General features: G+C 37.8%; 1 protein-coding gene across 1 annotated transcript; it reads left to right on the forward strand.

Moving 5' to 3' along the window:
- Nucleotides 1–10,687: 10,687 nt before the first annotated feature.
- On the forward strand, nt 10,688–105,564 carry TFEC (transcription factor EC). Its single transcript, XM_054178355.1, has 8 exons — nt 10,688–10,888; nt 69,059–69,310; nt 71,793–71,888; nt 91,985–92,099; nt 93,003–93,059; nt 96,045–96,120; nt 103,853–104,000; nt 104,908–105,564. Exons 1-8 carry the CDS (start codon nt 10,688–10,690, stop codon nt 105,286–105,288), a joined length of 1,326 nt encoding a protein of 441 aa, XP_054034330.1. The 3' UTR covers nt 105,289–105,564.
- Nucleotides 105,565–144,179: the final 38,615 nt, after the last annotated feature.

Raw genomic sequence — 144,179 nt, forward strand, 5'->3', positions numbered from 1 at the left:
CATGCTATAACTTGTTAATGGGATGTCTTTATTGTTTCACCTTATGTCTTCCTTGCATGCAATATATTTATTTTGGGCTATGCTGCTGCTCCATGACATATAATGACATGGCAGGAGGACAAAGAAAGATCTTGTTGAGCTCATGAATTTCTGGTGGGGATGGACCCCATCATCCTCAAAATAAAAACTACCATTACTGAATCTCCCAAAACAAAATATTTTTGGAGCTGTTTGTTGCTAACCATTTATGCCACAAGTCAAGAAACACAATTATTTTTAACCTCTCTGTGCTTCAGTGACACATTGTGCGATACTTTTTCTGGCCTTTGAAAGCTATGTTAAAGCCAATTCTCTTCTTATGACCCAGAGAACATGTTACAAAACCACCATTCTGGAAGAGAAGCCAAATTATTTTCTTGTCCAACTGATCACATTAAAGCTTAATGAAATTTGTGGCAACCGAGTGGCTGAAGGTTTTAATTTTTTCAGTTGCTTTTAGGATACATGAGTTCCTTTTGTAAGGCTGTTCTGGTACAATGACCCCTGTTGTAGCTGGCTGATTGGTAAAGGTATTGATGATGTACACTGCACAGGAAACAATTGTATCTCTGCAGAGATGCTTTTTTTATGTTTCCTCATAAAAATCTAATAATTGACTATAATGGACCACACAAGGAATTTTTCTGGCTCAGTACCCAGTCCCTCCCACTGTAAGTGAAAACAAGGTGTGTGATCATCTGCGTAACCTGAAGAAAGGTATCCAAGAATCCTGAGGGAATTAGCTGATGTAGCTGCCAAGCCACTCTTTGTGATATTTGATAAGTCCTGGCAGTCAGGTGAGGTCCCTGGAGACTGGAAGAAAGGAAACATCACAGTAATTTTTAACAAGGGTAGAAAGGAGGACCCTGGGAACTACCAACCTGTCAGCCTCACCTCCCCACCTGGGAAGATCATGGAACAGATCCTCCTAGACACCATGCTGAGGCACATGGAGGACAGGTAGATGATTCAAGACAGCAAGCATGGCTTTAATAGGGGCAAATCCTGCCTGACTAACTTTGTGGTTTTCTATGATAAAGTGACTATGTCAGTAGATAAGGGACGACCTATGGATGTGATCTATCTAGACTTCCTTAAGGCCTTTGACACAGTCCCCCACAACATTCTGCTTGCCAGGTTGGAGAGATATGGATTGATGGCTGGACTGTTCAGTGGATAAGGAATTGGCTGGATGGTGCTTAATGGCTTGAGGTCCGTATGGAGAGCAGTGACAAGTGGCGTCCCTCAGGGGTCCTTACTGCGACCTGTACTGTGTAATATTTTTATCAGTGACATAGACAGTGAGATTGAATGCACCATCAGCAAATTTGCAGATGACACCAAGCTGAGTGGTGGTGTTGATACACCTGAAGGACAGGATGTCATCCAGAGGGAACTGGAAAAGCTGGAGATGTGGGCCCAGGTGAACCTCATGAAGTTCAACAAGAGCAAGGGCAGGGTTCTGCACCTGGGCCAGAACAATCCTCAGTTATCAATACAGACTAGGGGATGACGTGTTAGAAAGCAGACCTGAGGAAAAGGACTTGGGAGTGCTGATGGATGAGAAACTGTGAGCACGCAGTGTGAGCTTGCAGCCCAGAAAGCAAATCACATCCTGGGCTGCATCAAAAGATGCGTTGCCATCAGGTCCAAAGAGATGATTCTGCCACTTTGCTCTGGTGTGTCCAGGTCTGGACCCCTCAATATAGGAAGGACATGGACCTGATGGAACAGGCCCAGAGGAGGGCCATGAAAATGATCAGGGGGTTGGAATACCTCTGCTACAAAAACAGGCTGAGGGAGCTAGGGTGGTTCAGCCTGGAGAAGAGATGGCTCCAGGGAGACCTAATAGCAGCCTTCCAGTACCTGAAGGGGGCCTAGAGGTAGGATGGAGAGAGGCTTTATGAAGGCCTGTAGTGATAGGATGAGGGGCAGTGGCTTCAAACTAGAGAAGACTAGATTTAAATTGCATGTTAGGAACAAGTTCTTTACCATGAGGGTAGTGGAACACTGAAACAAGTTGCCTGGGAGATCAATGGGGCCCCACCCCTGGAGATGATCAAAGTGAGGCTCGACAGGGCTCTGGCAACCTCCTCTAATGGAGAATGCCCCTGCTTACTGCAGAGAGGGTTGGACTAGCTGACCTTCATAGGTCCTTTCCAGCCTGGATTCTTCTATGATTCTATGGTTTAGCAGTCAGTAGTAGTAGATGCCTAGATGAGAGTCAAAGAACATCTCAAGAAAGCTGTCATAGTTATCCAGGAAACAATGTTAAATCTCAAGCACTGTGTGACTCAGATACTTTCTAAGCCAGGGCTGTGGCATGTTTATAACCCTTGATGTGTTTCCATTAGTTAACTTAGTGACTTTGCAAACCTGTGTGACGTTTTTTGTCTTTATATAATCCTCTAACAAAAACTACCACAGAATAGACACAAGTTAAAATGTTTTCCTTTTGTTTGTTCTGAACCTGTCCTGTGGTCACTTCACCATGGACATGACAGTCCTAATTTTTAACTAGTGAAGAGTATGAAGTGTTTTCTCTTCACCTTCTTCACACCAAGCATAGCTATATCCTATCTTGCCTAAGGTCTCTTTTCTCCAGAATGGAGAATTTTCTGTTTACTTAATTCTCACAAAGCCAGGGCATAACTTCATCCACCTATGCTGTTATTTTTTTTTCTATTTTTGCAATATTATTTTTACACAGATAGACAAGAAGGACACACTCTTTGAGCTATGAATATACTAAATTTAATCTATGGCATTACCTAGTTTTCTGTGTAGTTTGCCATCTCAGGGAACTTTTTAGGTTCAAAACCCTTTCCTAAGTGGTAACAACGAGTTCTGTAAAAGCCTATAAACTCAGAAATGTGTTCTCCCAAGTACCTCACATAATTTTTGCTGACAGTGAATTTCATCTGCCATTCTTAAACTATTCAGTCAATGTCGTGAGACCATTTTCCTCTCTATGGTTTTTAGAGATTATTTCTGAACATTTGGAGCATCCAGTGATGCCTCTGGGATTTTGCCAACAGTGAAGGTGATCTAAATAGGTTGGAACATTGTGCAGTGATTAATGGGATGAAATATATCAAGCTGAAATGCTGGATTTTGCCCCTGTGAGGGAGTAATGCTGGGCACAAATAAACTTGGAGAGAAGTGGCTGGACATAGACCTGGAGATACTGGTTGACAGCAGGCTCAATATGAGTCAGCAGTGCCCTGGTAGCCATGAGGGCAAAGAGCATCCTGGGGGTGTCAAACACAGCATCACCAGCCAGCGAAGACAGGTGATTATCCCACCACATTCATCATTGGCACATCCTCACCTTGACCCCACAGTTTAAGCAGGATGTGAAGGTCCTTCATTGCATCCACAGTAGGATAACAAAGCTGATGAAAGGGCTGGAAGGCATGCCCTATGAGCAGCAGCTAAGGACTTCGGGCTTGTCTGGTTTGGAGAAAAAGGAGGCTGAAGGGTCACATTGCTGTCTACAGCTTGCTGAGGAGGTAAAGGGGAGAGGGATATGCCAATCTCTTCTCCCTGATATCAGTGATAGGATGCATGGGAATGGTTCAAAGCTGCACCACAGGAGGTTTAGGCTGTACCTTCTTAGAGGTGGTTGATGGGCCAAGCCTGTCAGTGTTTAAAAGGCATTTGGACAATGCTCATAATAACATGCTTCAACTTTTGATCAGCTCTGAAGCAGTCAGGCAGTTGGACAAGATGATTATTGCATGCTCCTCTCCTCTCCTCTCCTCTCCAAACCTCTCCTCTCCTCTCCTCTCCTCTCCTCTCCTCTCCTCTCCTCTCCTCTCCTCTCCTCTCCTCTCCTCTCCTCTCCTCTCCTCTCCTCTCCTCTCCTCTCCGAACCTCTCCTCTCCTCTCCTCTCCGAACCTCTCCTCTCCGAACCTCTCCTCTCCGAACCTCTCCTCTCCGAACCTCTCCTCTCCTCTCCGAACCTCTCCTCTCCTCTCCTCTCTGAACCTCTCCTCTCCTCTCCTCTCTGAACCTCTCCTCTCCTCTCCTCTCCTCTCCTCTCCTCTCCTCTCCTCTCCTCTCCTCTCCTCTCCTCTCCTCTCCTCTCCTCTCCTCTCCTCTCCTCTCCTCTCCTCTCCTCTCCTCTCCTCTCCTCTCCTCTCTGAACCTCTCCTCTCTGAACCTCTCCTCTCCTCTCTGAACCTCTCCTCTCCGAACCTCTCCTCTCCTCTCCGAACCTCTCCTCTCCTCTCCTCTCCGAACCTCTCCTCTCCGAACCTCTCCTCTCCTCTCCGAACCTCTCCTCTCCTCTCCTCTCCGAACCTCTCCGAACCTCTCTGAACCTCTCCTCTCCGAACCTCTCCTCTCCGAACCTCTCCTCTCCACTCCTCTCCGAACCTCTCCTCTCCGAACCTCTCCTCTCCTCTCCTCTCTGAACCTCTCCTCTCCTCTCCGAACTTCTCCTCTCCGAACCTCTCCTCTCCTCTTCTCTCCGAACCTCTCCTCTCCGAACAAAGGTTGGAAAAGACCTCAAAAATCATCGAGTCCAACCTGTCACCACAGACCTCATGACTAGACCATGGCACCAAGTGCCACGTCCAATTCTCTCTTGAACACCTTCAGGGATGGTGACTCCACCACCTCCCTGGGCAGCCCATTCCAATGACGAATGACTCTCTTGCTGAAGAGCTTTCTCCTCACCTCGAGCCTAAACTTCCCCTGGCGCAGCTTGAGACTGTGTCCCCTGTCACAACCAGTAGTTGTGATCTGGTCTCACCACCTCCTGCCTTCAATAATAAGAAACTCTAGTTGTAATCAAGGTATTAAATTTTCCTGAACATCTTAAAATTAAATATCTTTCTTTGGTTCTAGGTTATTGCTCAAACATTGCTTTCTATTGCTGTCAATTGTTAAAGAGACTGAAAACAGCATAAATGGCCAGGAATGAAGCCTTTACTAGGAGATTTTCTTCAAAAAACTTGTTTCTATGTGAATGATAATCAAGAAATAAAAAGTTTGTGCATGAAATCCTGCTACTGCCTTACTTTTGAGACCTGCATTTTCAAAAAGTTGATGGCAGGGGACTGTACATTTTCTTTTGCTGCTACTCCAGCCTGATCCCTCTGCAGTAGTGACCTCTACACTTATTTTGCCTTTCAATGTCTCAAAATTTAGTTTTCTGTGCAGTCATTCACACTGAACCCTGAAAAGAAGATACATGTATATTTATAATGATAAAAGAGAAAGAATTTCTTGACTGTTATGGGCTTCTGATATTTTATTAGCCAAGTCTACATTCACCCTCACCCTTATGGGTCTCCCTGTGGTAGCTCTGAGCTCTGCTGATCTTGTAGACAAATGATGGAAGCATCTGACTTAGAGCCTTTTTTCGAATCAAAGAAGATTGAGAGGGAATAGACCTGCTAGGTCATTTTGTCTGTCCCCTGCCAATACAGGATCATGACCTACTGTACAATAACTTCACTAATGTTTTGCCAAGTCTCAATTTAAACGAATCAAATGATGGGGATTATATATACCACTTTCATTGGGACAATGTTCTCTATGAAATATTGTTATGATATTCTACTTAATATCATAAGGATAACCTTTCTTTTTTTTTTTTTTTCTTTCTGCAATAATTATGTTGTGGGTGGGTTTTGTTTTGTTTTTCTTGGTGTTCATATTTTTCATCTATATAGTGTTAAAAGCACTGTATTTGTCATGTAATTTTTCCCAGCTTTTTTTTTCACAACTCATCTCCTAAGTTCCTTATCAATGTTTACTCTTTACCTTAATTTAATTTCTTTCCACTGTATTAATCTTTCAGCTATAGGATTTTGGTAAAGATAGTTATTGCTCATTTGAGTGTTTTAGATGCGAATCTCAGGTGTTAATGTTCTACAGCTAGGCTTTTGCCTGAGTCATAATGTGATGTGTCTGGATATGCAATTCCAGATCTCCTGGGTGTCCCCCTTTATAGCTTAATGCAGCTCTCTGACCAGTTCTCATTCTTGTCTTTTATTACACCAATATACTTTTTACATGCTGCTGAAATTGTGTTTTAGTGAATCTTCCTTCCAGTTCTCAAGTAAGCCCACTTGTTCATTATCTTCATCATTTAATATTCTAATTCATCTTACTTATTTCCCTATGCCCTTTTGTAAAATACAATTTTTTTTTTAGACTGTCTGTATCTTACATTTTACTCAAACTGGAACTAAATAAAAAAATTATGCCAGACATGGAATTACAGAAACTGTACCAAATTTTTAAAAAGCAATGTAATCTTTTCTGGATTGGCAAAGAGCTAAATACTATGAATATAAATATGCACTTATTGCTTGCCATTGCTTCAGATCAGAGTTAGGGTTCTTTGGATAAATTCCTTGGATATTTCCAGTATATATACCTTTAATTTAAACATAAACTCCATGCTAAATTCTTATGACATTTTTTAACTCCTAAATATCTCATATACACTTTCAATTTTACCACTGCTTTCAGTTTTGTTTTGGGTTTGTGTTGGGGTTTTGTTTTGGTTTGTGATGGGGGTTTTGTTGTTGTTTTTGTTGGGTTTTTTTTGTCATTTGAGTACAAAATTGTTAAAGCCTCAAGCTATTATAAAGAAAAAGATATAATGTGATTAAATCTTTTTTTGGTGCTACTTTGCAATGAGTTCTAGAGAAAGAAGCAGGGGAAAGAGGAAAATTGTATTTTAAATTACTGCAGAAATAAAGTAGGATTAACTTTGTTTAGCTATTTGCAAGCTGTTGTGCAAATCAGGTAAGCTAAGTTGGATTTCAGTTTCAAACTTTTAATTTAGCTTACTTTTCAACTTTTTTTTTTTTAATTGCAAAATTGGTGAGATAAATGAAATCTGTATAAATGGATCTACTTAAATTTTCCATATGTCTTTTATGCATAAAATTTTACACGTGACTGTCCTCCTCCCCCACTAGTATGACTAAGGGATCATCAGTATGCACACAGATTCCTTCGCCATGAAAAAGTGTTTCAGGCAAAAAGTTGCGAAGCAAAGAGTTAACAAAAAGGTCAATGAAATATGAATTAATCTGGTACTCAATGAGTAGAAAGATAGTATTTGTGGGTTTAGGTGTCTTTTATGTCCTATTGCTCAAAAATAAAAGAATAGATTTATTTACTTTTGGCTTGAAGATTTGCAGTCTTCATTGACTGCAATATATGACTTCCTTAGGGCACTTTTGAAGGGGAAAACTTAAAGAAAAATTACTAAATCCATTTGTTCAGAACTGCTGCTCTGCCTAGCCAGTAAATATTTTCACACAAAGATGTACCAGTCAGTGGAGTTTTACTTGCAAAAGGACCGCAAGATGAGGTTCCTAGTATACAAATGTGATCACCAAATGGGCATGATAAGAGTGCAGTGACCAAGAATGAGCACTTAGAACCAGCTTCTTCATTTTTGTATTTCAGAATTTTCCAGGTATTCACATTGGAGTAGTTTGGCCAAAACAGGCCAGAGGACCAGTGAGAGAAGGAAGAGAAACTGCTCACAGTGCAGAGCAGCTAGGAAACAAGACTGGTTAGTCCCACGGTTATGGCAGCCTGGTGCTCAGACACAAGAACAAGGTGACCTTCTGAGAACTTTGTTTTTTTCCTGGGCTTTAGTATGGATCTGAATATGCACATACTTGCAATGTATGTAAGTAATACAGGCACAATGATTCAAAGGCTGTGTAAAAAACAACTAACCATTTACCATTTTCCCTTTGTGGCTAAGAAGCAATATAAGTTAGGACACCGAGAAGATTTCTGGGTTTTATTTTTGAATCAGCGCAGAGGAGTTAAACTGTTCCTCAGCTTTTCCTCTTACTTGTATCTTTTATAAGAGGCTGCTGTGATAAGCAGTGCTGTAGTTTTTGTGATGTATTTACATCAGAGCCTCTGTTGAAGATGCTCTGAAAGAACAAGGCCACATTCTTGTTCTGACATTTATTCTGGACACTCAGACAGTGCTCTATGCAGAATTGCAGAGGTTAGTGATACTGGAATAAGTTTTACTGGTGATGTTTATTTTATGAGCAAAAAAAGAAAAGGAGATGCTGGAGTGTTAAAACTTACATTTTTAATTTAATTACAGCTATCCCCTTTTATTGTGTATCAGCCAGTAGGAGATACATTTTAAAAACCTTTGTCAGAAGGAAAAATATACAAGGCTTTCTTCTTTGCCTTTGCTGCTGCTGCCACTACCAAAAAAGTTCTATGTAATGTTTTAAAATGTTTGTTAATGTTCTTGGATATATATTAGCATATTAGCTCTTAATAACTCCTTAATGGTTCTCATAGTTTAACACTTTCATAAAATGTATTTTTAAAGTCCTTAAGCATGCATTTGCATAACAGAGGAAGGAATTCTAAGCATCAGAGACATAATGCACATTTTAAAAGGTCCTGTTAATATATATTGAAACATTGGCTAAATAAAAAAATGCCATTTAATTAGAATAGAATAGAATAGAATAGAATAGAATAGAATAGAATAATTTTAGTTGGAAGGGACCTGCAGTGATCATCTAGTCCAACTGCCTGACTACTTCAGGGCTCAAGGCACTTGTTGGTTTTCTGCAGTGTTGAATCTGGAGATGGACATGAATGGCACCATGAAGATTTTCTACAAGTAGATCAACAGCAAAATACAGACTAAGAAAAAGCAAAATCATGCCTGACCAACCTTGTAGGCTTCTACAGTGAGATGACAAGCTTGGTAGACAAGAGGAGAGCAGTGGGTGCTGTTTAACTTTAGTAATGCCTTTGAAGTTGTCTTCTATAGCACCACCATAAACCAACTGACAAATTAGTGACTAGACAGTATAAATTAAGGATATGATCCTTTCCCTCTCAGCATTGGAGAAGCTACTGCTTGAGAGCTGGGTCCAGGCCTGGGATGTCTGGCAGGAGAGGGACATGAATGTACTGGAGTGAGTCCAGAAAAAGGCCACAAAGATGCTGAAGCACTTGGAGCACGTGAGTTACATGGTGGAGTTAAGCTTTTCTGAGTGCTGCTCAATGACTGGACAAAAGACAATAGGCACAAACTGAAATAGTGGACATTTCAATTCCATCATAAGAATGCTTTTTTTTTTTTTTTTTTTTTTCACTGTGAAGGTGGTCAAATACTGGAATAGGTTGCTTGGGGAAGTTGTGGCATCTTCATCCTTGGAGGTAATTTAAACCCTTCACTGCAGCGTGTTGCGGCCAGCCCTGCTTTAAGCAGGATGGATGGACAAGATGATGCCCACATGTCCTAACATTACCCATGATAAGAATTTGTGCTTTAGACTGTTCAGCCTCTGAGTATATTCTGTTGTGGTGAATAGTGATTTTGGAAAACTTCTTTGCTCTTTTTTTTTTTTTTTTCTGAAGCAAATGGCATCATCAGTTAAAAAAAAAGTGCATCGCACCATGGTGTACCACTTGCCTCATTTTCTGCTTATCTGATAGTAGTTTCTGCCAGGGCCTGGCCAAGGGACAAGAGATCTAATGTCTCTTGCTGTTCATGTTACAAAAAATGGTCACACTGCAATGAATCAGTGATGATGCTCAAGCCTCACTGTGTTTCTTGGGGGCAAAGGCACTATACACCAGAATAAATGTGTTTTTATTTTAAAGGGTTGGAGGCTGATCCTGCAAACTCTTTCTAGCATGAGTACTTCTGATATAAAGTTTTCTTCCCCATTTTTGAAAAGGTTACTCTTTGCAGGAACTGATCCTTGTGTTGCATGTGGCAGTTTAGAAACTGGACTGTGAAAATATGTCTTCTTCTGAACGTGGAATGATAATGTGGATGGTTGTTAACAACGCAATTCCTCCAGCAAACAGGAATGGTTACTGCATACGGAATCAGTTTTACCTTCATTACTTTTCAAGAGGTTCCTTAAATATATAACCTATCTGCTGTAAAGCAAGTAGGAATCAGAATGTGAAAAAACGAAGGTTTCTCATATCAATTGTCTTTTTTTTTTCCTTTTTTTTTTTTTTTTTTTGCTTCCCCCCTGGCAGTTGTTCCTGTTTTCAAGTGTTTGTTTCTACTTTAATGAGGATATCAACTTTCATCCAGTGAGATGTGTGGGTCACTTTGTTAGTGCACTTGCACACACCAAGGCAATACACCAGCTGGAAATTTTGACTTTTAGCTGAATTATTTTTTCCCCAGCAAATGGCTTTCCTTTTGACATATTTTAATGTACTTGCACACTGAGAAGAAGAGTGGGTGAACAGAAAACAGACTCTTTTATTAACCCAGCAGTCACCTTTGAGATTCATACATGTCCACTTTTTTCTTGCCTTTGTATCTAATCCCAAGAGACTGGTACCTGGCTTCCCTTGGAATAACAAAGTCAGTCACAAACCTCCAAACATGATTGTTAACTGAATGCCAACTGTTTCTTCTCATCTTTTTTTTCCCCCTTTACAGTAATATGTCAGGGATTGTGTCCTTTTGGGTGCCCTATAACCATAACACTAATCTGATTTTATATTTAAGGGTTTTTTTCTATATTTTTTTTTTTCAGTAGTAGAGGTACACTGTGCAAGAAATTAAATTGCTGCTTCTATTTTGTGTGTGTGTTTTATAGTGCTTTTTTCAGCTCTGCTAATAGTGGAGAGGGAAGAAATAAAGCAATGCTGCAGGCACTGACTGGACTACAATTTCAGCTCAGAGGAAAGCTACAGGGTCAACAGTGGACAGACAAGCACCCTCAAGAAGAAGCCCATGAGCATTATTCACAGTGTCATATGCCTGTTTCACAGTATCCTGGGTTCAATGGATTTTTTTCGGTGGGAACACACTTTTCATCAGACAAAGCTCCAGCAATCACAGAGGTACCTACATTACTAACAGATATTTACAGAGCAAATTGCTGAATGCTATGTTATCTGTAGAAAGCTATTCTTAATTGTGATGTAATCACTCATTTTGAAGTGTGCTAAATGAAATCCAGGAGGGAGGTGAAGGGTGGATCTGTTGGAATTAACGTGTTCTAAAAAGCATGTAGGGCTCAAGGAAGCAAATGATAGGTTATTAACAAACTAGGTCTTGTCCCTCTGCTGGCTCAAAACATGCTCCTTGAAGCTGTAACCTTAGGATCAACTCTTTAATGATCTAGGGCTGATAACTTATACCCCATCTTCTCTTTGGATAATGAAATACCTCTGGAGTTTTCTTTCCACATCACACCATATTTTCCAGCAGCAGACAGGCTGAGGTCCAGCTGAGAGGGAACAGGAATAGGTCCTAGCTGTTCCGTGTTTGCTCCCTCACACCATAGCAGAGCTGGCAACTTCTCATGACCTGGGGACCAAGAATGCTGTCTCCTGGTAAATCTGTATCTGGAAGATATGTTTTGGCATCAGTCCTTTGGCAATTTTTCATACATTACGGTTGACATCCCTGGACTTTGATCTGGTCTCCCAGCTCTGAGCATGAGCAATGAGGAATAAGTTTGGTACAGTGGTGACATCAGGGGTAATATTGCACAGGCTGCCCACTCCTTTATCTCATCAGGGGCTGTGCAGGGGTGCAAAGCTACCGCACCTCAGACACATCATCTCTTGCAAGCTGTGTGTATCAAACAGATGCTTAAAAAATATCCCAGGATTGATCAGGTGATGCCACCATATTTCTCTCTGTTCACATGGGAGTTAACTGTGCTATTTCAGATACCACATGGTGGCAGCTGTTGATAAAGGCTGATATAAGTTTGTTTTTAATTTTTAAAGCTGAGGAATGGTTAATTGCAGTGAGTAGAAGAGCCAGGTAGCCATTTCAGAGATGTTATATCAGGAATGTTCTGATAGCTTGATATCTGATGCACCAATTCTTTCTTTCTTATTTAGCAATGGGAAGGAAAATAAAAAGATAAGTAGAGATTCAGCTACTATCCAAACTCTGAATCCAGCAATGAATATTTTAAACCTTTCCTTAAATGCTAATAAACTTTCCATCCAGTTCTTGCCACTCTCTTTCTCTTCTGGGCTTCCTCCACTCTCCTACTCCTCCAGTATTCCTCACTGTAGCCTGGGGAAAAGTTTAAGAAAAATAATAAAGTTTTTATTTATTCCTTACAGCTTTTCTGCCCCTGTGGGCATATTTCTGCCTGTCTGGCTAATGTGCTGTAATGAATCTGCTCTCTGCCATACACATATCTATCATCCTATCAATCAGTGAGAGGAAATGCTGAGTATGGTGATGCTAACAAGCACTCAGAGGGGTCAGTATACCAATGCACTACAGTGGCATACTACTTTCCCTACAGGCTGCTTTAATTGGGGGGACATATATGAGGCGGCGTGTGTCTGGCACCATGTCTTTTTGCCTGTCTCTTCACTTTGGCAAACTGACCTTATGTGCTTCGACTTTCAGGGCAATGATAGCCCTCTTCTGGCTGGAGGGCAAATCCCTCTCAAATGCTTTGGAATCTCTGGGTTAACTGGGGCAGGTGAAGCTTCTAGAGTAGCCTAGCAGAAGTTATCAGGTGAACAAAGCTGGCTGAAGAGCCTGTAGCACTTTTTTGCAGGTTGGAAATCACAATGGAAAGAGAAGTAGGGAGAAAAAGTAAGAAGAGAAACTGAGGAAAAGCAAATCAGGGAGGCGGGGACGGGGGCAGGAGGGGATAGGAGAGGAAAGTGGGGAGGGAAACAGGAGATAAGGACACTGGAAGGTCTGAGGAAAAATGTCAAGAAATCAACAAAGAAAAAAAATGATAAAAAGATGTGGAATGTAATATATTACTGGAGAGAAATTCTAGAAGTACAAAAATATCAGAAGTAGAATAAAAATCAGAGAAACCCAAAAATATTCCTGTACAGAAGTCAGAGTTGACAGGAAACAACATCTCCAAAAGTTCTTAAAGAAGATCGGGTCACCAGAGGAATTTTTCAAAGGTAGGCTTCAGGTTTTAGACAAGAAATCATGCCCAATCCATAATTAAATAGAAGTGTTTTAAGTTATATTCCTATAGACAGATTGACTTCTAGACATGATTTCTTTTCACCCATTTGTGAGCTGCCAGCATACCATTAAGGACTGCCTGTCATTGCTCTGTAGCAAGACTTATGATTGAGTAAATTTTCTACTGGAGGCTTCACAGCAAAGCCAATCTGTCCTTTTTTTTTTGGCTGTCTGGAAGGTGAAAAGGGATTTGTTGGGAAGAACAGAGGAATTATAAATCTCTAAGGGGTTATAAAGTCTAAGGTTGGAAGCTGAGGTTAATAGCGTGTAAGGACAGAACATTATACCTTTCTGAAAGTCTCACATTTCCTTTGCATGCACAGAAGTTCTGGTGGTGATAGGTGTATGTTTGCATGGCAGTCAAATGATAAAAAATCTTAACAAGGTTTTTCATTGCCCAAAGCAAGCATTAATGAGGAATCCATCTTGAGTGAAGATTTGCTGCAAACCACCAGTGAGAACAGTCAAGGATTTGGAAAGGTAGCAAGAAAGGGTTAGTTTTTAGAAAAACAGTAGCAAAAGCCTAAGAAAGAGAATTTCAAGTCTGAGGTCTGATGCTGAGGCCTCTTTTTGTGACACAAAACCTGAATCAAGATTAATTTCTGTATTCATCAAGAATAGCCACCTATACTCTCCAGGAAGACAAGTTAACCTGTGGAAGTACCAGAAGCAGTAAAAGAGCTGCCAGAATTCTCTTGTAGCACTTGTAAGCTCTATAAACTAATAAACTTTGACTCCAGCTGACATCAAGATTGCAGATTTGGAAAGAAAATGCAGAGGAAAGTAGGATGCTATTTGTGACTCACATAGGTGAAGGACAATGTATCATGAGAAATGTCCTTCAGTCAGTGGGCAAAGGCCAGGTTACTATGTTTTTACATCTTGCTGCTTTTTTCTCAGGAGTGTTGAAGTATCTTAAAGCTCAGCTTGAATAATGACTAGAAATACAAATATTAGTTTTGATGGAAGCTTTAGTGTCTTCAACTCTTCAAGCCATCAAAGCAAGCAAATTATTTAACGTTTTAATTGTCTTATCTTGTTACTTTAGTGCATACATTTGAATGGACCTTTAATTAATATGTCTATTCCTCCTCAAGCCTCTCCCTTCTTCATGGCCTGCACCTTTATGGTGAGTGACCAACTGTGTTTACAAGTTCAGGATTATGCATGTCCTTTGTAAAGACCATAGATGACTTTCAGGTAAAAAATTCCAATATTGCATTTATAATAATTATAATTGTTAAAACTAGAAATAATCATTAACATACCAACATCCAAAACAAGAGATATTCCTGGTGAGAAGGTGTTATGACTGGAAGAACTCTGGTATTATGGCAGTATTTTTAAAGGGTTAATAAATTCATCATAATTAGCAGAAGAATGGCTGATACAGGATTTGCTGAATCATAGAATGGGTTAGATTGGAAGGAAGATTAAAGATCACCTACTCCAACCTGGCAGGGACACCTGCCCAACCATGGCAGGGACACCTCTCAACTAGACTTGGCTGCTCAAGGCTTCATCCAGCCTGGCCTTGAACACCCCCAGGCATGAAGAATTAAAGAAAGGTAATGTAGCTTACAGAAAATTGATTTTGTCAAACTAACTTTGTATCTGTTTTGATACAATTTCAAGTTTGGATGATAGAGATAAGATTGTTAGTATAGTCAGTCTTCATCAAGGTGTTTGATTAGTACTCATGGAATATTAGATTTTCATGCAATAATTGGATTAGTAAATTAGATTACTGACAGATGTGAAAATCTGTAGCCCTTTGGAGTAGCATAGAAATAATCTATTGGCTCACTGGTACGTAAAAATATGTGTGATTTCTTTGCTGAAGGAGTGGAATGGTGTGGAAAAAATGTTACTGGTATAGAATAGCATGAGCTTTTTGAACTGTCAAACTGTGTTCACAGCTAATGAGAAGTACAAAAACTGCATCTCCAGAAAATTAAAAGCTCTACCAGTCCCTGGATAAGAATCTTTTTACCTGATCTCAGGTACCTACAAGGTAGATATTTGATAAATACTTTCCTATAACTCCCAGTGAGGTCAGTGTGATGCTTGTCTGCATATACTGGAAAAAGCTCTGCATAAGGATTTGCTTGTTAACCAGTTTTAAATAACCTGCACCATGATCTTCTGTATGAGTGGCTAGGGAGAATAATACTATTGCAGTGACCTCAGACACTGAGGAAGCTTGGAGGTGAGCTTCTCACAAAGACATCTGTAAGTGGCTAAATTTCTTTTTTTAAATAGTTGCTAAGGCTTAATTTTGATACTTACTCTTCTGGAACATTTCTGCAGGAAAATTTCATGTTTAAAAGCAGAACAGGTCAAGTCCAGGCCTTGCTAGGAGGAAAGTCCTGGCTGTTTAATAGATTTCTGACATTCACAAATAAGAGTCCTCTGCTGCTTGCCTTATATTTCCCGTGTAGGGAGTCTCATTTACTCAGTGTCTGCTACACTAACATCTTTCTAGTCCCTTTTCTGATGTCATCTGATGTTTGCAACAACTCCCACATTTCAAACAACAGTGCTTCCTAAAGCAAATTTAGGTTTTGGAGACAGTATGAAAAGGAGGACAGAATGGTAGTGTCTTGCTACTCCCACAAAAATAAATCATTTGAAAGCATAAAGATGCAGTATATATCCAAGTAAATCCTTTTCACATCCAGGTATATATCTCATCTGCCTCTGCAGTCTCTGTAACATCATCTTAGGGCTTTGTTCCAAGCCACAAGTCTTGAGTAAATGACATATTAGCAGAACACAGGAACACAATACTTAAGCTAGAATGGATCAGCTGCCCATATAGCTCAATCTGTTTCAGAATGCCTTCTTTGGGATCTCCTCTACCTCTAAAACAAGTGTCTAAGACTGAACTAGATGCCTTTGTGATGTTTTGTAGGCAGAAGGGCAAGCAGACTCTTCTAAGATTCAATTTGTTTGGCTTATCTTAGGTGATTACTTTGAGGTAAGATGGATCACATCCTCTAAGTGCTTTTTTTCTCCCTGTTGGATGTAAAAAAAAAGTCTAAATAATAACTTTGGATGTACGCATCTTTGTTTTCTCTCACACACAGTCAAATGGATTCCACCTCTATGTCTTTTGCTTCAGAGAAAGCATGGAAGTTCCAAAACTTCTTGATTCCACTTTAAAGTTAGCTGATGAGCTAATGCTTGGTGGTTAATTTTAATTTTATCTCAAACTACCACAAGTACAGTAATGGAGGTTATTATACTTTTTAAGTCTTCCTGAACTGTTTCCTGAAGCAGTTTCTTGCAGCAAAGATGTCTTTGTGTTTGCTGACTTCACACAGATTTTTTCATGGCAGTCAGTTGAAATACATTACTTTTCAGTTCTATAGACTATAATATTATTTTTAATGTGTTGTTTACATTTGTTGACATTGATAAATTCCTTATAATTTGTATTGTTATTTATATCATGAGAAAGAGTGAAAAGAGAAGAGGAAATGTGGAAATGAGGTGAAGGGATTCAAAAGTAAGAGGGAAAAGGGAAATGGGAAGGTGAGCAAAATGCATCTTGGAAGATCTGGAAAGAGGAGGAGCAGAATGGAGACCAAAAGATATGGGTGAGAAATAAATAGAGAGATCTGTGTAGGATCCTCAGGCTCACTCATTATTTTGTAGACTTTTATAATATATCTTCTTTTCCTATCCTTTTTAAACTTCACAGACTTCATCTTTTTAACCTTACAGTGTGTAAAGTCTGCAGTCTCCATTCTTCCTCCCATATACCTCATCATTTTTTGTCATTTTTTTAGACCTTTTTATTTTTGCTATGTCTATTCTTGCACATAGCCCTTCACATCTGAGCACAGCTGTTGACCTACTTCTGTGTGATAATTCCTGTAGCATGGAAATCACTGATGTCACTGCTACTGAAAGAGTAAGTTCAGCAGGTCCATCACCTTCATAAGTTGAAGAAAGCATTAATGCTGGATCAAAATTTGAGGTTTTGACTCAAAATTGGAATCACAGGTAACAATTCTCTAGATGACTTGAAGCTGTCTACTGTTAGGATGGCTCAGTGTAAAGTGTTTTGTGATTCTTTGCATGAAGACAGCTCTAAAAAGAAAAATAGTCGTACTTTAATCGCAGGATCTCTGGATTTCTTCTCGTGCATTCTCAGCTCAGAACCCAGAGAAACAGTGAACCATCTGTCCACACTTGTACATTTAAGTATGCCCAGAATGTGACCAAGCAGTCACCTTTGACAACTCTTAGAAGATTTCCTGGCATGGATTTGGCCTATGACAACTAGTGCTCTCCCTCAGCGAGGCTTAGAAATTACAAGTCCTGGGACAGTTCATAACCAACATTTCATAAATAGTTGTGTTCTTCTAGTTACAAAGAATTGACTGTCAAAAATATGGGCTCTTCCCTGTCTTCTGGGCTCAGTGCCCAATGCCATTCCCAGGCATATCAATTTTATGAATAAAATTGTCACTTGAAAAGGCCCTGTAAAAAAATGCCTTTTGACAGCCATGTACTGTTAAGCGTATGGGTGGTATAAAGAGGAAGAAAACCCATTTACAAGAAGGGATAAGCAATTGTAATTAATTTATTTTCCTGTGGGGAATATTAAGAGGTCTCAGCTGAAATTTACAATGCTTTTGCAACTGTAAAGTAGAGAGCAATAGTGCAAACACTTCTGGTCTTACATTGAGGTTGTGCAGACTTTTCCAGTATTAATGAAATGAGGCTCGGTTTCTTGTCTCGTGCAAGAGAGAAAATGGATCAGCTCCACAGACTTGCAAAGTAGATCAGCATTTTGTGAAATACTGGCCCAGCATTAAAAGCCTAACAGGACTCCCAGCTTCCTGTTGCCTTTATTGGAAAGGTAGGAACCACGATGGAAGTTAGTAGTCCGATATAAGCCTGTTCTTGACTTGACAGTCATGCTATTCCTGAACTGACAAATGGCAGCCAAGCAAGAAGTAGTCAAGCTGAAGGGTCACTAGGGAAAAAAGTGCTTTGAAATAGCAGTGCTAGACAAGGGCTATAGTAATTGAATTTTGAAGAGATCTGACTGTTGAGGTATTAAGTATTATACATTGCACTAGTAATTACATAACAGAAGATATTAGTGATTCTTATGCAAGTGTTTGTTAAACCTGTAATTCAGATTTAATGAATAACCAATGGCTTTTGTTATAAGAAGAAAACTCACACTTCATTTCTGAGATTAATCTTATTTAAAGCAAAAATTCTCTCTCTGACTAGCTGGTGGCATTCAGCCTAAATTAGCATCTGCTGAAGTGAGCAGTTGAGCTTCATCTGACATTTATTAGGACAAATACATAAAGGCTGTGCTGTGGCAATACCATTTAATTGTCAGGGCAATTAGTTGCCACTTTGGGCATCAGAATTGTCACTGAGTTTAAAAAAAAAAAAAGGCAAACAGTTAAAAGAAGAATCTGTTGGGCTTTAAGAACCCAGCGGAAATGTTTGCCTTTTTAACTGGAAATCGTGTCTGAATTTTATATTGCTCATAAAACTAAGAATCTGATTGCACAGTCTGCACCCAGGCATAACAGGGAAAAAGTAATCATTTTAACAGTGGTTGGTCTACTTCTTGTGACTTCAAACCAATCTGACTTTTTACAAAAAAAATATGTAAATCACTGGATGCTAGGGGCAAAGTCCCTGTAGTGTTTATGGTACCTCAATCTCCCTAGAAAAAACAGGATTATTTGTTTTCTTTTCAAATATATTAATATATTAAAAACAACCCCCCCTCGTGTCCTCATACATTATTCTGTGAGCCTTAGTTCATTTGCTCTGCAGTTTGTATAGACCTCCTTAAGCAAGTCGGATGTGCAAGTTGTCCAATAGCTTGACTTTTATTCTTATTATAAGAGCTTTTTTATTCTGAAAAATATTCATATATTATTCCAGTATACAAGTAAACTTGCCATTGCATGACAGACTCCTCTTTGACTTCCCCCATTTATTGCTTTCTATGTTCTCAAGTGTCTTCTAAAAAAGCTTTGCAACCAATGCTGCCTATCTGCCATGTAAAATTAACATAGCAGAGCCAGAAAAAATCTGGCATAGAAATGGGAGGCCATTTAGCTCCAGGCTCTGATCACAAGTGTAGTCTTTGGAAGCCTATATTCTGGCAGCTCGTACAATGGCTGGCCTTTGGATTAATATAGGAATGCAAAGCTACAAGTCCCTTAATCTTCATAAAGAATGACAACCATCTCTAAACGGCTGGAGTCTCTTTGTTGGATATTCATCCCCTCCTTCTCTTCTCCTCACCAAAGTGGGATTTGTCCATTCCACATCTGTCCAGATCAATTTCTGCAGCCTGTCTTTTTCATATATTGGTTGCTACTGTAGCTTGGCAGATCAGAGAAGGTAATTAGGTGATTCTTTGATTTGTGAAAGGGTAGTTTTAAAACAAACTCTAGAAAAAAGATAGTGAGATTTTTATGTTAGATATACCAGAGACCTCTGGGCTATGCTGTGTGACCCAGTTGTGTAGAAATAGAATTTTGCTGTCTCAGGTGATATTTATAAGCCCTGAAATTGTCATAATGCATCCCATACATTCATTCAAAACTATTATCAACTATCACCAGAAGTTCATTATGATTTTACCATGAGGCAGATGACCCTGTTTAACGATCCTGCCTAATTAAATGGCCTTTCTACTTTATGAGCAGCACCAGACATGGTTAGGTTATAATCATGTGAGCTTCTGTATGTTATTTTCTGAGAAAATATATGTGGTATCTATGGAGGCCAGCACTTCAAAACTTGGGAAAATAGTACTTTTTCAGATGCAGTACATTAAAAATATCTGCTACAAAAAATGAGACAGAATACTTGTCATTTGTAGATCAATTGATTTCAGGTTAACTTCTTTTCTTGGAGTAAGAGGAAAAGAGATTGAAATGAATAAAAAGTCTAGATAACCTCTACAGGTAGTTGAAATCAAACTGAAATATGATTGAAATAGCATCATGGTGTCATAATTAATTTATGATTGCCTGCAGTCCAGCAAATCAACAGAGGCTGAAGACAATTTGATTCAAGAGGTCACACACTTTTTCTTATTTTGAAGATCTGGAGTGGAACAGATTATTTTCTTGGTTCTCTGGAGTGATGCAATTGGTAGCTCATATGAGTTGATGCATCTCTCTGTATCTCCATCATGGTGTTTCTGCTCAGTTCTTTGCCAACCCTGTTTCTTCTAAACCCTTGTTGATCTCTGGCATGTGATCTTGACTACATCGTCTTTCCTCATACTGACTACTGTTATACCCACTCCAATAAAATATTGTTATTAGTGAATTTAAACACAAAGCAGACTGTAACAATTTTCCTTGGTAATCAGCTTTATCCAAGACAGCAATATTCTTTTATTTTGTGGTGTTGTTATTTGTCACAGCATTAGTGATTGCTTATTTCTAAAATCTATCTCTGATGTTTATTTCCAAATCTCTTTAGCATCTCCTTGAACTATTTTGAAAAAGTGAATTTGGTAATTCCCTGGCATTTCCCTGAAGTTCATTTTTCCAGATATGAAGCATGTGGTTATCATCAGCATAAACCTCTGCCAAATCTTGGGCTTCATTTCTACTCTATTTGGAAGGAAATAAAAATAAAAGCTAAGTGTGTCACCTCCATCTGTCTGGACTTGCAGCTGCTTCTGGATCTCCTTAGCTGTGCTTCAAATGTCCTGCTCTTTGAGGTTTTGGTGAGTAATACATGATGTAAATCTTTGATACTTGCCTCTGAGAAAGGGATACAAACAGCTCATTATAACTGAGGTCAAGCAATTTTTGATTTGATGGGGAACTTTAGGACATTCCAATTTATCTCAGAAGTCAAATGTACTCTCTAAAACAGAAAGTATCTTCAGTTTGGGGTGTTGTATCATACACTGTAAAGGAAGATACTCAAAATGCAGTAAAAATGAAGTGATTCATTGACCATCAGATGCATATGTAAAATAAATCAAAACCAACTCAGCATGAAGAAAGTAACAGAAGAATTCTCGTCCACAAATTCAGTTGCCTGCTGTTCACATCTGTGGCAAAGAAACAGCTTTGGTCTTCATGACACTTTTCACCTATAAACAGACATGCTTTCTCAGTAGACAACTGTTTAAATGCAATAATTTGCATCTGTGGGTTTGCTGAAATTTCACAAAGCTGGTAATGTAGAAAGGTATAAAAGACATAAATGGATTTAGTGCTCTTCAAAGGAGAATACCTGTTGTGAATAGTAGCAACTTACTGTTTAGTGTCCATAAACCTAAAGGAAGCAGAAGTATCACTATTCAACAGCCATGACAGCTTTCATAGCCACTTTACCTGCAGAGGTTGTCAAGAAAGAAAAAACCCACACAAAATAACCCCCACACCTCTAGCATTCCACATTCCACTTATTCACCCAGGGCCGCATATTTATTTTGAGATTAATTTGTACACGTAGTGTACATTTGCCAAGTGTTTTGGTTTTGTGTGGATTTTTTTTTCCCCCCCTAGTTAAATCTTCAGTTCCAAAGCTATGTTTTAATCCTATTACTGCTAATTGAGTGAAGTCTGAAGTCTTTTTGAGTTAGGTGAAGTTCAAATTGTAATTGGTATAAAAGAAAGGCACAATGCAAGAACTGAATATTAATATTTAACTCTTGCCATTTTATTATTTCCACTTGAAAATCACAGCAGTGTTAAGAGACCTTTTTATGAGTTCATGGGGGTAGTGAATTGGAGGCTATGGGATAGGACTTTTCATTCATGCAGCAAGATTATAAAACATTGCTTTGTAAGAAGTGTAAACGAAATATTATAGTGGTGCCCAGTATTACTGGTTATAGCTACTGGTCTCTCAGTATTCCTGCTATGAAATTTTGCCTGTAGGTTAAGTAGCTTCACTGTGAAATTTTGCTGAAGGCTAATACAGCATACGACATGCTAACCGAGGAGCTATTTTGTTGCAAATCTTCCATTTAGCCTTTTGCAGATAGCTGGAAATTGTGGCAGTTTTGGATGATGTTTTGGATTTGAGGACTTTTTAAATGACTGTGATTTTAAAGCAGAAATTCTCGGAAGATATGAATGCAATGGTGGATTAATTGCTTATGACTGACAATAAAGACAAAGACCACACAGGACAAAGACCACCCCTTTGATTTCAGATCCCCAGACAAGTACATTTGCTTTCCTAAAATAAGGTGGTCAAAGACACAAATGGTTAACTTATTCAAAGATCAAAGAAATGAAAATTGGCCATTGACTTGGTGGCTTTTTTTATTAGGAATTACAAGCTTTGGCTTTAATCAAACCCATGGTGTATGTTCACCATTATACTCTTGGGACTGCTATAATCAATGATTTGAGATCAAACTGGATAGAGACCACAACAGAGGAATGATTCCAGTAGCATAGTCAGAGCAATTATATGTCTCATAACTGTACTTTGATGAAATATCATGGATACCAGAAAAAAGATCACAAGATGACTGAGAAGAATCAAAATTCTGGAAGTAATGTTGGAAGTCAGAGTAAACAAGTAAAGTGATTAAAACATAGAAAGGAAGCAGAGAAATGAAAAATTAGATCATAGAGAAAAACATGGAAATTGGCTGAATAAAAATGATGCAGTGAGGAATATTGTGTATCCACCATTCACTTTACAGATGTGATAATAATTGCTTATTTTTTCTACTGAAATTGTTGTCCACCACATGAAAATTGCAGATAGTCTAAACAAGTCATTTTATAAATAGCAATGGTAGCAAAGCTGGGTTCAGATTGAGATATTTGACTCTAAATACTTGCTCTGTGCACTGTGATCTCAGGTCAACGTACAGATAATGAAAGCTTTGCTACTTACATTCCAATTTTCCCACTCATATTTTATATTAATTTGCTACAGTGCTTTTTTGCATTTTTTTTTTTGCATTGAAAGGCTTTGAAAGGTTGGACCAAAACTGTGGACCATGCAGGTCTAATAGCTTTGTGAAATGCATTATTATGACTATAGTGATAAATAATTCCTTAGGCAGAATAGATCTCAATTGTTAACTAAAGCAAATGAGAAGGTTAGGGGTTGGTTTGTTTATTTTATTTTTATTTTTTTTTGGACAAGAGATTATGAAACTAACACTGGATTGGGACCAAGTGATAAATATAAGCTTGTAGCTTTCATTACTGCTGTTATGAATCATGGACATATTTCTAAAGAACAGACTACATTTTCTTTATATCTAAACCATAAATAATTGACCTGTGTCTTGGCTTTTTAATATCACAGGAGACAGATTACAGTTACAGGCCAAAGGATGTGAATAATTAAAAATAAGTTGCATTAAGTCTTGAGATAAGCTATTGTATGTAACACACAGAGAATGAAAAAAAAATTAATGTTGCTACAACCACCTTCAACTGACTTAGTGAGAATTTTTCCTTGGAAAATTCAGTGGAACTCAACACAAATAAGCAATGTGCTACTTTGTGCTACTGAAAATGTGGATTTTGTAGCTTAAATGACAATATTAATAGTAGAAAAGATATTTCATACAGAATTTTTCAAGTATCATCCAATTCATTCAAAGTCCAAACTTAGTCCTATCTATAGATTTTTCCTTTACAATAGAATAGAATAGAATAGAATAGAATAGAATAGAATAGAATAGAATAGAATAGAATAGAATTAACCAGGTTGGAAAAGACCTTTGAGATCATCAAGTCCAACCTATCACCCAACACTGTCGTATCAACTAAACCATGGCACCAAGTGCCTCATCCAGTCTCCTCCTAAAAATCTCCAGTGCTGGTGACTCCACCACCTCCCTGGGCAGCCCGTTCCAGTGGCCAATAACTCTTTCTTTCCAGCCTAAATCTGCCTTTTCCTCATCTTTTGTTACAATATTCCCCTCTGTGTCCACCAAGGAGTGGATTTTTTGTTGTCCTTCACCGAAGTGGCCAGTCTAAGATCTAAATGACTGTTGCCTCTCTAATTTTTTTCCTACATGACCTAGCAACATCCTTAAATATTTCATGGGTAACCTCACCTTTCTTCCAAAGAGAATGCACCCTCTTTTTTCCCTTAATTTGCTCAGAAGTTCATTGCCCAACCAGGCTGCCCAACTGCCCCGGCGGCTCATCTTCCAGCACATTGGCACAGCCTGTTCCTGCACCTTCAAGAATTCTTTCTTGAAGTAGGTCCAGCCCTTCTGGATCCCTTTGTTTTTAAGGGCTGTTTCCCAAGGTCTTTCTGAGTTAGTTCCTTGAGTAACCTGAAGTCTGCTCTCTGGAAGTCCAGAGTGGAGGTTTTCTTGATGCCCCTCTTAGCTTGACTGCATGTTGAAAACTCAATTATTTCATGATTGCTGGACTCCAGACAGCCTCCAACCACCACATCTCCCACCAGCCCTTCTCTATTGGTAAAACGAAGGTCGAGCAAGGCTCATGCAGCAGCTGGAATAAGAAGCTATCTTCCATACACTCTAAGAACCTTCTTGACTGCCTTCTCTCTGCTGTGTTAAGTTCCCAGCAGATATCAGGCAGGTTAAAGTCACCCATAAGAACAAGGTCTGGCAATCTTGAGACAGCCTCTAGCTGCCTATAAAATAATTCATCAACCTCATGATGATCTCAAAGGTCTCTTCCAACCTGGTCTGGTCTATCCTATCCTATCCTATCCTGGGTGGTCTATAACAGACTCCAAACAGGATGTCAGCCCCATTGGCCTTCCCTCTAATTCTCACCCACAGGCACTCAACTTCATACCTTCATATCTTTGAGGGTTGGGGCTTTTTGTCTCCAGCATCCTTTTCTATCTATTTATGTTAAGCTGTTTTCTGACCCCCACTGACACTTTGACAACGTCATAAAAATGTCAAGGTTCCACCCTTCACAGTCTCACTGTAAGGAAGGAAGGTGTCACATTTTACAGGTGAAGATTTAAGATGTAGAGACAAAATTTCAGCTCCTTATAGTACAGGACTTCGGTTGCACAAATACCTAAATCGATCCAGCATTTAGTCATGCAAATAATGTGTGTCTATTTAAAGTTAGTTGCCCAGATCACTCTCTGTGCTGAATGGTAAGAGATAGACATGAGAGAATGGTAAGGTACTTCCAGAGGAATAAAATCAAAGGAAAAAAATAAAAATCCTGCCTTTATATAAAGTTCCTCAGAGGTATCTGAAAATGATTCATGTTCTGGATGTCCTTTCTCTTCCTATTGTCCAAAGGACAGTTTTTCTTAGCTTAGAGTAGAAAACTATTCCTTAGAGATGAACGCCACTTGTGTTTAATGCTCAAAATTATCCAGGGACCCATGTTCAGGGAGAAAATTGCACCAGACTTTTTAAAGTCTTTGTGTAGCAAGTAACCACTGAGCCATTTTCACAATCCAGAAGATCTTTCTCAGGAGACAGTCCACTTCTCTTACCTCCAAGTGAAGGATGAAGTCTTTTCTACCCTTTAAGTCAGTAATATGTACTTCATTCCTTCACAGCAGGATCATCATCTATTACCATAAATACTGTTCCACAAGTGACTGTGGGAAAGTAAAGCACATATTTTAGTCTAGTGATACAGACAACTTTACAACCTGCCTGACAATGCTCATCTTCTGTCCTTCTGCTCCTCTGGTGCTAACTATGGGCAGAAGTAGAACAAGATTAACTGCTATATGTGATGTCTTCCAATATCTAACACAAACTATTTAGTGTTAAATGCCGTACATTAATTATCTGGAGTACTCATGATGTAAAGAAAGTTTACCAAAGTAGTTCTGCAACTTCCCTGCAGGCTGGATAAGGAGTACCAGAAGCATTTGGGACTAATTCCAAAGCCACTGAAAACAATTTGACTTTGTTTAGTTTTACTTCCAGACTACAAAAGCAGCATATTTACGGTTAGAAGAAGAACAGTTTTGCATTTGTAAAGGAAAATATCTCTGAAAACATTTTGAAAGTATTTCAGACAGTGATATTTCCAAGAGACTTGGTCTGATCAGGCACTTTGCTGATTTGTATTTAAATCTTTATTAAAAACCCATGCTTTAGAAGGTATTACTTTGGATCATCAGTAATAAAACTTAAGGGTGATCTAGGTGTTTAAAGCCCTGTATCTCTGTAAATAAAAGGGGGGAAAAACCCAAACAAATCCACCGAACTTTCTACACTCCTATTTGACATCTTTAGACCAAATCCATGTGTACAGGCCTATTTAAGCACACTTTCTACCAAAAGAAGTGCTTGTGGCATTTCAGAACCATGTCCCTCAGCTCTGTGCTGCAGTTAATGGGCCGCTCTTCTGATTACAGCAGTGTTGCTTGTAACAATGTGATGATCCTCTGCAGATAGAAACCTTTTTCTCTGCTTTATGTCCATTGATTCAAAAAACAATACTAAAGCACTTCTCCATGGAGCATGGATTTGGAAGAAATGAAGCCTAAATGGGCTTTATTCTCAAAAATTACAAAAGAATATAAAGAGAATGTACTAGAACGGGTAGGGTCTTGCCAGTAACTTTTTATCATTATTTGGTATACCCTAATATATAGATATACATCACCCCCTCCATGCATACATATATATCTGCTTAAAATATCTTCTATATTTTTATGTGGATGTGTGAATATGAATATAAAAAATCAAAAGCTGCAAGGAGTGGTCCATTATCATTCCATTGTATGAGACACTGTGTTCCTAAGAGCAGTCAATTAAGGCCCCCAAATGTCTGCTACCTAGGAATCTAATCTCTGGCTATTCCTAATGGATCAACAAGAGTTTCATTACAGAAAGGATTCCTTCACACATAGCAACTGGTAGACAAACAAACCAGTGACATATAACTGCTGTTAAGGTTGTTGTGATACAGTATTTACTACATTCTCATTTTTATTTGGAAAACACAAAAGCTAGTGGCTAAAATTGACTGACTGCTTGTCATTGCAGAAGGCAGGCTATCATAATGAAACTTCTAGATTGGATGCTTAGGTACCTTAAACTGAGTTTCTCAAATATGCCTACATGGCTTAGAAATGCAGTCTCCCTGATTTCAATTGAGTGCCAAATTATGCACCAAACAGGTGAATACACAATTTTCTTAATTCAACAGCACTACCTAAATCTCTCTTATATATCAGCAACATTCATGTATTTAACCTGAACTACACTACCAATTATTTTTTTTCTACACTGAATTCTTTCACAGTTGGAAGATTAAAGTGGATTTTCTTTATAGTTCTATGATGTTCCTCTAAATATAAGCATATTATTAGTCTCTAATGCAGTTTCCTTGCTGCCATTGTTGGCTGTATGCAGCCATTCGGTTCACTGGCTTTCTTTGCAGCCCTTAAGTTCATTGTGCATGTTAGTTCTTTCAGAAAGTATTTCTGAAATACCCACTGAAAAGGGAATTTGCTTAAGTATTAGATGTTAAAAGTGTTAAAATGTCTTGAAGACTTCAGCAAAAATAGCATATGTCTTTAACACATTGTGTTTCAGTAAACATGACCGTAATTTCAGTTATTAGATATTAGTCAGCAACTAGATTATACAAGACACTGATGGTATATTTGAACAAAAACGAATGCTTCAGAAACTTAATAGAAAGATTTAAAGTTCCGTTCACCATCTTGAAATTCCAGTTCAGTGTAGCTTGATTAGTATCTGATTTTCAACTTTGGGTATTTGTTTATTTTTTTAAATTTTATTTCTCTAGTATATTTAATATCAATGTTTTACTGCATCAAATTTTTTCGCCCATATCTGCCCTTGAAAAACTTTCTCTATCTTTCCTGACTGCTATTTTCTACTTGTTAAAAATGTTGATGCTATCTTCTCAGTCATGTCTGTTTTAACCTTTCAATTGATGTGAACATTAGAGAGTTGTTCCACAATAATTTCCACATCAGAAGACAGTGGAATGGTTTTTCCAAATAATAATAGTTTCATAAACAGTATTATTACTTCTCTACTGCCTGACCTTCATATCATTGTGGATATTGTGGTCTTGTATCTTTTCTAGAATTCAAAGATGTCATGGGAACTTTCTAACTCTCTGAAATCAGCTGAGAGTCAGTCCCCTAAAATTTCTAAAAAATCAGATTCTATAAATATATTTAGTTTTTGGTTTTATAAGGAAACTCCAGGAAACTACAATGAAACTCCAATTTTTCTTCTGTTGTCTCTCACAGAGATAAAGTCTGTGTTGCTTCTTCAAGTTGTGTTGTGTTAATTAAATGAGAAAATTTTGAATATGCTTTAGAGGGAAGTAGTGTTCCAGGAGGCTAATTTTCAAAGTGGCATCCATCACTTTCCCAAGGCAGCGATATTTGATAATTTCAAACATGACCTCCTAAAGAAATGTGGCGCTTTTTAAAGTAGTTGCCATCTGTTTGCTCATGATTGACCTTTCTTTTTTTCTGTCTCAGTAGTTCTTGAACCTAAAGGCCAGTTTCAACAGGTGTCATAGAAATTCACAAGTTGATAAGGAAAAAAACATAAATTATACCACAGGGACTCCTCAGAGTCATGAGCAAAGGCAGATGGTGTATGTGGGCTCTTTGGCTTATGTGAGGCACCGGCTCAGGAGCCCATGTGTTGCAGGCCCCCTTTCCAGGCAGCAGATAACATCAACCCTTGGAAGGTGTGGTGTAGTGACCATGAAAAATAATCCAAAATAGAGTAACTGGGAGCCCTGGGCAAGAAAGCTTTAAGGGAAATATGACAGAAACCCAAAGGAAACAGCTCTGTATCCGTTTCACTATTCATGCACCAGCTTGTTAATAGGCAACATTTAAATTGTATTGTATATATGCAACATTGTAATGACAGGTGGAACAACTGCTAGATTTCATTGTCATATTTCTTCAGTTTGCAAGCATTTTGAGGCTGATTGCCCATGTCTATATATTCTTTTTTTTTTATTGCAGGTTGTTAAGGTAGTGTAACAAATCAATGCTTCTGACCGTCATTTTCAATTTTGATCTGGGTTGTCTATTTAGTTGCTGTGCTTACAATGTTCTACATGTGAAAATAAAAAAGTAATTTTAAAAAAAGGAGGCAAATTTCCTAAACAACAGCAATAATTTAAAAGCAAAATGGTAGGAGTTTGCCACTGTTTAAATAAAATATACTTGTTATTAGCTAAGAGAGATCATCTAAAACTTAGATGCATGTGCCAGGGAAAAAAGCTCAGTTTCTGAATCACGTCACTGAAAGAAGAAAAAGACAGATGCATTAATGTGACTAGTTCCTGAGCCATCCAGTAATTTTTTTGCATTTAGCAAACAGGTAACTTTGGACTGAAGCATTTTAAATTAATTGAAGAAGAAGGTTGATATAATCCTTGATGTATCTTATTTGTTGTGTTACTGAGAGAGATTTAATTTGCTACCACTTCGGAATATTGTGTGGTTTTAGCCTAATGATGCACAGTTCATACAAGGTTCAGATACTCAGTCTTATGTAAATCAGCATAATATAATTAACAGGCAGTTAATAGTATGCTTAAGAATAACTTGGACTTTTTATCTGAGCAATTTTGTTGCTGTTTGTGCTTTTTTTCCCCCCCCAAGTTCACATCAATTGCTCTTGTAGGCAATTGACTCCTTCTTCTATTCTCTGCTGTATCCCTTACCTACAGCAAGTTTAGCTTATGGCATGGTTCTTGGAGGCCCTTGATTAAAGTGTTCTAATTTAAGAGTTAACTATTAATTTGTGAGACATAACAAGACTGTCCATATATGAGTTTCTGTTCTTACTGATTATGCAAGAAACAAATAATTTCTGTTACATACTCTGTGTGTGTGTATTGTAGAGAAAGGAGTCTAGGATATTTTCAACTTAGCTACCACACATGAGATGGAACTTCTGAAAGACCTCTGCACTGGGCTGCTCCTGTGGAAGTTGTAAGGAATTGTTATTGACCTCAGCAACAGAGCACTTTGAGAAGCCTCAGCCGTGACTGAAAGAGCTTGCAGTCAGAAGTTATTGGATAATTCTGATTTCTTCAACCAGATCAGTGCCCCAGTGTGCAAATCATTATACAGACATAGTGAATCACTTCCTTAAGGGCCTTGCAGCTAAAAAGGACTTTATTGACAGAAAGCACATCTTAGACTTCCAAAGTCTCAATGTCAAATTCAGCAGTACAGAAAAAAAGTGGAGGGGATAGCAGTAATCATTCAATACAGACGCCTAAGTTGCATGTTTCTTTAAGTGCTATTGTCAATCTCTTACTTTACAACATTAAAAAGAGCTGGAGCTACATACAAAATAAAGAACTGTTCTTTAAAATAAGAGCTGTCCTCAGCTTTGGGTCTCACTTCAATGAGTGAGGCTAGGGATTCTGGGAAGTCCTGAAATACTTGTGTAACCATGAAATCTTCCTTAAAAACTAGGACTCTGAGCAAAATATTTTCTGTTGGATCCTGCAGTGTAAAAAAAGGTAATATTTAGAAATTTACAAAATGGATGTATAGAAGTGATGCACAGAGTCTGAAAATTCTCTTCAGTCTTGTCTCAGAGTGGGTTATTTCGTTCCTGTTTTAAATGCTGTGAAGTGGTGTAGGATAGTGGGGCATCAGCCTGTGTGGTCAGATAGCCTTGCAACTGAGGGTTGTGCTTTAATTCAGTAGCAATTGCTTTAATTTAATAGCAATATGAGTAGTCGTGCCAGCTGTGTTTTTCAGGTGAGAGACAAGATACTAGTGGGAGAAAGCAGTCACATGCTAAATGATAGTCTTCTGTGTGCAGTTCTTTGAAGGACCAAAGCTCCTCTTAGCCTCTTCTACCTGGTGAAGGTGTTCTCAGCACAGCTACTGTGTAATATATTCTGCATTACTGCGGGATTCAAAAGCTGGAGGCTAGATTTTCCAAGACCAATTTTGGTAGTTTTTTGTCATTAATCTCTGTCTCTTTTAAGGAATAATTTTTGGGGAATATTTTAATCCGCACTCAAGGTGCTCTTCTGCTTCTCCTATTTTCATAAACTATCTTCATTTTCAAATGTCCAAAAATTTACTGTTCTTTGAAGTGAAATGACTTGATATCTGGTTTACCTGAATTGCATATTAATGTGACAGAAATCTTATATTTGGTCTACTTAATGAAGACAGAGTCAAGTCATGGAGTGTGAACAATATATATTTTATGCATGTACAAATAAATTACTTCACAGCACACCTGCTCTTTAGTTTTGATGCTATCATAGCTTATGAAACCAAGTTTGAAATTGAACACTTAATAAGTATGAATTCATGGCTGATGAGGTTTGCCAGATTAGGCCAGTCAACAGGTCAGACTGAGAAGTGAGCTCAGAGACAGTATTTTGGTTAGACTAACAGAAATATTTTGTACACCATTCACCTGAAGATGGAGCTTGAGTGGTTCTGAATCTATAGGCAAAGTATATCTCCTTTCACAGAACTGTAATTAATAACTCTCTATCTGGACTTTGTATACAGAAAGCAGCACCATTGCAAGCTTATTTAGATTCTTGTGGCAGAAGAATGAAATCTATAAACAAACTTTCTTTCTTTAATCTTCCTCAACTACTATATGCTCCTGGGTGTTTTACAGATTCTTATATAAGACTCCTGTAATTATTGAGCTATTCTTTTGACCTAGTTGCTTGAAGGATATTGGATTTCTGTTATCTGCAAATGGAGATTAGCATTCACCTGGAGTGCTAAAACACTGCTAAATTTTAAGAACAGATTTATTACAAAATCTTCCCCCCCCCCCCCCAATCTTGGCTGTCAGTATTCATATTTAACTCATTGGAATAGCTGTTCAGTGTAATTTGAGGATGATATTCCTTGGGTAAAATTTACTAAACACTCTAATGTCTGCAGTCTAATGTCATAAACTAATTGGTATCACTGAAAAAAGACAATAATTACATAGTTGGATAATTAATTAGGTACTTACATTATGACTGTATTATGACAAAATAATTAGAATGTTATCTGTGCCTTTTTTTTTTTTTCTGCTTATTTCATCAACTGCTTTCTTAAAGGACCTCTTTCCTATCCATACTGAATCTCAGAGTACTCTCTGAGGACCCAGTTTTACCTCTTTTCTTTAGCTTCCATCTTTTCAGGTAGAGTCATTGATTTCACAGTTCCCAGCCACACAGCAGTGACTGTGAGGACCTAAAAATGCTGACATTGCCTGCAGTGGAACTACTTAAAAGTAAGCCATATCTAATTGTGATAGGTTTGGTACTAACTGTAACCTTTCTGATTTGTGCCCCTAAAATACTGTCTCAAATCCCCAGTTATCTAGGGTTGTAAGAGCTGGAGTGTGTTTATCTGTGGCAGCAGGGTAAACTCCATGGGACTAGTGGTGATGCCCATTAAACAGATGTCTTTTTTTCTCATTTTGGGTGAAAATGAAGAGGGTGCTAAATGCGTTTTCTGGATTTGGAAGCCCATGAACAGTAACTCACAGAACAAAAAATTGTTTTGTGGTTTGTTTTTTTGGTGTTTTTTTTTCTCTTGTATTCTTCTTATTACCATTTATTCCTTCTTTTGCCATGAAATTTTGGACATGGAAAAATCCCAGCACTACTATCAAAAAAGAAATGTGATATTTTCCTTTTGTTAACTACAAAATTATTGCTAGAAATTGTCTCTTAAGATATAAAGCAATATCTACCTCTCAATACAACAAAGATCCTTTCTGAAGGAAATGAAGAGTGGGGAGGGGCAGAGAGAGAAAAAATGAAATATGGTAAAATAACTCTAATTTCTATATATAGAATAAAAGTACTAGACACTATGCTTGTAAATAGAGAGATAAGCATGTGGGGAGAAAATTGGTGTTGCTAAGGCCAGTGACCTCCACAAAGAACGAAGAAGACAATTGTAAAACATTATCTATCCAGTTCACAAATCTTCTTCAGCCTCTGTTGTACAAGCCTGAGTGAAAACATTGTAGGCAAAGCTTTAAAAGAACCTGGAGGACTGTACAAAAATGCCAAGAATTGGATTAATTGGCATAATACAAGGTGGCTGGGCACAGTTGGGGAAAGTGTCAGTGTAGGGAGAATCCCCACCAAGTAAGACTGTCTGTGCAATTAGCTATCTGAACTCTAACCCTTCTAGAATAATTAATGAATAACAGAGGGGATCAAGACAAAGACACAAAGTGATTTGGTGGGTGCTAGCAAGTAATACATCAAAGAATGCTGGTAATTGGCCCTGTGGCTTTCATTCTTTGCCCTATTTCTTTCAATTCATTGACTCAAAATAATGGGTTCAGGTTCATTATCAACAGGTTTTAGCTGCAAGAGCACAACACTTCAACAAAGCTATGATTGTAGCAGCGCTGGTGGCTAAGTAAAAAGTTGTAGACTGTAGCACACTTCCTTGAAAGGGAAAGTAGCAGCCTAGTCATAGGCTTTGTCTTACATGAAACAGTTTGTATTCACGAATTTGCTCAGAGTTTTCTAAGACTTGGTGTTCACTGAGGTTACAATGCTGGAATACAGTTGGTATGGGCAGGTATGTATAACTCCAAACCCTATTATAGCAGCATCTTCTATATTCTGTTCCTTCAGCTGTAAGAAATTAAATAGAATTCTTGACATCATGTGTCACATGTACATGCCTTTATTTGCATACTAATGGAGACAGTTTAGAGGCATTTATCCCCCTATTTTGGTGGCATTGCAGTAAAATTACTTATTTTTAAGCTGGAAAAATATCTTCCTTATCTGCAAAATTTTACTTGGGGGTTTGAGGGTTTTTTTTGGACCAGAACTGAAATCTCCACTGTTTTCTGCTTCTAGAGTAAATGCTGTCATAAGAAGCTGATTTGATTAGACTAGCTTTTCATGAAGAATAGAAGAAACAGCAGAATATTAGAGCAGTCATCTTCAATGAATGAATGATGTGTGTTTTTTTTTCTCTGCTGTTTCATATTGCCATTCTTGTTTCTCTACATTTATAGGCTATATCATATGTCATTTATTATTTTATTAGCACCACATTAAATACAATTGTGTTTGTTGTTAAAAACTGTGGCACTATGATTAAAAACTGTCCTTTTTGTTTAGTATTTGAAAAACTTGAGAAGTAGGCTAAATTTTAGAAACATGCTTATGAACACAAATGAATGAGAAATTATTTGTCTTTTAATTTAAGAGAATGTTTTTAGTTTGGATTTATAGCAAATACACAAAATGCCATAAATGATTTAAACAACAAATTGTGCTCCTTAGTCTTATGGACAACAATCTGAACATTTTCTATTCCTTCTGACAATTTTGTTAGGAACTAGTTGCCAGTGCACCTATTGGCTGCCTAGGTGTTAAAGGTCATATTCTAATCTCTGTTATGTCACTGTCTTTTAAAAATAGCTTAAATGAAATTCATGCAGCATTTCATTTTGTGACAAATGCATTTTGTAATTGTGAAATCATAAAGTAAGATCTCAAATAATAACAAAGTTAGGTAAAAAGTTCCTGATATAACTTGCAGTATTTAATTTTCTTCTTAGTCGAGTTCCTGAGAATAACAATTATGTATGAAATATTAAAATAAAGATGTGATTTACCGGTGTATAAGTACAAGCAGAAATGTGAGGCATGATTGGCAGCCTCCCCCTCCTTTAAATGCTTTTACATCATTTGAAATAATGTTGTCAGTTATCTGTGAATAGTAGTTCTTTGTTGTTGTCTTCTATTATGCAGATTTATCCACTAGAATACATGCCTTATCCATAACTCTGTCCACGCCAAGAACAGAAGTGTTTCAGTTTCTGACACTAGCACATATTCTAGCAAGTATTTATAAATCGAAAGTGATACTTACTAAGTTGTGTTTTTTTGGCATGGATTTTGGTTTTGGGTTTTTTTGTGTGTTTTGTTTTGTTTTAATTTTAAATATTTGAAGTAGGACATCGCTTAACACTGGAAATAATGCTACAAGCCTAGTGTGACAAAACTGTTGGAATGTTTGCATTCCCCTCCCCTCAATCCAAGCTAGTTTTGGTAGAGGTTTCTTCTTTGAATCTCAGTATGGCTTAGAAGATATGTGAAACACTTCAAGATAATTTCAGGATTATTGTTTCCTTTAAGTTCAAATTCTAATTTTTATGGAGGCTTCTCATAGCAGTTAGGAAGTCTTTTCCATCTGTTTACATTGGGACATGGGTGCCCAAAGTGTATCATCTTCACAACAATTAATATTAAAGGTGGCAAAGAAACAATAAACTGTGATTTATTTCAGGTTTGCCACTGTTATATGTTGTTAAAATAAATATTTAAAAACTATTTGTGTTGTGAAAAGCCATGCTCACAGTGCCTTTTGTCACTGTAATTCAAGATCCTTAGCTGACAAAGTACTGGTTGATCTTGTCCCAGAGGTTCTTTCAGTTTTTCAGAAAGTTGCTCCTCTTTTTGTATAATTTTACCTTCAAGTGAATAACAAGACTTTGGGGGAGAAGGAAAATCGTTATTAAAAATACACACAGGCTTGATCAAAATAACTTTGATGGCTAGAATGATGAGAACAGCCATTCTTTTTCTTTGACAGGTATTTTTTGGTCTGAGATTTGAGGGCACCAATATTGATTTAGAAAGCTCTGTGGCTTAGTTTCAAATGAAATGTAAAACTTTTCCATTTTCTCACCTATCAACCTCCATAAAAGTGCAGCTGCTCTTGCAGGGAAAAGAACTAGTCTCACTTTGGGTATCACAATCCATTTATGATGTGGGGCTTTTCTAAGCAGCTTCCATTTATGTGACTAGGAAAGGAAGCCTACCTTTGTTTAGGGTACAAGTTCTGACTATAGCAGCTGGTTACAAGTCTGGATCCCAGGGTGGGATGTGGCATCTTGACCCACTTGAGAGCATTCTTTCCAGCTTGTGCCTCCTAATTTTCTCCTCTATCCTGGAAATGACAATAGTAGAAGACCTGGCCCTACCTCTTTTAGCAGCTGCACCCCTGGCACTGACATCCACTCCTCCTCTCCAGAGAAAAGTAGTCAGGGTACTGGCTTATACCCTTGCTTCCCCCCCAGAAAATTTCCCTGAAACATGCAGGGAGTTCCTACTTTCCAGCACTGATGATCAAAATTGCTCACATACCGTGAAAATAGATTAGGTTTCATAGCAGAAATAACCATATATGGGAAAGGGAAAGGAAGAGGAGCTGACTGACAGTCCTGTCTCTCAAATACACTCAGTTCCTGTCTTCTAGTGAAAACAGGAACAACTTCAGTCTTTTAAGGACGTCTAGCAGCTGAGAATTAGAATATACCCTGCTGAGTTGCTTTCTAATAGAAACTGCAAGAAGACTGCAAAGGAGAGGGGAGTCTTGGTTGCTGAAGGTCAGTTCCTGTTTCAAAGGCTGACCTCCTTTGAAAAGAGGTCTCTTTGCCTAGTGTTCCCATAGGAAGGGACTTAGGGGCTGGATCCACACTGGCCTGCAGTCAGAGAAGTGCTGAGCTTCCGTTCAAGTCACTGTTCCTTGAAAAAAAAGCACTTCAACGTACCCTTAGGTGTCTGACTAAAAACAAGATACTTCCTAAACTAGCAATTTCATTTGGCTGATTTGTCTTGGATAACTCAAATGCAGACTGTTAAACATGATTTTAAAATCTTTGTCGGATGTGATTTTATTTGTCCTGTTTTATACTACACAGAGTCTTACTGGGACTATTAGGAAAATATGAACTAAATGGGTCTGGGAGAGGAAAATTACATTTTTTCCAAATTTTTAGATGCTTAGAAATGGAAAAGCCTATGATAGTCATAAGTAAATTCAGGGAGTGCAATCTGTTGTTTTGAATTTTATTTCTAAACTATGTCATAAACCAGTTTTATTACTAAGTCTCTTACAGGTAAAAATATTTTCCAGAAGAGAGCCTTTTGTGACTCTTAGGTGAAAGGTTTATCTAAAAGGGAAACATTAAAATAATGACATTTTAATGTCATTATTTCTCTAACAGTTAAAAAAGGAAACATTCATAGCTTGGGGAGGAAGCTCTCCTCTGTTATCAATGTTTGTGCTTTCTCATGAAGTGCATTCCTTAAAAGAATAAGGAATCAACTCTGCATCTCAGGGAAAAGGGTAGCAGGAAGCTGGAGGGCACAGGGATGCTGAAGAGAGTCCTGATCAGCCATTTTTCATATAAATCAGTGACACAGAATCCAGAAACCACAGGGAACACACAAGGAGAATGCATTAAATATTGTATCTGCTAATGTGTCATTGACCAACCAAGAAGAGAGTAACTAGTCCTTCTCTCCCCTCTCCCCAAAGGCCAGGCTTCCCATTTCTGTCTGCTTTGCCACCCTGATATCCTTCATGATATATTTTATATCACTTGCCAAAATTATTTCTAGCTGGAGGTCCAAACAGATTTTCTTGTGAAAAAAGCCAAACATTTCTGTGAAAATTGTCTTGTTTGTAGAGCTTTGAATTCACCTCAGGTTTTAAGCTGCCCTGCGTGAAGCTGCCCTGTGTGTGTCCCTGTGTAGAGCATAGGTGATAATGAGTGCATATACATACATACATATATATATATATATATATAAAAATCAATCAATGCAGTGAGAATAGCAATGGCATCTTCAGCAGCTTCAAGAGAAATCAGCTTTGTTTCAGTGTCCAAGGTGGGCAGTGTCTGAGTGTTTTATCTGTTTGATGGTTCTGTTCCTGTATAGATGTATTGGACTTCTTTCTTGCTTGGTGAGATCAGAGCCCCTGTTAACTTCAGTATTGTTACCAATTATTGTGAGCTGCTGTTTGAAGCTCAACCTGTCTTGCTTTGGTTTTGAGCAATGCACCAAAAATCTGATTATGAATGAGACCTTTCAATGTATTTTAGCATCTTTCAAGTAAAGAATAATTAAATCAGGAAAATACCATGCTAGTTGTAGCTATTTTGTATCCTAATTCTTGCTTTTCATGGAGAATTAGGTGAATCCTTTACTCTAATGTTACACAGAGAATAATAGAGTATGGCAGAAAATGGATATTTTCTGAACAGAACTCAGGGATATAACTCTTACCTTTGAAATTATTTGAATGTGAAGATTCAAATATGTCCATAATATTTACAGCAGCTATAAAGGGCTTAAAAGAGACAAAATTGTCTCCCTCAAGGGTTTAGTGTGTAGACACTACTTCAAAAAGGAGGGGGGGGGGGGGGGTGGGGAAGGGCTTAGGTGACTTAGTGTGATTTCAAGTTATTCATAATTTGGAAGAAATCATTACATTACAAGAGCCTGTCCTGATTACAGACCTTTTTAATCTCAATCCAAGATAAACATGTCTTCAACACCACATACACCTGAGTTGCCCTTTTAAATACCCAAAACCTTGATCCATATTCAGGGCTTTTTTCTCCAGTCTTCCTGCTGTGATGAAAGAGTCATCTCATCTCGTATTAATTTTGTCTCAGTACATGGAATATTATTATGCTCTAGCTTTTGGGGGAGATTTTCTCATATATTCCTGAGAATTTTAAAGCTGTTAAAGTAATGGCTAAAATTTCCACCTCACTTCCAAAAAACGTGTTTTGTTTGTGAGAGGAAGATGGTGTTACGCAAACTTGACCCTGAGCAATTGTCTTTAACAGCCATCGAAAGTCAGCTATAGAACGAAATTTCTAGTAGTTCCTTAAGAGATGAACCTTGTCCCCACCCTTCATGGAAAGGGAAGCAAGATCCATGAGTGCTTACTTCCCTCAGCTTTACTGACCTCCAACCAGCCAGTCACATCTGCAACCTGCTGTATGGGTAAGGAGCTAGGGTGAGTATGGAGACAGGCAAGTATCTGCTTCCAGGGATCACTCTACTTCTTGCTGGTGGTGGCAAGCAGTTGTCAGGGTCTAATCTGCGTTCAGGGACTGCAGAAGAGGGTACAGGGCCTTGCAGTGGTGCTGGCAGCCCTGGGGACTTGGGGACTTCCTGCGTGCCTATCTGAGCCTTGTGGGCAGCAGCTCCCTTCCTAGAAGGGCTGTGAGAGAACAGCATCTGCACAACAGGGCTTAATTGTGTAGTCACTAATAATCAATTTTAATGCTTGTATTTTAACTGCCATTGAACTTGCAGTGCATTTTTAAGGCAGGAACTGGCTGGCTAAAACGATACGTTCAATACCATCTGGATTTGGACTGCCTTACAATCAAACTATTGTACTTCTATAGTCATAGCATTGCACTGTAGCTAACTGGGTTTAAGTTCGACCATTAACTTAATAAACTACTTTATGAGAAGACAAGAAGATTTCATTGCCCTGTTTATAAGATTAAATTTGTTGTACTATATGAAACAATACAAGCTCCTTACTGCTTGTTTACACAAAACTTCTGTTTAGTTCAGTGGAAGTTTTGCTGACAAATTCAGAGCAAGACCATATTCAGATAATACCTACATCATGCCACACTTTTCCAATATGCAGTTTATGCCTTCCCCTTGTTCATTCTATATTTAATTATGAAATATTTTTTAGAACTATGAAGACTTTAACAATCATGTATGTACAGATGTTAAGTCCATGTATATGAAAGAATAGACATCTCTATTCATTCACAATTAAACTCTACACCATAGAAACTTGATTCTAAATATAGATTCTAAATATGTCCCCAAGGGAAGGGGAAATAAAAACCACTGATCTAAGGAAAAAAACCAAACAACAACAAAAAACCCAAAACCAAACAATAATGCCTCTATATCCCCCAGACCTATAAATACTGTTTGGTATCTTAAGACCTTGATCATACTTGGTGTATTTGCTTCCATGGTCATGGATAAATCTTGCAAATGTGGATGTTCAAAATATAGATGAGTTTTCAAAGCCTGAAAATGATTTAAGAGCATGGTCTACAATAAGATCAGTAGGAACTGTCATTCCTGAGTCACTTTGTGGTTCTCACAAGTATATCCTGAATGTATAATTTCACATCAAAGTCAATATACTCCCTGCAATGCTGAGGGGAGCAATTGACTTTTGGAGAGCTCTACAGGAAGGTAGTTTGGTACTACCATGGCAACTGACAGGACTGAGTAAAATCCATACTTATTTATTCCAAGATATATTATAAAGCTTCTTCTAGTTAGTTTATCTTATCTGGGTCATTCTAAAAGTTTGACATCTGGGCTTAACCTGTTGTCGTTCTGGAGAAGCAAGATGTAACACAGATCACTTTGCCCATTTTAGACATAATCAGGACACAACTCCCTAATTCAACACAAAACTTGTAGTCTGGAATTGACATAATTTCTATGAAAAAAAAAATAATGCCAAAACCACCCCAACAAACAAATAAACTCCCACAAGATTAGATTTGAAGCTATTCTTTCTTCTTCATACTGATCTACTGCATGCACCCCAAACTCAAGAGTGCCCAGTGCCTTTGCTGAGTGGAAGAAGACATATTTAACCATCAGTCTTGGGGAATAACACTTGTCTATTAGAGACTCACTTAGGTACTTTGCTCCAGGGTAACTGGTTGTGTTGGGTGAATACAAGTGTGAGGGTATAGCTACTGTAACTGCAAATGTACTTAAGAAAATGAAGGTGCAAATTAGAATTTGTTAAAGCAGGTCAGTAAAAGGCCAGATGCCCTTGAGCTATTCTGTCCCTGGTGTGTTGTATTTTAGTCTGTCCTTTCTATGTTGCTTCACCTTTATAGAGTTATTTAGACTGTAAATTTTCCCTGGCAGTTGTTTTCCCTTCACCAGAATAGAAAGGCAACATCTCTGTGAGGACCCTTCTGCACAAGGGCACAGGAAGTTGTATCACCAGATTTTTGTAAAACCACCTTGAAAATAAAAGGTGAGCAAGTGGGCAGAGGTCCAGGATTTGTTTTGCAGTCTGCTACTTTTGGAGGATCTTTAGGACAGAACCAGTATGTTACTTATCTAGATGACAGGTAATCTGGGCTGGGCAATGCAGTGGTCACATCTGTCTGTAGCTGACTTCACTCCAATGGGACAGATTCTGCTGAGTTGTGAAAGCAGGGCAAGTAGCACAAGGCTGCAGGCTGTTGTCAGCACAAGGCTGGCAACTGAACAAACTATCCTTCAAGCAATAACTATACCATGGTTCAGTAAAGAGTGCTTGCAAAACCAGGCAGAGACAAGTGCAGAATAACCTTGCTGATAAAGCAGCCAAAACCAATGGGATCTATTAAATTTTTATCTTGTCAGAGACTATATAAGTGTGTTCAAAACCTGTTGGTTTGATGTTTCTTTCAGGAAAAATTAAGTATAGGCTAAGGGGAAGCTGCTTCTCAAGACTCGGGTTATACATGTTGTAGAAAATACTTTTTCCCAAGTTTCACATGATGTTTCAAAGTCTCCCTTCTTCAGAGAATGTTCAACCCAGCTGCCTAATTTTGCATAAGTGGAAGCCCACTCTTACCTCCCTGTGTGGCTGGATGTGATGCAAAGGCTTTAGGGGATGAAGCAAGATATTGCAGCACAAAATCATTTCCCCCCTTTTGATTGTCCAATGAATTGTGACTTTAAAATGAAGGGTAAATCTGCTCAACTAAAGCAAATCCAAACACATTCAAATGAAAAGGAATTGTATTAAGTGTCTGAATGGTCACACAGGCTGTGTTACAGAGACTGCATATGCTTTCATGTTTGTGTCTAGAAGCTGGTTGTGCAGGTTACCTTTATAATAAACAGAGCTGAGAACTCGGGATGCTTCTGTGCAGTCCTCAGTTAGCTGTCAAAGGCTGGTCACATAAATCACCTCCTGAAGGATTCTCTCCAGTAAGAGGATCATCTCAGGCAGAGATGTCTAAATCTGAAGTGTCTAAACTTGGGTAAGATGAATGCATGGCGAGAAATAAGACTTGCCTCAAAGAATTTGTCATTTATCTAGGGAAGGCAGGCAAAAGGGCAGCAGAAGAGTGGAACAAAGAAGTGGCAGAAATTATCTAAAGCGACCCAGCCACTCAGTCATTGGAAGGAATACATCCTTGCTGCCTTGAGACAGAGTTTTCCCATGTATCTCATACCCTGTGTATTGTGTATATAGTCTATATTATTAATTTTGACATGCGCCTCTGAACTTCCTTGTTAAGTCAGTGTTAAGCAATAGCTGAAAGCCTGAGGGTGATGAAGGGGAGAAGGAAGGGATAAGACGAGAATTCTCACACTTCACAGCCTAATCTGAAAAAGGAAGTGCTGAAAGTTTTGCAAGGTAATCAGACAGACAGACACATAAAATTTAGCCTGTTTTGCAGCCAGCCAAATGCAGTTCCACTGCGAAACAGTTCAGCAACAGATTTTAATGCAGCTGCTCTCAGTTGTAGTGATTTGTAAATGGCCAAATAAACAAAGCAAACTTTTCTGTTTTCTATTATTGTATAAAGTGATGACAGTGCTGTAAGTGGAAATTTGCAATCCATAGTGCATGGGTTATGGGTTGGAAATATGGAAATACTTTTTGAATCCCTTTGTGCTTTTTCTCTTTCTCCTTTTAAATGGCTAAATGTAGTAAATGTGCTAAGCAGGAAATAGACTTCAAGTTTTGGGTTTTTTTTTGCAGAAACACATCATAGATGGCATATGAATACAAATACAAGGGGTCGGTGGACTGTATTGACTGTTTCTGACATTAGATATGTTCCACACTCAGTAAAAAAGGAAGGAAAGCAGAAACAAAATGAAAAGTGTTTCAAAACCAGGCAATTAATCACACAACAGAAACATAGAAGAGATAGCAGGCTCAAAATATAGGAATAATTTGTAGAATGAAATAAAACAAACGACGTTGAAACAATTTAAAAACATCAGCATCCCAGATGCTTACTTGAACAAAATTTAACCTGTGACTCGAGTAAATTTTGTCATTCTCTTCTAAAATTAATCTTCTAATGAAAAACTTCAATGTTCCTTTTCATCTTAACTTTCCTCAGTCTTCAGTGTCTGGCTTAACTACTATTTAAAAAAAAAAAAAAGGTCTAAAAATAGGTCAGTGAAATGTAATGGCTTTGAGCAATAATGACATGACTCAGACTACTTTTTCTTAGAGCCCACTGTCAACTCAAACTAAGAGTGGCTTCTGTTCAGTTTTAATTGCTAGTGTTAGGCTATCTTTCTTGCAGAACTATGGTAAAGACAGCTCAAATTTTTGTTGTATAAATTATGGTGGCATATTAACTTTAATTAAAGAGATCCAGATACTCAGCTACTATATCTCAGGATTTAATGAAATGAGTTATGGCAAGCCATGATCTCAGCCAATGTGACCAGCATACAAAGGATGGCCATTTTCCTTACTCATGTTAGATAACTCCAAACCCATACAATTGATGGCATCTGTAGCTCATTGACATGGATATATTTAATGAAGATAAAACAAAGCCTTTCTACTGCAGCACTGGAAATTTTCCAGTTCTGTTTCCATGCGTCAGAACCTTTGGGGTAACACGATTCCTACTGCTGGTATGTGGGTGCTTGAGACCCCATTGAAGAAAGGCTGTCTTCAGGAGGATGGTGATAAGTGTGAGGCTGGTACCATGGTGAAAGAAGCTGTTTCCCAGTCTCTTTAGTGAATCACAAGTAATTGGGATTGACTCTGCCACATGAGTGTTGAATGCCTCTGAGGTGTTTTCTGCTCCTTCTAGGAGAGGATGATAAGATTGCTACTCGAAGCTTCCATGAGCTATTAAACATCTTGAAAGAAAGGATGAAAGACAGAACCTAAATATTGTCTGTCTCCCCTCAGATGCAAATACTTCTGTCTACAACCTCCTTTCAGGTAGTTGTAGAGAGCGAAAAGGTCTCCCCTTAGCCTCCTCTTCTCAGGCTAAAGAACCCCAGCTCCCTTAGCCTCTCCTCATAGGGCTTGTGCGCGAGACTTCTCACCAGCCTTGTTCCCCTTCTCTGGACATGTTCAAGTGTCTCAATGTTCTTCAAAGGCATACATATTCAGCACCTCCTGAAAGTCTGGGCATACCATTGCTTTTTTGCTTCTTTTCCTCAAACAAATGAAAGGAAAGTTGTAAAGGAAATTTACAATATAATGTAAATATTGATATTTAAGATTTTTTTAAACATTGTATCACTGTGGATTAATCACTACAGATGTGCAAACATTGTACAAGTGAAGAATACACATAACAATGTAATGGGACATTAAATAAAACATCTTCAGAAAGATCCCAATCAGAACTTCCTATTTCACCATCACTAATTTTTGGATGGAAATTGCTGGTCACTAACTTCCAGCTCAGTGGATTCCATCATTATTTAGACTGTTTGTACAGATGTTCTTATAATCATATAATTTACTTTTCCTGAATACCTGAAAACAGGCACCTTTTGAAAAAAAAGTAGATTAACTGTACTACCTTTTCTCATTGTTATTTTAGCTTAAACTGCCTAAATGGAGCCTGATTTGTCCAGAACCTATGGGAACTCAATGTGAAGTGACAAAATCGAACTCTGATTAGAGATGTGTGTATATATATATATTTAATTCATGAGACAGAATCAACATACAAATCAATAACAGTGCTTAGGGCATATTTAGGAATTGTTTTTCACTGGCTTCCATAACAATTAAGTATTTAAAAAGGAACGATACAATTGGACCATGGAATATATCTCTCTTGTTTTGATGATTGAATATGACAAACACCCTGCAGTACCTGTAGAAAATATAAGTACAGTTGGTGGAAGTGATATTTCAAATACTCCTACAAAGACAAGAAGAGTACATCATGGTAAGAACTAAGAAATTGTTGAACTATTTCAGTCCTCAGAAAAAAAACTAACAGCAGGATTGAGCATGTACACTAGCTCAGCAATGTTGAGTAGTATCCAAAGGAATTCTTAGCAGTCTGCATCAAATAGACATTTTTCTCTTTGTGTGGTAAAGATCAACACCCAGCTCCTCTTTCTGCTACCTCACATATTTCCTTAAAGTACTTGTGTCTCTGCAGGAGACTGATAGGGCATCTAGGGCAAAACAGATTCAGAGACTGTTCTATATGGGTTTTGTTCCCTGACTTAAATGTCAATTACATGTTTTGTTGTGGACTTTGTTTTGTTTGGTTTGGTTTGGTTTGTGTTTGGTTTTGGTTTTGTATGTATGTGTGTGGTTGTTTTGTTTGTGTGTGTGATTTTTGGATTTTTTTTTGGTTTGTTCTGTTTTGTGGTTTTTTTAAGTGTGCAAAGTGTGCATATTTTCAATCTTAGTGGTATTAGAGCAAAACAAAATCTAATGAAAACTATTACACAATTCATGTTACAGGTCACTTGAATCTATGAAAGTTATCGTGCTAGTTAATTTAATTTTGACTAAGAAATTCAAATCACACTTCCCTGGTGCATGAACAGATGTCTAGGACAGTAGAAGCATGTACTTAATGCTAGCTTTGTGTGCCGTGTTTGCACATGGTCTTAACTCTCAGAAGTGTTCCTGTCTGTGGTATTTTGTAGCCCATAGAGCTGTACATGGTAGTGATTTTCTGTACTTTTAAGAAGCAGTTCATTTGCACTGGATATCCTAAGGAAAAAGTGTAATGTAACTCCCAAAGTATGTGAAAGTTTTTTGCTCCATTATATGTGAAGTGCATTGATCTGCAGTTTCAGAAATGGATCAAAAGCTGGGCTGAGCTAGCAAAATGCACTGACGGCCCAGAATGGCAACAGCATCCTGGTCTGCATTAAAAGAAGCATGGCCAGCAGCTCAAGGGAGGTGATTCTTCCCTTCTACTCCACTCTGGTGAGACTCCATCTGGAATATCATGTCCAGCTCTGGAGTCCTTGGTACAGGAAAGACACGGGCCTGTTGGAGCAGCCCAGAAAAGGAACATGAAAATGACTGGTGGGCTTGAACATCTCTGCTGTGAAGAAAGGCTGAGAGAATTGAGATTGTTTAGCCTAAAAAAGAGAAGGCTCTGGAGAGCCCTTGTCACGGCCTTTCAATGCGTAAAGTGGGCTTATAAGAAAGTTGAGGACTGCAGCAACAGGACAAGGGGTAATGGCTTTAAACTAAGAGAGTAAATTCATATTAGATATAAGGAAGATTTTTTATTTTACCATGAAGGTAGCACAACACTGGCACAGAATTGTTATTTCTGTGTGTCAGCCAGTGTCCTGCCCTGTGTATAACACATGCTGAAGGCTAGCCATGTGCTTACATCCTGTGAAACTACACAATGGAAAAGAAAATCTCAGTGTCACTCTTCAGTCTGTTTAATTAGGGTGATTGAAGCAGCCCTTGAAGTTTTCGCATCTTGTTTTCACTGGGTAGGAATTTATATATTGCTTGACCCACATCAGATTTTTGAGTGCATGGTGAGTTGGTGGCTCTGTGTACTTCAGGTATTTGGATGTGGATTATTTAGGTAAGTTTAAAGCTGTGGTTTCCAGTTTTCTCAGTTGTGATCATGGACTGACTCCTCCTAGTAGGGCTAGCTCTTCCCACCCATTCTGAGAGGCCTTTGTTGCCTAGAGTTCTACTGATGGGAAAGTGGTAAGGGTGAGCAGGGAATCAAGCTCAAAATTTGAAGCACTCCAAAGTGGCAGCCTTTTGTCTCAGCTTGAGTGGAAAGCTAATTTAGAAATAACATAATAATCATCATAATAGACATCTTTTTTTTTTTTTTTTTCATTTCTGGATATAAAAAAATACGTGTTGAAGCCAATAAGATTGCCCAGGTAGGTTCTGAAAGTGTCCTACGAACAAGACTCCACAGCTTCTCTTGGCAATTTCATCTTTAAATGGTTGAACCATTAGTTCAGTAATATTGATAGAAGACATACTTACAGGACAACATGTATAAATTGTGTCATGCTTTGTGTATCTGAATTCAGAATTTCTTCAAGTAAAAGTAAAAGCTACCCTTTGTAAGGCCACAGTCTTTTTCATGAACAGCAGCTTCTATGCTCTACCTTCTCTGCTCTACCTTCTCTAGAAAAAGAGAAGCTACACTTTAGATCCAAACTGGTCCATAAATGGACAACATTATTTCTTTGGTCTTGATTTTATTGAGTGCTTTGATTTCAGAATTCCTACACTGAAAGATGCAGTTCTCCAGTCATGCTGTAGTTTTGAAAAGTGGTCTGCATATTGTCATGACCTGGTATACTGAGCCAACCCTGAGCAGCGGGAGGATGTGCTAGGATTCAAAAATTCCCTTGGAGTAAAGAAAAGAGAACCAATGCCAAGCGGTTTATTATAGCCAGTGAAAACTCTTGGTAATGGATTGGAGCTGAGGGAAAATAGGAAGAAAAATGAAAGGAAAAATAGACAGAGAGAGTTGAGAAATCAGAGAAGTAAGAGAAAAAATCCAGCGAGGATTTTCACAGGAATAGTCCAAGTTCTTGGTGGCAGGTGTACATTCCAGCAGGGTCTTCTGCGGTAAATGCAACACGTGCACCCCAGAAGTTGTGGTCCTGCATGAGTGAGGTGTGCACAGAGGCATAGCATTGGCCTTTCAGTGGCACTGTTGCGGCAGTTTTAAAATAAGGGGGAATTTCCACCGCCATAGAAATGATCTCTTTCCAGTGTTAAGATAGTCTGCCAGGCCAACAGCTCTCCTCAAGACCTATTAAAGCCATTAAACCCACCACCCTGTCTAATCAGACCAGGTAATGTTACACCTTGTTTGAGACAGTAATTAGGGACTATCAGCCCTGCCCTGCCACATGCATTGTTATGAGACAATTGAGTCATTTGGCTCTCATACCTACATGAAATAGCCACATAGCCCTTTTGTGTAAAGGCTGCATAAGATTGTGTGTACTGTAGAGTTAAGCCTGGTAATTGGAAAACTGGTGTTCCAGGTGGAGTCTGAGGTGAGATGAAGGTGTTTGTGATGTCTGCCTGCCTTCTTCTATATCTGTCTAACTTTCATGAGCAATACAATTCACAGACAATTATTTTTTTTGTGTTAGAGAACTTGAACAGTTGGTGTCAGCCTACATAATAGCTGGCTTTTGCAATCTCTTCCTTTTTATTAACAAAAGAACTCTGAATATTCATTAAAAGTTGACATTATTTTATTAGCTGTTGTAGATGTATGGATAAGAGTATCATGCTCTCTGCTGGATATCTGCATGGATGTTTCTAAAACATGACTTCCCACAAGTGGAGAGGACCATATCACAAAGCAATTATTAGGCACTGAATGTGTATTTTCAGTCTCTTTTTCCTGCTCTCTTTCTTGTTACTTCAGAGATGTATTTATTATTACTTCTTTCATAAATCTGTTAGACCCTAAAGAAGGTGTCCAATAGGCATAAGTGGATGTTTGTCAAATTTCTCCATTCTTTTGACTTTCTCAGTTTTAACAAAGAAGTTTGTATATATTGGATTTTTACCAATATTACAGAAACAAGAATTTTGGAGTTTATTTAAAAATTAAAATTACATTTCAGGAGCTTAAAAATTTGTAGTCATGTTCAAAAATCAGGATTGTGCCTCCTGAGCAATCTGCAATGCAGCGACGCCAAGATGGCAGGAGGTAGATGTAAGCGGTGATGAGGGGCTGGAACCCCATTTCATTCCTTGTCTGTACTTTACAATTTCTTTGTGTTGCTATTATGTAATAAATAAATAATAACAAGGTTTACTTGATGGCTTTGGCCTGCTGACATTTTGTAGTGTAAAAGAGTGAAGAGCTTGTGATGAAAGAATTAGGAAAATACTTAGGAAGTGATCTTCTACTGGGCTCACAGAAGAGCTATTAGAAAGAAAGTTCCATAAATCTCCACTGTAGTGAGCATTAATCAACCCAGGGACCTGATGCACATAAGCAAATGTCCTGGTATTCCCATGAGCTTCAGAGTTATGCTTTCAAGAATAATAACCACTTTCTGAATTTTAGCCTCCTGCCCCAAGGGAGTCTTCTGCTCTCTGGCCATACAGGCATTACTACTAGCCTCACAAACACCCTAACAGTGTCACATCCTGTGCTGAAAAAGAGAGTGAGCATATTCAAATGTAAATAAAAATATCACAGTAAAGAAGAATCATTGGGTTGTTTTTCTTCTAGATTCTGTGCTTCGTAATAAAGCTCCAGCAGTTGAGGTTTCTGATTCTTTCCATTATTTCCAAGTCCCTATGCTAATTTTTATCCATTGCTTTTCATCTCCACATGGATAAGCAGCTGCCTGTGAACTTACAGCTTGCAGATCTACAGAACATGTTGTAAGAGCTGCAAATCAATAGAAAGCAGCTGCCTAGCATCCCTACATCACTCCACACAGAGCAACACACTCATAGCACATCACCAGGAGGTAAAGCAGACATGCAGAGGGAGCATAGTGATGCTGACCATTTGTTCTATCTTCCTTGTCCTTCTTGGCCAGTGTAAAATGGTTCCAGAAAATGTAACTGCTGTAACAATCGCCCAGCTGGAATAATTTGCGAGAACTGGACCCAAAATATATTTACCTTTTTTACGGAATCACAGAATCAGCAAGGTTGGAAAAGACCTCAGAGGTCATCAAGTCCAACCAATCACCTAACACCACATGGCTAAACAACCCCAGCTCCCTCAGCCTCCCCTCACAGGGCTTGTGCTCAAGACCTCTGACCACCCTCATTGCCCTTCTTTGGACATGTTCAAGTGTCTCAATATCCTTAAATTGAGGGGCCCAGAACTGGGCACAGTACTCAAGGAGTGGCCTAACCAGTGCTGAGTACAGGGGCAGAATGACTTCCCTGGTCCTCCTGGCCACACTATTTCTGAAGCAGTCCAGGATGCCACTGGCCTTCTTGACCACCTGGGCACACTGCTGGCTCATGTTCAGCTGTACATGTAGTATTCCCAAGAACCAAGCAGCTGGATCTCTTATTATGGAGATTAATTGTTCCCATACCTCCTAGTACATACTGCTGACAGGGGGCAGCAGTATGTCACCGCGACTGAGACTAGGCTATTAAAAATATATATGTATATGCACACACACGTATAACAGAACTAGGTGTTAATCCCAGCTCTGTCTGAACTAGCCTTATATGATCTCCCAGTTATTTTAGCTGTAAAACTGGTGAATGGTTATTATCTTCTAACATATGCAGACTTCTTACATATTAATGGCAGTGAGCAGCAGTGAAATATTAAGAGCAGCCAGTGTACTTAATGTGACCACAAACTGCAATGTCTGAATCTGGGATTAGCTGAAACTCTACTACTGCAGGGATTGTGAGAGGCCAAGCATCTTTCTGGGGTAGATTCATAATCTGTATTATTTTTGCGTGGCAGATGGAAAAAAACATAAATTTAAACGGAATGGGCAGCTGTGTTCCACATAGTGATTGAGTTCAAGGTGAGCCTGTGTATAACACAGTCAGTTCTGGAGTTTTTTTGCATAATGGTGGCTCTCTTAATTGTATAAACAAATATTTTTAAATGCAAGTTTTAGGGCTAAGCAGTAAACAATGAACTACATTTTCCTGGTAACTGAGGCCAACTTAGACATTTCTGAAATACTTTTAGAGAGAGGATTGACAGAAAGATATTTTGCAGGCACGCTCCACCATTTCACAGCAGACTTGCTCTGAGCTACTAGAACTATCTACACGTATTCATTAGGACACATCTCAGTACTGCGCAAAACTGGAGAGAAATAGAAAGTTCAATATATTTTCATGTGTATGCATTGAAGACACTGACTTTAAAAAATGTAAAAATAGAATTTTCCATCAGGTGTAAGAGGGCTTGGATGACTTGGACTCCACTGCAGCTGCACTGATTGACAGAATCTAAAGACCCAAGTGTACATTTTTAAAATTTATGATTCTCACGTGGTTTTGAAAGCAAAACCACTGTTCAAGTCTTTCTTTTAAAACAAAGAATGCATGTAGAATGTGTACTCTATGGTCATCAGACACCCTGTTGAATTTGATAGCCCTATCATTTGTAAGCTACATATATTGTTGCTTTAATGCATTCCCTCACTACTTTGATAAAAGCCCCAAGATGTTGCCACTAGTCCTTTGATGTTTCTTTCTGATGTTACAGTACTTCTTTTTTTTTTCTTCCCTTCCAAAAAATCTGTTTTGCATTAACATGAGCAGGCAAGACATTTCTGGTTAAGAATAGAAACATCACGTTCTATCAATAAAAAGACAAAATGAGAAAGCATATCCAGAGTTCTATCTACTCTTGTGAAGCCCTTATAGATTAAAAATTAACCCACAGGGGTGTTTATATTGCAAACATATTAAAGCAAACATACTTAGCTGGTAAAAAAAAATAATTAAAAAATCACATTAGGCTGCAGTGAATTTTCTTGTGATGCAACAATTTATTTAATAGGCTGTAACAGGAAATCTGGGAGAATAAATCTTGTACTGTTAGGAAAATACTTGCATGTCTGTGCTTGTCCGTAAACTATCAGTCTTCTAACATGGATTAATCAGTTGTCATACAAAACAAAAGACCAAATTTTTATATTTAGCTTCAAAGCCACATCTCTTATCTTTGAAAATAAAATTGATTACTCTGGGGATTTTATTGGGGATTAGTAAGGGGATAGTAGTAGCAGCAGTAGAGATGTTTCAACTAAAGATCCCAGTGAAAAGAAGGTGCCCTTGTCCCAAGGGATCTGAAATAATCCTTACCCTAAAGTTTTTTGCAATTAAAAAAAATTATAATAGTGAAAAACATTATTATTTACATTTATCAAGGAAAATAGATGAACTATTTTTCTCAAGACTATATAAGGAGCACATAGCAAGGGTAGGGACTAAATACACAGGGCTCTTGAGAGCCAATCCACTGTAATTTAAATTACTGGCAAGTGCTGTGGAAAGAGTGATTTTCCTATGAATGGCATGATTGTTTTGCTGCATTCAGGAAGAGCCCAGTGTAGCGGAGCCACAACTTGGTCTGGTGATTAAAGAATGTTACCTTAAGCCAAGAAGTGCCAGCTTGTCATCCTGCTTCTCCCAAGACATACATTTCATTTGGCTAAAGTTATTAATGTTTTGAAGAGCAGGTGAGATCTTGTAATACCTCATAGCTATAAAATGAAAATTGAAAATTCTTTTAAAAGTTTTTTATGATCAATTTGAAAAGGCATAAAATATGACTTCTTTGTTGCACGACTAGAATGGTACACTTAAGAGTTTGCAGGATACCCTGCAATTACTGCTTAAAGCTCCAGTCCTACAAACAATTGTCCATGTGAATATTCCCCTGAAATCAGTGAAAGCCCTTGATAGGATAAAATGGGAATAATGTAGGTAGTTGCAAAATTGGGGCCTAGAAAGGGATTAGCAAGGATAAAGACAGACTTGTAGCAATAACTATTGATTAAACAAACCCAGACAATTCCTTCACTCTCACTCCCCTAGCCCAACCCCAATGAGATGGAAGTTGGTAGAGACAAAGTAATCTTCTAACTAGCTAATAGGAAATTTGGGAACTGGAAGTAAGTTGGATAAATGCAAACTATTTGATTTTGGAGTAAAAAACTGCAACCACAAAAAGTTCTAGAGATACAGAAAACACATTCATTTCTTCATTCAGTCTCAGCTCAACTACTGCTTTTGTGTGCACCTTTTGTCTTCCCTGTATTGTTAAAGCTGTTGAGTTTGGACTTGGAAGAATGGAGACATGGCCTCCAACTTTCATTGCTTACTAGTAGAGAAGGTCACAATCTTGAAAGTCCCTTTTATTTTCACAATCTGCAATACTCTATATACTGGATTTTAAAACTGGTTGATATACTGTACAGTTGTAAAACAGAATCTGTCATTTATGCCATTATTCAGAGTGTGAATGATATGTATATATTAAAGTTTATATGTAGTCTCCTCCTTCCTACTGCTGTGAAGGACACTTCTTTGCTATAATCCTGTTTTCACCTTCTTATCAGCCTTTCTCTTTTTCTTACTCCATACATTTCCTTCAGAGACCATGTCCAGATCTGAAGCCTATTGTAAAAGGACTTAGAATTTTACTGTACAACAATCACTGGTACTATGATTCATTTTAACTTGCCTTGTTTCTGTGAAAATACTTTATTCTATATCCGTCACATAAAGGGAATCCCAGAGTGCCTTGTATCAGGCCTCCCAGATGGTGGGCTTTAAAGGTAGGTCAAAATCATAAAAGAAACTTATAGCCATGTTCGTCTCTCTTGAAAGACAGACTTCATATTGTTGAAGTTTAAATTCTCAGGCTACTGGACACCTGGTACAAATTGAGGTTGTGTACCGGAACTGGGAGAAGAAATGTTTGCTGTGGAGTTTTCTGAATCCTCAGCCAGAAAAATCTCTATGTCTCTCACTTCTCATTATCTGCAGTATGGTCACTAACAAAATAAGCTGTCACCCTGGCATGCTCTTCCATGAGATACCTTTTCCCTCCCATCAATGGCAGTTTTTGCACATTGTACCCCTTCACACTTTAATGTAAAATCTATTTTAAATAAGTCTCTACGTACATCTTCTAAACAGTGAAACTGTACTACTGGTACTGTCATCTTGACTGTGAGAGAGAACAGACTATGGTTTGCTTTCATGAAGCAGATAGTTTTAAATTATTTGCTAGCCTGTTTTCTGTCTGGTTCATGTTTCACCAACTTGAAGAAAACCCTAGCAACAAAACAAGTAGGTCTGATCAAAAGCCTGGTTGGGATTAACGGTGTTTCTTGTTTTGCTGATACTCTTTTGTATGATCTCCAACCCACCCTGGCAAAGGGCTTTCAGGCTGGTGTACTCCTGTGGTCTCTTCAGCTGCATGTCTAACAACAGGACCCTTTGTTCTGTGCAAATACAGAAAGTGAGCTAACCAGGATTTTCTACATCCAAGCCTGTTTTTATGTTGATCATGTTATGTTGCTGTGTTTTGTTTAAAAGTTGAGTGTTTGTTCTCCATAACCACCCAGGACATTTTCTCATGTGAAACAAGAAATTCTAATCCTTTATGTTCATTATGGAAGCACTGCTTTGTGCCTCTTCTTGACAGGCCCAGTTTCAGATTTGGCACCATTACACTTTCACATTTTTATTCTTGCTATTTTATTTGTGAAGGGCATTATTTATGCTTTCAAGTATTCTGTCTAGGAATAGAGAGATACTTAGAATATCTTCTAAGTAGAAACTGAAATTAGTATCCTTTTAATCATTCAATTTTCTGACAGCCTTTATCAAGCCCTAAATTTTTCTACTTGCATTGTCAGCCTAATCTAGCCAGTTGGTCTAGCTTTTCTAATTTTTTCTTAGTCATAGTGTTATCCTCTTTCACAATCATACTAAACCTGGTTCTTGTTTTTTACTTATTCATCCTGAGTCAGCATTTCCTGCTCTTCCCTTTGCTCCAAGCATTGCCATAAAGCTTTCTAGCAAGTAGGGAATAATAATAATAATGATAATGCCATCTGCAAATCTCAGCTGACTTGAATATTCTCTGCTGATACTGTTATACTTAGTTTCTCATTCAAGGCTTATAGAGACCTTTGTGCAGGGGAAAACGGGGTTGATGATATCATTGGAAAGGACCTTTTCACTTACCTCGTCAAATGTAAATTTCAATTCAACTGCACTGTAAATGTTTTTGAAAAGAGGCAAGCTATAACAATGTAAAGTGTACCTTTGGAAGTGAAAATGAAACTTTAGTAGTCAACTTGAAAATCTTGGTTTAGGAGCTGAAAATGTAGGTTAAATTTAACTGAGTTGGAGACTCATGGATTAATGTGTTGAGCTAAATTCTTCGGCTGGAAATCGAGCAGTGGGAAGAGACAGAAGCATATTCTGCACTTATGTTGTAAGATTTTGTAATCTTTAGGGAAGGATACCCTTGTGCATTACAGAAACCATTCTGACTATTTAGAGTGAGCTGTGCACTCATGAAGGTGTGGTCAAAGGAGGTGGGACAAGCAAACAAGCAGCTCAGAGGCAAGCCTGTGCAGCTGCAGTCCGAGGTCACACTGACCTATGCTGTCCTTTCTGTCAATTTTTTTGGTAAGAAATTCTTCCCTACTCTGGCAAGCATTTAAGCATCTATTAATTCAGTAGGATGGTCCTGAAATACAACATAAGCATAAAATCTGGAATTCAAAAAGAAAAACAAAGGTGTTATAAAAATATCTTCAATATCCGCTCTGCATATAGCTAAGGAAAAGGTGATGAACCCAAGTAAATCTTGGTAGATTGTGTTGTTAAACTACTTTGAAACAGTGCTGAATAAATTGTGACTGTGAACTGAGTTGGGAATAACCCTAGAGTTTGATGTTAAAGATAATTAGCTCATTCTATATAATAATAATAATAGACTATAATAGGAAGAGCTCTGCCTCTGTCTTTAGGCTTTGTGGTCTTTTGAATGCCAAAAGTAACGACAGACTGAATATTGAAGGAAACTGTTAATATGATCATAATGCTATGATATTGTTTCTTTTCAGCATCTATTCTTCAGTTAAAAATGCATTTAAGACACAGATAGGAAGCTTCTTTCCTTAAAAATGCTGTATCATTTCCTCTGTTTTAAGGAAAATTCCATCTAGACTTAAGAAAATATTGTTAGTAACCACTTCTTCTTTCTCCCCCTCAAACAAACTGGATACAACAATGAACAAACAGCAACATACATCATTTATGGCCAGACCTGTACTAGCTTTTTCTTGTTTGTCAGCTGTGTTCAGGTACCTGGGCCCAGGGGCAGTGCTGTTTTGTAAATCCATCCACTGCTGGTAGGTAACCATGCTGGCAAACCAACACTTCTGCACTTTACCTCTGTGATGAATATCAGGCCAATCGATTCTCGCTGTCTGTGGCAGAGTCAGTTTTATCTGCCATCTTAAGGTGCACCGAAGAGACTACCATTTGCCTACTTTCAATAATATGGCCTACTAATTATGCTGCTAAATGCTAATTAACTCAGTTGATAATTAAAGAAATTTGTTAATACTCAGAAACACACTTGCTAAATCTTAGTGTTAACATTCACCGCACACCTTCTTGTTGCAGTACAAACACTGTGACATGTTATCCTGCTGAAAGTTCTGTGGCAACACAGAGAATTCTCTTTAAAATACTGTTATCATTATTAATTACTCTTACTTTAAACTAAAAAAAATAATTTTGTGGACAGATTTTACAAAAATACATAGCTGTGACATTTATTTTTCTAGGCAATTCTAATTTGACTTATTTTTAACATGCACATTCCTTTCCACATTAGGACCTCTGCATTTGAAAGACTTGTTCTGTACAATACAGCTTATAATTAATGCTCTTAATAATGACTTAGCAGTAGTAATCTTTAATTCCATATTCACACAGAAGTCTCCTTTAAACTAAGTGGGAGTTTCTCTTGATTAATCCCAGTAAAATCAATCATCTTTTGTTAATTAACATGTTTTTATTTAGTGGATATTGGCTGAAAACTGTTGAGGAGTTTGAGCTTACTCTAATATCACTCCTCCAGCTCCTATTCTATTTGTGTCTACTGAGTGCACAAATGTTTGTTGTACCTGGACTGAAATGGAAATGCTGCAAAGAGCAACTCCATCAGTGAAGGACATGTACTTGTTTCTGCCAGTTTCCCTTTTGGTTCTATTTATAGTGATTTTATAGCAGTTATTTTATAGCAGTTCTTATTCTAAAAGTTTTTAAAGTTGGATTTTAGAATTAAAGTCATTATAAAAGGAATTAAATTTTGATCTGTTGCAAATTATCAATTGTGCTTTTTTTTTTCCCCTCCCCCACTGACTTACTACTGAATGGAATATGTTGAGAACTAACATTATCTTACATACATATAAAAAAGCAGGACTGCTTGATCCATTCAGTACTGAAAATACAAATTATGATACTTTTATGGGCTTTCTAGTCAACAGTGGAGTACATCAAAAGATGAATGTTTGAAGCCTTGCACTCTGTAATTGTTCTCTGAATGAATTCTTGGCTTCTCTTCTCCTCTTTAGCAGATATTCCTAACTGTCAGGCTGAAAAGTCTCTTTTCAAACTCAAACATACAATGCTATTACCCAGAAAAAGGCCCCTCAAACTAAATTACACAATTTAAAGTAAAAATGTATATTAATTATAATTTCTGTTAATTCATAATCAATATTATGATATTAATTCATAATTCATAATGTGGGGTTTTTTTCACTAATATTTGTTAGGAATAGTTGCAAGCATAAATCCTATGGAATTATTAAAAGAGTCAATGACCACATAATTACTGCACTGCAAATTCAGTGCAGTACTCACAGCATACCGCTCATAGCATAAGTGGAAGTGTATTGCTGAAAGAATGTACTGATTTTAGATGGTGTTCAAATACTAATGTTTACTAATGCCATGAATGGCTTGCCAAGAGCATCCTGAATATGGTCAGACTTACTCCCACTTACAGCCACAAAACATATTTGAACACAAAATGGACCAGGTAGTTTAAAAAACACCCCTAATGTTCTGAACAACTGATTTGAAACATTTTTTGTTACTTTTTTTTTTTTTTCTCTCAATCATATAGCTATTCTGTACTATCCTGGTTTGATGGAAATGTCACTTACTGCTATCAGCTAAGCCTGCTCCCCTTTTATGAAAAAACACTTTGTGGCCAGTTCCTAGGCTGGCTCAAAATAATATTGCTGTTTTTCTCAAAAATCGTTTCGTGAAGCTGAACCTAAGATACTTACTTTGATAGCCTCCCCCCTTGCCCTCATCATCATCCTAAGGCTGAGCAGAGCAACAGAGAACACATTTCCTAGGTTGAAGCTAGTTTTGTCTGTGTGTTTGCAGAAGCTGTAACTTCACAGACTCAAAATAACTCATCCAACAGATTATCTTCCCTGATGTGACTACCTCACCAAACCACCTTATGCCACCAGCTTTGTTTCCTCCATTCTTGCAGTGCCTGGGGTGGTGGGCCATACCGTGGTACAATTCATTATCAAAAGGAGAGAGGATTGAAACACACAAAAAGAGGTTAGTAATAAGCAGTGCTGTCATCTGGTGGTGAAATTGTTACCACCTTTAACAAACTGATCATGCTTTTCACTTTTTTTTTTTGAGGAAGTCCTTGGCATACAGTCATGAATCTTTCAGATTAAAAACAGAAAAAAACCCCCAAACCCAAAAAACAGTGGTTTTATCAAAAAATCACTAAACCCTTTAAACTTCACTGTTTTTGAAGAAGAGCACATCGGAGGTAGAGTTACTATGCTCAGTTTTTATCTTTTTCTTCTTAATGTAACAGTTATTGGAAAGTGCATTCTACATGTTATAATTTGTGTGCAAACTACTTACTTGTCCAATGGAATTAAGAAGCAAGGACAAAAGACATACCCCTCCCTCAGAAATACCAACATACATAAAATTATATATCAAAATGCCAAAGTACTATTTTCTCCTCTTATTTTTTCCCCCCACATTACACTTGATATCCATATCCTTCCATGCCAAGAAAATACACTTTTTTGATCTAACTTCTGGGATTTCCTTGCTGTCTGTAGTTGAACAGGTAGGATATTACAAATAGGGTTATTTTGAAACTACTCAGGAATTTGCTGAACTAGCCATCACACCAGCAATTTTTCCTCTTTTGATCCATTAATTCATTAATTTTGAAATTCAGACACCCAACTGTCTCAATGGCACACAGGTAGTACACATACATTGTGGCTTTCTCTCATGTTAGTCCTGTATTCTAAACCTTACATATAGATAACAAAATAGATGATATGGATCTTCATAATACAGTCATATTTTTGTCTTTTCTGAGTACATTCATCTGAAGACAAATAGCAAAAACTATTTACATTCAAATGCAAACTTCAGTGTCTGCAAGCTTTTTCATTATCCCTGATCCTTGTATCAACCTATGTTGCATGAACTGTATATTTTTGATGTACACTATTTGTCAGAAAACCTTGAAGGTCTGAATAAAACACATCATTCTAGTTTCCTATACTGCCATAACTGTAATTTTTAGGGATCTGCGGTAGTCCTTGCAGCTGACAAATACAGAGGAACTTTAGATATTGTTTCTTTTCTACAAGGACTGAACAAATTGCACCAGTGGAAGTTCATTAGCAGATGACTTTTAACTAAAACCTAGATGATTGTAGATTCCACATTCAAAAATGGTTTTCCTTGAAAATGTTGGTGATGATCTCTTCTCAGTTTAGTAGCATCCTATTAGCTGACCTAATTTGAACAACTTCTGGAGACAGAGACAAGTAGTTGAGTAAAGGTATCAGGACCTAGCTCTTTAAACGTAGCTAGCCACACAGGAAGTTTCTTTCCATTCTTCAAATGCAGGAGTTGCATTTACTGTCCTATAATAACACCAACAATAAAGAGCAACTGGAACAGTAAAGATTTATTATATTCACAGATCTCATGAATCAATGAGAGCATGAACAGGGTCACTTGGCAGAGTCAAAGTAAAGATATTTGCTGGGGTTTCATAGTTTGATTGTAGTCCATTGTTATGGTTGTGTGGCCTGTTAAGTGTAGTGGTTGGATTTATTCACAGTTTAGATTTTTCAGCTTAAATTCTAACCTGAATCAAAGGGATAGTTTTGTAAAAATACTTCCTGTAGTTTGCTTTGCTTAACTTTATAGGCTGTTTTTATAGTGTAATGTTAAAAACTTGAGACTTTTCTGCCAGTGAAGACCACAAAGTCACTGAGTCTCATTGTTATTTTAAAACATGAGAAGTTGGCCTTAAGACCTTATGGATCCTTCCTTCAGAAATCAAGGTGATGATGGATAAGGAGCCATCAGAGCTGTGTGTATCTTAACTGCAGGAGTTCAATTAAGAAGCCAAGAGTGTCTCTGGTATACCGGTGCAAATGGAAGTGCTTACTTTGATAGTAATGTCTCTGTAGCTGCTCAGCACAGGTAGTTGGCTTCCCCAACTCATTTCTGATTGCATAAGGTTAGCACAGAGGAATACCTGAGAGGACTGAGTTCCATCAATGCTCAGTGAGTGCTGGAGAATACTGCAGGGGAGATATGCTATCAGAATCCCTGTGTCTGCATGGGGATTTGACAGAAAATGATTAGCTGTAAGATACATCCTCTAATTGCCACAAGCCTGAGAGCTCTACTGCTTTCCTCTCCCCAAGAGAAACGATGTCCTGTTGCCTGTGCTGTGCAGAGAAAGTTTCTTTGCCCAGCAAAGTTTGTTCAGCAGTTTTTCTGCTCCCACATTCCGCTTGCTTTTCACAATAGTTGGCAGTGTGATGGAAAATTTCCGTTTGCTCCCATCCTATCCCACATTTATAATTACAGTCTATTTTTAGACACTGAGATACCAAAATACAGAAGCATTGTTGAAGACATGGCCTTTGTCAAAGAACTTTAAAATGGTTCTTCTTCAGTCTCTTCACCCTTGAAAGAACATTCACAAGTTCCTGATGAATATGGTGTCAAAGGTTAAATAAGATGAAAAATAGTGCATTAGAGTCACATGACATTTTTTTTCTTAGCTTGAAAGTTACTGTAAGGCATCAGCTAAATACAGCTGCGAGTTGCCAGACTGGATGTCTTTTGCTTTATATTCTTTCTTCATGCATAATAATGGAGAAGGTCTCATCTAGTCAGATCAAAGTTCCAACAAGAAAAATATTAATATTTTAAAATTAATTACTGTGTTTAGCTTAAGTAATTAATTGACACAATCACACATGCTTTTATAAACTAAACATTAAAGTGAACAGCTACATTATTTGGTGAAAGTTTTTAAGATGAAATTGAAGTGCATAATTGTTAAGTTAAATTGAAGAGTCTTATTATTATGCAAGGATTTCACAAATATGCTTTTCTTCAAAAGTTTAATAGAAAAAGCAGGACAAGCAAACAGCTGATCTTAATTTCTAGTAGAAGTTAAAAAATATTATTTCATCACTAAACATACTTTTTCCCCTTACCCTTAAAATCCATCTGAAAGTCCTCACAAATTGAGCTACATTTGTCTGTGTTGTGACTGTGTTTCTTATCTTAAAATGGAATTAGACTTTTTGGGTACTTACAGAACATTTTAATAATTTACAAGTTCATAATTAGATGCTTATTTTCTGGTACAGTGGCTGAAAAGAACATGAAGTCCATAAGTCACTTTCTGAGAGGTGTTTTGTTCAGGACTAATGATAAATTATGTGATCCCATCAGGGTGAGGAATTTTACCTCAAAAGCTATTAAAAACACTGTAACAAATTATCATCCAGCATAAATGGCAAACTCTAATGAGGTCTACCAAGTTCTGTCCAGTATACTATGACCATATTCAAACATTATTTAGTAGCAAAGTTTTAAACATTTATTAATTTCAGAGTGAATTTTCATCAAAGTTTCTAATGTAATAGCCAGTTTTCAGTTGCAAAAATCCTTAAAGTTTAAACACATAAAGAGTTATTAGACCACTTCATCTAATTCCTCTAAACTCACAGGCCTTTTGTGTTACATTCTATTATTATCTTAGTTCTCAGCTTTGAGTCCAGGGATGTTTGATAAAGGTGTATCTTGGATTTGACTAATGCATCTCTTCCTGAAAGTCACCCTTAGTTTAGAGAAAACATCAGTTAGAGCTTTTCCTTTTGAGTATTTCACTATTTGTTCACATAACTTCCAATACGAACTTGCCTAACACCAGCTTGTGGTTAGAGGTTCTTGCCATACTCTGTGATAGCTGAAAGACTCTCACATTCAGCATCTCCCACAAATTTCACAAATTTCAATTTGATAACAAGAACATGACTGAGTTTCTTTAAGCTTTTTTTGAAACACCCTTTTCTTGGTCTTCAATTACTTCCATAGTTATTTTCTACATCCTTTCAAACTTTTCAACAGTGCTTTAAAAGATTTTAGGGAGAAATATTTTAGGATTCTCGTAAGCGATAAATAAAAGCAGAGTAAAGCCAGGCTCCTGTTTAGTACTTCCTTTATGCCATTTTGCCTTTCTTGCAATAGCATCACCTGAACACTCCTGCTGAGCTGCTGATCTATTATCACCCCAAATGCTTTACAGACTTGTTGCTTTCAGGGTTTTCTCCATCTAGTTTTCTCTGTTGCTGCATCCTGTATTCCTTCCTCAAGCATATGTAGATATGTACTTGCCTGACAGGGAACATTTCATTTTAATAGGATATCTACTCTAAAAATACTTTATGTTTTTAGTTAGTTTTGTTTTTCATTAGTCCCAAATCACTGATGGAATTACTGAGTAATACAAGACTGAAGAGCACCTCTTTCTGATGCTGAGCCTTTGCTGATTGCTTTCTTATGCACATTCGTTAGCAAATTCTTAATCCAGTTAAAACATGCTCTATTGATATTGTGCAGTGCTATATTTTTAATTAGAATATTGAATGATACTAAGTCAAAAGGCACACAAAAGTTGAAGTATATTATACCTACATCGCTACCTTTGACAATCTAACTTGAAATCTCATCAAAGAGCAGAAGTAGATTTGTTTGACAAGGCTTATTTTGCATAGAACTGTGTTGACTAGCATTAATTATATTCCTACCTTTTAATAATTTATTAATTGAATCTCTTTTCAATTTTCCAATTATTTCACCCAGGACTGGTGTTGAACTAAGCAGCCTGGGAGTACACGTATCACCCACTTGCCCTTACTGGAATACCAATATAAGATGCAGGCCTGTTATTAACTGGATGTCATTGATAGTGTTCATAGATTCATAGAATAGTTTGGGCTGGAAGGGACCTGAAAGAACATCTAGTTCCAACCCCTCCACCATGGTCAGGGACACCCTCAACTAGACCACGTTGCTCAAGGCTTCATCCAGACAATGAGAGCCAATGGTGTCCTGGCGTGCAGCAAGAAAAGTGTGTCCAGCAGGTCTAGGGAAGTTCTTCTGCCTCTCTACTCTGCCCTGGTGAGACCACACCTGGACTACTGTGTCCAGTTTTGGGCTCCCCAATTCAGGAAAGACAGGGAACTACTAGAGAGAATCCAACAGAGAGCCACAAGGATGATTAGGGAACTTGAGCATCTCCCCTAGGAAGAGAGACTGAGATCCTTGGGGCTGTTTAGTTTTGAGAAGACTGAGAGGGGATCACATCAATGTGTATAAATGTTTGAGGGGTCGGTGTCAAGTGGAGGGGGCCAAGCTGTCTTTAGTGGTGCACAGTAATAGGACAAGAAACAATCAGTTCAAGCTTGAATATAGAAGGTCTCATCTCAACAAGAGGAGGAACTTCTTTACAGTGAGGGGGACGGAGCACTGGAACAGGCTGCCCAGAGAGGTTGTGGAGTCTCCTTCTCTGGAGACTTTTGAAACCCACCTGGATGCATCCCTGTGTGGACTACCCTAAGTGATCCTGCTTTGGCTGGGGGTTGGACCCAATGATCTCTTGAGGTCCCTTCCAAACTCTAATGTACTATGATACTGTGGTATCTCCAGGGAGGGAACATACATGACCTCCCTGGGCAGCCTGTTTCCATGTCTCACCACCCTCACTATAAAGAATTTCTTCCTATATCTAGTCTAAAATTGCCCTCCTCAAGCTTTAATCCATTCCCTCTTGCCCTATCATTCTGCCCCTGTACTCAGCACTGGTTAGGCCACACCTTGAGTACTGTGTCCAGTTCCGGGCCCCTCAATTTAAGAAGGATGTTGAGACTCTTGAACATGTCCAGAGAAGGGCAATGAGGCTGGGGAGAGGCCTTGAACACAAGCCCTGTGAGGAGAGGCTGAGGGAGCTGGGGTTGCTTAGCCTGGAGAAGAGGAAGATCAGAGGAGACCATATTACTGTCTACAACTACCTGAAGGGAGGTTGTAGACAGGTGAGGGTTGGTCTCTTCTCCCAGGCAACCAGCACCAGAACAAGAAGACAGTCTTAAGCTGTGCCAGGGGATGTTTAGGCTGGATGTTAGGAGGAAGTTCTTCACAGAAAGAGTGATTGGCCATTGGAATGTGCTGCCCAGGGAGGTGATGGAGTCACCATCACTGGAGGTGTTTAGGAAGAGACTGAATGAGTCACATGGTGCCATGGTTTAGTTGATTAGATAGTATTGGATGATAGGTTGGACTTGATGATCTCAAAGGTCTCTTCCAACCTGGTTAATTCTATTCTATTCTATTCTATTCTATTCTATTCTATTCTATTCTATTCCATTCCATTCCATTCCATTCCATTCCATTCCATTCCATTCCATTCCATTCCATTCCAATTCTATCACTACAAGTCCTTGTAAAAAATCCCTTCTTGGCTTTCTCGTAGATCCCCTTCAGGTACTGGAAGGCCACTATAAGGTCTCCATGGAGCCTTCTTTTCTCCAGGCTGAACAGCCCCAACTCTCTCAGCCTGTCCCCACAGGGGAGACAGTCCAGCCCTCCGATCATCTTCCTGGCCCTCCTCTGGACCTGCTCCAGCAGTTCAGTGTCCCTGTTGTGCTGGGAGCACCAGAACTGGACGCAGTACTCCAGTTGAGGTCTTATGAAAGCAGAGTAAAGTGGCAGAATGACTTCACTCATCCTCCTGGCTTCACTGGTTTTGATGCAGCCTAGGACATGGTTGGCTTTCTGGGCTGCAAAAGCATAGTGCAGGCTTGTGCTGAGTATTTCATCAACTGCCACCCGCAAGTTTTTCTCCTCAAGATTGCTCATGGCTCCTTTAGGTCCCCTAAATATACCCTCTTTCTTACTTTTGACTTGCTAGGTATTTTTTTGTACCAATGGGAAAAAAAAATCTCATCAGCAAATGTGGAAGTAAAACAGTTTATGCAAATAAAGTACTGAAGATCCAGTTATACCATTGTGCAATATACTAGAAATGAAAGTAAAATTAGTGTGAATGTGGGAAAAAGAGTTACATAACTCCACCACAGTTTTACAACATGATAATGTGTGCTCAAATTAGAAAAAGCAACTGAAGAAGTTTGAATATGCATCTGTAATACTGAAAGGCTGTTATGCTCTTTGCAGAACTGAATTGTGAGGTATAAAAAAGAAACAGTCAGTTACACGTGCATTGAAATATTTTCTGGGTTAAAACATCCTTCTCAAAGTGTTCATTTCTACTAAAACTTTTTTTTCCTGGTAGAATAAATTTTTGAGTTTGGGCTGGATACTCTTGGCTTCCTGCATGCTTGATGTTTCTGGTTCTGAACTGGCTTTAATTTCATCATGATTATGAAAGTCAGATAATAGACAATAGCAGCCGGTAGGTGGAAGTGGATAATCTATTTTCTGTTGAACTTTATGCTGTGCTTCACTCCTCAAATTATCTGAAATATTTAGTACTAAAGTACATGGCCACAGCCACTGCAGGAGAATGCCTGGGAAGGGGGCCAGCACTTGATCTGACAAATCTGTCACCTTGTTACACCCTGCACACATGACAGTCAAAAGCCTATATAACTTCAGGAACACTTTGCAGAGAGGGTCAGGTTACTGACTATACTGAGAATTTGAGCAGATGTGCCAATAGGACAACGCTAACTTGTGGGCTGTGTCCAAGTCTTCTCTGAGTCAGGATCTTGATTGTGAGGTGGTCTCTGGGTCCCTGTTTCTTCTGGAGATTCCCAGAAATCAGGCATGTCAACAAACAAGGTCATCCATTTCACAAAAATTAAAGGGAAGACAGAGAGGCATTTAATAGAATTCAGTCTGCTGAGAGCTAGAAGCTTTATCAAATTGCCACCACTTAATTTGTCAGAGACAAGAATCTAGGTTCCAACGACCCACAAGCTTCTTGGGTGTTCTACTCTGAAAATTATTTCAGGGTCTTCTTTTAAAGCTGTCCTGTTTTAAACAAATGATTAAATATTCTTTGACCCCAAAAGAAGGTATCCTTATATTCAGACTGTTGTGGCAGTAAAGGGTGTATCAGCATCAGCATTGTAGGGTCCCTGGTCCAAAGAGGCCTTAGTAATTTTATATATAGAAGGATTTCCAGACTGGTGAGATTAAGAGACCCTTACCTTAAAATTTCATATAGACTCTCACAAAATTTTATCACAGGGTATAGGAACTCCTCAGAAGTTGAGAAATCAGAAAATTTGTCTCCCAGCACTGTTGGAGAATTCTATTCTAGGATAATATAGCAAAGTAAGAATGGTTCTACTCTGATTTTTGTGTGTGTGTACCAGAACCTAAACTGAAACTGAGGTTAATGACACTGATGTCATAGAAGTGATCCAGAATCCCAGTGACAAATAAAGCTGTCATGCTCATGACACTGAACTATCTGGTTTTACAAAATTACTCAGTTTTGAGTTTCTGCTCCTATTGCACATATGTTGAATGGGCAGATGTAATAGCCATTTCCACTTTCTGAGAGCTTGACTCTAAAAGAATTGTAGCAGTCTTTTAACACAACATGGCTATTTCCCCATAGCAGTGTGATTATAAAAATAGGATTCCAAATCTGCTTTGTCTTTATATAGTGGTTTGACTTTCAAAAGTGCGTTACTTCTTATTATTAACATTGACTATTAGGACTTGTTTAGATATATAGAGATGATCAGGGATTGCAAATTTAGATACTTTTTGAAAAACAGGGTATAAATCTGTTTTTAACCTCAGTGGCTGTCTTGTGTAATGACTGCAATGCACAGTAAAGCGGATGGAGAGGTTTGCAAAACCATAGCAACAGATCCCATCAGTAAAGGTTTCCTGTTTGCTTAGAATAGTCCTGACAGGATATGAGCACTGAAAGAATATCATGAAAAATAAGTGCTTCTGATAAACTTGATTTTTTACTTAGTCAGCAGTTAGCTGATTGTCTTTCACAGATCTTCCCCTTGCCTGGTGGGGTTGACCTGTGGTGGTTTCACAAGGAAATTGGGCTGTATGGAGGTTTTGGTTTGCAAATAGCAATCTGAAGTCCAGAGAGAGAAAAAAAAAAAAAAGGCCATTGACTTTTCAGCTATCTCCTTGTGGCAGAAACCACTTCCTAATTAAAATTTCTTTGAAAATGAGGTAGAATAGACTTCAGGAACTGCAAATTTCTTCTGTTTCCTATTTAATTTGAACATGTGTGATATTCTGGATTTCATGCTTCCGGTAGACTGTAGAATTTCTAAGGCGACAATTCATTGCTCACTATGGAGTGATCATCAGCTTCATTTGAGAGAAAAAAAATAGCTGGAATGGAATACAGTAGAATGAGTTTGTAGCCTAGGTACTAATTCCACTCCCATTTATGCCATATGAAGAAGTTGTGCTTTCAAAGCTGTTGATTGCAGCGCTCTGCACTGCTGGAGACATTAATCAGTGTAGGCAGTGCAAGGGTCTGGGTAGTGACCACTTTGTTTGGATTCATTCAGTGACCCTGGAGTCCAGCACAAACACAAAGTGCTTCTGAAACAGCGGCAGGAAACAAGGGTGCCCAGGAAACATCTGCTTCAGCCAGGATATATTTTCTGTCACCACACTGCATTTCACTTAAGATCAATATTGTGGTTAAACTGGCATGAAGTAGATTTCATGTTTGCACTCTAATAGAAGTTGCTCCAGTGTCCAACTTTCAATACAAGTTGAAACTGAAGGAGTAAATTAGATGTATAAGCGTCTGAATGATTTGGGATAGTTTTACATGTACCCTTAGATGAGATAAATCAGAGCTTAAAGGAATAGTACATTATACACTTTGTAAAACAAAAGATCTCAGTTAAGACAAGTAATATTATGATTTAAGTAAATCCCAAATACATATGTAGTTTTTAAAACCTTGCATGGGATACATATCTTCCTAACATAAACCAGCACAAAATGTAAACAGTTTATTTAAGATTTTAATCAAATAATATTTTAATGGAATATTATTTAATAACTTTAAGGCTTATATCAAGATAATTAATATTATATTCATTACTGCATGGCTTAATCTTTTTTTATATGCCTAGAAAATTAGATTAAAGAAACATAATTAAAATAATTCTAGACATGCTACCATAACACGATTAAAAATAAAGTAGGCACTGCAATATTGTACAAAACCACAGTTAATTTAAATGCAAACTCCTTTTATGGGCTATTTATCTCTGCTTATGTAAGTTAAGGGAATTAAAAAGAAGTTTGTTTAAATGACTGATTTTTTTTTTCCTTTGGAGAAAAAAGGACTGCAAAGCAAGTCTTGCTATTATTTAACAGATGATTAATCATGTTTACACAGAGGCCACTTGATAAAAATTTATTACAAGAAATTTGTGACCAGTCATGCCATAGGAAGGGGAGAAAGCCACAGGGCTGAAATGACAGTAAGGTTTGTGTATGCATTTGTCCTCTGGTAGTTAAATTGCAGGAATGTGACATTGATCTGAAATGAGAGCTGTTTGAAGTAGAAACTGTCAATCTCTGTAATCAAAGGATGGCCCAAAGTCTTACCCAATTAGTCCTTTTGGCATGACCACTGAGTTTATAAAGTCCTACCAACTCAAAAAGTGATCTCTCCTCAAGAAGACTGTGCAGTTTGAGAGTAGTGAACAGTTATCCAGGACTATAGCTTGGGTTTTCTTTTGTTGTTTGGGGGTTTTGTGGTTTGGTTGGTTGGTTTGTGTTTATTTGTTTTGTTTGTTTGTTTGTTTTCATATTTTTTTTTTCAAAAGTACAGCAATGCTTCATTTAACTGACTCTACTTATTGCAAGGTGAGCCTAATGTGTATTTAGGTATGAGTGAATGTCTGATGCTGTTGATAATAATTGAAGTTGATTTGATTATGTTTTTCTTTATACATTTATTTACTCTTTCAAGTAAAAAAGAGAAAATACTGTGATATTCATATTAGAGTACGTACATGTTTGTAGATTAGGTTGTAATGATTGGTGATTTCGAAAGAGATCACTCTTAAATGAGAAGAGAAACAAGTAGCATAATTCTGGGTTTTCTGAGGATCATGTTTGTCTCTTCTAATTTTATTTTTCTTTCATAATTATTCAGGTTGATTCAGCTGGGGGCAATAGTGCACATATAGGAAATGTGTAAGGGTGCAAAACTAAAGAAAATAATAATTAGATTTAAGGTTAATGATAATTCTATCTACGTATTATTAAAGCTGAATATTTTGAAGTTTTTAAGTGAACATCTGGGCAAATACTGGTAGCAGTAACTTAAAATGTTAGCAATTATTTCCATTCCCTTTCAGGTACAAACACACTTGGAAAATCAGTCTAGATACCACATACAACAAAGCCAGAGGCACCAGGTGAAGCAGTACCTGACCCTTGACACCAAGCTGTCCAGCCAGACGCTCTCCCTGTCTCACTCTCACACAATCCAGCCTGTGGGAGTGACCTCCATTTTAAGGAACGGACACATGCCTCCCGTCACTGATATTGGCACACCAGAAAGCCCTGTGACAAAGCTGCTGGCCCTTGGAGGCGAACATGAAAATGCGGTAGGGCAGGCCTGGTGAAAGGAATGGGGTAGTTCTACAAAAAGATTGCATGACCCACCTTGTATTGGTAGTGAGCAAGAGATGACTTTCTTTACTTTCACGAGGCCTTTGGTTGCAGCAATTGCTCCCTGAATCCTATTGGGTTATGTGGGTGATTGCTTTGAATGCCTGTGAATCGCTTATTGGATGATGAGGCTTCTAAATTACTGCCAGTTAAAATGTGCTGTTGCATCTTGTTATCAATGTGTCCTATATTGCTGTGCATTTTTTGGAATATGTGTTTTACAATGAAAAACTTTTTTTTTTTTTTTTCCCCAGAGGAAAGTTATTTCTGTCTAAAAGTGTTATCTTGGCTGCAGAACAAAGTTACATACTGATTGTCTTAAAGACGTAACTGAATCACTCATTCATTTTTCAGTTAGCTGATATATTTATATATGGGTTATCTTGGGTAAATTGGCATAGATATGCCAGCTTTAGTGCCACCATTGATTTTAATAGAGGTACAGCTATTATACAATGTCAGATTCTCAGGCAGTGTGAGCTGTAGATCATTATGGCCTTTAATACTTCAATGGATTTCAAAAGAGACTGCTTAATAGGTAAAAGGGGAATTCCTACAGAAATGAGAAATAGAGATGCTATATCCTATCTTGGGCTTTAGCAGAAGAGAAGAATCTTACAAATACACTATGACCCGTTTGAGCATTTGGATGTTATGCAGCTAAGCATGAAGAAACTGAAAAAAATAAACCTGACACTTTCTGGAGAGCCCATCTGGGGCCCCTCCATTTCTTCTGCATTGACAACTGACATTTTATTTCACATTTATGGAGTACTGGACCCACTAGTATGCAAAAATTATTTTATATAGCCTTTGTGGAGGCTCTGTGGTCATCTCTGTGTTGGCAAACACAGTGTGCTGGAACCATTCTCGGGTATTTAGGATATCTGACCATAAATAACCATTGCCTGTGTTTGCACCACTCTCTGTTCAAAGACACTGGAATAATCAGTTAGATATTGGAATAATCTGTAAAGAGAAGTAGTGGCTTCCTGTACATTGGACAGTTTTAAGACTCAGCTTGACAGGCTGCTGGGCCATTTCATTTAAACTACAGTTTCACCTAGAAAGGTTGGACCAGATGATCCTTGGGATCCCTGACAACCTGGCATTCTGTGATTCTGTGTGATTCTGTCCTGGAGAGGAAGATGGATGCTTGCAAACCACGCTTCTGAGCTATGCCTGGTGGTGACTGGGACTGTAATAGTTGGCACTGGCCAAAACCCTCACAAGCATCTCTCCAATTATTTGATTAACCTCATCCCAGAGTGTCAGGGATATGACTGTTGGAGTATAATTTCCTACTGCGGTTGTGCCCTGTGGTTCAGTGTAGGCTATATTTATAACAGTAAATAATATAGAGTGAACATATGGGTTGGCTCTGTGAACTGTAGTTGTTCATAGTGCCTAATTGGTGGCATTTCTTGGCATCCTTTTGGCCCTGACAGCACTTTCCTAGATAACTCTGGGCATGACTCTTGGGACAGCACATGTATGGAGTTTAGAGAAGGAGAGAAGTGCACACGTGCACTCCTCCTGGGCTGGGCTCTGTGGCTTGAAAGACTGCATTGAAAGGTCCCTGGCTTGTGTGGTTCTTTGCATAGGACCCTTTGCATTTCCTTCAGCTACAGTTCTCCAGGCAGCTCACAAGAGCCGCCTTAAAAGCCTCAGATGCATGAATCAATTTCTCCTGCAGACAGCAGATTTAACAAGACTGGCTCATCTAATGATCTTTCCCAAAGTTATTTTGTGAAAGAAATCAAACCAAAGTTATCATTCAAACCTCATGTCGTACCTTGCCCAAATCTATATGTCTATATGTCCACAGAGTATTCACTGTTTTATTCTAAGTAATTAATTAACAATCCCATCAGTTTCAGCAGTATTTGATTCAGATTAGAACAAAAGTGGGACCAGAAGTCTGTCTGGAAAAGTCCCCAGTGTACTGCCAAACACAACACAAACCCTTGCTGCTGTCTTGAGAGCAGCGTGCAACACCAAATCCTGAATGCCTCACAATCCTGCAGAACCACAGGTTCCTTTCAGCCTTCCTGCACCAATGCAACAATACACTGCAGGCACCAGGCGTTTGATGAAGGTGACAGATCACAGTTACAATTTAGCAAAGTAGTCCTGTCATCTGATTTTGGTGTTGCAATAAGGGGTTGAAAAAGGGGAATGGGCTGGTGTTTGAGAAGGAAGAAGCAACTTGCTAAACCACAAAAACTGTTTTCACAGGAAGTAAAATTGTGAATACTGTGTCAAAGTGATTGAATTATTTGAGCTTCAAGACATAATCTTCCAAAATACGTTTTTGTTGATGCAATAAATACTCAAGATGAATTCTTCTGTATATTAAGAATAACATTATTTCCATTATTGTTTGTAATGATAAGTCTTAAAATATTATTTTATCAGATGGAAGAGGTGATCGAAGACATAATCAACATGGAATCAAGTTTTAATGATGAAGGGATAGGGTGCTCTGAAATTCCACTACTAATGCAAAGGACTGTAAGTATCTTGTGGAATTTCATCTTATTGTTTATGATAGAAAATGTCATCAAGTGCTTCAAACACACGGTACACTTCAGAGGCTGAAGCAGTACTATCAGTGGACTGTTCTTTCTTTTCAGTTGCTTGTCTTTTTGTCAAGAAATATTACGGGAAGGGTTTCCATTGTGATGGGATACAGCTGTTTTAATATGGTCTGAATAGAATTTGGGGTGCATTTGTCTACTGCATAACACATTGGAGGTGCTAATTTCAATGCAGGACTATAGGTAAGAGGAGTTTCTAGACCCTAGAAGGCCTTTTAAATTCCTGCTTAATGATCCTTCCACTACACCTATAAAAGTCAAAACTTCTCTGTGTAGCAGTTTCTATAGTACTCTGGTTTCTACAGTGTCTTGTGCTAAAGCAAGGGTGGGCTCTATTTTCTTGACTTTCATAAAGCAAGTTACACTCAGATGAATAATTTCAAGGACAAATTTGAGAAATGTAACTTTTTAGACTAAATGCTTTATATGAATAAGTATAACAAACTTATAATTGTGTACTTTTGTAAAGAAATGACACAGGATTAACAAAGGTCACTTACATGTCATTTTATGTTACGCATTTGAAGTGGAAGGATGGAACTTTTCTGGACACAGCAACACATAGGCCATTATTATTTGTGAAAACAACATCTTTCAGTTACTGTAGTGCAACACACTTCACAGAAGACATGGGGTTTGCCTCTCAATACTAATGTATCTTGGGAAACATTTTCTGTAGATTTTGTCCTCAGGGCCTTAAAGTGAATACTGATAAAGAGAAACTTCACTCTGGTGAAGGCAGAAGAATTTTCCTAAGTTTTTGACAGCCTACAAAGTTCATTTCAGAATACAGAACTGGGTACTTGTTCTTAATCACTCACTGGAGGAACATCTTTTTCAGACTACAGAACATCATTGGCTAAAAAAATACCTTAGGAGACATGATCTCTACTCCTCTGTGTTGCCCACTAGACAGTTCAGTATTAATGGCAATTAATAGCTCCATGAATACCTGGCATTCGCATGCCAGCTACAGAACTAATCCAGCCAGACTGATTTATAAGTATCTCAGTACAGAACACAGCAAAGAAATGCTCCCTGGGGAGTGAATTAATATTTTGGTTCAAATTAACAAGAGGTAGGGGAGGATCCTTTCTGGTGTGGTACTGTGAGATGGTGATGAGAGGCATGAATTCTTGCTTTTGGATTGGACCCATACTCCCTCAACACCTTTTAAAATTGGATGGTGTTAATCTATGCTAATTCCAGCCTCATTAGCCTTTATTTTCAGCCATGAAGGACATATCTCTCTAAAATGTATTGAATACCCTACTCTTGACAAGTAAGGAAATATGCAACAGCTTTTAGGTCTAGCGAGAATCTTAACTTGCAAAGATTTGAGATCCTTGCAATGCCTGTGGGCCAGGAAAGTATATTTAGATTATTGTTTGTGTGGAGGGAATCACCAGGCTACTAGGTAAACCAGAAAATAGTGTGTGTTTCCAAATCTCTGTGCAGTAGTCTGGCAAAACAAAGCCTGCCTTCAAGAAGGCATGCAAACTGCCTTAAGTGTGGAAGCAATCAAGCAGTGTCTATGCCTCTTCTGTCTTCACTTTTGTCAATGTGTACTCCAAAAATGTATGAAAGGAACGGGCATATGGAGGTGATTTCAGGCATTTAGCTCACGATTCAAGGTTTTATGGCATTTTTCCAGCAACATCCTAAATCTGCCTGCAAAATTTTGGCCATAAGTTGTGCAATAGAGAACAACAAAGAGACGAGTAGAAAAAAAAAATGTTTAGAACCAGTTTTTCATTATCATATTAAACAGTGCTGTACTAGGAGACATGATCAGGGATGAGAGAACATCTAATTCCCCTGAGAAGAGGTATTTGATTTGTTCTGTACTTAAAGACACATTACCTTTTATGTATATCTGCACAAGGTGGCAGCCATCAACATAGCATAAGTGTGATCACAAGTGAGATTGAATTGCCTGTGTATCTGATTTGGTATGTACTTCCTCTTTATTATTTTCCAGTTTAATGCTTAAGCATTTATGCTTAAGTATTTTTAGAATTTCATCTTCAGTTTTTTTCTCTCTGTGGCATTGTCTCGAATTTGCCCAAGTTGTGCAGTGTAATCTCTCTAAGATACACAAACAGCCTTACTTTCTTGGGTTTCAAAGTGTGGTATAAGGTTTGGGTGTCTTTTCAGCAAAATCTTTTCTTGAAGAACACAAACTCATGAAGCCATTTTCTTTTCTTATTTTTCAAGTAGATGGCTGAGATTGGCAACTTTGCAGTGCTACTTGTTGCATGTTGCAGTGAATTAGTGTTTGCTTTAGTTAGATGCATCCATGTACCATTTTAATGACACATTAAACAAAGACATTGAATTCTGTGAGACCACTTGTGAGTAATTGCTCAGAGGCTCACTGTTTGACCCTGAATTAATGAATTACAGTCATATATTAGTAAAACCAAAGAAGTGAAAACAAGAACATTCCTTCATCTCTCATTAAAATAATTACAGCTTCTGAAGAGTGAATTGTCTGACTTTTATTGTGTTTGAACTCAAATTCATAATTTCATAAAACTGGTTTTGAATGGCAACTTTGAAGTTGCTCAAAGTAGGGAAGTCCACTTAAAATATAATGCTAGGTTCTCTCTATACGAAAAAAGTATTAATTTTTCTGAAAGTATTTGTGGTACAGTTATACCTTTGTCTAGAAAACATAGCTGAAACAAAACCATAACTATTCTTATAAACTCTCATTGGATGATGACTGTTCACCATGGAGAGAATAAGATTTACTTTAAAAACCCTTGAAGATGAAACCAATTTACATTCATTTTTCCTTGTCATAATAATTTAGTTTTATGAAACTGTTTACTAACAGACAGTAACATATTTATCTACACTGTAAGAAATGAATTTGTTCTCTAAGTATCATATGAAGAGCAACAGGTTTATTCCTGAGCTTAGAGGAATCATTTAAAAAATGGAAAAAGGAATAGATTAGTTTTAGAAGCAAACTAATGTTATGCATATCAGATATTGTGACAGATATCTGAAAACATTTTTCTTTTTTTCTGAGACATTCACTCTTATTCAAAATCCTCACAGCCTATTCAACATTGTTTAGTGAATTTCAAGTTTATTAATGTCCAAATGCTTAGAACATAGGGAATGTAGATGCAGAAGTTTGTAAATGTAAAGCATATACAACACCATCATTAAAAGTTTCTGACAAATTCTAAAAGCTTGTGGTCTATATTCCTTTTAATATATAAAAAAGGAAAGTTTAAGAAACATGACATATTAAGGCAGATAAGGAGAGCACTAGTCACAGAGAAGAGAACTAGAAAAGAACAAAGTTAAAAAATAGCATCTCTGTGCCTTTCAGAGTGTGATTTTACAGTATGTGACCTAGTGAACCTCTACTTGTTATTAAACATTGTTTTGTTTTGCTAATATATTTATACAGCCCTAGGACTCGCCAGGAAACCCAGTGATTTAGCAAGTACAGTGGTGATCTGTGTGAAAACATTTGGCATTTTACCAGTATTTTCATTTGGAAAGAACTGCTGTAGCCCAGATAATCACTGCGCAGCTACCGGGATAATGTCCTGCACTTGACATGCAGTCCACTAAAACTTACATCAAAAGCATGAGGAGATTGACTGGCTTGGAATGTGAATAAAATGAAAGGATATTAATGTTTTTCAAAAGCACAGGAGTCTCTTGAATAATACTAGGTGGGACCAGCAGGAGAGTAATTCCATTTTGTGAAGGTTTCCAGGGACTTTAGTTTGGTTTTTTGTTTGGGTGCACAAGAAAACATGAGCTTTCAGAAGTATTCTTAAAGAAGCCTGAGGACAGAGGCTCTGTATCAATTAGTTGGCTGGTGCTGAGAGCTAAGGAGTAGTGCAGAGTACTTGGGACAGAGCACTGGAATGAAAATGGACTTCAAAACTCACCAGCAGTGGCCCAATGGATGATAAGTTGAATCAGTCAGGCTCACTGTTGCTGGTGTAGCAGATAGAATCATAGAATCAATAAGGTTGAAAAAGACCTCAAAGATCAGCAAGTCCAACCTGTCACCCATGACTATTAAACCATGGCACCAAGTGCCATGTCCAACCCCCTCTTGAACACCTCCAGGGACAGTGACTCCACCACCTCCCTGGGCAGCTCATTCCAATGGCTAACAACTCTCTCAGTGAAGAACTTTCTCCGCACCTTGAGCCTAAACCTCCCCTGGCACAGCTTGAGACTGTGTCCTCTTGTTCTGCTGCTGGTTGACTGGGAGAAGAAACCAATCCCCTCCTTGCTATAACCTCCCTTCAGGTAGTTGTAGACAGCAAGAAGGTCTCCCCTGAGCCTCCTCTTCTCCAGGCTAAACAATCCCAGCTACCTCAGCTGCTCCTCATAGGGCTTGTGCTCGAGGCTTCTCACCAGCCTCATTGCCCTTCTCTGGACACGTTCAAGAGTCTCAACATCCTTCTTAAATTCAAGGGCCCAGAACTGGACACGGTACTCAAGTGCTGAGTACATTGGCACAATGTCTTCCCTGTTCCTGCTGGCCGCACTATTCCTGATACAGGCCAGATATTGAATGACTGAAGAAAACTGAGCATTTTTTTCAGATGCTTTGGAGAAAATAGAAAACTTCTCAATTAAAAATCTTTTCACTGAGTTGTTACTGTGTCCAGTAACAAATAGAAAGATAATGTTTCTATGTTGGTTTATTTGTAATATTTAAGAATTTTTTAATTTAATTATCCTCTTAAATAATCTTACCAGCAGGAATGTTTCCTGAAAGCAATGGCTTCTAACTGGCAGCAAATATAGATGTTGTTATTATACAGGGATAATGCATCATAAGTGTGATCTGAAGAATTATTCTCACTCAGGGAATAGAACAACCTTGGTAGTCCTAGATAAAGCTGGAGCTGTTAAATCAAGTGATTTAAAAAAGATTATCAAAATCTCCAAAACAGTTTCCAATATGGCTCTTTCCTTTAAAAGAAAGAAAATAGTTAAAGATTAATTCCTCTAGCAGCTCCAGCTCTAAGTGCATACTGAAATCATCATGGTGTCATTAGTGCTTTGAAGTTCACATCACCTCAGAGATTTAGAGCTGTTGCAAACAATGAATCTGTTGTTGGAAACTTTGTCTGTCTGTGAAGGTAACCAAAGTTCTTCACTCCTCCTCTGAATCTCACTTGATGTATGTGGTATTTATACGCTGGGAAAAAGAATTATTTCGCTCAGAGAGAGGGGAAGCAAAAGCAAATGGGCATGCTGAAAGGCAGGGGCTTTCCTCGCCGTTAGATGGCAGGGCTGAGCTGGGGGGTGGGGGGTGGGGGGTGGGGTTGTTGTGGGGTGTGGGAGGAGAGGAGGATCCAGCCGGGCGTGGGAAACGGTGGCAGAATGGAGAACACCGTGCTGTGAGAAGGAATTGTCTTGCAGTAGGTCACCTCTTGAGGGATTCTCCGAGGTTCAACTTGCATGACTTCATTTTATACATTTCGTACATTCATACAACTGCTTCCAGTTTGCTTCAAAGTCAAATCAGTTGGGATTGCTCTATTTCTGTCACTCTTGTAGGAAAACAGCTTACAGAGACAATCCTCAGTTGCGCTGTGGCTCATTGGTATTTGTTGAACTTCTCTGATATTTGAAAAAAGTTTGTGTTTTACAGGCATGGAGTAGAAGTTAGATCAGGAGAAGACAGGCTAGATGTTTTCTTTCTCTATTTTTTCTCTTTCTGTTAATTACAGCTAGTGTAAAGTTCTGAGTAAATCTGTTAAGTCTGCATTTGATTTTATAGAAACATTATTAATAAAGCACAATGCACTCTGCAAAATTTCTCTGCTATTACAAGGTCTCTGAGGTCAGAGTTTCTTATCATGGCATTAATAATTTGTCTTGTAATAGTTTATATTTGGATTAATTATTTGTCAAATAGTAATGGCTACTATTTGCATGCATTACAAAACCTGCTGTCTTTCCCATTACCAGAAATCATAACCCACACACACACACACACAAAAAGAAAAAACAAATCAAGAAAGCATCCTCTGAAGTAATTTATCCAATGATTGCTGTGATTATTCAATCATGAAGTAAAACTAGTTTTCCATTAGAGGTTCAAATAGTGCTGCTGATCTAGGCAGCCCCCTACTGTATGATCATGTCTGTTTTTTAATTTAGTGAATAGTGCTGTCATTTGGTGACTTTTATAAGTTTATAAAATCTGCTAAAATAATTTTAGAGAAAGGGCCAGAGTAAACATTAACACCATAATTTGCTTAGTTTGGGTAACTTGAAAAGGCTGCATAACATCAATGAAAATGCTTTGTCAATCACATTCTAGACTAAATTAGTCTTAAAGTCCAAGGAAGAATCAAAGTTCACCTAAGCACATAAACTTGTGTCTAGCAGTCCCTGGTATCGTTTCCAAGTTTAACGAAAAAGAAAAATGAAGGAGAAGGAACAGTCAGTAGCTATTGAGGAAATAATAGACTCCTCAAAAATAAAACTGGTGAGCAAATATTTTCTTTGTCTTTCTTCAACAGTATAAAGGTACTAGATAAGAAAACTATGTCTTTCAGTTGCAGAGAATTAACAATGAAATGCACAAACTGAGAGCTCCTTACTTTTTTTTCTGCAGCTCGAAGTGTCTTTTGCTATCACTGGTGCTGCTGTTTTGAATGTCACACAGATGGCAGATGGACGTTTGTTCTCAGTATCTCACACAAGATAGTAGTTTGAGGCTGAAATGGGTCTTTTGCCTGCTCTCAGTAATCCAAATAGATTGGATATGAGTGTTTGCAATTTACCTCATGCAGTAAAAAAGGTCTTCATAGCGTAGAGAATTCAGTCCTTTAGGTCAGGAAAAGAACTGTAGCTTACTTTTACACAGCTCCAGTATTCAAAAGATGTGCAAAATGCCTGAATAGCTCAGCTCTATCTTGCAATGCTCTAACAGTGCAATGTCTAATAACCATTCTCTATTTTGGGATAGACCTCTCTGGCTGAATGGAGCCAGAAGACTCAAACTAAATTGTTTCATAGCTATGAAATGAAGGAAAAGGTAATTTTTTTTCTTCTTTGAACAGCGGTAAGAGAAAAGGATAGATAAAACAAGTTTCTAATTCTCCTAATATCTACTCCTGTGCAGCAGGTCTGCAAGCAAATTCCTGCTGTTTGGAGCCACCAGGCAGAATCTGTCCTATCTGAAAGCACTGATGGACAGCCTCTGCTGCATATCTCATGTTGTCTGTATACAAGCAATGCAAGACCCAAAATTCTTAATAAATGACAGATAATAGAGTGAATAGCATTACCCCAACTGGAGCTAAACTTCACTAATTTCCACCGATAGTATTTACAGAGGTTGAAGAAAAATCTTGCGAGCTCAGAGACAAAAAAAACAAACCAAGCCAAAAAAACAAAAAGCTGATCTATTGAAAATACAGGGATGAGTTGCAAGGCTGTTTTGAGAAATAAACTGAAAGATAACGTTGCTTTTCTTAGTACCTCTTCTCCATCAGCCAAGACTTTCTACGACATTTGCAAATTGTGTACAATAGTTGATGAAGTAGTTAACTATGCATTTATATTTACACTAGAAATAAACACATGTGAATTTATCTGAAAGTAGCTGCTACAGAAAGGAATTCCGTGGAGAACAAAACCCTGCATGGTACATGTTAATCTATCTGAACACACTACATCACAGAAATATTGCTGTAATGTATTCAGATACTTAGGTGATATGTGAAAGTATAGGAGGACATAATGTAAAGCACATAATAAAAACAAAAAATGTATTACATAAATACAGGTAATAGAGATGCTAACATCTATATTAAGAGAAAATGTTCTATATTCTAATGCTGAAAAAAATAACTTTTTTTTCACTTGTTCAGCCTAGTGTTCAGCTGACATATTTTCATTGTTTTCAAGTTGCCTGATTTGGTATATGCATTTACATATAGTAGCCAGAGAAGCAGAAGAAGTTGGATAGAGCCAAGAATTAGAGCATTCTCTGGTTTTACTAGTGAATTGATCTTAGTAAAATATGTAACAGAACTGTCATTTAGTTTTCATCTTTGGATTTAAATACTTGGAGATTAATGGGGCAGGAGTACATTTGAGTTCCAGCTGAAGTTGGATGATGATGGTATCACAACATCACTTAACTTTTGTTGTGTGTCTATTATGTTTTGTAACCAGAAAAGCTGAGAATAGCTAAAAACATCTAATTAAGAGATGATAATTGAAAGAATACAACTGTCCTGTAAAAGGTTTATTCTCCAGAAAATTCCTTTGCTCGGTCATATTTGATCAGACATTTATCTAGACAATGGACTTCTATGTATATGATCAGGGCAGGAATGTACTGTAACAGGTACTATGAGCAGAGTTCATTTTTCTCTGATGAATAATGAACCAGCTTGATGATCATTATTTGAAGATAAAAAATGAACCAGTTTTCATGCATAATATATAATATGTAATATAATATATCTGAACATTAAGTCCCTGGTTGAGAAATGTGTAATTATGAACCATGTTAAATATAAATATAGGAGGAGATACAATTTTTTCAAAGGAAAACAAGTCTTTTCTGCTATCCTCTGTAGATAATAAAAACAGGAACTGGCAATTTTGGGTATTAGCTATTACTAAAGACCATCTATTTTCAAACACAAGTATTTTATGTTGCAATTGCAAAAGGGCCTTGAAATTCCTTCCCTTTTCATTCATTGCAGATAAATAAAACTTTTTTTCACTTTGAAGTTCACTGATTAACTTCAAAACTTGCACTGAATTTGGCAAAATGATGAATAGTTTAAGAGCTGTGTAATAATTTACTCATCACAAATCCATTTTCTAATCAGTAATATCTGGCATACTGAGCATTTCCAATTTTTGAAAAGGGGAAAACTGGGGTAATTCTTGTGTATTCAATGTGTGTTTCAGCACATTGTGACTTTTCATCTAATTCAAAGGTCAGTACAGGACAAAAACTGCTCTAATGTATGCCATACTTCTCTTACTGCAGGAAAACATAGAATTGAAGAATCACCTGGGTTGGAAGGGACCTCTAAAGGTCACCTAGCCCAAGTCCCCTGAAGTGAGCAGGGACATCCTCAACTAGGATCAGGCTGCCAACAGCGCTTTTTAACCTCACCCTGTGTATCACCAGGGATGGGGCCTCAACTGCTTCTCTGGGCAACCTGTTCCAGTGTTCATCCATCCTCCTTGTAAAGAACTTTTTCATAACATCCAATCTAAATCTCCACTTCTATATCTAGTCCTGCATATTTGAAGTTGGTTGATTGTACCCTTCTTTTATAAATGCGTATTAGTAAAATGCTGTACTGAACAAGGTTCTTTTCAGGTTAAGAGGCAAACTAAAGACATGATAAGGATTTTGTTAAAAAGAAGGTATCAATAAAGCATCTCAAGAATGAATCCTCAACCGCAGTTTATTTAATATTTTCATTAGTGACCTTGGTACAAAAGTATTGCCAATACAAAAGAGGATGAGGATATCATAGAGGAAGAGTTATATGACTGTGATGACAGAATAGTATAAATGGAAGGAATGTAATAGTACTGAGTGCAAGGTCATTCATTTAAATACTAATAACAGGAATGTCTGCAGTAAGCTGAGAGCTCATTAACTGAAGATGACAGAGAAAGATCTGGTTACATTAGTTGTTCAGAGGATGACTATAAGCCATCAAAAGGAGATAAATATGATCTTAGGATACATCAAGAGAGAGATTTCTAAAAGACACAAGGAAATATCCACTGCAGATTTCACTGGCTACAAAACTTTAAGGATCCTGTGGACAAATAAAGGTATCCACCCTTCAGAAAAACTAATGCAAAGTGGGGAAAGTAGAGAGACCTTTTAGGATATATCATAGCATGGCAACAGCTGGTGGCCTGTTCAACTTAGCAAACCAATAATCACATGGGGATGTCAAGCAATTAACTATACAAGTAAAAGGAACAGATGACCAAAGAAAAGAACAAAACCAAAACAAAAAACCCCACCAAGCCCAAACAACAACAACAACCCCAAACAACAAAACAAAACAAAACAAAAAAAAAAAAAACAACAAAAAAACCAAACCAAAACCCAAACAAACAAACACAACCAACAAAAATTATCTAGCAATACAAAATAAATTATTTACAATCATTCAATTTTTAGAACATACTCCAAATAAAAATATTGGAGATGTGAAACCTAATTGATTTTTAGACAGGGCATTAATATTTTATAGAATGACTTATGTGAGGTTATGTTAAATGAACCATGTATCCAGGAAATACTTTCTGGTCCAGACTGGGTGTTACCACATTCAGTACGATTTTTAGGTTAAGTAAAAATTATCTATCTTTAGCTGACTTTGGAAGAGTGTTGGGCTGTTACTTTGTATCTATGCAACACTGAGTCTCATAGAACCATGGTACTTACAGTCTTGAATGTTACTGTAAGACAGACATGTAATGCATAAATTAACCAAAATAGAAAAATACTTAATTAGTATATGATCATGTCAATGAGAGCTATCATGATATAGAGCTGTCTAGGGACTACAGGTAAACAGGTACAGACAACCCATGGCCACATATTTTGTTATCATATTAAGAATTCTCTTCTTTCATTCCCAGAAGTTATGGTTATGCTGTTTGGTTTAAGACTCCACTGAAATTACATGATATTTTCCAATAGTTGCCATACTATGGGATTTGGAATACCACATTATTTCCCTTAATGAAGCAATGGTTTTCCTGGCTTAGCAATGTTTTATTAAAAAAAAACCAAACAAACAGACAGCATGGTATTAGAGACTGCAAACTGTAACCACAACTGTCATTGCTACACATCTGTGAAGATAATGAACTCCTAATACCTGCCACACAAGCCTCCCTGCACAGCAGTTCAGACCCAAATACTGAATATAACAAGTTTCTCTGGATGAGGCCTGTACAGTGCTTGTCTTTGGCACTGCCAGTAAGTCACAAAGTCACAGACTCTTGTGAGGTGCTGTTAAGATCAAGCCAAGCACTCTCACTCAGCTACTTCAGCTAAAGTTTGTTTTTGTAATTGACCTAAGCTTCAAAGTTGAGCATGTTTCAGGACTGAGATCCATGAATGGAAATTCTCATGTTCCAGTCTTTGCACACAGGCATTGAAGATCCCATGACACTTTATACAAAAGGAAGAGCGTTAACCCCAGTGTCCTTGCCAAATGTTAACTTTGTTAATTACAGCCTGCTTTCTTTAATTCTTGGGAGTTTTAATTAGATATGGTATTATTCTCTTCCTGTACCACATTGTCACTGGTTATTCCCACTTAACCATTTACTATGCTAAAGATTGTTATTCTTTTGTCTAAATCTGGCTGCATTTAAGAAGAAAGAAAATCTGTTAATTTATCAGTGTTATTTTTAATATGCATATATTCATCCCTCATGAGTCACTTGCATCTAAATTCTCAGATGCACATACATAAATATGTGTATCATTAATGGAAAGATTGGAAATTATTTGCCTTACAAGGACTTCTCAGAACAGCACAGGTGTAAACCAGTATAGCTCATGGCACCTGCAGGATAAATAGATTATTTCCTGAGACTTATGAATTTTCATACCCAAATGTCTGTTTCTACATCTCTAAACTAAAACCAAGAACATAATTCTGATGCAGAGTAATCAGCTGGAATTTTAAAGTGCTTTCATATTCATCAGATTTGAAAGTGCTGTATAATTTTAAGATTATCATTGTATATGTATCATATAATTATGCCATTGGAAATGATTTGTACTTTTAGTAAGACTGCACTGGATTTTTGTAAGATTATGTCAATGCATATATTTATCTTCTAATGTAGAACTGGTTGCTGTTTGAAGCCTCATTACTGCATAAACTTTCCCCACTTACACCACATTGTAAGAAAGGAGCAGGGAAGTCATTGTGCCCCTGTACTCAGCACTGGTTAGACCACACCTTGAATACTGTGCCCAGTAGGGGCAAGAGAGTCCTAGCACTAGAGTTGGCAGGACTCATTAGGAGGGCTTTAAACTAGGTCTGAAGGGGGTGGGTGAAGATATCGGTCCCTCTGCAGAGGTAAGAGTAGAGCACAAGGTAGGGTCAATTGAGAGCTCAGGAGCCCAGCTGCAGTGCATGTACACCAATGCACGCAGCCTAGGCAATAAGCAAGATGAGCTGGAGGTCCTAATCTACCAGGGCAACTATGATATAGTTGCCATCTCAGAAACATGGTGGGACAACAGGCACAATTGGAGTGCTACACTGGGGGGCTACAGGCTCTTTAGGAGGGATAGGCGAGGGAGGAGAGGAGGAGGGGTGGCTTTGTATATTAGGGAGACACTTTCTGCCTCAGAACTCGAGGTGGAAGATGAGGGAATTGAGAGCCTGTGGGTTAAAATCAGAGGGCAGCCCAACAAATCTGACATCCTGGTTGGAGTCTGTTATAGACCACCCAACCAGGATGAGGAGGCTGATGAATTATTCTATAAACAACTGGAGGCTGTTTCAAGATCATCAGATCTTGTCCTCGTGGGGGACTTCAACCTGCCGGATATCTGCTGGGAACTTAATTCAGCAGAGAGAAGGCAGTCCAGAAGATTCCTGGAGCGGATAGAGGATTGCTTCCTGACGCAGCTGTTAAGTGAGCCTACCAGGGGACAGGCTCTGCTTGACTTGCTGCTCTCCAATAGGGAAGGGCTAGTGGGAGATGTGACCGTGGGAGGCTGCCTAGGGTGCAGTGACCACGAGATAGTGAAGTTTTCAATATGCAGGGAGATAGGGAGGAGTACCAACAGAACCTTCACCTTGGACTTCCGGAGGGCAAACTTCAGCCTCTTTAAGAAACTTATTTGTAAAGTTCCCTGGGTACCAACCCTCATGAACCGAGGGGTCCAGGAGGGTTGGACCTACTTCAAACAGGAGCTCTTGAAGGCACAGGAACTGGCGGTCCCCATGTGCCGAAAGATGAGCCGGCGGGGAAGGCGACCGGCCTGGATGGACAAGCAGCTCCTGAAGGATTTAAGGGAAAAAAAGAGGCTGTATCACCTTTGGAAGGAGGGGAAGGCTTCTCGAGGTATGTTTAAGGAAGTGGTTAGACTATGTAGGAATAAAATTAGAGAGGCAAAGGCCCAGTTGGAACTGAAGCTGGCCACCTCTGTGAAAGATAATAAAAAGCAATTTTACAAATATATCAATGCTAAAAAGAAGGGCAAGAAGAACCTCCACTCCTTACTGGACCTGGAGGGGAACATGGTGACCAAAGATGAGGAAAAGGCTGAGGTCCTGAACGCCTTCTTTGCCTCAATGTTTAACAGCAAGGTAGGAGTCCAGGATGAGTGGCCTCCTGAGCTGGGTAATAGGGTCGGGGAGCAGTGTAATGCCCCAGAAATCCATGAGGAATTAGTCCGGGACCTGCTGAGCCACTTGGACACCCATAAGTCCGTGGGACCGGATGGGATCCATCCTAGGGTGCTGAGAGAGCTGGCAGATGAGCTGGCCAAGCCGCTCTCCATCATTTTCCTCCAGTCCTGGCTCACTGGAGAGGTCCCAGGTGACTGGAAACTGGCCAATGTGGTCCCCATCCACAAGAAGGGACGGATGGAGGAACCTGGAAACTACAGACCAGTCAGCCTGACCTCAGTGCCAGGGAAAGTGATGGAGCAGATTATCCTGGCGGCAATAACTGCACACCTGAAGGATGGCCAAGGGCTCAGGTCCAGCCAACATGGATTTAGGAAGGGCAGGTCCTGCCTCTCCAACCTGATCTCCTTCTATGATCAGGTGACCCGTCTGGTGGATGTGGGGAGGCCTGTGGATGTAGTCTATCTGGACTTCAGCAAGGCCTTTGACACCGTCCCCCACAGTAAACTGCTGGCTAAGCTGTCAGCTCGTGGTTTGGACCACAACACTCTGTGCTGGGTTAGGAACTGGCTGGAGGGCCGAGCCCAGAGAGTGGTGGTGAATGGTGCCACATCCGGCTGGCGGCCAGTCACCAGTGGCGTCCCCCAGGGATCAGTGCTGGGCCCCATCCTCTTTAACATCTTCATTGATGATCTGGATGAGGGGGCTGAGTCAGTCATCAGCAAGTTTGCAGATGACACCAAGTTGGGAACAGATGTTAGTCAGTTAGAGGGTAGAAAGGCTCTGCAGAGGGACCTTGACCGACTGGACAGATGGGCAGAGTCCAATGGGATGGCATTTAATAAGTCTAAGTGCCGGGTGCTGCACTTTGGCCACGGCAACCCCATGCAGAGCTACAGGCTGGGGTCAGAGTGGCTGGAGAGCTGCCAAACGGAGAGGGACCTGGGGGTGCTGATTGACACCCGCCTAAACATGAGCCAGCAGTGTGCCCAGGTGGCCAAGAAGGCCAATGGCATCCTGGCCTGTATTAGGAATGGTGTGGCCAGCAGGAGCAGGGAGGTCATTGTGCCCCTGTACTCTGCATTGGTTAGGCCACACCTTGAGTACTGTGTCCAGTTCTGGGCCCCTCAGTTTAGGAAGGACATCGAGACACTTGAACGTGTCCAGAGAAGGGCAACAAGGCTGGTGAGAGGCCTTGAGCACAAGCCCTATGAGGAGAGGCTGAGGGAGCTGGGATTGTTTAGCCTGGAGAAGAGAAGGATCAGAGGCGACCTCATTGCCCTCTACAACTACCTGAAGGGTGGTTGTAGCCAGGTGGGGGTTGGTCTCTTCTCCCAGGCAACCAGCACCAGAACAAGGGGACACAGTCTCAAGTTGTGTCAGGGGAGGTTTAGACTCGAGGTGAGGAAAAAGTTCTTCACTGAGCGAGTCATTCGTCATTGGAATGGGCTGCCCAGGGAGGTGGTGGAGTCGCCGTCCCTGGAGGTGTTCAAGGGGAGATTGGACGTGGCGCTTGGTGCTATGATCTAGTTGTGAGGTCTGTTGGAACAGGTTGGACTTGATGATCCTTGGGGTCTCTTCCAACCTTAGTTACTGTGATACTGTGTGATACTGTGATACAGTTCCAGGCCCCTCAATTTAAGAAGGATGTTGAGACTCTTGAACACGTCCAGAGAAGGGCAACGAGGCTGGTGAGAGGCCTTGAGCACAAGCCCTGTGAGGAGAGACTGAGGGAGCTGGGGTTGTTTAGCCTGGAGGAGTCTCAGGGGAGACCTTCTTGCTCTCTACAACTACCTTAAGGGAGGTTGTAGCAAGATGGGGGTTGGTCTCTTCTCCCAGGCAACCTGTGACAGAATGAGAGGACAGAGTCTCAAGCTACACTAGGGGAAGTTTAGGCTAGAGGTGAGGAGAAAGTTCTTCACAGAGAGAGTTATTAGCCCTTGGAATGAGCTGCCCAGGGAGGTGGTGGAGTCACTGTACCTGAAGGCATTCAAAATGGGATTGGACAGGGCACTTGAAGCCATGTCATGAGGTGTAGTAGTCATGAGGTCTTGGGTGATAGGTTGGACTTGATGATCTTTGAGACCTTTTCCAACCTTATTGATTCTATGATTCTATGAAATTGCATTATGGTGTATGGATCCTCAGTGTGTATGCAAACAATTAGATGTATTTTAAATACAATGTCTGTAATAGACTGTGCTATATATTTGAATTTTGTAATTTAAAAATCAGTTATTTCCCAGGTGTCTACACTTCTAGAAGAGCTTTCTGCTTTGTCAGACAAAAAAAGAGTATCAATGTTGTTGTATGAAAATTAGCTAATTTCTATTTTAAGATTGTTCTCAGTATTCAGTAACATTAGTAAGGAATTGCCGTGGGAGTTTCCATGCTTGATATCAATGCAGGACAAATTCAAACAGAGAGCTTAAAAAAATACTTTGATACATTTTTACCTTTATAATTTTAAAACTCCCCCATAATCAGAAATGTGAATATTTATCAAGAAAGATCCAGTCTGGTTTGCTTTATTCTTCTTATGTGGCTTTTAAAATAAGAGTTTACTTGGAAATTTTCACATCAGGAGCACAGTGAAGTTTTGTGGGAAGGTACTTGTGGAAAGCCTGCAACAGCCATGACAGGCTTTCTTTATAATCAAGAAAAAACAGAGGTGATTCAGTTCACTCTAAGTGCCCAAGACAGGTCAGATTAATTACTGTCTATTTCTTCTCCTGATCCCAAATGCTGACATTAAGAATTATTCCTTGCACGCTAATTCATAGCAAATTTTTCCATCTGTCACCATTTCTGTAGAAATTAAGAAACTATTAAAAAGTAGTTTAATTTTCCAGTGCTTTTTACCCACTTTGCTCTACTCTAAGTCTGCAAAAACTGTGCTGGCTAATTGAAAATTGAATGTGTCAAAAGGAGATCAACAATGGCTCTATCTACCAAAAAGCCTTAATCCAGCATAGTGGCCCCATTACAAAGTACTTGATTTCTACTCAATGCATGGGAAGAGACAGTTGACAGTGCAATCTTCTTCCCCATTGGCTCATCTTTCAGCACATAGGGATGGCCTGCTCTTTCTTGAATAGTGTCCAGCCTTCCTGACTCTTTTGGCCTTCAGGACTGCCTCCTGAAGGATTCTGTCAAAATCTGCTACACAGGCCCTCCAGAAGTCCAAGGTAGCAGTTCTGCTGACTCTTCTTTTTACTTTTCCAAGAATCAAAATCTGTCACTTCATGATCACTGTGCTCAAGATGACCTGCAAATATCACATCACCCACAGGTCCTTCTTCATTTGCAAACAACTGGTCTGGTGGTATATCTTCTTTAATAAGTGGTGAGGGACTCCTCACCAGTTGTGTCAGGAAGTTATCTTCCACACAGTCCAGGAACCTCCTAAACTGCTCTCTCTGCTGTATTGTATTTCTAGCGGGTATCTGATAAGTTGAGTTCACCCATGTCTTCCAGTTACTTGTAGAATGTTTGAATGTTAGAATCTGTCTCTTCATCCTGGTTGGGTGGTCTATAACAGAATCCTACCAAGATACCTGCCTGGTTGGCCTTCCCCTTGATTCTTACGGATAAACAATCAACCCTATCATCACCATCATTAAGCTCTAGACTGTCAAAACACTCCCTAACATACAAGGCTACATCCACCTCCTCTCCTTCCTTGCCTATTCCTTCTGGATTAAGACATATGTGAATCATTCTAATTAGAGAGGTTATAGGGTTGCAGTCATCAGTAGGTGAATGACTTTGGTTTGGTCTTCATTTTCATCATCTCCATATGGAGTTATTTTTCTGTTTTCCTAATAGCTGATGAAAATTGCCAAACAATGAGGGGAAAAATGCTGGAGATGATCTGAGTGAAACAAAGATGAAATGGGACATTTGGGAAAATGTTTCCTCCCTTTTTCTGCTTGATGGAAGCATTAGTGCAGCTGGATACAGACCATAGACAGATACATACAGCCCTGGCTGTGTGGAATTACATTGCCCCAGAGGTTCTGCTGAGGGAGGGAGACATATGAATTCTTACCAGTCCAGACAACAGCAGTTGAGTTACATGGAAGTACCTTCATCAACTGTGTAATCAAATCCAGCTGAAATGTCTACCCGAGGTTTTAAGTGGAGTTTACTCATCCTCTTTGGAACCTTCATGCATTTCTGAACTATTCAAGTGTGTTAGTATATTGTTTTATTGCCGGTTTAACTGGCCATTCATGACCTTTTCTCTCATATTTGGGCCTTGTTGTTCAAGTTCCCACCTTTATGTGTAGACTGCAGAAATTTAAATAAATTTTGAGGATAAAAATAAATTATTGGTTTAAAATTAGAAGTATCTCATGTTTGTGTCAAACTGTGATTTATAGTTCTGAATTTTTTCATTGACTCTGTTGATAATATTTTAAATTAGATTACAATCAGTTTTGTCCAAGTTACTGAACTCATGTACACAAGTGTGAAAGACATAAACTGTGATAGACATGCACTTCTGATTTGTTAGATTATTAATTAGCTTATATTATTTTCAGTTACTAGCATTTTCTGGCATATACAGCCTAAATTGTGTAGCAGCCTTATACAAGGTCCACTGGAAGGAGTCACACAGACTCTTAAGTTTTTATATCATTCTGTTTTCATATAATTTCAATAAGTCAAATTCATTTAGATGGATATAGGAAGTAATTAAATACGTGTCTAGAGCTAATATGAGTTCACTCTTGTAATATTGCTATAGTGTCACTGGAATAAAGGAAATTCAAGTGTAAACCTGCAGTGAATTCTGTTATATTTGTCAGTTTACCACTCTGGAATGAAACAAAGGTGCTTAATGTGTGAATGCGCTTAGCATTCAAATCCTGCATATTAAACATAGCTTGTTCTTGAGTAATAATCAACTGAATTCCAAACATTCTTTTAAAAAGCATTTTTCATTGAGAGATCAACTATGTAAGCGGATTTTAAAAGCTGACTTAAGGTTTTGATTTCTAATGGTAACTTAAAATTGTCAGTTCCTCTGTGGAATAAACCTCTGCTTTAAGAAGGAAAACGTTATTTGCGACTGCTCAAAAAGAATCCTGATTGCTTTGTTTCATTGTACGTTATATAACTGGGAGAATTTCATGCAAACTAAGTTCTCAGATAATTTAATGAAGTTATTAATTAATCTAGTAAAAGAATTATTTTAAAATAAAACTTCTCTGAAGATTCAGGTTCAATATAAAAATATAGCAAGCACTGCCATTCAAAATAACTTTTTATGAATCTTACTGTCTACAAGATGAGAAACGATCAGTTTAAAAAAAGCTACTTCCCATCAGACATATGGTTGTTGTCTCAGTGATCTGTCTAAAATATTCCAGTCAGTGTAAAATATTCCAGTCTTTTAGGATCCATGGGTGCAGGGCAGATCTGTAAAAACATGTTTTCTTGCCTATAAAAAGAATTTTCCTAAATAACTCATAAGTTCCTTTCATGCTTTGTTTATCTCAAGTCAATAAGTCTTTTTTCCCCCTTGTCTATGTGGACCCAAATTCAAACTCTGAGTCCTCGTGTATTGGCCACCAAAAGGAAAAAAACAAACCCCCTTCCACCCACACACTACAAACTTTATATATCTGATAGAAGTGATGTATTATTGTCTTGTAGTGCAGTAAGAACACAAAATTACTTGGACTCCTTTCACATGGCTGTTTTCACATCAACATACAGAAATTTATAAGAAAATGCTCAATGCTGAAATACTGGTTATACTGTCAGTGGAGCTGAGCAAAGACTGACCTGTTCTTCACTAAAGTTTTATGTGTCTTATGGTTATTTCAAATACTTAAAATTATTCAAGCAAAAGTAATATTTGAGTAATTATCTGGAATCCTTAGAAACATATTTTAGTCTTACTTCTCTTTAAGTACATTATAGGGGTTTATTTAAATAATGTTATGTTACATTTTGTAAGGTTATAAGGATAATGGTATACATGATCATATACAGTATGCATGTTAAAACCCTTAGGTCATCTGATTTATCCTAACAACAGCATTTCTTTCCTTAAAGCATATTGATGTTCTGCCCACTCTAATTTTAACTATTGCATCTAACTGGGTCACTGAATCTTTATTCTGCTAAATCAGGTGCAGTATGAACTACCAAGTAATGTGGTAAAATAAAAATAAAAATCACTGGGAGTAGGTCAAAATCAGCAAGGTTATTTTTGCTTTCAACCTAATTTATGTTTGAAGTGCAGCTGTGGTAATCCTGCTACTGGAAAATACAGTATAGAAATAACTGAAAAAAAGACACTGGGGCCATATCCTGCCATCACTCAGCATTTGAAACCCATATAAATGGCACTTACAAAGCTGCTTGTGAAACACTAGCAGTCTGTGACCCCTCACTTTCTATCAATTTTACTTAATACTACATAACAGCATAAACTTTCCCTTTAGACACAAACACACAGTTTCTTCTAAAGAACACCAGACTCACATTCAAAGAAGTTTTTCTTCTTTGTACTTCAAATCTCTTAAGACTTGAACTTATTTAATGTTTTTAATTTTATTTTTTTTTTAAATTATCCCTCTTTCCTCCCATATCCTTCAAGCTATCTAGCAGTATTTTGGATATATACAACAGTGACCAGGGAACGGCACCAGCTAATATGGGTCTCACAAATGCTTCTTGCCCATCAAATCTACCAGTAAAAAGGGAACTCACAGGTAAAAGAAGCTATATACTTTTATAAGCTTTTATAAGTTCATACTTATACTTTTATAAGTTATATAAGCTTTTAGTATTTTACAATTGCAGAAGTGATGATGTTTCTTTTAAAAGCTGAATAAATCTCAGCCATGTAATTAAATTCCTGAGAACTTTGTAGTTTTTAGTTTCATTTAAGGAGGAGAAGAAAAGCCAAGGAGAAAAGTTCTGTTTCTGTTCTCTTCTTTAGCAATTCAGAAAGCATGTTCTCCTCTTGTTTTTTTATGAACATCATAATTCTAACAAACCTAATTATTTTTGGAAACAGTGGATTCTTCCACATTTTGGCTCCTGACCAGTGATATAAATAAATTATCATCCATTAGATTTGTTCCAGGGTAGAACAAATGGTTCTTTTAGAACCTTACAATAAGGCTATTCAAGGTAAATCTATATTAGTAGATTACCAACTTTAAAAGTTACAGTCAATTAATCCAAAGAATGTTAACAACTATGTAGAGTTTATTAGTGTCACCCAAAGGAAACAGTGAGTTTGTTGAATATCTTACAAATCTGATTAACTCTAGCATGATGGGATATGCAAATCCATATTTGCATTAGTGTATTGTAAGTTTTATTCTGCTGTAAAATACAGCATATTGGAGAGAAATACCCCTCCATGGCATTTCTATGTTCTTAAATAAAACACACACACACACAAATAATCTCAAGAAACCTGCCAGGTTTGCTTAAAATATAGTACTGATACAATATAGATTTGCTTATGTTCTTGTTTAATAATCAAAAGAGTAATGAAGTAGAAAGTCTGGGAGGCTGATCTTGGTCATGAAAAGCCATTTTGGAAAGGGAAAGTGCTGAATTACAACTTAAGGACTGTTTTAATAAATGTTACTTTCTGTCAGAAGCAGATACACGAGCAATGGCAAAGGAGAGACAAAAAAAGGATAACCACAATCTCAGTAAGTATATGTTCATCTTTCATCTCATTCAAAGGAAAATATGGGTAATACAAAACCAAGATACATTAGCTACCACATATCTTCTCTTTTTCTAGATCAGCATCTTACCAGGGTAATCAAAAAAAATTGAACTGTCTATAACCAACCACAGAGCTTTCTTCCCTTTGTCTTTCAAAACACTTTGCATACTGTAATTGATTTTTTTCTCTGTAGTCTCCTACTATGGTTTTATTCTACCATTCTACGTGTGTCCTTCATGCTTTATGTTGTTTCTGAGTATTACAGTGCAAAATAGATAAGAAAGTATGCAGATGATGAAAAAGCAACAGTGAAAATCCAGTTTTCACACCTTACTGAAGCACCCAAGTGAGAGGCTGTATCTCTCTATGGGTGATGGGAAGGGAAAAAAAAAAAAAAGAAAATAACTTACAGAGGATTTCAGACAGCTTCTAAACACTAATTAAGCACTTAAAGTTGTGGAAATTGTATGTCACAGGGGGACATCAGGGTAGGAGGATTAAATCATAATGAAATTACTAGTTCTGTGGCTAAACAGTAAACTTCCAAAAATAAATATTTTGATGTATCTAGAATAGAACAAAAGCATATTATTCCTGAAAGTAGATTGCCTATAAAAGTAGGCACTTTTTTTCCCTCTAAAGAGTACTTTGAAACAAAAAAATGACCCTTAAAAGATTCTTTTTGGAAAGTGCTGAATAAAGCAATGACATTTTCTAGTTTTCCTTTCTTCCTTTTCCAGCAGAAATACTCTGGGAGTTGGATTCAATGATGTTTGTGGGTCCCTTCTAACTTGGCATATTATATGATTCTATAAATTATAAATTATGTGGTCATCTTGTCCATATAGTTCAAAAAACAATTTTCTGGTTTGGTTTTAGTATAATTTGATGCTTATTATTGATAACTCAAGACACCCCTGGAACTGTAACAGATATACATCAGGAAAGGTCTCTTGAAACATGTGTCCAAGCTTCAAAATGTAATCATTGGAAGTTTCTTTTCAGGTAAAATTGCAAAAAAAACCATAAAGAAATCAAATTCTGTAAGTCTAAGTCTACACATGTAAAAAAAAAAAATTGTCTTTGCCTTTTTCTTTTAGCAAATGTTTAGTAGGCCTCTTTTTGATAAGTATTTTGTATCCATGCTCTAAAAATTAATTGAACATCTTTTATGCCATATGATTGTACATTTAATTCGCATTCTTTAAATCAATTTGCCCTGCCATTGTGTTGCCAGCAAAATTGAAATCTTTTACATGGTTCAGTTGTTACACACTTTTGTACATTGTATTCTCATACAAGATCCCACACAAACATGTCAATGGGATGGCATGGGGTCACTTAACAGTACACTCAGGAGGACTATGGTCCTGTGTCCAGAACATAAAAATCATGACTACAGACCCTGAGATGCTTTAATCTGTTGAGTGAAATACCTGTTCCTAGAGAGGCTAGACAAGATAACATCTCACAAAGGCAGAGTACTTCATCAGGGTAAGTTATAACACCTAGGGAGTTTCCTGGAATCAAGTAGGGAGGAAGTAACTGCTGCACAACACTGAGAGCCTCACACAGGCAAGAAGAAAAAACACCTTTACTTATTGGAAAAAGTAAAGACCTGTGTAGCAGAGCTGAGACTGAAAGCAATGGGCTCATATGACTGTGAGAAGTTGGAAGTCAGCCTAGGAACACCCACTAGGCTGCCCTTGACTGCACACTTTTAATATTTATTCAAAACCAGGACATCAAACTTTAAATGCACAACTCCATGTATGGATAAAGGGAACATGAATACATTCTCTTCATATTCTAGGCAGGCCAGGTCTGATCTGACAGAGTACAGTGGCATTAGCATAGTTCACTCAGGGTAATGTCTTCCAAGAAGTAAGGGATAAAGAAAACAATCCAATGCAATTCTAACAATGGACCAAAGGAGTGGATAAAAGTGTGAGTACAGGCTTGTAGGACATCACTGCTGGTTTCTAGCAGCTAACAGCATTACAAGAGGACTACAGTCTCACTGAATATATTTTCTGTGTCACAATCATGGACAAAAAAATCCCTCAAAGTGATGAGATGTCCTTTGGGCCTGTTCACTAGAAAATGTGAAGTCTCTGCATGTAAAAGTGGTTGGAGAAAAGCTGGTGAGGAAGCTGATGATAATTTTCTCAAAACTAATGAAAAGGGAGCAGAAAGGTGATAGACTCCTTGTGTGAAGAAGGGTCAGACAGTCCAGTCTGGATACCAGTATAAAGTAGACTGAGAACACAGAGAGAGAGAGAACTGATTTTAAGAGGCTTATATTCACTTATTTTCAGTTCCAGCTAACTTACAAGTAAATAAGGATACCATACATGGTTTGTGTTAGGAGAAGTATGAAAGTAAATATAGGGGGGGGGGGAAATATTTATTTATTAAAGTATATTTGTCTTAATTTCCTGTATTTTTAAAAATTTATTGTAAATATGCTTGTGCTATCCATCACTAAAGGAATCAGATATGATGGGGATGACATGTTTTTTGGTACACAATCTTTTCTTTGAAGGGATGTGCTTGCAGTGATGTGGTTGGCAATGCTGATAAATGTAGAAAAAAAAGATACTGAAGCTGTTAACTCTGCTCAGGGCTTCTGCCAAAATATGAAATCCTGGATGAGTTGTTTTATGTCCCTGTTGAAGACATCCGCAAAAATCTAATAAGCTGAAAACTGTTGTGTGAGAACAGAGTGGAGAATGGGTGCATAAACATCAGAAAACCAAATTATATCACATTTTAGCAATATGTGACTATTTCATTCATCAGGAGTGCAGTTGTAAATGGGAGAGAAGGGTAAGAGATTACGTTGATATTTCTATTTGTGGAAGACATTTTGTGTACATTAATTGTTTTTAACTATTAAAATGTTTTATGTTGAAGTTTTCCAAGCACTTTCACCATGAAAATAGTAACTATTTCTTTTTAACAGTTGAAAGAAGGAGAAGGTATAATATTAATTACCGAATCAAGGAGCTTGGCACACTCATCCCTAAGTCTAATGATCCGTGAGTTCAATGGCCTTTGCTATAATAATGTTTATAGTTTAAATATGGGGGTGGGGGGAAAGACATTTGTGTATACTGGCTATACGATTGAGTGATGGGATACAAAATCTTCCATGCTGGATCAGCGACTCAGATCAGACTGTTAAAGTAACAAGCCTTTGACAGATTTTTTGTGTGCCTGTTGGGAAAACTTACATGAAAAGATAATAAAGTAATTGTAAGGTGTTTGGGAGTGACCCTGCAACATCAGTGGGGGAAACAAACAAACAAAAAAACAACCAGCAAATAAACAAAACTAAACAGAAAGAAAAAGAAGATAAATGAAACAACAAAAAAATTCCTGCTTTCTGTCCCTTGAAGCAATTGCATGGTGTCTCTAGAGAAGGCAGGAGTGATGGTTTTCAGCCCTTGCCATGGGCCCTCTAGTGGGATAAAACAAAATGCACGTTGTCACTATCTGCCCTTTGCATAAGAAAACAGAGAACCACCTTCAGAGTGGGTAGACTGAACATTTTTCAAAAGTGAAGGGAAAACAATAGTCCTAAAATGCAAAGATAAAAAAATAATAGTTATGATTGCTCTAATAGTATCATTTTATACTAACGCATATAACTGACAGTAACACAAAAATGCATATTGCTTGAACTATACTTGCATTCCCTTAAAACATATTTGTCAACGTGAAAAAAAGCCACTTTGGTGGGAAAGCCTCTTGCAAGATTAGTAATAACAGTTCAGTGTGGTTCTTAGCCATGCAGCAAGCATGACTATGACTCGCATAAAACTGATTACACAGATTTTGTGTTTATCATTTGCATGTCAATATAGACTTGCATGATACTTCAAATGAAAACATCTATTGATATTTCAGGTGTTTTGTTGTTTTTTTTTCCTTATCACTAAGAAACTTTTGATTATATTAAGGATTTCTATAACAATATAAAGCTGTGTGATACTTATATTAAGTACAATGTTGGCATAACAAGCCATTTGGAGTGAAATGACCAGACAGAATCTTAACATACTGCATCCATTTTAGAAAATTCATGAACTCATCACTTCCACAGCATCTACCCAAGCTTAGATAAGCAGGCATGTTCTTGTTATTAATATAGAATTATGTATCACAGCTGAACTAAAATAAGAAATGCCATAAGTACCTAAATAAAATTTTGGCCACATGTGATGAATTGCAATCACAGACTGATAGAAAAGTTTTAATATCTCTGGTGGTTCTTTCAGTATTCAGGATGATTTGGGCAAATAACTGAAAGATTTCTCAGAAAAACAGTGGATGGCACTGTTGGTTTGCAGCTATAAAGCAATAATGAAAGCAAGTTATACTGCAGTTAGAAAGGGGCATGAGGTACAAATTCCAGCTGAGATTTTGGTTGCCTACAGAGGTCTTTCAATTACATGTTTTGGTCTGGATTTGGATTTAGTTTATGAATTTACCCCAAAACATAGAGCAATCACTTAAGCTCTTCATAAAATGAAAGAACTGGATCCATAATTTTGCTGCAGTAAGTCCTCAAGTAAGTGAATGATGGATTTTAGCCACAAATTTTGGTGTTGCCTGATGAAAAATATTTGGGTATAGATCCTGAACACATCCCCTTTTCTTGTTTTAGTCTGCAAACCCATGACCGAGTTCAACATTGTGACAGGCCCAAAGTGGCTTTTGTTTACAAAAGCATGAGGTCAGCTTACCTATCTCACTTTCTGAGGACTGCTGTCTTCAAATCTGTTAATTGGTACTCCTGTTGAAAAGAGACCTATTTAAAAAGTTTCAAGGTGGTGTTAGGAAAAAGAGGCTTTTGAAAAGTGCTTTTGAAAATCTGGATTACAACACAACTGCTATATTTTGGTGACAGGTTAAATTATTCCAAAGAAGTGTGAATAATTTTTTAAAAGTATATGTGTAGGTGGAAATAAATTAATTTGAGTGTGTTGCTTTGTTGACTGAGCAGACCAAAATTATTATTTCTTTCTGGTATAGACCTATGTTGCCAAACTATAATTCGGTGTCCTTGCTTTCTCTTTCAGTTCTTTTTCCTTCATAACACCTTCCTGTGCCCCCAATCTGCCCCCTTCTTCTTTGAAAGGAAGAGATGTATCATTTTTTACAATACTTTATCTGTAACATTTTATCACACATAGCATTTTCACCTCATATATTGATTTTAGAAGATTCTTCTTACAGTAAGGACTTAGCTGTAAAAGGAGAAACTTTACTGATGCTTGGACTAATGACAGTGAAGCAAATCAGCCTTTGCATTGATGAGCAAATACTACTGCAACTAAGCCATTGTGGTTAGCATGCCTGTCCCAGATGGCTTGCTTCAAGAAGATTACGTTCAGACTCAGGAACAAAAAAGGACATTTTTTATGCTATTTGGAAACCTTTTATGATTTATATTTCTTAGAAGTGTTGTGTGGGGGTTTTATTTCACTTTTGTTTTGTTAGTTATATAATGAACTTGTTTGGCTCCTGCAGAGCTTCCGCAGGGACTTTCTTTTGACTGGCTTAAACCTCTATTCTTTTCACTGCTTTATTTTATAATTTAACGATGAAAAGTGTGGATTACATTGCTTAAATGAATGGGTGTTTTAAGTTCACTTCATCAGCATTAGAAATGGAGATAAGTTGCAAAGAACTTTGACTCTTTTGTTTCATTTTCAATGCTTAGATATCCAAGTGCAGAAATGCAAAATAGTTATATAGAATAATTCAAAAATCGAATTACAGAAAGACTAAAAATAGTCATATTTTGCTGAAAATCTCATAACCTGCCCCCTCAAATATACCTAACTTTCCATTGATGGTTCCTTTGTGTTTAGCATTTCAGAATCCACCTTTTAGGTGGCTAATAAGCCTTCAGGTTGTGATAGAGTCTTGAAATACCTCCCCAAGAACCATTTTATGGTAGTGGGGCTAGAATTGTCAGAAACAGTAGGAAGAAAAAGTCTTTCCTTTAAGCATTCTGGTCACGTTACAGAACTGGTATGTTGAGAACCGCTGAGGGTTTGGGCAGAAGTAGTGGGTTGCTCTCACTCTCTCCTCACTGCTCTCTTCATTTGCCTGTGCCTGACCTTCTTTCTGTTGTCTGTAGACAGACCTGCTAGCACGGACAGTTTTCTTGTAAAGGAACAGCTCGTGTTCACTCATGCTATTATAAAGTGGAAACTTGCTACCTCTTTCAGGAGAATACACTTTGTAATTGCACAGGTCACCAAAACAAGTACAAAGTCCTTCAAAGTATTTCTTTGAGCAAGCACAGTTTAGATTATTTCTCAGAAATAAGGAAAGAAATGGTCTGCAAACATAGTTCCAACTTCACAAATCTATTTGTTATTAGCAAGTGCTTGGTGTCTGGCAAACTCTGTGACTATTACCCTCTCCCACGCTAGTTTCATTAATTAGTTTTAATCTTAGATTATCAGACACTCTCGTCCCTCCTACAGGAGTTCAACTTGTGTAAACTAGTGAAGCTCCTTTGACTTTAACAAAGTTACCTTAACAGAAATTAGCTGAAGATCAGTCTCATGGCTGTTTCTTTTCTCCTAAATGAGATACTCTCCTGTGCGAGAGTCATGTTTTGGCCTGGACCCTTGTGATTTGTAGAGATTCAGTTGGTAAAGTTAGGAGGATCTAGGGTTCAGAGAATACCAAAACACAATGTGTTTTTCACTTGTGACTTTTTCATGCAAATCATGTTAAATGTGGTAGAACTCTGTTAATCAGAATGTGTAGCATGTGAAAAAAATATTGTACCACATGTGTACACAGAGACAAAGACACAGCACTCCTTTGCAGAGTCATTGTTATTGATCAGAATGGAAAAACTTCTTACTGCTCTCAATTGCCTTGTTTCAGATGTAGTTTCCCATGTGTTTCAGCGAAAGAGTAAAATTAAAAAGAAGAGAAAAGAAAAGAAAGAATTCCTGCCATATCCAAAGACTACCTGATCTACATTATATCTAATTTTGGTGTTCAAAACTGTTATGAATGCAACTGTTTTGTCTGTTTTTATAAAGCTGTTTCCAACACAATGACTAGCAATTGCCAGTGGCTGCTCAGTTTTTTAAGGTTCTCAAATGAGTCTGTAGGCCCTACCATTTCAGATTTTATCTGGATTGTATGCTGAGCAAGCATAATATATAAATGCCTACAATCTCCTAGTTCTACTTTCATAATTTTTCTGATTTTTATTTGCACCTATTTAAAATTCAGAATTTTCAGAGAGAGAATCTTTGAATTGTTTGCATGCACTTGCTGTACCTGGATTTAATCCATCTTCAAATGCTTAGGTGCTTTTTTATTTCTCATCATAGATTCATCTTAGCAGACTTGCCTGCCTGCTATATAGAGCTAGATGCATTGCAGACTTTTGCTGTGCAGGCACCTCCATCTACCTCCATCCTCACTAGTTATGTTGCTACAGCACTGTCCTGTGACTGCTGTACAGTGCTCTGGGATAGAGTGGGTGGAGAGTGTCTGCAATGCAGACCCAGCAGATATCTTCAGTGTTTTCTTTTGATCCTGCTATAAATAGAGACATGGAGTGAAAGACATGTTGACTTCTAAGGTCATCATCTGATCCTTTACTGTGGTACCTTCAGACACAGGAAGATTTAGTTTCAATATTCCTGATTTAATCAGTCCAGTATATGTATATATCAGTAGAGGTAGAGAAGATTTTGTGCACAGCTTCCCCCTAAAATAAGTCTCTTACGTGATGGCAGTAAACGCAACATTTCATTTTCATCCTAGAGGGCTACAACAGTTTTGTCTCTCAAATTTATAAATACTACCATAAGAGATATCTATCCAGATGTATTTCTGGCAGAAACTGGCCAGATCCATTTCTCTGGCAGTTTGGACCCAGGAACTAGCCCTTCAGTGAAGATTTATTTCTATCTATGAGAATAAGTGTATAAATCATTACCATATATGTGAAAATTCAAACTCTCAGGGCAACATGAATTGAAATTTGCAAAATCACAAAGGCTGTTAATTATGTGTAACAGGAATTAATTTCATCACAACCAGTTTCCAAATACAATAATAATATATGGCTTATTCATATGTGAATCAGACTAAAAGTTAACCAAAAATATTGTTGTCTTAATTTGACTTTGAATTTGACATTTTATAACTGACACAAAATTGTTCATGACATCACTATGAAATATTTGCCAAATAGGTGGTATTTTTATCCTTTGGTTGCATCTTAATTATTTCCAATTTGCCAGCTTCTAATTTCATAGTGCTACATTTTTAGGTTCAGACCATCAGACCAAAACTGGCGTAATTTTGTCACAATTACATGCTAGGAGGATCTGACCCCCTCTTAATTAGGTAAATTGTGTTTCTCCAATGTTTATATTATAGGGATACTTATTACTGTAGTGCTTTTCAAAGTTGCTATGAAAATGTCCTAAATCAGTCATTTTCAATTGAAACTAAACAAATACCTACGGTAATTTTGAGCTATGTGTAGCACATATAGCTCATATCAGAGACAACACTGGAGATTCCCAGTTTGAAATGTCCTCCTAATTTTAGCTGCTGTAGTGCTTGGGTATAGACAAACAGGTACCTCACTGCCTTTCAAACTCTCCTGCAATGCAGATCAGGACCTCTCAGTATGTTACCTCACTTTCCAAAGAGGTCTGAAGAAAATAAGATTCTAATATGGTGAAAGCAAAGATTTGTTCATAAAATAAGCATCACATGTACTCAAAACTTACCTAACCTTTACAGTTTGTTCCACATGCAAGGATAAAGTCTTCTCCTAGAATGCAGTTCATAGGATGCTGACAGGAAAATGTTCTGTCCTCCCACCTAAGCAGGAAGTACAGGAAGAAGGAGGCAGAAGCCCAAGAGATGATTCAGCTGTCATGAGGGAGGCAGGTTCTGCTCTTGGCTCCTAGTTCTATCTATGCTTTAGGTATTTTTTGCCCTGGGAATGTCTGAATGAGAATACTTACTGCAGTGAGCAACTTCTGATGTTTTGGCTTTGCAGACATCTGTCTGAGACAAATTATTTTCTCTCTGACCTCTTCACCTTCTAATCCTAAAAGATGTGTTTTCCTGGCCCACATTACAAGGGGAGATCCCAATGTGCTGGAAACCCATGGTTTGCGTGTTGTGAGAAAGGATAGGGATGTGAATTCAAGTCGTCTCTGATCAAAAAGCTGGGTCTCTCAGTTGATAAAAATGTTAGGATATGGTTAAACACTATGATGTTATATCACAAATAATTTTGTGTATACTTCGGATAATTTTTTAAGTTGTCAGCTCCTAGTACAGTGCCTCAGGAAAGGCCATATTTTCTGGATCCCTAAATCCTTTACCTGCCTGGCATTTGCTTTATATGTTCAATGAAAGGCAACTGGCTTGCAGGAAGTCTTTCAGGGTCCTTGGGGTAAAGGTGCAAGGTTACTTAGGCACTTACTCTGAGATGCTGAGTGTAAAGTATGCAGTAAATCTACTCAAGATCACAGTTTTACTCACCATAGATGAGCATGTGAGTAGGAGCAAGTCTCTCTAAATAAGTAACCAGAATAATGGAAAGTAATGAAGGACTGGAGTATAATTTATATTTCTTTTTCACTCTATAAATGCCAGCATATCTGTATTTGGAATAGGTAGTAAAAATAAATGCACAAGGCTGGCAACTTGCCACTCCCAACTTCAAATTCTTACTGGGTTTTATAGCTTTTTCCTTCTTAGGGTTGTTTAATGGGACTAGAATCTCTACCAACCTTCTGATCAGTCTAAGCCTTCCTGCAGTGAAGTAGATAGTTTGAATAAACCTTTTTGTCTGTTTATTAATGCAATGGGCCCATCCTGTATCACAAAATACTTAATTTCATTAGAAATAAAGCATTTTTGACAAATCTTATTTTTGTTTCAAGGCCTTCGAAGCCTTACATAAAAGATACATAGAAGGCTCAAAACTGCATACATTTAAGTACTTGAACAGATGCATTTGAACAAGTGTGTAGTTGTTAGTAAGACCACTTCTAAGCTGGAAGTTAAACTTTGATTTCCTGAATGATGGACAAGTTTAATCCTAGTGTTTTGCAAGGCTTTTATTTTGAGTTGGAGTATACCTGTAGGTGTGGATATTAACTTGACTTAGATTGTTTCAAGACTTTTGAATGTGATTTTTGTCATTCCATAGCTGCTATGGTTACAGAAGTCTGATTTGTCTGGTCTATTGTCAATGAGTAGTGGCATTCAGCATAGACCATTTTTTTCTCAACAAGCATAAAAGCAACCTCATTAGTAAGTCAGGTAAAAGGAGTAGTATATTCAAAATGATCTTTAAAAATTTAGGCTTAAGTCCTCAGTAATGTATATTTCCTAGTTCATTAATGCAGAAATATTGCACATAGATTTTAATCTCAGAGTTAATAATAAAAGCAATTTTCACTAAAAATATAAAAACTGTAATGGTAGAATCATGATATTGCATTTAGCTCTTCCACAAAAAGTCACTTTATTACTTTCTTTTGACACTTATTTTCATTCTGGGATTAATTTTACTATATAAGGGCTTCTTAACTATTCTATTAAAATTTCCATTCAGAAGCAATAATATCTAAGAGTGAATAATAGTCATGTAAATCATTATTTCATATTAATGTAAAAGATTTTGTAAGTTCTTATGAATTCTGCTGACATGCACAATTGTGAAAAGGTTATCTCTACATTCTGCAGTGATATGCGCTGGAACAAAGGAACTATTTTAAAAGCATCAGTGGAGTACATCAAGTGGCTACAAAAAGAACAACAGAGAGCCAGAGAATTAGAACACAGGCAGAAGAAATTAGAGCATGCTAACAGAAGACTTCTGCTCCGAATTCAGGTTTGTATAAGAGCATTGCCATGAACTACAAAGCTTTCTCAGTACATATCCCTCGACAAATTTTATTAATTATTTTTTTTTTCACTAAATGGCATTTATTAAAAATGAATTGACTTCCCCTATTTATTGCCATGTCTACTGGGGAGGAGGGGTTTTATTTTTAGATTACTAGACTATTCCCGTGATAATTTGACCTTACATAAAGGAATACGTGGAAAGTTAATAAACTATTTGTACAAACAGTTTCCTTTTGTGTTTATTAGAGAAAGACAAAAAAGGGAGTAAAAAATATATCCCTGCAGCCAAAAATCAATACTGGATGTGAAATTCCCTTTGGGATATTTGTTTTCCCTTTGTAACCATTTTACACATTACAATTGTTTAGGTATAGTTTTCAGTGTTGTAACTGCTTATGACATGAAGCAGCAGAATATAGCCCTGCACTTCTTGAAATGTGAGATTTGAATACAGACACATATGAAGATGAGTTAGGCAAGTAGAGAGATAGATAGACAACTAGATAGGTAGACAGATGTATGTAAAATCAATCATCATACATGGTGATGTATACGTATGTGTTTTTATCTTTAGCATCATCAAGGAAAGTATCTTATTTCTCTGAACAGCAGTGGATAATGTTGTCACATTTTTCTGTCACCTTTATTGGGTGCAGTATGCAATGGCTTTAGAGGGCCCATCCTGAGGACAGTTGTTTAATGACAGGAGGGTAAATAAAAGGAAAAGCATGCTGTAAAATTTAGTATTTTAAAGTGTAGTTTCACAACTAAACAAAAGCTATAATTAATCTGCATATCATAGTATCATACTTTATGCTTATTGCAATAACTCTGAAGACACTGTTTCACCTTTTGAAGTCATTATCTAATTGGTTTTGTTTTAATGTTAGGAACTGGAGATCCAGGCTCGTGCACATGGCCTCCCAGTCATGTCCCCACTCAGTGCAGTCAATTTAGCTGCACAGTTCATCAAGCAACAGTCTTACCCAGAGGAGAACTCTGTAGACTACTCTCAACAAATGCCTCTGGCACATGGACCAAATTCTGATGTTTGTGATGGATCTACAGCCTTTTCTGATCCACTTTCACACTTTACAGATTTGTCCTTCAGTGCAGCTTTAAAGGAAGAGCAACGACTAGAAGAAATTTTACTAGATGACACAGTGTCACCGTTTGGGACAGATCCACTCTTGTCTTCCACATCCCCAGCCGCATCAAAAGAGAGCAGCAGGAGAAGCAGCTTTAGCACAGATGATGGAGATGATTTATAAAAGCAGAATGGGCTTTATATTCTCTAAAACACTTGCTAAAAGACTGAGTTGAACAAAAGCATGGTATTTGTGCCCATTTGAAATACGAATAAGGAGAGCCACTGTGAAGATAAGTTAGTACATGACAAGGGTTTAAATCAGCCCTTACTTCACAGGAAAATGAGACGGACATGAACTCATATCACTTTGCCCCAAATTCACACCATCTGTTCACAGCTGACATTTGCACAAATCTTTCTTCATTGGGAACATTTTTACTATCATTCCATGACTTTTTACAGCACTGTGAAAATGGTTATCATGAAAGGAATACCCATGTTACAAAAGTGTATTCATAGTCACTCTTCAATCTGTGTTGACTTTTCTTTCCTATAAACGTAAGTTTTCATCATTTGCGGTTTTTTGGTGTTGTGTTTGTTTTTTTTTTTTTCCTTAATGTAACTAAAAATTCTACAGAACATGAAGCAATAGGGAACTATTTGAGCTGGGAACCGTAGAGACATTCCAAGTTTTAAAATCTGAAAAAACAGATGGTAATACTTCCGCAGAGGTGAAGCGAGCATGAAATTTAACCATGTAGACTTCTATTTAAAAGGAGAAAATCCATTAAGCTTTCCATGGAATTACTTTTTTCTTTCTTTCTTTAAATTTCATTTGTAGAAATAAGAACAGATTTTTAATATATACTTTAATGATACAGAACAAAAATGGAAACTAACATAATGACAGACTCAAATGCAGACAGAAAAAGACATGACAGTTCAGCAGAAAGATCGTATGGATGTACAACATTCAGCAATTAGCACAATTTAAAATAAGCACTACTGGTAACAAAGCTGTGTCAGTTGCTTTACTCAAAGAGTATTCAGAGTCCTTTTTTTTTTTGTGTGAAAGATATCAGAAATCAGAGGCATGACAGTGTGCTTCTGGACAGTACTTTCAGTGTCCTTTGGCAGCACAGTAAAGTTTTTTTTCAAAGGAATGATATCCATACACATGCCTTTGATCCATTTGGAAACAGGGAAATTAGATTCCTATTGCATACGCTTGAAACAAAGAGAATTTAATTTCAAATTTAGCCTTGAGTTGACTAAATAAAAACTGAAATGGAGGATTTTTCAAATTGGAGGGGATATTCAGAAGTGTTTATGGGATGCACTGCTTCTCATAACTAGCTTTCTAGGAAGGATCATTCAGAAAATGTATTTTGATGACTCACTAAAGGCTTGTTAGTCAGAAGGCGGGTAGCAGGCCTATAATTTCTACACACAGCGAAATTCCAGAGAGTGATGTATGTTCATGAAGGACATTAAGCACAATTGTTCTAACTGTAATATTAATGTATAAGAAAATATGTGGGCACAGGTTCTTCATAGCTCTTCCTCAGTCAAAGCCAAAAGATCATGTTAGGAAGCTCCTTAATGATTCAAAATATATTTCCCATGTGTGTATTAATTTGCTGTCACTGAGGCAGCCTCGTGCCCCAGAAATATCACAGAGCAGTAAGAAGAGATTAAAGTGAATTGTTTGCATGAACATTTTAAATGCATTTAAATATGTTATCAAAGAACAGACCAATTGTGGGTTTTTCCTGCTGCCACTTCTGTTACTGGTATTTGAGTCTTCCTCACAGTTCTTGTGAGGTTTGTGTTCCTTTAGTGCTGCAGCCCATTCCTGACCAACCCAGATAGTGTCACAATAGTTTCTGAATTGGAAGGTTAGCAGTGGGATAACAAATTATATCTGAATGGCTATGAAAGATGATGGAGTATCCAATTTCACAAGAATATTTATGTTTTTTGAAAATGCAAGGATTTTTATGAGCCTGTGTAAACTATCTGGATGTAAGCTGAATGCAAGCTGAATGCAGAAGAACTGATCTTGTTACAGATGTATGGATTCCCTTAGAAGAAGATTCCACTGTATGGTGGAACAACAAACAGGGTTCTGCCAAATTTATTTATTTTTTCTCTTTTAACACTGGGGAAAGGAGTGAAAATACAAATGATTTTTAACCAAAGATAATTGAACATAGGAGTTCTTCTATAAATTGATCTTATTAAAAGAGGAACCACCTTGTCACAGTTTTGCCAAAGATTAGCGAATATTGACATATGAATGCCAAATATGATGAATTAAAGGTTACATTTATGCTCACATTATGTCTAGTGTAGGATGCATATTGTCCATTTCGGCTGATGAGAGGAAGGGGTATTTGACTGATATCAAATGCCATTTGTCCTTGTACTGCAGTTTCTACTACATTAGTTTTAAATACACCAGTGTGGAATACTCATAATGGAGAAAAAGAAATTAAATATGAATGCATTACATGATTTTCCCATTGAACTTTTACATGGGAGTTAGACCATACTTCTGAACTATATTGACTTTAAATAACATCCTGAATTTCATCACTTTTATAAGCACTGTTCTAAAAAAACACTATAGTGCATCCATTAAATTTCTTAAAGTTGATTCTCATTCTTATTGCTTCAGTGTGAAGCACCATTTTTGTTCTCTTCCTGCACGAGAAACTTAACAGAAGGTACAGAATGCTCCCTTTTGCAGTATACATATTGCATCTATCATTAAACATATTCAAGCTGTCTTCAGACACACGAAATCTCCAAGCCCCTTGTTCGAAACACTAAATGTATCCATACCTGTGGGTGTATATTATGGCAATGTTGTTTCACTACCATTATGGTGTGTTTTTTTTTCTAGTAGGAAGTCATCTTTAGTATTTTATCTAACAGCATCATTCTTGCAATTAAATGGCAGTCCAGGGTGCAAGAAACAGTAACCTAAGACATTCTGGGGATGAACAGGTGGTACTGAAGGTGTCTAGCAGATAGGTGTGCTGAAAACCAGACTTTCTGGAGTGAGCACTCCCTCTCCCACTCCAGGTTTGGTGAGGCTGCTTGGAAGCTGAGAGGACTGTTAGAGCAGAGCACAGCAAGGTCCTAACAGGTTGCACAGAGGTAAGGAATTTCATGACTACAGGGACATGTTCTGACATCCTGAGGCAGAATTTCTTTGCTGTACCTGTGAGTTTTATTGGACTAAAATGTGCAAGTGAAATACACATTTTTAGCTATTTCCTACAGAGATCTGTTTAATGAAATCTCATGAAAGAGATGCATAATATGTCTGTGGCTCTGGGCCTAGAAAATAATTTAAAGACTTACAGAGTTTGACCTCAAGCAGGGCAGGGGGTGAGGAGAGTGTCTATTTTTGTCAAGATGTATTAAATGAGGAGTTCTTGCTTGTTTTCAGTAGCAGCTGTTCAAAGCTGGTGGGTGTATTTTTGCAGAACACACAAACCAGCGGATTGATAATTACACAAAAGGAAAGGGAGTTGAAATATTAACATTCTGTTTAATTCATGAAATTGATATAGATACTATACTTAGAGCAGAAACCTAAATTATTTCATTGTGCATAGCGTGGATAGTGTGAAAAGCTACAGTAAGTGCAAACAGTTTAACAAACAGGAACACAGTTGCTTTTACGTAGTAAAATGACTAAATATAATTCAGTCATTTAATCTTCATAATAACATTGTTATTATAATACCTTTTGACTGTAATAGGGTTGTATATATGAATGGAGAGTGTAAAATTACTGTAATTTAAAATTATGTTAAGTCTCTTAGATAAGTAAAGGCATTTACATTACTATTATGAGACTGTAGAATATTTTTGTAATAATTGCTATTTTTCATTGTTAACCATATAGTACCTTGTTTTCTAAGTCAATGTAAGCAGACAGAATGTACTTTACTACGTGCTGTACATGCAATCTTTTTAAAATTTCATTTTATACATGCTGGTATTTTATGTTTATTATATGAATACAATTAAAGGGTTGAAATTAAAAGATCTCTTTGTATGTCCCTTGTGAAACTTTGCTATTCGATCCCTCAAAGAATGCCATCACAAGACAATATAATAACATCCGCTAAGAACATCTGAGATACCTAACAGACAAAACACTTCACAACTGCTAAACATTTAGCCCATTATGATTCATCATGATCCAGTAGCCTCCCATTAATAAAAATAATTGATACATTCTTTAATATGGTCTCCTACCATCTGCTTATTCCTGCTGCTAAGGCTTTGATTTATGGAAAGTGTTTTCGGAATGTTGCAGAATTGCTAGCAGGCATGATGATATCAGTTAAATCACTAAGAAGCTCTACAGAAACCTTTTAATGTACTAGATGTTCCCCAGACAATCTAGGATAAACAGAATATTGTATTTTAGGATGTAAAACATGTTTTTAAAGGTGATAATTAGGTAGCATTTGGCACTAAAAGATATTCTTACTTAATGAATTAAGTAAGCATTCAGATTGCATTTTGAATTCCTAATAGCAAAAGCGCTGCTTTCTTTAGAAGACATTTGTTGCTTTCTGTGCATGGAATGATGCAAAAGTTGTTAAGTAGTAATATATATTTCAGTACAGTTTCGTAATAGTTTGTTGTTTCATACAAAATAGTGTTCATTGCTCGTGTACATCAGATAAACAGTTGTTGGGTGATAGGTTGGACTTGATGATCTCTGAGGTCTTTTCCAACCTTATTGATTCTGTGATTCTATGCTAAAGTGTTTGATTAAAAGTAGTGATATTTGTAACTGACAGACAAATAGATTTAATGTCAGTATCACTTATACTGACAACCAGTGGCAGATTAGAGGAGAATGTCTGAAGCTGTGATAATAATCAGACCAAAAGCCTAATTATAAAGAAAGCCACAACAGTGAAGTATGCTAAGGCTTGTTGGTTAAATCACTAGTACCCATCAAGTTGAATACAGAGCCATTTCATTAATTTGCAACCACAAGACAAGTGTTCTATATTCAGGGTAGTGATGATTTTGATATAATCCACCACATTGTGGTTAAGTATATGATTCGTGTAATAAGAAAAAGGTGCCTCCAGGCTATTGTTCCTAGCATGGATTAAAATTTACATATTGCTTCTCCTTATGTCAAAACATCTGGTGCCTGCAAATGCTAACATTTTGTGAAAAAGTTTCACAAGACAGGAAAAGTGGATTGGAAATACTGCATGTGAATCATTCAAGCATTATAATGGAATAAGAGGCTAAGTTATGAGCAGGCAGATTGAACAATAGTATAGTCAAAGAGATTCACATGCTTATGAGTTTGACAGATAACACTTTGTATAAGAAGGGGACATACCCCAAATCATAAGAAATAACCAGGATTTTTTTGTTGTTGTTGTTGTTGGGTTTTTTTGTTTCTTTTTTTCTTTCAAATATCATTGAAAATTAATATCTATTGAAATATCATCTTGATTACTTTCCAAACTACTTTGTCCTCTCCTCCCCCCAACCCCCCAGACTATTTGTACTAAAGTACTAAGATTGTAGCTATTACAATAATTCCATTCATTCAATTTGGCATATTGGCATCCCTACCTCAAAAACATCTCTATCTCGAATGATTTGCATAGCAGATTATCCTAATCATATTGCTTCCGTGGCAAAGCTAGCAGTTCTTGCAGCAGCACCTAGATCCTATACTTAAGATCTTTTCCCCTTTGATTTCTAAGGAAGACTTCAAATATTAATTTTCAGCTATTACATTTTATTTTTTTCCTGTTGTTCTGGGTTATCCAGAAGGTTTACATCACAGATTACCAAAGACTGCTGTGATTAGCAGATACATTAATATCAGAAACTTCCCTCTGTGTGAAGGGAGGCAATAAACAGTGTTTTCTGTGAAGTGGTTTGATTGGAGTAATATTATATCTATTGATTTTCTAGGATCAAAACATAAACATTCCTAGACAGCTGTTTTGTCTGCAACAGAAGAACTATTCATAAAGTAATGGCTATTCAAAAAGTAATGGCTTCCCCAAAGTGCTTTTGCATTTTGAAATCTTACTCCTTGGGTTAGAAATTGACTTTCTTTTTCAGGCTTCTGGAGATAATATTTATGTGCCTTAAGTCACCCCCTGACGATATCCTAGGGATGTCCCAGGGCTGTGTGTTTGTGCAATGTAGACGACAGTAAGGCGATTGTTATTTTCTGCAACCAGTCCACCACTGACAGTCAGATGAAGAAAGCCTTTGGTTGTGAACCCAGTTCTCCCATCTCTCCAGGGAGGGACACCTCTCCTGAGTTTCACTTTCCACTTAGACCTCTTCCTCAGAGCTGGCTCAGGTCTCCTAATCATCCTGTATCAAATCCAGAGCAGGGTCACCTTGCAACTCAGCTGACACCTAAAAGGTTCAAAATCTGTAAGTACAAAACTGAGATTATATGATCTGGTTACCCATGACAGCAAGCAAGGATTTGGCAATGTGCTCCAGCTCCTCTGAAGACCTCCCAGGCTTCCTCCACTAAGCCCAAGGATGTTTGAACAAGAAGGTAGCCAAAGCCAAGTGCAGGCCAAGAGTTCTCCCTTCTACAAGCCCTGTGAGAACATTCATTTTGTGAATGGTGATTAAGAGGAGTTTTAAGCATTTTACATGAACTTGTATTTGTACATTGTGTAGAGACTTACTTTCAGTTACCAAGTATTTCCAAAGTATTTGAGTTCAATATACATAATTTAGAAAAAAAAATGTGTTAGCTAAGTATTTTACATACTCTCCCAGAAGTAGGATGAGTTAACAGAAATGTGTCTTTTTAAAGATAATGTGATAACATTAAAAGTTCTTAATGTAACAGCTTTTTATCAAATAGTTGATCAGTGGCATGGGCACCTTACCTCATCATTAGGAAAAAGCAATTCATCAAGAAAAAATCCTGCATTGATCCACAGGCATTTGAAAAGTAAAGTGAATACCCACAGTCACTTCAGAAATGCCATCCCATCACTTCCACTGGAAGTTTCTACCGCAGGGCAGTTAATATACCCACAGTTTGCTATATGAGCAAAATGACATAAAGTAATTTAATCTTGCTGCAAAGCTGGTCAGCTGCAAGCACGGACCAGAGAACTGACTTCTGCAATAAACACCCGTTGTCTCCACTTGGGAATTTGCACTCTAAATTACATTAGATTTGACTTGCTCTTTTGCAGTGGATAGATCATCCTTTGGGCAAGTGAAAGCAAAGCCTAAGAGAACTGAGGTTAAGGAGCATGGAAAACAAAAGAAGGTATATTCTTTATCCCAAAATATCACAAATGAGCTCTAGTGCACCGAAAGGAAAATGTCTGCTCAAGGATAAATGTCAGACTGAAAAAAACAGGCAGGGGGATACTCAGCTGGCTCTGCCAGTGTCTGTCCTTTCATTCAGGAAAAGAAAGGATCTTATTTCAGGGTATTTTCACCTTGCATTCTGTATCATAAACCACAAACATTTTCCTCCCCGTTCCTTACTGCTCTTTCTCCTCCAGGTGCTGATACAAACGTAAGGCACTTCAGCTTGTCCTGCTTGTCAGAGACCATCAACAAGCTCAGCTGAACAGGACAGATCAGCCGGTACTTAACAGGATGGTAGCTATGAAACAGTGTCAATGCACTACTGGTGGCAAGTAGATATGTGATTACTTAAAAGGCCATGAATAGTTTTTGACATATTTTGATCCTCCATGTTAGAAAGCATAGGAATAAAATTTATTTGCCCTCCAAGTCTTGCCATTTCAGGGGAACTACCCTGCAAAAATACACCCTTTTGTAATCCAGCAAGAAACAGACATTTGGTTATCTTCAGGCCTCTGAAATCCCAAGCCAAATTGTTGCTGGCTACAGGCAGTTTCAGTGTTACCAAGAGATGTATGTGGCTTCTCTTGATAACCTGGTGGAAGTGGACTTTACATCATGGGTCTGTTAGCTTTACTGAGGACAGTCTTCTAACTAAAGGGGTTTATGCTTGAGCTTACAAAAATTATATATTTTATCAAGCCAACAAAAAATACTGTTATTTCTGCATCTATCAGCTTCATGTCCTATTTTGCCAGCGTAGTAAGGCTGAAAAGTAAGTACATTTCATGCAAAAATATTTGCAAAAATGTACCTATTGTTTTTTTCCCCCCTCAAAGCCCATTTCCAGGTGTCTACAGTCTGAATACAGGCCATGCATTACTTTGCTTTGGGAAACTAAATTCTTAAGTGAACTGAGAGTAAGTGATTCTGGACTGTTCATGGACTATTTCTGTGAGGTTATAGCTTTCTTACTATTATTTCCATCTTTGTTTAACTGTGTTGTTAAAGTGCTTTTGTCAGATTCTGGTACCAGCCAAAGAATTTAAAAGCACAGAGACAGTGATCTGAATTATACCCAATACCCAAATCAGATTTATATATGTACTCTGAAATATAGACACAAATTCTGTGTACTGGAATAGTTAAGACCCTAGTATGTAGAGCTAAGATGTTAACTCAGAGTGTGGCACAAGGAACTGATGCTGTAGAAAGCATTACAATGATACTGCATTTTCCAAGGTCTATAGACTTGGGTTTCTTTCCCCTTTTATGAAATAACTTCATAAACATAACTTTTCTATTCTGTTATTGGAGCACATGTGCTAGCAAGAGGCTGTGGAAGTCCTGTTCCTGTTTAGCAAAAGATCCTCCACTATCTTTTTTGTCTATAAAATACAGGGATACTTAGGTCTATATTATAAATAATACTATATGTATGTGGTGCATTATTCTAATGATGTAAATCAGTTTCAGGTTTTTACTGCCATTCATAAACTGCTTCAGCAGACTTCTTGTAATTTATGATATCAATAGAGGCCCTTAAATTACATCTTAGATTCTGCCATGTATCGCCCCTATGAAAGAAAATGACTTTCTAGCCAATACACTGTGTGAGGAGTGCTAAAAGGAGAATGAACCAAAAGTCAAGTGCCCTTTATTGAGAGTGAATATTGCTTTGACAGTGTGCAATATGTGAGAACTGAACACTTGAAAACAACTACTGTAATCCTCATCTTAATTGTTTGCTTTCAAACTATGCAGAGTTTCCCAGCACTGATCTGAAATAAGCCTGTCAGGGTCACAAGAAAGGTGAGGTGACCTCATTGTGCAGTACTTTTTTGACCCACAGATTTTAACTCTGAAAATGTCAGGGTCAAAATAGCTGCTGCAAAATTTTAGCATTGTCCAGTCTGACTCAGGAGCTTCTTTTTCTTGCCAGGGGCTGGCTGCCATGCCAGAACCTGCTTGGGCATAGCAGAGGTTTCTTGCTCTCAAAAGATGCCCTGAAGTCCATGTTTCTTGGAGTAGTGATGGCATTTGCAAAGAAGTCAAATACTCTTGTCTATAGTGTGAATCTGCACTGGCAGTTTTGAATATTTCTGGTCTTGACTCAGGTATAAGTTGTCTATTCTGCCTTCATTGGGCAAGGGGATAAATCCCAATGCATCCATTAGGAGGTGGATCACAGCATGGTAGACCATTGCCTCCATAGCTATTTTTCCCTTTATTCATATTCATCCTATAAAACCCTCTAAGGAGGTCAAGAACTGCAGGTGGTAAGGGGATGGAAGGGGGACTCTTCAAAACTAAGCAAAGAGAACTGGCCAATTTAGCCCTGAATTATTTTAATTCAGGTTCTTTCTTCCATTGCAATGTGTAAACCCTCCTTGAGCAGAGGAGTCCTGGGGGCAGTGGCTGGAGGGGATCCGTTACAGCCTTGGCTTCATCAAAGCCATCCTGGGGACAGGGAGGCAGCATGGAGGCATTGAACCTCGCAAGGGGACAGCTCATGTAATTTGCCGTCAAATGAATGATTTTATTCCTGCTTATGAAATGACCTACTGCTGCTAAAAATCACCAGAAGATGAAGTTGCATAGGAGCTGTACTTGGAGAACAAGCCAGACTTCCGATGTCACAACAGCAAACACTTAATTCAGCAATGAAAGCCGTTTGTATTAGACATTAAAGCTTGATTCAGAAGAAACACCATAACCAGTATACCGACCAAAATATTTGAAATGTTAATAGGACTTTTAGCAGGTTATTTTTAACACTTGTGGGTATCTTTGATTTCTCAAAGCATTTAATTGGAATTTGACCTTGATTGTTACCTCCAACAAAAGGTATCTGTAGAACTGTTCTCTTGCAGAAGGTGAAAAACCCCCACCTTAACTCATACATATATAGAGAGAAACTCTTGCAGTTTTCAAAGCAGTTCAGCTGATACTAGGGGAGTGTAATCAGGTTTGTTTTATCTAAACAACAGAGGAGATGTGAAGACTTGTTGTATACATCCCACAAGTGTTAAAATACTTGGTCTTGGACTTAGCTTTGACTATTAAATATGCAGATGCCTGAAGAGCAGGAAATAACAGTGGAGATGAACAAGATACAGTGTGTGAAAATTTCTCAGTGTTTTAGATAGTCCCCTAATCTTATTGAAGACATACCTATTTACATAGGACAACATACCAACTTATATGACTGCTATCTAGACTACTTTTAATCTAATTTTCTGGTTTATTTTATTTTATTTCTTTCTCTCTCTCTCTCTCTCTCTTTTTTTTCCCCATGGTGCAATTCAATTCTAGTCACACTGTGCATCAACAAAAGAAACAAAATGTATACAGCAGAAAATGGATTCTGCTTTAAAACACTCAGACCTGACAGGTGTCCATTAATCTATATATTCCATGTAGGAAGGAGAAAGCAATATGAGTTTTCACATCCTTTGTATTTAATATTTACCTGTGGGCATGTATAAAAAAATTCAAATAAATCCATAGCTACTTACAATTTACAGAACGAGACTAATCCTGGTAGTTGATCCTAAACTGACACAAACCAGATATTCTCTTAATGTTACTCCAAGGAATTTTAAACTGACTCTGTTAAAGCCAAGGTTATTTGCCTTGGGGATGCCTAATGGAAGGGTTATTATAACACTGTCCACAAATAGGTGTCTTGAGAGATCCAGGGCCATAATACTTCATTGACAGCTAATAGATTGTGCTATTGCTGTATCATAGTGATCTCTGAGGCCAAAGGTCACACCTCTTCCTTAATATTTAAATAAAGATACTTGACTAGAGCAGAAAACAGCTTATTGCCAGTGATGGCTGCTGCTCAATTTACAAGAACCTTTACAAAGTCATGCTAATTCCCAGCCTCCTTAGAATGCACGATAACCTTTCATAAATCCATCTTTTCCAGATGTCCTTGGAAATGACAGTTATAAAACTACAAATGATTTGTAATGCAAAATGGGACTGACAGACTTGAAGATTAGTTCTCAATGTACTAAAATGGCTAAAGACTATAGTTAACAAAAGACTTAAAATGCATCAATAAGCATCTGCCAAACAGTTCATGACTATCTTAAACATGTTCAGTAATGGCTGGAAAATGAAAAATACCCATGATTGTAATATCACCAGTGGCCATTTTCTCTCTAAGACTCTCAGAGCAGAACTTGTGTCTCTGTGGGTCAGTATGGAAGGAAGGTTTAGAATTGCTCGTGCTTCAGATACAGCATTTTATTTCTCTATAGCATTCTCTTCATGAACAAAACTGTTTGTGAATCATTGTTTATGAGATCAGATTCTTAGACTTACACTCATCCCATTTCAAATAGATTATAAAGTGCATTTAAATTTAGAAAGTGGTACAGAAAATACATTTGGTTAAAGTAAAAAATACTCCTTTGACATTTAGGGAAAATGTCCTTTTCAAGATTTTGAAAGTATATACGATCAAGGTTTCTATATGTCACTGGAAATAAACACTATTATTTTTATTTACAAATAATTTTAGTTTCTGCTACTTCAGGGATGCTTCATAATTCAGTAAGAAAATACAATTTTAAAAATACGTCTGTGTAAGTGATCCATAAAATTTTCACTATTTCCAGAATTCTATAGAAATCAGAGGAAATAACAGATATTGACAGGGCTGATAGAAATACTGTCTTTTAGCTAAGGCAAAAAAAACAACCCAAACTTTCTAATGCTAAAAAGAAACTGAGAGGAGCCCACTGCAAGACACAACTGCACCCTTCATGTCTGCAAGCCCCTTGCAGGTTCTGCGTGGCAGGTAAAGCATTAGGGTGATGGCAACGGTTATCCCTTTGTATATGGCATTAATAAAGGAATCCATAAAAAAAACCCAAATTCTTCCATCTTCAATGTAATGTTTGTGAGCCATGATCTTATTTTCCTCCTAGCTCTATTTTATTTATTTTAGTAAAAAAAGTCTATTTTTGCATTCTGGAGCTTGGATACCAGCTCTGTTTGTTGTCATCAGTCAAGAAATTAATAGTGCTCATTGCATTCCTATGCAGTAGTAAGTTTGCCACATCTTTTCTTTTTTATGGGATATGTTGGCCCAAACCAGAAAGTCTTTATCAGTTGTCACTATTTGTTCGTTCATAGTGAACGTCCTTTCTCCTCTTTCTCTGGGACCTTTCAGCTTGCTTCTCCTCATCATTTATTGCAAACCACAGATAAAAACTGAACCAAATTTCTCTTCACAGCCTGATTCACCCATTATGGGGTACACTACAGCTGTTGGTCTCCCCCTCCCCAGCAGCCTGGGGCCCCTCTGGGTATGGCATCTAGCACAGGGCTTCACAACGAGGTGTACAAGACCTCTAGCTCAAGCTCACTGAGTTCACTGTGACTACATGAGGGGGCAGTTAGGCATCATAGGGCAGGGACTGAGAATCAACTGACCAGAATGATTCTGTAATTTTTCTGGAAGGCACCAGAAAAAGGACAGAATTTCTACCTTTTGGGTGTACCTGAGTGATGCACTTTGTTTTGTCCTTTTTGTAGCCATTAGTTTTTCCTTGGCATGTGGCATGTAGATGAAAATTCAGAAAAAAAGATTTAACCACCAAGTCTTCCTCAGCCAGCATGGCTCAGGCAATCACTCAAGGGTAAGAGACCTTATTTTGCCTTCTTTAATGTCAGGATTAGCACTATTTCCATCCATATACTGATAAGTGCTTTAAATAGATCTTTTCCCAGTTGACTTTGAGGTTTTGGGAGGTTAGTTTTGTTTATTTTTCTTTTTAATAGGACATTAAACTGTCTCAGTGAGGAGACATTACTAAAAAAATCATCACAAGTTAATAGCCTACTAGTGAGAACCACCTAGCTTCTTTGGTAAGAAAAGACCTGAGATCAGGCTGCTCTTTCAGATCAGCTGCCACTAGAGTTTCAGACATTCCAGAAAAATTTCTGTGTATGGTCCTCTTGCCCAAACCAAACCTGGTGCAGCTTGGATGTACACCAAAGATATAGGCTAAATTGCAGCTGGTGGGTTTAGTGGAGGAGAGCATGAGTTTTGACAGGATCTGATGCTTTGAGTGACTGAAGACAACCAGGACTTTGGTAGTTATGCATATGTTCATGAAAAGAAACTGTTTGTAGGTGTAACCTTGTTTGCAAAGCAGCTACAGTAATGTGAGATACAATCACAAATCAGTCATTAGTGGGTTTTATAGCTGGGCTCTCCAATGGTGAACTTCAGTTCAAAGAAAGAGAGGTTCATTTGAGTCAAGTGCTGAAGAGATTGTAATGAAAAAGAACACCAACAGCCTCAGAAACAGAGCAGCTACAGATAACTTGCAAGTAAATGTTACTCTACTGTGGTGCAAGCATGTGAAGAATGTAGAGCCCTGGGGGATAGATGAGCAGAGTTGTGAATGCCACAAAATGTTGCCTGCGTGTTTATAGAGAAATTTAAGTGTACAATAAACCAAACAAATTTGATGGTTACTGGTATATTCTTTCACATTTACACTGGAATATTTGTGTCTGGTAGTTTGTAATAGTAATAAAAGGGATAAAAAGTCTTCCTAGGTGCTTTCTTTGGCATTCAAGTGATGATGTATGTAGTTAACCTAATTCCCAACACAAGTATACTCCTAAACACATTCTTTTCCTGTGAGGAGATATAGGAACAGAGTTTGTTTGCCTCTACAGAGGCTTAAGAAATGTATGCTCAAAAAGAAGAGGAAAGACTTCTCCAAAGTTTAAAGTTTACAAAGTCTTGTCTGTATCATCAGGAGGCAAAAAGTAAAAAGAGAGGAAAAAAAAAAACATTGCACTGAGAAGATCCTGTAGTTCGGGATCTCTTGATTCCAGAAAACAATCTCTGAACTTGTCAGATATATTTGGAGATTAAAAAGAAAGGGAGTATTGAATGGCTACATCTGAAATGGTTTTACTCTGCCAACCTGCTCTAAACTAATAATTCAGTTTCAATAAGAAAATTGGAACCATGTGGTAACCATTTTCTTCCTGTTCATTCCTAGTAAGGTACACTTCTTCCATTTTTATTTTACCTTTTTTGAAGGACTAGCAATGAATCCTTTCATATTTAAAAGACCAGCACATACATTTATGCACAAATATTGCAGTGCCAAATACATTTCTGGAGAAGATCACCTCCAGCAATAGTCTAAAAAAAATATTTAGAGAGGAGTCCACCTACAGGGGAAATGTAGCCCATACACCTATCTGACAAGAGGTGGTGAGGCAAAGATAATGACGTTATTCGCTAAAGTAGGCCAGATAGTTCTTCTGCTATCAATATATTCAAGGAACTGATTGATAAGGCTTATTTTCCTGAAATAAATATCTGAAGGATTAGGAAGGAAAAATGAAGATGCGCCATGTAAAGTCAAATTGTGTTAAGAGCACAAAAGCAAGTGGCTGAGAGGAGATAATACAGCATATAAACCATAATGTTACATTGTCTTTTGTCTTCAAAAAAAGAAAAAGAAAACAAGAAGTGAAAAAAAAAATCAGAATGAAAAAATTAAAGCTTTTTCTCCTCCTATTAATGTCATTGCTTTCTGAAACTGTTTTGTATTTATTCCTTTCCCCAGTGATGTCCTATTGTCACATAGGAAACCAAGCTATATGAACAAATTCTAAGCTATAGGAGTCTATTGAAAAAAGATGAATGCTGTCACTGCAAATTCCAAAGTGCCAGTTGTGTGATTCATGGGCTTGCTGAAATACACACAGGTAACAAACAGGTTTCCTCTGCAAATTGCTGAGAACTGTTGGTAAAATTCCTGAAAGAACTGTGAATAACCTATGTGATGAATGGGGTCTAGAAATCTCATCATCTTCATATATCTGAGGAGAGCTTAATTAATTCAAATGATGAAATTAAAGGTGTATGAAGGAATTGAGACAAAAGCTGAAAATAAAAATAGATCTGCAAAATATTAGAACTCTCCTAGCCTCAAAAGAGATCAATTAAATCTTTACAAGACAAAAGGCACTGAAAAGGTCTCCTGTGGGGCCAGCAAAAGTCTGAAGTGTAATATTTTGGAAATGCCATGATTTAAAGAGAATACAATGTGTTATTTTTATATGCTGCAGAACCCCAGAACTCCACCTCCTTCTCCTGTTAAATGCTACCCAACTAGCTTAACACTCAAAACTCTTTGACACAGTGTCCTGGATTTTAACAGTTTCTGCCTATTTTATTTTCCATGTCTGCAGCAGACCCAGAAGTCAGTCACCTCAGTGCTATTATTCTCCATAAAGCAGAAAGAAGTGATTGATTCCTTTATAAATTATATGTACCACACAGGAGACTGGCTGGTAAACATTGTGATAGTAAGCAGGCCTACTTTTTATACATATATTTTTGAGAACCCTGCACAAGGAGTTTAAATTTCTGATGTACTGCTTACTCCATCTCTAATTAGCATTAAGGCTAAAAGCACTATTCACTATTCATATTTGCTCCTCTCCTTATCTTAGATTAACCACTGTTTAATATGTGGTTAAAATTATTCTGCACATCATCAACTGATCTATGTGAAACAGCACAGAGAACAAAAGAAGCTTAATCTTCCATGAAGCTTCAGTCAAGTGAAACTGTACATAATCCAGAGACAGTTTCTTTTTGATAACCTGCACTTAATACACACTGCATGTCCTCTCTCTCTCTGCCCCTGCATATTTTGAATCTGCTTATTAAACTAAAAAATAGCCCTGATTATTCCTTCCCCCCCCCCGTATTTCACACACTTTGGGCCTAATTGTGCAAACTCTTTACACAGAGCACGATGGTCGAGCTGTCCCACGGACACAACTCTGCATTAACAGCTCAGAAACCAACAGGACCACTTGCAGCAACACTGCATCCAGGAAGAAAGACTTCGTGAGCTGAGGCTTTGAATAGTGGTTGTAGCTGCAAATGACTGGACACAAATTGTTACTCTTTGGGCTGCTAAGGTGAAACAGAAATAATAAAAAAAACCCCAAACCCAAACAAATCCAAAATCCTTCCCATGAGCAAGCAAAGTAAGAGGATATTAATGCACCAAATTAGTAAGGTATGACAGCAAAGGGTAGGCTCTTGTGAGCAAGAACATAAATTGCATCACTGAATCCTGTTTTTGTGAATTACTCACTAAAGCAAGACTAAGAGGGGCTCCACAAACAGTTGCAGTAACACAAAACTAATTTTCTGTGCCTTGAAATATTAAATTTTTCTTAAAAAGTAATCTGGGATTTATAGCAACATTTTTAATTTCTAAGGTCGCCTCCCCCAGCGCGCTGCCTCATCACACACTAAATTAAAGCCTGAAACCGAGTGAAAGGTGGTTGGTGATCGTTTAGCCGAATAACCCCCGGGCAAGAGCAAGATGCACCCCAACAGCGCGACGCAGCCCTTTCCCTCGCTGCTCCTGCTCCGCAGCTCATTCTGCGCCCTGGGCCGAGCGGCGGGGCGCGGGGGGCCGAGCGGCGTCTGCAGGCGGTGAGGGGAGGCGAGCACGAGGCCCTGGCCGGCGGGCCCGGCGCTCTCGCCACTAGAGGTCTCTCTCGTCACAGCTTTGCCGTCACTGCATGCGTGGAGGACAGCGCTCAAAGGAACAATCCCGCCGCTCAGGCTGGAATGCCTCATTCGGAGCGGTGTGCCAGAGGAAGATATAATGCTTGCTCCCCTGCTGATGAGTAGATGTTGGGTTGACTGAGCGAATCATCGGATGTTTTAATACACAATGGGTATTACTTTAGCAAAGAAGTTTGAGCTTTCACCTTGGCTTCCAAAAGGTGGAAAATTTGACCAGGTAAAAACAATATGGTACAGTAAAAAGTGCCTTACTGTTGAGAGACAGACAGCATGACTCTCTCTGAGGACACCTAGGATCTGGTATATACTTAGATCCCGTTACTGAAAAACTTGAAATCTTTTACATTCACTTCTATTTTATTTTGGGGAAACAAACAAACAAACAAATCACAAACCAACCAACCAACAAGCAAACCCAAGCCACAAAAAACCCAAACCAAACCAACCAACCAAAAACAACATCAACAAAACCCCACCAAAAAAACCCAAACAAAACCCCAAAAACTCCCATATGAATTGTCAGTAAAGTTCTAGTGTCTAACTACTTTCAATTTGTAGTGCATTTTCAGGATATTAACTCTGGTAGTCACAATTTTTATTGCAACATTATCATGAAGAAAAAAAAAAGTATTTTCATTTTAAAATCTTTATTTCTCACTGTTTCAAATTCCTATTGCTCCCCTTATACTTGCAACACAGATGAAACACAACATCATCCAATTTAACAGAAAGTTATGTTCTTTTAATGAATAAAAGCAAAGGATGTGAGGAAAACCAAACTCAATGCAAACAGGATCCAATTCCCATAAACAACGCAAACTGTGTCTGAAGAAAATACAGCAAAGCACATTGATATCAGCTAGAAGGCAATATAAATATCCTCAGGATAGAAAGTGTTTTCCGGTTTCCAAGGATGGTGGGAGAAGGCAGGCGGGGAGCATCTTCTTAGTACAGGGAGTTGCATACAGGAGGCAAAGAGCATACTGAAGCAAATCAATGCTAGTATCATCCTGAAGGAAGTCAGAATAAGGGAGGAGATTCTCCACTTAGAGAGGTAGGCACTGCACCACAGTGTGGGGAAACAAAGGGATTTGAATTAGTATCAGTAGGGTGATACAACCTGGTCAAAATTAGGAGATTAAAAAAATCCTGGAAAGTTATGGGAAATATACTGTAGCAAAAATTATAGTGAATTGAGCAAGAAAGCACTGTAAGGAAATATTTCGCGGCCATAATCACACCATTCAGGCTGTGTTGAAAGAATTCAAGATGAAGCCTGTTTCCTACTAGTAAACTGGAGTTATAATGTGAACACATATTCCCTACAATATCTTACTGAGATTGTTAAAACAAGAGTGTGGGTCAAGATTCTGATTTTATTTACACTACTTTTGCTGCAACATAACTGAAATCTCACTGGAGTTACAGATTATTTACAGCCTTGTGAGATCACACTCATTATGCTATAAAGGAAAGGTGTCCTTTAATACTCCTTTTATGATTACAAATTACTTGTTCAGTTAAAAAAATAAAACCCCTTTTTCTAAAGATTTTAAAGGCTTTGATTTTGCATTTCCATCTCTCTCACTGTTTCCACTTTTCAGAGAGGGTATAGAATGCTACATTCCCAACTTTGACAAATTTCCCTATTTGACAAAGCACACAAAGCTATGCAAGTGATAGGCAGTAGAAAATCATACAGTCAAAATTCTTACTATAATTATGTTATTTAAATGTTTAATAGACCAGACTCTGGACTGTGATATTCCTGCTACACGGCTTATGCAGAGCCTGACACCCGGACTATGCTAAGGTGGGCTGACACTGTGAGACTGTTGACCTACTTTAATGAAGCTGCTGGCACCTGATGAGACGTTGTTTTACCTCTACAGAGGCAATTGTGCAGTTGCCAACTCGTGTGTTTAAATTCTATTGTTCAAGTGAAGAAAGAAGTAGGTTTTTGAAGTCAGAGAGGACAATGCTGAGGGCAAAACCAGTGGCCTGTAGAACAAGATCTCTAAACTCAGATTTCCTCAAGCAGTGAGCATCTTCTTGACTCATTGTGGAATGTCCCTCCTTCTCTGAATAGGGTAAATCCTGGGAGACTTAGAAGGCTGCACAGTTTTCTAAGCCCAGTGGCTGCAAATTTCTTTCCATTATGAAAGAGGGAGGTGTGGTTAAGAAGCCTTCTTCATCCTCTCCTTCTGCATGAGAAGACCATTTTTGTTTTGAAATCCTGGTAGACGTTCAATGCAGTTAATTTCTTCATCCTTTACAGTAGTTTCACACAGATCGTTGTAGCCTGAGGGCTGTCATTACTGTTAGGGCTTACATAAGGGGAAAGAAAGACCAGATTCATTATTCATTTGTACTGAAGGGAAAGGGAATGAATCCAGAGAGACAGAGTGGTCATATGCAGAACCCAGTTTTCCCGATTCGCAGTGTGTCCACTGGGCTATGCTGCCTTTGGCATGTGTCAGGGGTAAGAAATGTATTAAGTACAAGTGTCTGCCCAATAAGCTGTGTAGCTCCTACCCATCTCCTGGGACAGAGCGGCCCCAGTACTGCTTTAGAATAGGGATTGCAAAGAGACAACTAAGGTTGAGAGTCCATGCCTTGCCTGTTTTGGGAAACATCCCATCCTAGTATGCAATGGGGAAGGGCTATAATGATCTTAGCCAGAGCTGGATATAAGTGTAATGGTAATAGAGAGAGAGAGTGCAGCATTTTGTTCAGTTCATGACCCAAAGTATGTGCCCCTTAGTTTCTCCTGTAAATCTACTGCTGCTAACTGCTGCATTAAATAGACCCATGACCCCAATATTTTTAGTTCATCTTTTCCTGGACTCTGCTATTACTATAAATTAGGAAAATGAGAAAGGATTGCGTTATCTCTGGAAGTGTCCTTGTTCAGCAGATCCCTCACCTGGTATCAGTAGTAGGTACAGCTTTCAATTAAGCTACTCTTGTGATTTGCAGGGGCTTTTTTTTTTTTTTTGGCTCTTTTTTTTTTTTTTTAAATGTGGTTGTGGTGGGTTTTGTTTGTTTGTTTTTTCTTTTCACATTCATTTAGGAATAAAAATACATGGTCAGTGCGGGAGGTTTATAGGTGATATTCTTTAGCAACAATGATAGTCAAATTTTTAACCTATGTTACTTCCTTGGGAAGATGTTTCTCTGCATGTTAAATGCCACATGGCTTTGATAGAGATTTCTGGCAGAGGTCATAATTCTCAGAAAATCCAGTGGCCATTGATGGCTTCTGAGAAGACCACCATACACCACAAGAAGGTCATTTTACCCAGAAGAGGAGGAAGGGCTACTCCCTAGATGCTGCGAACAGTATGTGTGCTGTGGAGACAAGTTTTCATCTTGTGAAAGAGAAGAGGGAAGTTTGCAAATTAAGAAGCTCAAAAGAGAAGAATATTAGGTTGGGGAAATCACCCTTACATTTTGATGCAGAAAGACATACACATGCTTCTGTTTGCTCATGCTGCTCTTTGCTAGGGCTTTGTGCTTTCTGTTCCAAGCTGGTAACCTACTCTGTGGACTGATAGAGTTGCTAGACTGGTTTGGCAGGACCAGGTCAGATATCCATCAATTATTTTTTTACAGAAATATGGGTTAAGCTTCATGATTGCTAGCCTAGAAAAGGGAAAAACTTATGTGTATAGTAGCTCCTTGGCAAAAACTAGGTCTAATAGTTCATGTGTAACTACTAAAGGTCCAGGATCCAATACCCATGAAGGCAGAGAAAGTCTATTTTGGTCTTGTTTGCTAAAAGCATGACAAATGTTCTCACTAAAGTAGATTTTATTTTTATTGCCATTTATTGTTAATGGAAGCTACCCATTCTGCCTGTGCAAACTAGAACATTGCCTTCTGGTCACATAGTTAAAGATTTTGCAGCAGATAATATGGCTTTTGAACTTTGTCTGTAAACCTGCTTCACCGGGATATGGCAGCTATTTGCTAGTGTATATACACATCTGCATAGATAGTATTAGGATAATATTATAGCTGAGATCCACTGTGAGCCCAAGGAAAGAAAATTTTCATGAATTGGTTTTTTTTTTTACCTAAAAGAAATATTTGGAGGTCTCTTCTGTCTGCATATGAAATGTACTGTGGAGATTCCTTACCCATCACGTTTACACTGTTTTCATGTTTGAGATATTACCAGACTGTGTGGTCGACATTAAGTTTCTGTTTATGAGGAAAGAGAATTAGACAAAAGCATCCTCTGAATTGCCATAGAAATATCTCTCTTCAGTTTGATTTCAATCCAGAAAAATAAAAGTCTGCCAACATACTTATTAAAGTGTGGATATATGTCTGTACATTTGTTGGTACTGAACTTTCAAAAAAAATACTTGTCAGTAGCCATCTGACACATAAATGGCTTTGTTTACAGCAAAATGCTGGCATAAATAAATAGGAATATTGAACCAGAACAATCGCCTTTAGCAGCTAGTGCAGTAAATCATACGCAAGCTGTCATCATGAGTTGAAACATGTCTGCATATTTAGTACCATGTTTAGCTTGCCTAATCAAAACAATATGTAAACCATTAGTGCACAAAAGCTTGCCAAGCCAAAAATTATTTACAAGTTAAATTTCATGTTTCTGGAAATTTTCAATGGAGGGGAGACTCGAGGAGAGGAGATTCGAGGAGAGGAGACTCGGGGAGAGGAGAGGAGACTTGAGGAGAGGAGACTCGAGGAGAGGAGACTCAAGGAGAGGAGAGGAGATTTTTTTTATTAAATAAAAATACATTAGGTATAGCAATCAAACAAACACAGAATTTTTCCCTTGACAATGCAACAGTCTGGGCCAGATCCCCAGCAGATATATTTCAGAATGGTCAGTGAAGCTGCAAGGATTTCTACCTGCTATAATTCTGCTCACTGAATTTTTGTTTTCTGATAAATTCAGAGGAATATAAACAAATAATTTAAAGCCACATATATTTTTCTTCTTAATGTCATTGACCAGACTATAACACCTTAATAATAGATATTCTGACCCTAACAATTTTCTCAGCCTGTTGGTGCATATAGCTTTTAAATAATATACATGCTGGAGCAGTTTCTCAGCTGGGTAGATTGGATGTTTTAGTTGAATTACTGTTACTTTCAGTTGTACTTCCAGATCTTTGTTTACTAGAAAAAGAAAAGTTTATTCATTGAAATGAGAGTAATAGAAACGGGCTGCCCAAGTTCTCATGAAGGTTCCTCTCTGTACAGCCCTTACATATCACCTTAAACTGTCCCGGACAAGACACTAGGATTTACCTGAATGACCTGCATCCTGAATTGTCACACAATGGATTTCCCTGCTTTACTGTGGATGAGAACACTTTTGAGGGAAATTCTTCCAGTGAGAGAAGATTCTGTCTTCAGCATTGCTGGAGAACACCAATAAGGAATAAGGGGGCTACTACCAGCAATGTCTCAGGCAAGGTGTGTCTTCAGTAGTTTTTCATGGCCCTTCATGTTAAAGGCCTGCATGACCTGAAGAATATGGCTCTCAGTCCAGGTGGTAGCTGTTAGCCCACCTGGCAAGGCTGTACAGAGAAACAGACAAGAGACATCCACAGTGCCTGGCTGTGCATCAGCTGCTAAACAAGGAGAGCCAAGACCATCAGATCCAGTAATGACAGGATGAATGACATGCCCTAGTTCAGTCTTTGGAGAAGCAGCTCTGTAGAGCCACACAGGTGAACCAGGGGAAGGTGACATATGGGCTTCAAGATGTTTTGCCTGAAGTTGAAGCTTGGAGAGAATTGTGAGGAAGGAAGATGAAACTTTCCCATTGTCATCAGCTGGCACAAGGACTGAACATCCATCACTACACAAAATAGTATGATCAAGTACACAATTTCCACTGTTATGTGGCCTGAAGAAAATTTCAATAACCACTCTGTTTTTCACATGATAAATCTTCATCTATTTTTACAGACTATAAAGATCACAGAATTGCAGCACAGATTTCTGACTTATTTGATATTTACAAATCAGATTTTCTTTTGTTTCTGAGCAAGGTATTCCAGCAGAGATTCCTTTGTAAATGCCTAATTGCTTTGTAGGCCACACACTATTTGATCCTGGTGGTCTATGAAGAACAATAAAAGTAGACTTACAATAGCCTTCTTTAAATCATGCTTGGCACTTGACCATGAAAATGCATGCATTCTGAAGTTTCCATTTATTAAAAATCCAGCACTTTTTATTGAGCAAATTAATGGTTTAAAATCACAATGAAATACCACTATTACAGCTGATCTTACCTAGAAAAATATGTCACTAAACCTAATGAGAATGAACTGTACTCTCTCCATTTTACATACGCTGCCGACAATCCATATGTGGTGTTACAAAAACTGTCTTTGGCCTTTTTAGAAAAATTTTAATGTGTATTTAAATGAAAACATAAGTGGGCTACAATCCTCTGAAGTACTTTATTCAATTAACTCTTTTTTTTTCCTTCCTCAGTAGAAAGATGTGAATTATTTTATATTGTTTTGCTCCTTGAAAGTCTCTAGTGTGATTACTATGATGATGCCATTTGTGCCGTTCCAGGTACATTTATGTTGTATTTTTCATTTATAACTCCTTGATTCAGATTTTTATGATGAAACCATTATGAGTCCAGTGCTGTAAAAAAAAAAATACTTAGACCCAGGTCCTGGAAAAACACATATACATATGCTTAACCTGACTGCTGAGAGTAGTCTTGGTAGTGAGGTTAAATGTGGTTGTAAATGCAGCACTGTGATTTTCTCTGTGTTTGGTCGTCCTGCTAGCTGCAACAGGACAACTGAGCACATAGAATTAAGGTTGAGCATCTGGTGTAGGTCCAGTGATGAAGTTTTCTGTGGGATGAAACTGTAAGTTCTTAGTTCAAATGAAGATGATCTTAACAAAAGTGGAAGCAAATTGTTTCAGCTGCTCCTATATAGCATAAAAGAAAGATAAAGGAATGGTGTGATACTAGATGCCTTTTTTAGCTTATGAAATGGACAAAAAAATTTAAATGAAATTTTGCAGGTCATTAGTCTTTAAAAGGCAAAGAACTGTTGAGGGCTATTTTGAAAATGCCAGATAACTAGTATTTTTTCTAAGTGGTCATTCATACACACATACACCCACAACCTAATTTTAAAAATAATGCTGCTCACAGATTGTTCTGTATGTGCAGCAGCCAAATAGACAAGAAATGCTGAAACAGATTTAATGGAGCAGTTGTAGTCTATTGGGGTTAAAAATCTCCTGTCTACATGAATTTAAATATGCATTTAAATAATAGCCCATAATAATTCAAAGAACTCCTGTGCTGCATAGAAGAAATAGAATAGTTGATAATAAAAAGTAAGCCAAGTTACATAAAGATTTTTAGAAAGCCTCATAGCACACAGGTTCATAGGATAGCAAATGATGCCACAGATGTCAGTAGCCTTTACTTACCCAGACTACCCACTTTGCTTGCAGAGAGGCAATTTTGCAGCCAGATTTTGAACCTCTCACTCACATTCCTCTGTGGTTATTCATTCACACAATGAGTCCTGTTGAAACCAAAAGGACTCCTTGGGAGAATAATGTTTCTTGCCTGTGAGCAGTGGGTCCTTGATTTGATTCCAAGAAAGTGAGTTTTAGCAACATTGCACTGCAACATTGAGCTGCCCAGCTGTGGTAATGTGTTTTGGCAAGTTGACATATAGTCTTGGCAAAAGGGGACATGCTGAAAGGCACTTGCTCTAGTGTACCACTTCCAAAATAGCACATGCTTTATCATTTCTGTTTACCAAACAAATGTAACAAACAGGGGCCATAATCCTTGCCAGTATTTTGGGATACAGTTTTTGCATGTTAGCCCCATTTGCTTGTATTTTCTTCTCCTTGGTACATTATTTCATAAGCTTCTGAGCTCTATAATGATCTATGAGCTTTAGGAGCTCTATTAGCTCATTATTCTATGAGCTTCTATGTGTTTTCTACACTCATACATTCAAGTTCTGAGCTTGCTAATGCACACTTAAACATCTCCTTGATTATAACAGCACTAGCCACAACAGTAAAGGTATTCATGTGTATTAACTCATGAAGAGCTGTGCTTGTAGGATTAGTGTCTTAATTTAATTTCCTTTTTGTTGTTGTTGTTTTTTGTTTAATATTAAGAATTGATTTAAGTAGTTTTTGTCATTACGATCAAATGCAGGTGATGAGAAGCATTTTCGGATACTTATCTTCCTTTGATCTTTATTAAAGTTTTTCTTTTATTGAACTGGAAAAATATTAAACTTTTCACCTTAGACAGCAGGTTGAAGTTTGACAGTGTAATCCAGATGGGAACACAGGAAGACTTGGATAAAAGAAAATGAACTGCAAAAGGGCTCAAGCTGACGAAGTTGACAATGCTGTAATACTACCTTCCACTCAGTCTCAAGCTGTTTGTTTTTGCAATGAACACAAGTTTCCATTATAACATTTGCCTGTCTGAAAAACTATGGCAAGACTTTGGTTTCCATGGTGACACTTCTCTTTTTCATACATATTTATCATTAAAAAGCAGGAAGCCTACCCTTTTCTATCTGAGAATGTTACTTTTAGCACTTAATAATTGAAGCTAAAGCTGATTTATTTTTTATGTCAGGGTGTCTTACACACATCCCTCTATCACTGAAAATTCTTTCAGTATTACAGTCATTTATTGCAAGTAGTTTACTCCATGCATTACTTCAGGAAAACATTTACAGGTTTTAAAACTGGAGAGTGGCCTGCCTTTCCTGCTCACAGTTTCAGCTGACACTACAGGGTATCAGGACTAACCTTTCAAACTATTTCAAAGCACACACTGCTCTATACACAAAGCTTTCAGCTTCTTTATTACGACATGCAAGATATGCAATGTTTCTGGTTCTTGCCAGTGACTAGAGAATACCTGGAAGAGTAAAATATTTTATGAAATTAACCTTTTTTATTTTTTTGGAAACAAAAGTTTTGTCTTTATCTGGCTTGCGACTTTCGCATTTACACAGCAGTGTTGCTATTTTTGACTCCCCCACAACAGTACTGAAACTGACAAATAAGGTATGATGGCCAATGTGTCAGTTTTTCTGTTCCTCAAATCCGTACTTCAGCTGGCAATTTGCTAACATTTCTCCAGTGGAAAAAAGTTAGAAACTCAATCCAAAACAATTTTTCCATTCTCAGGTTCCCAAGCTGATGCCTTTTATTAGCAGAGCTTTGTACAGTGGAGGAAAGATACCCTGGTGAAATATGTTGTCTAATTAGTTTTGAGTCTAAAAATACTAAGGATATGTGACATAATTAAATATACAAATGCTACTTGAAGCTAAACAATTGTTACAGAAATTGAGGTGACATCAGAATCATGCATTCAGAAATGTATGAAGTGGAAACGAATAAGGAATGTACACTTCATATACTATCTGGAGTGGGTTGGTCATGGTAGTTGCCTTAGTGTGTCCTTCATATTACAGTATTCTGCATGTTTCTCAGCAAAACTGAAAAGAAAAAAAGGATCCAGGTAATTAGTGATAGAACAAGAGGGAATGGCCTCAAGCTATGTCTGGGTAGGTTTAGACTGGACATTAGGAAAAAAAAAATTCACAGAAAAGTGGTCAGGCATTGGAATGTGCTGCCCAGGGCGGTGGTTGAGTCACCAACCCTGGATATGTTTAAAGGTCATTTAGACATCATGCTTGGGAATATGGTTTAGGAGTGAACTTTGTAGAGTAGGGTTATCAGTTGGACTTGGTGATCCGGAGGGTCTTTTCCAAAGTGAATGTTTCTGTGATTCTGCAATTCCATCACAAACTGGTGCTGTAAATCCAGGCTCTGATGGTTGTCCAAATTGGTGCAATAGTCTGTGATTTGGGATGCTGTCACCTTGCAGTAATAGTGAAGAATATGGTATAAAAGAGCAGGTATTTTTAACTTAATTTCTGGGAGTAATTATAACAAAGAAAGTCAACAGGCATTTTAAGTGCCAGAAAAAGAGTAACAGAAAAAAATGAGGATTAAAAACTTCTTAGAAAGAGTTGTTACATGTGAAAAATCATGGATACTTCCACCATTATTTTCCTTTTGCCTTAAATCTACATTACTGTCTGGCCAGCAGAGTTGAACCGAGCAATGACCTAGCCACCATCAGCACAAGAGTTACACTGCTGTGCACTGTGAAAGCTCCTTCTCATGATGAGAAGAGACTCAGCCAGCACAGCAGATTCTCAGGCCAAGGGCCTGTTTCACCACCTCTCCTTACAGACTTCTGGGAATGGGAGTTACACACAGATGAAAAGAAAGTAGCAATACAACACTGATGTCTGCACTGCACAGATGGAATCATGCTGCCTGCACAAAAGTGAAGGGAGACGAGACACTTTTGTTTCTCTCCGTGAGCATTTCCTTCCAGCTATAGATTGGTGAAGGGAGCTGCTGTCTGTGGGTAACCTCTGTGAGGACACTGTCCCCTGATGTGCAGCTCCTCTGAAAGGCTGTAGTATCCCCTTGTTTGGGGGATCAGATGTTCTTGTTTAAGGAATTGTTTTGAGGGGATGAGCAGAACTCTATACTGTTATGTATTTAGGAGTAAAGTAAAGAAGATCTACCAGAAAAATAGACCAGTTATTAGATTTACATTACTGTAAACAGACAGCTAGATAGCTAAATTGACACACATGCACATATATGTACCTCTCATCTATGCTACTGGTAACATGTTAGTGGGCAATGAAGCAGTAAGAAATATGAATAAAACTATACAGGACAGCCAAACATGAGATTATAGCTATATATATATAACAATTGTAGAACTTGTGCATATATTCATATATGAAATCAAGAGTTGACATTTTCAAAAGCAATATCTACATTAAATATTATAAAACATTTTTTAACTATTCAGTGTTCTTAACTCTCTCCATCTTTTCATATAATCCAATAAAGACTATTTTTTTTTCTTTCTGATAACTTGGTTGCTCACACCACATGCAGCTGGTTCAGTCTAGGCCTTGGTGTTTTCTCTGAATTTATTTATTTTCCATCATAGAGCAGAGGTGGTCTTTCATATATGCACTAATAATGTTTACATTTCTAAAATGGAACACAGACTTTCACTTGAGGTAAAAGATCAGAAGGTCAAGGAAACTCAGAGATTAGATCTTCTGCCTAAGCAGACTGCAATGTAATAAAACTTTGGAGATCTTGATTGGTAATGTTAATACCCTACTTCAGAGCCAGAGGCCAAGGCCTTTTGCACATGAGCATTTTTCTTAAAATTGCCTTCTAAAATTTCTTTTAATTATCCACTCACACTAGTGAAACCTCAACCAACCTAACTAGTGATTAGGAGCATTAGCATACTCCAGCTTAGTGTTAAATCCTCTGCATGATTCAGCCCTGGTAGAGAAGGATGGCAATCTACCAGATGCCCATTCGCACCTCCTGCCCACTACTAATAGAATTATAGTGGTGGCAACGAAACTGAAAGAAATGTTAATAAACTCTAGCAATATAGGCAGGTCAGCATATGGTGACTTTTTTGTAGAACAAATATGCCTACCAGTACCTTCAAAATGGGGAACATGAAAGCCAACATCTTGGAGACTGGGCTGTTTGGGTAGGACCATCCCTAAACAATTAAGTCTGACATGCTGCAGAAAATCTCTAGAGGTAGGTTAATTCATGAGTTTTGAATTAATCAGTGGTTACATTTAATTCAATCAGATATGGTGAGACTAAATTAGTAAAAATACTTGAAATAATGTTCAAGAATGCTTTCCTAAGAAGACTTTTTGCCTTACATAAACATTGAGCAACATCTCCATGATGTGTGTGTCATTTCCACAAGCACTTCAAGTATACCTCGTTGTCCTCTCAGCTTCCACATTATGCTTTGGGATTGAAGCTCAAAGGCCTTGCTCAACCTAATTTAGATTTCATACTTGTGCCGAAGTCACAAAATTGAGTTTAACTTTCTCTGTTGGACTATTGCATCTGTTACAGTTTAAGGCTACAAGAGGCAAAGTAAGTGGAGAGGTAGCATCTGTTATTAGAGAATCTAAGATGGTTGAAAGATACAGAGGATCTAAAATTACTTCGACTAGTTCTCTGTTCTCTCTCAACAGAAAAGATTTGCCTAAATTATCACCTTTATTGACTGAAGTATTTTGACATTTTTGTTCTGATATACTGTTTCTAGTTTGTCATCTGGAAACAAATGTTTGTTTTGGGCAACAACAATCTGCTTCATATTTTGAGTGCCTCATGGGAAAGGTGATTCTCTTACTCTCACACCCTCCTTCTTCCCTTGGTCATGCTTCACAGCCACACCACTACTCTCATGGACAGCAGTGGCTGCTCCCTAATAATGAATTATTAATATGCTCAAAAGAGAGAATATGTAAATTTCCCTACTTGCAAAAAGCCCCCATGGCTGGGCTTTGTATAGGAATTTTTGTTGCAATCCTGAGAATGGAAAACTTTTTCTTTCCTGTGGTTAAATCTGCAAAACTACTTGCCTATTCCCCTACAACTTTCCCCTCCCTCTTTGCAGAAAGATTCTTTTTTGTCTTGCAAGGTTCTGTGTGTTTTGGGTGGTCCCCTCATATTCTTGAAATCTAAAAGCACGTTTCTTTTGTAGTGAAGTACATGTAAGGAATACTCTGTGTGGATATTCCAGCTGTATAACTCTGTAGAGATCACAGAGGTGTCATCAAAACTTGCAGCCATTTATTGGTTAAGCAGGAGAAAGAGGCTTCTGCAAACAGTAAAAGAATTGGGGGTTATTAACCTTCCTGGAACCAAGTCCATGGGTACAGAATGTACAGCCCACAGGAGAAGAGAAAGATAGGATGTATGCCTGAGCAGAGTCAGAGGAATTTATGTAGAATCACAGAATCATAAAGGTTGGGAAAAAATGGAGCCAAAATCAGTCACTTCAAACTCAGACAGCTTCAGGGCTAGAGTTCTGATTCCAGCCAGTTTCTAAAAATAACATGAAAGCTGCAGTGAAAACTGATAAAAGCTTGGAAATACCAAGCTACAGCTGGTCACCGGCCTTGATTCACTGCTATATTAAAGCCCCTTTAAATATCTTTGGCAGAGCAAAGGGTCTTTAAAGTGAGTGTGAATTATATGGTTAAATACTTGCAGCTGATTTATCATAACGTGTGTTGCTGTACAGGGTTATGGAAATACGTGTTGTCTAGTCCTATCTTCCTGAGCTGTGCAGGTCTCAGAAACTCACATGTTTGCAGAATAGCTACAGCTGGAATACACAGAATGCAGCAGAGGGTGGGAGGCTCAAGCTCAATAAAGCAGCTCAAGCTTCTCAGTATAAGAGGTTGTAATATAACAAATTAAATCAACATTTAAATGTAATTATTTGTATTGAGTAAAAATTAGTAAGCAAATTTGGACCTTTTCCTATGTAGACTTCAGCAATAACTGTACATATATAAGTAAAATTCAAGACATATGCCATACTCTTCAGAAAGCAGTTTCTTTAAAGATGGTAAAAGCCTGAAGTTCACTGTGTAAACACCATCTAATTAAATTATTTCACCTAGTTTTAACACCATTATGCAAAATGTCCTGGCAATGTTTTTCTCTAGGTTCCACCTGATCCAGCTGACTCTGTTTTAAATAGCTATAATTGGTTATTTTCTAGATCAAGGGTCTTACTCAGATCAATGACAGTAGCCTGTGTGTATTGATTACTAACCATGCCTATGAAAATATCATTTGTTACCTCAGGAATGATAGTGGAATGAACACGCTAACTCCAAATCAGAAGGGGATCAATGTGTTGCATGTAGACAAAAAGAAGCATGTTACCTGAGAGAGCATCAGTTTTCCAAGGACCGTGGACAAAACATGAAAGCAAAAGGAATTCACTAGGTCAGGCACTTAATAATTGAGGCCCTGTATAATTTTCAAGCAAAAGAGTGAACTAAGTTAATTTTTCAGTCACAGGGAAGGATGAACATCTCTAAATCATATTGAAATAAGTGGGGCACGTCCATGAAAAGTGAAGATACATGCTGTGGTACTACAATGATACTCAATGGTTTAGAGACAGTCTAGTGTATCATCTCATAATAAGTACCATGGGGCAGAAATTGTTAATACATATAAACATTACAAACATGTTTCAGGCCTCTAAAAGGAGTTCAACTATCCTCTTTTGCTTAGGTATGATAAATTAGGAGTAAAGTGTATCATATTTTAAAAAACACACCAAATTTAAAAAGTCACAAACTTGCTTCCTTTCAAGCACACATTTCAAAATATTTCCTCCCTTGAGGTGGGTTGACAGATCATGGCATATCAGCCTTTTGCTGTAAATGTGCAATAGTAGAAACATTCAGCCCACAGATCAGCAGAACTTATTTCAGTTTCAGGTGGAATGGGATATGAAGAACAAAGTATGTGTTGTGCAAAGCTGCTCTGCTGAAGTGCAGAGCAAACCAGAGGCAGAGGAAATGGATTTGCAAAGCAGTGGAGCTGCAGATATTCCAGAGCCGTGATGAAGGATCCTCTGTCTGTGCAGACAGGTCCATGCTGCCAGCTGGCTCTGGGCAATCCATGAGAAAAGTCCACTGCTTGCTCTGTAGCACAGTAGAGGGAGGGGAAAAGAGACCTGCTTTACCTGGCAAATGATCTGATGAAAAAAATTCACAAAGGAAAAATCTGCAGTGCTTTGGGACAGAGGCGTTTTGACTGGTTTAGTTGTCCTTTCTGATATATAGATGGGAAACACCCATGTGTTAGGCTATGCTACCAGAATCAGAAGGTAATTCCTTCTTTTGTGGCCCTAATGCAAATACTAATCTACATGGATTTAGCTCATCCTCAAAAACCATAATTCCCTGATGCACTCCAACCCTACCTAGTGGGATCTATGGGAAGTTACTCAAGTCTAAATGGACACAATTTTTATGTGGTGCTTTAATGCTGAGGAAAAATATTGCAGGTGTTGCAATCAATGGAGAGTGGTGAATGAGAAAGGCTTTAAATCTTTAGCCTGTTTCTGATTACTTTTCTACTTGATCTCCACCCTATGAAATTTCCATAGCATTTCTTTAACATTGTGGGGCTGCAAAATATAGAGAATATGCTGGCAAAAGATCTATTTTCTGATTTTACCCTGGGCATTTAATTATTTTCTCCCTCCAAATAAAGAACAGAAAGGGCAGGGCAGGAAAAAATTTTCTGGAGAAATATTGACTGTTCTCTGAGCCAAAAATACAAGATTAAAAAAAAAATAAAATTGTATTAATTCCATGTTTGTATTTGATTTTTTTTTCCTTATAGTGTTTCATTTCATGTGGGAATTTGATAATTATTAATGAAATTGCAAGTGTTATTAAAATCAAAAGATACTGTATATTTTTCAATCATATTAGCTTGAAGGATTTCCACTCTGCGAGCTGACATAATCCTAAACAGCTTGTTCCTCTTCTCAGATTTGCTTTTGAGAGTGACAGACTAAGTACAGAGAAAAACAAATGAAGATTTCCCAGTTTATTAGCGAACAGTACCATGTAGCCCTGGAGTTGTCAGATTATTCCCTATCACTTCAAATAAACAATCTTCCACAGTGTTGCTCCCCTAAAATATTTTTGGATGGGTGAAACAAGTCAGCTACATTCATCCACTTACAGAAAAGCATGGGAAGTTGAAAACATAAGTACTGCTGTAGCTCAGAGAATTTATAGCTTAAAGTAAACAAGTTAGCTTCAGTGTTAATCCTTTATTTGTATTTAAAAATTGAAGAAGGTAATAAAACAACTAAGAAAATGTTGTCATCTGGGCATATTGAAGGAGTGTTTTTGTCATCAGAAAAGAAAGAAGTGTTGATGTTAATCAGCTAAACTGGATTCATGCTGTTTGCTGCTGCTGCTGCTTTTGTCTTTCCTTTGCTTCCAAATGTTAGACAAATAGTAACTTTCTGCTTTGTTTCAAGCATGATGATTAAATGTAGACACTGGCTAGGTTGCAAAAAGGAAGACTGTTGCAGAGAATTAGCACCCTTATTATATGGTTCAAATTTTAAATCAAAATTAACAAGACCATCAAGCCATTGTATAAGAACCATAGGACAATTTCTACTTGTATAAACACTGATTAGCATTTCTCTTCAGTTTGTTAATTTAATTAGGTATTTTCAGAAATTTTAAATATTGTTTGAGTAGAACTCCTGTATTTAAAGCTTTTATATGAAGGTCACATGGGCAAATCTTGTTTTGCCAGGTGGACTGTCTACAGTGTACAGAGTCTTGATAAAAACCAGCTGCAATTGCCCGATACTGGTTAAGACTCAAAAATCAGACTGTGCAAACAAATATATCTTGGCCCTAGATACTTGCCACATCTGCCAACAATTAGTTATATATCAGGACTAGAAACAGACACAGAATAAACAAGATCTGATTTCAGAATAAGCAAATAAACAAGGAGCTCCGCATCATTATTCATCAAGTGGATGTGGAATTACCTAAACTGTAGGCTAGGGTTCAGAGCTGTCAATCCTTGAGGTTTAGCTAAAAGTATTGAGTAACAAAAGATCTGATTGACAAATACTTTGCAGATGCTCTGGGAGCATGTTATCCCACCTGCTTCTCTGCTCAGAAGTGACAACCAAACACTCAGCCAGAGTGTTTCTTGGGGGACAGATACTAGTGGCAAACCATCTGTGGGAGCAAAAAGAGTTGTTTCTAAAGAGCTTCTTATCACAATTGTTAGGGTTTCTGCAAATAGTGGTGTCATTATGCCACTGGTGTTGTGAGACATCCATCTGTTCAGAATTAAGTGAGAATCTAAACCAAATGAATACTAACATTTTGGACCAAAAGGTAGTCTTTAAACCAAAGTGTTCTATGAGGTTTGAATAAGGGAGGGAAGCTGAAACTCAGTGAAAATACTGAGGTTTCCTGGCTTGAAATGTTAAGTGTAACAAAACCATGAATCCTGACTCTCATCTTGCAGGCAAACTGTTCCAACTTTTAAAGATTTCCAAAACATTTTGACCTGTTCCTGGAGAGCATGAAAATGAAACAATATTGAGTTTCTGTAACAATGAAGCATTTAATGACAATAAAATTGACAAATAATAGGCCACATTTACTTTACTATCTAGACAAAGTAAGTCTTTCTGATATCGTGTTTCACTTGAAAGATTGTATTCAATTAAAATCAAAGTAGGAAAGGAATTTTATTACCTGCATGTAACATGGGATATGATATAATGACCTTCATTCAAACTCCCAATCATTAAAACTCTCTAACTGGTGACCAGGGAGGACTTCAAGTTCAGGTCCAACAGCTGCAAAATATGAATAAAAGCTATAATTTAACTGAATCAGTGATTCCAAATCTTAATACACAAATGGCATGAGAAAATCAGATGTGTGGAAAAAATAAGTTTTGGCTCCAATGTATTACATTTAATTTTGATTAATTCTTCACAGTTATGCTGGGGAAAAGATACTAAGACAATGGATACTGTTAGGTCTCTCTCATAGCTCAGTTTTATTCCCTGTAATGAACCCTCTGATGGTTGGCAACAGCGGTAAGCTGCCAATGACAAAGAGTGAGCTACTGCTCACCTGCACAATGCAATTTCTAGAGCAGATCAAGTCCAGAGCTCAATTATGTCAGAGCAAAACAAGAGTAAATGTCATTCTGAGGCCTGAGCTGAACACCATATGAGAAAAGACATTTTTGTGTCTTTGGAATGTCAATTAATGAGCACATTTTTTTTTCATTACTGGGTTGATAATGGTCACATAATCACACATTCAAGACCCTAATCACATTTTCTACTGAAATCACCTTCAAGATTTCCACTGTTCTGGCCAGCATTCAGTCAGGCTGGCAGACAACAAACTTGCAGAGGTGAGTAGGGTATAACTTACTTTTCCTAAGCTTTGGGGAAATCAATTTTATTTAGAGTATCTCTGAATTAGGACACTGGCCTTAAAGGGGCCTCAAAAATAATTTCCTGTCCTTTTGTGCAATGTCAGAGTCAATGCAGAAGCTCATACTAAGCCATTTAGATTTTATGGGATAACCGGGCTTAAGTGTTGCAATAATTTTGTTTTCTCCTGTAGCAGAATGAAGAAAATGTCCTAGTTAATAATATTTCAGTCACATCCAAAAGGAAAATTAAAGGCTCTCCTCAGAATAAACATGTTTCAGAGAGAGGGGGATATGATACCTCTCCTCCACACCCCAGGCTGTTATATTCAAAGTTAAGAGCTCATAAGAAGATGAAACAGTAAAACCTGAATTTTAATCTTACTTCACACTATCTTAAAACCCCACATATATACAATGGTGTGTTTTGTCTGAGTTTATAATAAACCACCCTTTTCATTTATTAACTATCTTTAACCAACTCAGTTCAAAGTTGTTTAAAAAATCAGAAATGAGAAAGGAGCTCATTAAAAGGTGAATTAGCATTTCACTGATTTGAGTTTAATATGATTGCATTTATACAGTACAGAAAAATTACCACTTTATTGAAGTAATTTGTATGCTTAACTGCTGTATGAATTCACCTTTGATGTAGTGGGATAGTATTTATATCAACTTCTAAGTATTATAAGACAATTAGTTTTGCTCTATTGTGCTTCTAAACAGTGAGATATTCGATGTATGTGATGAGATACAAGTCTTACGATTTGTGGCCCTAAAATTTTGTGAATCTATTAGAATATGGCTCTGTAGTGGTTTATCCTTATTCCAGAGAAGTGATTACTTCAGGAAAAATTTTATAACCCAGTGCTGATTTGACAGGACTTTAAAGCCTAGTTTTTCCCTGTAATTGGTCAAAGAATGTGGAAACTGTCTGCAAGAAGCTTAGCATGATGTTTCTTCTGGAAAACACTTTGTGGCTGAGTGATAGTGTGCTCAGAAGCTAGCCCAATACCTGAATGCTGCAGGGAAGTTTTAAAAGCTGTCAGTCCTTAGCAATATTTAACCAATTTCTGAAAGACATTTTACAATGGAAACCCCCAAACTGTTACTTCTCATGTCAGTGAAGATTTTCTACTTCTTTCCAAGATCTATATTTTTTTAAAGAAAGTAGAAGCATGATAGGCTGCAACCACTACAATGTTGCACAATTCAGCAAAGTTGGGTGTTTTTTTTAAATAGTGTTTTTTTGTCCTAGAGGAAGTGCCAGATATATTATCTAACTGGACAAGTTTCTCTCCTAAATTCGATAAGACTTCTGTCAGTCTGTCTAGGCACTTATGGCTTATATATCCCTGAGCATCCCTTTTAGCTATTTAAAAACCAGGTAAAGATCTCCAATTTCTGTTATCCTTTTATTCTCGGTCTTTAAACACTTGAGAAGTTTTTCTGTGTATCTGTGTGCATTATTCAGCTTGTGTAAAACAATGGATTCATTAAGGAGAGCTGAACTGAAAAATTATGTGCACTTTCTTTTTTTTTTTTTTTCCCTTTCTAAAAATGCCTCATTGTGAATGAATTCACAGGATTTTTCATGATCCCTTAAGAGCTCAATTACCAGGGCTTGCAAGCCTCTGTAGGATGAGAACTTCATTTCTGAAGAGGAAAGCATAATCTTTCAGATAACTATTGCCAATTTCCTGAAAGAGTCTGTGACTATCAGAATGGGCATATATCAATTAATTTTGCATTAGGATGGAGAGTGCCAGCATGCAAAGTTAGATCACCAATTGTGTTCACAGGGAACTGCCTCACCTAAATGATGGGATGCTGTATCCTACAGCAAGAGGCCCTTTATGGAGAGCCCTTGTCCTTTTCTGTCTGGCTCTTAAGACTTAGAATAGTAAAGTCTGCAGAGCTATTGTGTGCCCTGTTCTCTGGCAAGTTCAAACATGAGGTTCAAATTTATGGTAATAATAAATGGGATGTGTGTATAATATTGTAAAAATCTCAATAGCCATCAGTGGTGAGCATTCTGAGGATGAAGATTACCTAAGTCAAAGGCATATTCCTTCAGTAGTCAGATATACTACAGAAGCTGCAAATGCTTGCGTCTTTCTATGAGTTTATCTCTTGGTAAAACTATCAGGCACAAGAAGAAAAAAATCTCTGTGTAAAGAATGAAAAGCTTTCTCCCTCTCCTTTTTTCACTGTCCAAGCCAATTTTTTTCCTGTTTAAAAATGTAAAAAGCAAAGCTCTGAATACATTTTAAAAGAAGATGTTGAAAGAAGATTAATAAAATGTGTGTCATCTTTTGCATTTATGGCTTCTATTAGAGAGGGACCTAGAAAGACTTCAGTGCACACCTCTGTCATCCTTTCCCTAGACAAAATAGTAAGGAAGGCATAGATTAGAACTGAACATGTTTGATTCTTGTCACTTGCATAAAAATGTATTCAGATGACATATCACTGCTTAGAGTAAATCTGTTACATAGATAACTCTGCTGTCTCATACTGATTTCAGTTCTACTTGTTACTGGTTTAGTGATAATAGATGTATATTAAATGGAAATAAGTCAAGGTCATGGTTTTGAGACATCAGTGAAATTCATAAGCCTGAGTCCCTCTTTCAATACCTTTTCTGACTTGTACCAAAACTTTTCCTCTTCATAAAACTTCTGTGAAGAATTATTATAGTATTCCAACAGTATATTTCCATGTAATATCCAGAGCCCCTTACCAAGGAAATTATAAAACATGTTAAATTAAGGTTCCAATACTACTATGCTTCTGTGGAATTGTTTTCATTTGCTTTCCTATTTTTTATTTCCAAGGGGAAAGGCATATTGGTATCAAGTTGAGCTGAGGATATTTATTATCACAGTATGTTAAATAAAACAGCCAGAGTATATAAAGACTGATTATTTGTAGAATATTTTGCAATCAATTTACAGTCTCAGACTGAAACATCCTCTTTTTTTCTTGTCTTTTCAATTCTTTGTAAAGCATATGCTGGCAATTACTAGAGTGATAATGTATAATTAATATAACTAAGTTCAAAACCAGTCACTTGTTTAGCTATTTCTTCAGCTGAGGATGCCCTACTTCGGACACAGATGGGAGCTGATTGCTATGTCTATGCACAGTCTGCTCTCTGAAGTTGCCTACTTGGCTTTGGAAGCCTCATGGCTCTTTCAGCTTGACTGAACTGGAGGTAAAAATGATTGCTGGTTGGTCCTGGTCAGTGAAATGTCTGTGTTTCACTGAGATGTATTCAAGAGTAGTAATGATGAATATTCCAGGTTTATTGCTTAAGTGAAAATGCTCCTAGTTCTGAATTTACTTTGCTGGTTCTGGATCTATCATGTCCTATATATCAGAGTTGAGATTGAGAAGGTTCATTCTGCTCTTGAATCTCATTAACAGAAGTTGGAGTCATTTGACCAAACTGGAGCTTTATTTTACAGATACAGTCTATTTAATTCTGTTTAATTTCTCCCCCCACACCAAGACATTAACAAGAAGTTGGAAGTTATGCAAAATTGAGAAGTGTTGCAAGTGACTGTCAGGGCTGAAAAATAATATGGAGGCTGCAGAGGTTAGTAATATTCAGTGAAAATAAGTTCACATAGGTGAGAATCAAAGCAGAAAAAAATGCAAAATAACATATTACGAGAAGAAGATTAAATGAAACAGAGGTATTCACCTGGAGTATAATACTTGAAAAGTTTCTGGTTCACAAGGGCCTAGTATGAGATAGTGCAGCAAACTGGTTGAACTTGCAGCATGGCATAATGGGAAAAAAAAATTCCAAAGAATGGTTGTTGCAATGAAACTGGTTTTGATAGAAGAAAATCCTTATTTGCCCCTTTTGTGTCTGCAGAATATTTTGAGGCAAAGTCATTGTCTCTTGTTAAGTATTTTATTGTTTCCCAATTAAAACCTCAGATTTTTCATAAAAGGAATGTTTTATTACTCTACATAAGGAAAGGAATAAAAATTGTATAACTGTTCTTCCCATCAGTTTGTAATGCTACTGCTCTTCTGAGACTTTTTAACTGCTTTGTTTGCTTATGCAATAAAGTTCTTCTTGCTTGAAGATGAAAGCACTAGTCTATCAGTATCTAAAGTCCAGCCTGAAT

Source organism: Dryobates pubescens, chromosome Z, assembly GCF_014839835.1.
Source record: "Dryobates pubescens isolate bDryPub1 chromosome Z, bDryPub1.pri, whole genome shotgun sequence".
Taxonomy (NCBI): Eukaryota; Metazoa; Chordata; class Aves; order Piciformes; family Picidae; genus Dryobates; species Dryobates pubescens.

Coding starts and splice junctions, on each gene's coding strand:
- TFEC (XM_054178355.1), top strand. CDS start 10,688: ATGCTGCAGGCACTGACTGGACTACAATTTCAGCTCAGAGGAAAGCTA. Junction 69,311..71,792: donor GAGGCGAACATGAAAATGCG/GTAGGGCAGGCC, acceptor TTATTTTATCAG/ATGGAAGAGGTGATCGAAGA. Junction 104,001..104,907: donor GACTTCTGCTCCGAATTCAG/GTTTGTATAAGA, acceptor TTTTAATGTTAG/GAACTGGAGATCCAGGCTCG.